The sequence below is a fragment of the Leuresthes tenuis genome, unplaced genomic scaffold (genome assembly GCF_036924035.1).
Source record: "Leuresthes tenuis unplaced genomic scaffold, fLeuTen1.0.hap1 SCAF_4, whole genome shotgun sequence".
Classification (NCBI taxonomy): Eukaryota; Metazoa; Chordata; class Actinopteri; order Atheriniformes; family Atherinopsidae; genus Leuresthes; species Leuresthes tenuis.
In genome coordinates this window covers 26,933,367-27,054,910 of record NW_027325358.1, presented here as the reverse complement: position 1 = coordinate 27,054,910, position 121,544 = coordinate 26,933,367, and the positions used below count along the sequence as shown (strand labels likewise).

General features: G+C 39.6%; 8 protein-coding genes across 15 annotated transcripts; 3 read left to right on the top strand and 5 right to left on the bottom strand.

Moving 5' to 3' along the window:
• The first annotated feature begins 2,198 nt into the window (after positions 1 to 2,198).
• Positions 2,199 to 10,346, top strand: pglyrp2 (peptidoglycan recognition protein 2). Its single transcript, XM_072383483.1, has 4 exons — positions 2,199 to 2,513; positions 3,146 to 4,006; positions 5,069 to 5,279; positions 9,334 to 10,346. The coding sequence occupies exons 1-4, from the start codon at positions 2,441 to 2,443 to the stop codon at positions 9,635 to 9,637; spliced, it is 1,449 nt and encodes a 482-aa protein (XP_072239584.1). The 5' UTR covers positions 2,199 to 2,440; the 3' UTR covers positions 9,638 to 10,346.
• An 11,127-nt stretch (positions 10,347 to 21,473) lies between these two features.
• On the top strand, positions 21,474 to 22,736 carry LOC140304726 (lysozyme g-like). 2 transcript variants are annotated; one of them, XM_072383480.1, is made up of 4 exons: positions 21,474 to 21,492; positions 21,933 to 22,129; positions 22,229 to 22,379; positions 22,468 to 22,736. In XM_072383480.1, the coding sequence occupies exons 1-4, from the start codon at positions 21,489 to 21,491 to the stop codon at positions 22,599 to 22,601; spliced, it is 486 nt and encodes a 161-aa protein (XP_072239581.1). In that variant the 5' UTR covers positions 21,474 to 21,488; the 3' UTR covers positions 22,602 to 22,736. The 2 variants fall into 2 exon arrangements, with proteins under 2 accessions (XP_072239581.1, XP_072239582.1); XM_072383481.1 differs by lacking the exon at positions 21,474 to 21,492 and adding an exon at positions 21,738 to 21,813.
• Positions 22,737 to 26,721: 3,985 nt separating this feature from the next.
• On the bottom strand, positions 26,722 to 35,653 carry LOC140304725 (lysozyme g-like). Of its 3 annotated transcripts, none has more exons than XM_072383478.1 (5): positions 35,488 to 35,653; positions 27,645 to 27,722; positions 27,329 to 27,525; positions 27,079 to 27,229; positions 26,722 to 26,990 (listed from the first exon to the last, which is right to left on the bottom strand). In XM_072383478.1, the coding sequence occupies exons 1-5, from the start codon at positions 35,489 to 35,491 to the stop codon at positions 26,857 to 26,859; spliced, it is 564 nt and encodes a 187-aa protein (XP_072239579.1). In that variant the 5' UTR covers positions 35,492 to 35,653; the 3' UTR covers positions 26,722 to 26,856. The 3 variants fall into 3 exon arrangements, with proteins under 3 accessions (XP_072239579.1, XP_072239578.1, XP_072239580.1); XM_072383477.1 differs by lacking the exon at positions 35,488 to 35,653 and adding an exon at positions 27,977 to 28,154; XM_072383479.1 differs by lacking the exons at positions 27,645 to 27,722; positions 35,488 to 35,653 and adding an exon at positions 27,977 to 28,154.
• On the bottom strand, positions 31,970 to 34,958 carry LOC140304724 (lysozyme g-like). 2 transcript variants are annotated; one of them, XM_072383475.1, is made up of 6 exons: positions 34,800 to 34,958; positions 34,230 to 34,329; positions 33,868 to 33,945; positions 33,489 to 33,685; positions 32,449 to 32,599; positions 31,970 to 32,360 (listed from the first exon to the last, which is right to left on the bottom strand). In XM_072383475.1, the coding sequence occupies exons 1-6, from the start codon at positions 34,941 to 34,943 to the stop codon at positions 32,212 to 32,214; spliced, it is 819 nt and encodes a 272-aa protein (XP_072239576.1). In that variant the 5' UTR covers positions 34,944 to 34,958; the 3' UTR covers positions 31,970 to 32,211. The 2 variants fall into 2 exon arrangements, with proteins under 2 accessions (XP_072239576.1, XP_072239577.1); XM_072383476.1 differs by having other exon boundaries at positions 34,783 to 34,888.
• A 2,763-nt stretch (positions 35,654 to 38,416) lies between the features above and the next one.
• Positions 38,417 to 42,658, bottom strand: LOC140304718 (uncharacterized). 3 transcript variants are annotated; one of them, XM_072383466.1, is made up of 5 exons: positions 42,385 to 42,658; positions 42,028 to 42,257; positions 40,880 to 41,008; positions 40,589 to 40,754; positions 38,417 to 39,072 (listed from the first exon to the last, which is right to left on the bottom strand). In XM_072383466.1, exons 1-5 carry the CDS (start codon positions 42,629 to 42,631, stop codon positions 38,894 to 38,896), a joined length of 951 nt encoding a protein of 316 aa, XP_072239567.1. In that variant the 5' UTR covers positions 42,632 to 42,658; the 3' UTR covers positions 38,417 to 38,893. The 3 variants fall into 3 exon arrangements, with proteins under 3 accessions (XP_072239567.1, XP_072239569.1, XP_072239568.1); XM_072383468.1 differs by having other exon boundaries at positions 38,417 to 38,951; XM_072383467.1 differs by having other exon boundaries at positions 40,880 to 41,005.
• Positions 42,659 to 49,309: 6,651 nt separating this feature from the next.
• evi5l (ecotropic viral integration site 5 like) lies at positions 49,310 to 82,385 on the bottom strand. 2 transcript variants are annotated; one of them, XM_072383464.1, is made up of 20 exons: positions 82,013 to 82,385; positions 72,489 to 72,878; positions 70,151 to 70,340; positions 69,547 to 69,771; positions 67,877 to 67,951; positions 67,567 to 67,692; positions 67,251 to 67,394; positions 67,045 to 67,134; positions 65,869 to 65,966; positions 65,555 to 65,615; positions 65,401 to 65,454; positions 64,906 to 64,938; positions 62,730 to 62,870; positions 58,787 to 58,903; positions 58,084 to 58,224; positions 57,797 to 57,973; positions 57,561 to 57,707; positions 57,018 to 57,113; positions 56,789 to 56,884; positions 49,310 to 54,193 (listed from the first exon to the last, which is right to left on the bottom strand). In XM_072383464.1, the coding sequence occupies exons 2-20, from the start codon at positions 72,722 to 72,724 to the stop codon at positions 53,876 to 53,878; spliced, it is 2,565 nt and encodes an 854-aa protein (XP_072239565.1). In that variant the 5' UTR covers positions 72,725 to 72,878; positions 82,013 to 82,385; the 3' UTR covers positions 49,310 to 53,875. The 2 variants fall into 2 exon arrangements, with proteins under 2 accessions (XP_072239565.1, XP_072239566.1); XM_072383465.1 differs by lacking the exon at positions 64,906 to 64,938.
• A 6,321-nt stretch (positions 82,386 to 88,706) lies between these two features.
• On the top strand, positions 88,707 to 98,981 carry LOC140304721 (ATP-dependent RNA helicase DDX39A). Its single transcript, XM_072383473.1, has 10 exons — positions 88,707 to 88,813; positions 89,682 to 89,889; positions 91,063 to 91,190; positions 91,415 to 91,691; positions 91,906 to 92,024; positions 97,209 to 97,340; positions 97,495 to 97,604; positions 97,894 to 98,038; positions 98,314 to 98,461; positions 98,867 to 98,981. The coding sequence occupies exons 2-10, from the start codon at positions 89,682 to 89,684 to the stop codon at positions 98,881 to 98,883; spliced, it is 1,284 nt and encodes a 427-aa protein (XP_072239574.1). The 5' UTR covers positions 88,707 to 88,813; the 3' UTR covers positions 98,884 to 98,981.
• LOC140304723 (CCN family member 1-like) lies at positions 98,060 to 104,962 on the bottom strand. The gene is made up of 6 exons (XM_072383474.1): positions 104,836 to 104,962; positions 103,882 to 104,095; positions 103,004 to 103,251; positions 102,745 to 102,889; positions 101,475 to 101,656; positions 98,060 to 100,566 (listed from the first exon to the last, which is right to left on the bottom strand). Exons 1-6 carry the CDS (start codon positions 104,884 to 104,886, stop codon positions 100,261 to 100,263), a joined length of 1,146 nt encoding a protein of 381 aa, XP_072239575.1. The 5' UTR covers positions 104,887 to 104,962; the 3' UTR covers positions 98,060 to 100,260.
• Between the last annotated feature and the right edge of the window lie 16,582 nt (positions 104,963 to 121,544).

Genomic DNA, 121,544 nt, shown 5'->3' with positions numbered 1-121,544 from the left:
GAACACTGCGCCATAGATTACTTCTGATCATCTAAACTGACAGGACACATCCTGAAATATGGTTAGAGTCTTTTAATTGATTTCTGTCTCATTTTCCTTTTCTTATCACATCGATAAAAACATGTCTTGACAGAACCACGCCATCATGCCTATTAATACAAGGACAATCACACTGACTAATGTGTGGTTCTGACTAATATGGCATCATGAAGCATTTTCCAACCGCTGTTTCCATGGGGATTATTGGAATCAGTCAGCTTTATTGTGCAAAGAACAATAATTCCTTTACAGCAAGCTTAGCTAAATGTTTCACTAAAATATACAGTCAAGGGTGATGTTTACATTCCAAATTTACCCCGGCAAGTCTCACTTTCCACAGCAAAGAAATGGAAACTAGAATCAATACCTCTGTAAGTGTGGGACACATTTTAATCCAATACATTCAACACATATGCTCTCTTTCAGAACATAGTTGAGCTGAGATACAGAAATTTAATACATTAATTGTGCTCCTTACAGTCTTTTCGTTGACAGTAAATGGAAACTTGATTGTGGTACTTGGACTGAAAGATTCTTCTGCTTTTGTTGACCAGATGACAAGTGAACCAATCATCAGTGGTCAGTCAGTAATCAGTGGAAAATAAATACAGCTTTATTGAAAATTCTTTCCTTGTTTTCACTTTGCCTTGCTTTCTTCTAATAGTGAATGTACATTCCAGTGCAAGTTCTACAGACACATTAAGCATCACATTACACACTTCCACCCACACACAAACCGTCTGCCTCTCATCCACCCCTCCTCCATCTGATATACAAGTCAAGTGCCTTTGCAACAATGGAGGGTAACTTTTGGCAGGGAAGCAACTGTGGCTAAGGTTGCCCTCTGTAATGCCTCCGGTGAGGCTCTGATACGCTGCACTGATGAAGCCAATTCAAAAGACATTTACTGTTGTAAACTCATTCATAAAAGATTGTGCTCTAGATCTGTTTGCTATTATTGTCCTGCTGTTTACGTTGACCTTTGCAAGTTACAATGTTACTTGCATATATGAGCAACCTGCTCCTGGTTGAACTCATAGATTTTCTCAGATGTGAGTGTTTTATTAACACATAGAATTCTCTTTTGACCCATTCTCTTTTCAGAGCACCTGCAACATTATATAAATATCAAGATTAAGATCATCCATTATCATCCATTATCGTCCCTTTGGGGACATTTGTCTTGGACTCAAAGTGTTGCACTTCACAATCAATTTGAACAGAAAGAAAAAATGCACATGACAGAACTTATATATATATATATACAGTGTTTTAATTTACACATTGCACATTTGGCAATATATCTGGTTGACATATTATTGCACATAGTTAAACTGCTTCAGTCTTAGTGAGTGTGTGGTCTACTGGGAGCACTGCTGGTTGTGAAGTCTGACAGCTTGATTTGAACAATTTGATCCAGTAAATATGGGACTCGTATTTCCATCTTTACAATGACTGGCTAATATTGTCATTTCCAATTAAATTACATGCTGTTTTATCTTAAGCAGTGTCAAATCTCCAAAATATAGTTTATAGTTATAGTTTGCGTGGTGTATTGAAATATTCTTTGTATTCCACAGAAAGTCAGTCATTCTTTTGATCCAACTGTTGCATTGATTATGCTTATATCATTATTTCAGAATTAGTATTGATCTAATGTGAGTTTTTCATGAAATATACTAAAGTGCATAGAGAAGAAGTCATTACTATGTTGATATAGCTTGTTTGTAACACGTGCCGAAATCTAATTCAAATCAGGTCAAATCTAGTTTCCCATAGTTCCTCAGCTTTTTCCAAAAAGTTGGCATTTAGTTAATTGTTAATGTGATTGCTGGTGACCAAATATGTTTCCCGTCACTGGTGAGTACACAACAGATGCACACATCACAAGAGACGGTAAACATTAACCATAAATCTGCTTTATATTTCCTGTTGGTTGTCTCCATTGAATGTGCATTCAGTGGAATCTATACTGGGCTGTAGAACATGAGGAAAGACTGACACCTTAACACAGTAAAAAGAAGAAATTTCCATTATGGTCATTTTAAAAAACTGAGTGGGACTAACTTTACCTTGCTTGTGACACACTTTGAAGGACTGTAGGCTGAATCAATATTTGGATCCATTAGTGTACAAAGAGTACTCTTCACTGTTGGGACATAACATTGGAGTCATCCACGTACATCTACACAAATAGGCCGACACAAGTCCCCTCAGCTGTGGGCAGCATAGATGTGCAACTCTACAATTTTTGGAGAGCTGGCTTTTTGGAGATTACTGTGAATGATTCTACGAATCTCGCTGTTTAGCCTCATTCTTTTATTTGTGGCAGGCCCTAATTATTGTCATTGTTATTTCCCTGAAAATTGCTCTTTAAGAGACAACAACTAGGAAATGCAACATGCCGTCATGTGGACCGACAGTTTTTGTTCTGGCTTTTTTCTGCCTCTTTACTGTGTACAGCAGACCAACGGGTAAGTGCAAATATTTGAATTATGTAAACTTTTATGCAATGGATTTTTCATTAGGCAACGTAGCTTCTTTTAGATTTGCTGTCAGGTTTTGATACACTCATTACTTTTGTTCTGGAACCTTGAGAGATTTAGAGTGCTTGATCTCTTTTTCATTGTTATGAAAGTACAGTTTTTTTTTCTAAACGAACATCAAGAATCCATTTTTAATGGCACAAAATATACAAAAAAGGAACATCAAAATATTATGCACTCAAAAATGATGTCATGTAATTGTGAGGCAACAAGATAAAGCAGAGACAGAATACTTGGTGTATTAGAAGCATTTATTGAGTTTTTACGGTAATTTTGTGCTTGTAATTATTTTTGCATGACATATCGGGCACCTTGGCTAGAGCCCAGTTGGTCCATTTAGCAGTCCTTAGATGCAAAAGAATCACGATTTTTAACGGTACCACAGGGTTTTGAAATGATATTGTACATTTTTCTGTTATCAGTTTCACCAGGCTTGTAAACGAGATTCAGCTGAAACTGTTTATTGATGCTACTGAGGAAGGGCGATTTTAATTTGATGTATCTACATTCTTTAAAGCCAAATAAAGACCTTCTTATGTTTGTATTTATGTTGTTGTCAGGTGTTCACCTGCGTAACATGGAAAGTTTCATCCAAGCTGTGCAGCAGGTTGAAGATTCCAACCCTGGTCTGTCGCCACTGGCCCTGGTCAGAGCCTTGCGGAGAACCGCTGGTCATGATGATGTGATGACCATCCATTTCTTGGGTGCATCATATAATCTCAGTGACAGTGAGATCCTAGAAAGAGCCATTCTAAATGCAACATCCTTCAGCTTTTTTGATAAGGCCATCCACCATATTGTGACAGACCATGGAGAAGAGCGAGGGGTGATTCTTGCTCCAGATGGCACCACAGTAGCACTTGCACCCTTGTTGTTAGGAATTGAATCAGGACTGAAAGCCAAGATGGAGGGGACGCAAGCTGTTGGGATTTTCGCTCTCACACTTGGCAGGCCGTTGGGCTTGTCGTTTCTCAGCCTCCAGGACTTACCACCGTCTCTTCGCTTGGGTCCTAATGGGTGCTGGGACAGCGTGGAGCACCCCAAGGTGTTCAAGCTGTTTTACCCAGCAACTTTAGCAACAGATGCCATTATCAATGGGGGCATGGATGGAGTTATACTGGGCATGCACCTCAGCAGTTTACCTGTATCTAAGCAGCCAGGGGCCCTCAGTGAGATTTTGAAAGGATACTATAGTTTTACTCTACATGAGAGACAGGGCCTCGATGCGGTGACCAGTCATGTTAGCCCGAAGAGGAGGGAGCTCTCAAGATCACTTCTGGAGTCACTTGATCTTCAAAGTCAAGTGATGGAGACACTAGCATTGGTTTGGAAGTTGGAAAAGACGGAATGGATCGCTCAGGACTCAGGAGTGGGAAAGGCGGTGAAGGATGGATTGCTGGTATTTGTGCAAAAGTACTGGGGTGAGCAATTAAATAATGCCAGGCACATAGTAGAGCTGCAAGTAATATAAAATTCAGGGTTTTGTGTTAAACAACATAAACATGAATAGAAAAAAAAATATATTGAAAATAAAATCAAGTGCAAAATTACGAAACACGTGTAAACTTGGGTAAAACGAAACAAAGGAAAATCTGACCATTAAGTAGTGCAAATCTCTGTAACTGTATTTTAGGCCTGCTGCACAATAAACAGAAGACTATATTTATATATTTGGGCTTGGGGTTGGGTTAGCAGCAGCAACAACTGTCATGTTAGCATGTGTTGATGTGAGGTGCTTCATAAGATTCGAGTTACTTGAGGCAGAGTCTTTTTTCCTGGGCACAGCGTGCATGTTACATAAACATTATTTTCTTTACTTAAAATGAGCGAGAGGTAATGCCGGTACTTCCAGTTTGAGAACGCAACCTTTGATTTTCCCTGGCTCCTCGCCATTGTCGCTGTCTTCTTGTGTTTGTCAGTCAGAGCTTGCAGTGAGGCAGCGTGAACAGGCACGAGTCGTCAGCCAATCATCATCGCATTTGCAAAGACGTCATCATTCCCACCAAAAAAAAAAAGAAAAGAAAAGAATTAGAACAATATTCTTTGTAATTGGCAAAAATAAACGCACGGAGAATTATCGACAAATGCCTTTTAGCTCCAGTGATTGCAGCTGTTTTGGTGATGAATTAAACCCATCAGCCGGCATGGTTGGCAAAAAGTTGGTAAACACACTGGAACTACTGACAGTTCCAGAGGTGGATATGTCCAATGAGCTGGTGGAGGCAAAAACAGATATTGTAAAGTGTAATATAGTTGAAGTACCTTAATTGTGACATTTCAAAGTTAAATTAGCTTGCCAATTTTCTTTTTGGTGGGCAAACTGTACCACTGTTTAAACTGGTCTTTTTAGTAATTAATTTATTTATTAGTAGTTTTTGATAGCTACAATACGTCACACATTCATCACATTATTTGGTGTGAAATAGCATAGTCTCCAGTAATTTTAGTATCCTAACCCTTGGATTCTCTCCTCTTATACACAGATTGCCCTCAAATCATCCCTCGTTGTCAGTGGGGGGCTAAAGACTACAAGGGTCCAGCAATCCCACTATCTCTTCCTCTTCAGTTTCTCTATGTTCATCATACTTATGAGCCTTCTTTACCCTGTTTATCCTTCCCAAAATGCTCTCGTGACATGAGGGCCATGCAGCGTTTCCACCAGGAAGACCGTGGTTGGAATGACATAGGATACAGGTAACTAGGCTTTGAAGGAATGGTTTGATATCCTTGGAAATGTGTCATTTAACTTTGTCAGAGTTAGATAAGAGTATTGATGCCCCTCTTGTGTGAAATAGGTTACATTGTGTCTCTGTATTTTTCCTTTCTCCTCCAGTTTGTTATAAAGCTATATTGTGCATGTAAAATACCTGAAAAATTGCTAAACCTAATAGTACATAAACAGGACTTATTATTTTCCCACAGAAGGTGCTGAAAACTTTTCTTAGACCTTGTTTTTCTTTCTTCACTTGTCTACACCAGTGACCCTCTTTCTGAAGGTCCACCATATAGAGAAAATAACAGATTTTGGACTGGAGAATTGTTTATACATTACATCACTGGTACCAGTGCTTTGCTTTAGAATATAATTTACTGAATGTTTTTTAAGTGTGAGTGTCAAATTAAACACACTTACATGGCACTAGAAAGAAACATATTATTGTAGTCCTACCAAAATCAGACTTTTAAAATGCATGTTAATTTTTCAGTCCTATCAAAATTGTTCAAAACTTAAAAAAACTGGACCAACACATCCTCATAATGTAGTTGAATGTGGTTGGATTGAATAATTTCTGTACATGTACGTTCAACTAGACCCAAATGGAGTTCTGTACATGAGTCAAAGTTCCAACTTTTTAAATTGTAAATGTAAATCAGTATAGCCAAATTCCCAAGTGAAGTGGCAGTCATTCACATAATTTTTGTTTCTTTTGTTAGACAGCTAAATGAGACAGAAATTGTGATAGAATAGTGGTCAATTCCAAGGAGACATATTATTATATGATATATATTATGAGATTTTTTAACAAGCTGGCACAATTTTCAAAGACAGGCTTTGGTCAAAATATCTGTTGGTTTACGCAGAGTGCTAGTAAATAATACTTTCACACCAACAGTAATGGATCAAACCGATGTTGTACACTGCGTAACTTGTAGTAATGCATGTATATATAAAAGATACCGCATTTAAACGTTTTGTATATATCAAACATCTTTAAATAATTATGTTTGGAGACCTACGTCTTCTCTACCAACAATGCAACGTTAACACACACTGAGTCTTTTACTGCATTCAATATATGAAGAAGAGAGAGGAGAGGACCACTGCCTAAAGTACACCCCTTGGGCAAACAGCTGTGGGTTGTCTAATTTCACAGAACAAAATCACTTACTTGAAAAGCTTTCAATTAACAATGTGACGGCGTAACTTAGAATATGGTGTACAACATCTTCATTGTCTAAGCTGTTAGTGTTGCTTTGTGCTAAATGAAGAAAATAAATTAATATGTAGAAAATAATTTAACCCTGCCAAGTTATTTCATAAATACTTACATTTCCCCTGTCTGAAGTTCAGTTACTGACTATCTGGACTGATCCCTCAGTGTGGCACTGAGTTTCTTCGCTGATTCATCGTTGAACTTGGAAACTCAGTCCAATTTAAAGGGGTTGCTGCACATAAACAGTCTTTTGCTAACTCTTGCTGGAACATTCACAAAATACAATTTATCTACCAGGTTCTTATATTCTCTGAGGCTGGGGTAGATGTAAGTTGCATGTTTGCCAGCTGGCTTCTTTAGTCTGGCAAGTTAGATGCAAGCGGGCGGTGTACAAAAGTTGTGGCGTTGCAGAGGAGGTGGGTGAATTTGAGGAGTGATGTAAGTGTACTCTGAAAAATTTTAATGGCTCATCGAGTGAGATATTTGCAAACCTATGACAAAATGCCAGGGTTGTGATTTTTCAGTTTTTGGTAGAGACTTCAGAGACCTAAATATAAGAAAAAATGAATACATTTCTACCCTTGAAATGTGGATTTTGTCACCTTGGATTTAAATAATTGTCACCACGAGGGAAGTAAAACTTTACAACCTCCACTCCTTTAAAGAATAGTTTATTCAAGTCATTATTTTTCTTTCTTCATCTACTCTGTTGACAGATGATTACTATTGGCTCCTTTAATTTTAGATAAAAAATCATCAAGGGGCTTTTCCTCTCCATGCTATGTAAGGAGTAGCTTGTTTTCTATGAGCAACACTAGCTATTGTTTCCTTCCAACTCAGAGTTGCTTATCCCTTTTAAAGACTGTCACTAAAGACTAACTCTACTAAAATCTTGATTTTGTAACTGCAGGTTCATGTGATAAAAAACATAATTTTGTAAAAAACATTCTGTTGGCGTAAAAACCAAGTAATTCTACATATTCAGGTGGTTTACTGACCTGAGTTTTTTCGACACCTAATAAAATTGTGGGATTTTTCTTAATCACAACTTGTTTATGTCAGTAATGGTAACATGAGAATTGGTTGGTTGATGATTATTGTTGTGTTGATATCAGTACCACATGCATCTTAATGTATTAACAATCGCAAGGAGAGAGTGGAAAGCAGCATATAGATCAGCAGAACAGAGAATTAGCAGCAACTCTTTCCAGCAACCTTTGCTAACTAAACTCGCTCGCTAGCATTAAATGCTTCTGAACATGCACTTGTCTGTCATCTTACCCTCTGATGTTTTGAAGGTATAATATAATTAGAAGGTTTTTACTAGGGTGCTATGTGGAAAATCAAAGCAAGAAGCCCGGAATGAATGTGGCATGCATTTCTGTTCACACAAGCAACTGCTCTAGGATATTTCAAGAATATTTCACCCCAATGCATCTGTGAACACAATGGAATGACTTTCAGTGTCTTTGTGACCAACTCTACTGTTTTAAATCTGTAATTTAATGCGAACATCAGTCATGTTCTTGAGGCACCTTATATTTTCAGTGGAAGACTGATCTGGAATGCAGGCACACGCACACACACACACACTCACACACACATACTATGTCTATGAAGCCACGCTATTTGTGAGTTGTGCAGAATGGGGTCTGGCATTGTTCTGCTGAAAAAGTAACATGAACCGCCAGATAATGCATCCACAATTTCAATATATGCCTCTGTACTAATGGTACCCTCACACAAGCCTAAACATGGACTCATCTGATCACAGAACATATGTCCACTTTCCATGAGTTCCTGCTTGCTTAGAGAACTTGTTACTGCGCATATTTGATAGATGGTATCCATCTTTGCTTAACATAGTTTCAGGTTACATTTCTGGATGGAACAGCAGATTGTATTCAGTGACAATGGTTTTCTGAGGTACTCCCATGTGTCCAAGTCCATGTGACTATATTCATCACGGTAGCATGATGGTTTTTATTAAGTTGGTCTGTCTGATGGCTCAAAGATCATACGCATTTAACAGTTGTTTCCATCCTTGGGGTTTATACACTGAGAGATTACCCTAGACTCCCATTCTTGCTTGAAAAATAAGATTAAGATTAAGCCTCTGTTTGATGCATCTTGGGGCTGCACAGTGATGTGGTGGTTAGCGCCATCCTCTCACAGCAAGAGGGTTCCTAGTTCCAATCCTGGATGGCACCTTTCTGTGTGGTGTTCGCTGGCTCTCCCTGTGCATGCGTGGGTTCTCTCCAGGTACTCCAGCTTCTTCCCATTGTCCAAAGTAAGTGTGCATGGCTGTTTGTCTCTGTGTGGGCCTGTGATAGACTTGTGACCCAGGGTGTACCCTGCCTCTTGTCCAATGGCGGCTGGGATAGACTCAAGCCTTCTCACGACCCTGAATTGGATTAAACAGGTGTAGAGAATGGATGGGTGGATGCTCCTTTTATATCCAATCCTGACACCCTAACCTGTAACCAATCTGCTGATTGCTATATCTTCCAGAAAGACTTTGCTTGTATATTCTATAAACCTTTCTGCCTTTCTTTGCCTGACTCCTACTTTTTTTGTGTGTTGCTGGTATTACATACAACATTTTAAATGTATTTTTTGTATTTTAGAATACTTTATTCAGAAAGCTTTTCTGGGGGAACTAGGTTTTTTGAAAAGTCTTTATTCACTATAGAACACACTGTACTTGTTCATGGTCTTTGATTTGATTTGTATTAGCTAACACTATTTACTTGAGACCAATTAGTTTACGCTGCTGTTAATAATCATATGCTCTGATATCTTTTCATTCCCAGCTTTGTGGTTGGCTCTGATGGGTATATCTACGAAGGCAGGGGCTGGAACCTACTCGGAACACACACCAGGGGACACAATGATGTTGGCTATGGCGTGTCAATTATTGGTAACTACACTGCCACTCTGCCCTCTCGCTATGCCATGGACCTGCTGCGTCATCGGCTTGTACAATGTGCTGTGAATAGAAGGGGACTGGTAGCCAACTTCACCATCCAAGGCCACAGACAGGTGGTGAACTACACCACCTGTCCTGGAGATGCCTTCTTCTCAGAAATAAGAGGCTGGGAGCATTTCAAGGATTGATAGAACACCTTCTGCAAGTTTGAGATTTATGACTATAAATAGTGGTTCTTCAGGGTATGTTAGCTATTTATTTTTGATTAATTATTGAGGACTCAATTGAGATCCTCATATCTCAATACAGAATAAATACATCTCTCTTTTGCCTTGACTGAAGGGGTACGAGTGAATATCAAATGTGAAGCAATACTCAGAGTAAAACACTATTACTGCTAAAAGTAGCCAATGGTTTTATTATTTAAAATTTTTCATAATTTACAGGAAGACAACTCTCAAAAAACAGAACAATAAGATAAGATAAGCAAACAATTGCAATTGTTTCTTAAACCTATCTTGTTCATTTGTATATGAACAAGATCTCATATATCTGAAAGGAAAAAGCCACCGTTTTCTCTTTCATTGAAATTTGTTAGCACGGCTTTACAATTAGTTAGCTCCAAAGAGAAAATTATCAACACAAAAATGTTACAAATGTAAGCATTTTTGCAAATTAACAGCATTACTCAAGGAGGTTTAGTTTGAAATTTTTCCTTTAAGTGTCATGAGTTGTCAAAAGTCAGTGGGGGCCTTTTCAAACTAAAAGAATAAATTTCAAGTAATAATTGTTTTTACTGTCAATTCATTTTCATAATTTTGTTAAACGACAAGTCTGTAAATTGTAAAAGAAAAAGAAAAGAAAGTACAAATAAAAAGGGTAGCATATGAAACCCAACTTTAAGTGTTCAAAAGCTTTGTTTTGTCAGACCTATTACTGTAAACGTAAAGACATTCTGTCAGCAATGATCAGACGCTCAAATAAATGACAGAAAAAGAAAAAACTCTGCAATCAATATGTGAATTATCATGATCTCAATTAAAAAGCAAATAATAATCAGACCATAGAACCTAACAAATCTTCATAATTTGAACTGTAAAGAGGGCATACTGAGTTCATATTTTCACATATTTACAAAACTTACATATTTCTTCATATATTTACATATTTCTTGCATTTGTGTTACATATTTGTCTTACAGTTACATTTAGGAAAAAATGGACATCAGTCATTTGTTTTGGTTATCTGTCAGACAAATTTCAATTTAAAGTAGTACTATACTGTAGTAATATAGTTCAAGCATGAAAATGTTTCAATAGTTTAAGAGGTTCAACTCATTAAATAGATCCCTGTAAAGCGTGTTCAATTTCAGTAGTGCATGGTGACATTTATTTGTTTGACAACACCGCCATCTTTCTGAACTACCAGGTCATGTTCCCTATGTTTTCTTAAAAAAATGAATTCTCAAATAATTTCACACATTTAAGCTAAAAAAATAATGGTGGTTGGTTGGTGATAGTTTGTTTGTGTTTATATACAAATGATCAAGCTCACATCAATCAATAAAGAAGTAATCATGTGACCAGATTGTTATGATGTACACAACAATTTCATGAACAAGTATGAAAAGTTTGTGTGATATATTTGCATAAGTCACTCCACCAATTTCAGCTAATAAGCTAATTCACTTTTTCCTTCCTAATTGAGTAATTTCAGAAAATCTGAGCAAGCCAACACTTGAACTTCTCTGAAAATATGTCACCTGATAAGGGTGAAACACTGAAATGAAGGATGCAGAAAAATCAAGACCTTGTTGTTTTCAAAATTTAAACAAATATTAATAAAAAAAAACAACTATCAGACCAATAGAAAAAACTAAGTTTAGAATGAGAAATCACTGATTATATCTTGGGTGTTGCAAAGTGTCCTTGAACAGGATGGAATACCATTTACAGTTTGGAGTTTTCAGTGTAATTTCTGACCTGCACAGGAAATATAAGGCACACATATAAGCCAGATCATATAATTTCATTTATTACCATATTTTATTAATTTATTACACCAATCAATGTTTACAAGCCCAAAACAAATGCCTGGGTTCCAAAAGCCCCAAACCACGTGACCCAAATGGTCATTATCCAGGAAAACTGAGCTGCAGTGTATAGTATAACTATAGATAGCCCAAAACAAAGAGGAATGAATCACTGATTGAATGAAAATGTCTTTTGACAGTTCTTTGAGCAAACACGGAGCAGTTTGTGGTGGCAGAAGCATTTAGATCCTTGAAAGTACCAAACTACTCTGTAAAAATAGGCCTACCCTCTGAAGGCAACACAGGAGAAGTTTGTGAACCTTATAAGTGTGTACTCCTGACTTGTTTTAGAAGTACATTGACTTTTGTTAAACATATACCGAACTGACCCAAGGAGTGAATATGATAGCCCCCTGCCCCCACCCATATACAGTATATTACAATGTTTATCTCTTCAAAATGTAGGATATAGGCTGCATAACTAATTATAAACTATGTGGAATGTTGGAATGTGTGTGTGTGAGATACTAAATATTGAAAAAAAAAAAGAAAGATTTTGGTGGTGCTGTAACCTGAAAACTGGGCAACTACGAAAGATGTCAGTGATCACAGAATTAGCAGAAGACTTTAAAATGAATTCAGCTGTCATTGCTGCCATCATATCCAGAAAGTCAAGGGCTGGAAACACATGGTTGGGGGGATGATGGAAAAGCCTGGGGAGTGATCCAGGTTAGTGTTATGTATCATGATATTGAATAATAAAATAAAAAGATGTTTACATCAGGGATATCAAAGCTTCCAAGTGATGGTTTACAGATATTGAAGTGGAGTTGTGGAAAGGACAGATATTTCTTTTTCTTTTCTGATATGGAGAACAAATTTGATGTATATATTAATCTCCTCCGGTGAGATTATGCCCCAACTTCAAAGAGATTTATTTTTTATGTCACTGTGGATTTGCATAGAGGGATGTTTAATTCAGGTTCGGCAGGTGTATGCACTTTCAGACTGGTCTTGTTCTACATCTTCACATGAATATCACTGTGACGTGACACAGCAGCATATCTACAACTACTTGTAATTTTCAAGTGATTTGGAAATGTGTAAAAAAACATCTTTGTAGGGGATCTCTTCAACAAAGTGCAATAAAATGACTGATGAAAATGTTCAGGCTTTACCAAATTATCAGCATGTTAGTTTAATTCATAAGGCAGTCCCACCTCATGAAATAATCCATTAAATAACTTCATCAGGCTGAGGTCTAGACTTTGACAGGTCATTGTAACATTTTGATTATTTTCTTTTTTTCAGCCATTTTGTTCTAAATTTGTTGGTGCACTTAGGATCACTGTCTTATTGTGTGTCAAGTTTAGCCAAGCTTTAAGTGTTGGACAAATGGCCTCACATTTGAAACTAAAAAACGTCTTGATCAACTCAGTGACTGCAAGGTGGCACGATCTGTTTCTTTTGTGTTTTTTCCAGCTGGTCTCAGTTCTTTCACTGCCTCACTTTCTTCCTTAGTTCCCTCCTGCCAGTCATCAGCTCCACTCGCTTCACCTGTTTTCACTCATCCTCAGCTGCACTCACTCGCTAATCACTCTCCCCACAGTATTTCTTGTTTTCTTGTTGGATTAAGCTTGTTACATGAGCTGAATAACTCAATCTTATTGTAATTTAGCGATTAATCTGATCCGATTGTCCGCATGTAACCACACTGATTGAAGTAGCGGCTGCAACAAGCTTATTGCTCAGGAAGCTCCTCTGTTTATCACATGCTGTGACTGAAGAGGGCATGAAAACTAATTAATTATCACAAGAGCAGAAAAGTTATTTAGTCTCCCTGTTTGTTCACAGCATTTGCCAGATCCTCCGTGTTGTCTATTCAAGGATTTGAGTCAGTTCTTGTTCCTGGTCATGCAAAGTGTTAGTCGGGTTTTGTTTTGTCTTAGGTTTTTTGAGTTTTATGGGGTTCTGGCTTGGCTGTGCTTTTTGTTACATTTTCCCAATAAACAGAGTTTAGTTTTCCTTTACCTCTTACCTGCTATGAGTTCACACTTGGGTCCTCCTTCCTGGAAACGTGACACAAGGTACCCATGTCCTGTGGCTGTAAAACAAGTCCATACATAAAGATATAAATTCTTCACTTCAGATTATGTTAATAAGAAAGTTTGAATATAGGAACGAGACTTTGTACCATAAGAAAACAATCCCATTGACTATTTCTGCACCGCTGATAAGTCTCACAGTAGAAGTCTTAATTCTGAGGGTCTCTGTTGTTTGTGTGAGACAGAATAAGTGTAATTTCAGCAGTAACCCCATGACAGATGTGGTGGAGGACAAAAGATAATGAGATTAGATCAGAGTAAATCCACTGCTCCTTGCTCTGTGGAATTCACTCTACTAAAGTGGGTCAGGTATCTGATTTGGATCTTTTTTAGCTGCCTTTTTCCAGGATTTTTTAGATCAGAGAGGGATCTACAACTCCAAAGATGAACTACACTATAGAAGGAAGTGTGGAAGAGAGAGAAAAGCTACAAAAGTAGAATATATAGTTGATTCGTTCTCAACTAGCTTCTAACACTGAACCTGACCTCATATCTAGGTGAAATAATCTCAGTATCACTTTATCAAACTAAGTAAATACTGGTGTTCATGTTGCAGCACCAGAGAATTGTGAGCTGGTAATTTCTCCTTACCCTTCATAAAAAAATTATGCAGTATATGCTAAAGGGGCTATGGAAGGCATTTTGTGAGTTCCAGGAGCTTTTGTCATTGCTACATCTACAGTCAGGAATTTCCATTCCTATCTTTAGCAGCTCTATCCTGTTCAGGGTCCAGGAGGGCTGGAACCTATCCTTGTTGCCATAGCCAGAATGGCAGAGTATGCCAGTTGTCAGTCCAAACACAAAGAGACAGACAACCATCCATGCTCAAAGTCATGCCTATGTTAGAATTAGAGTCCCAGCACAAACATTTTCAACAGCTTTCCAAGTTTGATCGTCGTCATGTAACAGAAACAAGCAGCATCCTCTGATTATCAGAGTAGTTGGTTTGCATTGTTCTTGCTCAGATCTATCTTGCAAAGAATTTCAGTGTCATACATTTGTGGACCGAAATGAAACCCAACACCTAAACAGAACAAGTAAAGACTTTCCTTGTTCAGAAACTAAAAAACACAGGATACAACAGGAATATGTGAATCAAAGGCAGAGGGTGGCCTCATGCAAACACATTATGAAAGTCTAGTTTCTAGATGCATAAGAGTAAAATGGTTTAAACAAGCAATAGTTTGGACAGTTTTAAGTGAATTTGGAGAATTTCTTATATTTGCTTGAAGGAGCAAGAGTCAAAGTAAATGAGGCTGGAATCAATGAGACAAGAAGCAAGATTCTTTTGTGGAGAAAATTCTTTAGTATATATAGAGTAATACAGAGTATTGCATCAGAGGTAAGACCTCAGATATAAACCAGGTCTTACTTATACTCTAAGGTGCATGCAAAACAACACGTCTGTCTTTAGGTGTTATCTTCCTCATATGATTTCTGTAAGGAAAGCCCAGACATCTTGGTTCCATCTTGACCATTTTGCATTTTCACAGACCAAATAAAGTTTTCACAAATCAGAAAGAAAATTGTTGAAAAACGCATGCTAAAGAACGTGTGCTAAACTGCCCTCCCAGGAGCCAAAATGTGTGCTAAAGTGCCCTCCCAGGAGTCAAAATGTGTGCTAAAGTGCCCTCTTGGGAGCCAAAACCAGTGCTAAAGTGCCCCCTTAGGAGCCAAAACATGTGCTAAACCGCCCTCTTGGGAATCAAAACGTGTGCTAATCTGCCCTCTTGGGAGCCAAAACACATGCTAAAGTGCCGTCTTGGAAGCCAACACGTGTGCTAAACTGCCCCCTTAGGAGCCAAAACTTGTGCTAAAGTGCCCTCTTGTGAGCCAAAGTGCCCTCTACAGTGGTGAGGACGCGGAGTGGTGTGCCCTTTTTTTTTACTTTCCACCCCTGCCCTTCAAAAAGTCTGTGCACACCACTGTTCTGCTGCAGAAATCATCGCAGGGTCTCTGGCTTCCCCAGAAGCGTGCTCCCGAAGGGTGCGTGCAGATCTCAGCAGGCAAGCAAAACTCACCGTAACACCAGAAGAGAGGAAAGCAACTGATTTCTAAAAAATAGGAATGGACAGTTGTCCGTCTATCAGATCAATACCAAGGTGGCTACACAAATGATTTGATACATAATTTAGTTTTTATTTTATTGTAAGAAATAACAATGTTAATTTACAAACTCAGTAAAATAATTTTTGTACATGAAATGATTTAGTGAACATTTGATAATTGTTTACTGTTGTGGAGACTCTGCATGAAAGGGTTAACTTACTTTAAATGAACCCAGGAACGTGTGATTTATGAGGATGTTTGATGATGCAGTTAGAAGTTCAGTGTAGCTGAATGAGTCAGTCATTATCTATCATTTCATGTGGAGTTAAATACAAACACCCAAAAAGCAAGAAATGGTTGCTCAGACTTCAGACTGCATCTTTGTGAGCGAAACTTCACTGATGATTTACAAGTGGGAAACTTGTAAAGTGCTTATCTCAAATTAGCACAATACAAATCCTGAGATATCATATCAATATTATGTATAGATTAGAATGATCTGTATTAAATCCGTGTTAACAAATGCATTAGATCTTACAGGCTGTTAAGAGGACCACTGTTTTCTGCATTTTTACACAGAAGTTACCAACAGATCCCAGGGGGGAAAAGGACAAAAGATGGGAGTGGTGGTGTTTGTTTTTCCCTCCTGTCTTTACTTGCAGCCTTATATAGAGAATATAATAATTTCATTGATAAGATAGAAAACTGAACAAATGTATTTTCAGACTTCACATTCTTCACATTTTAGATTCACTAAGAAGAAATGAGGAAAATTGTGGAAAAAATATTGAGAGAAAAGGAAGATGGTGAGAAGAATTCGGTGTCTGGGAGGGTAGAAGGTAGGCGAAAGATAAGAACGTGAGTAGACATTACATGTTCGACACCCTTAAAATTCTGATTTACGAATATAACAGTTAAGTAAGCATAGGTGCTGTTGGCTGTTTAGGACAAATAAACAAGAAAGGTAGGCACAATAAATGATTTCCTGTGCAGAACTTTTTGAATGACATGGCGAGCCTCTACGAAGATGTGATTTACGGTGGCATGGTATGAGTTGCATACGGATATGATGCATATGGAATGATGATACATCCCACCTCAATGATAAAGAGAAAGTTGGCTCTGAGGTTTGAATTAGACAATATTTAACATTGTTCTAAAATGAAAATGACTGCATTTATATGTCACTTTTCTAGTTGTGTTCACCACTCAAAGTGCTTTTACACTACATGTCATATTCACCCATTCATACAGCCCTTATTGGTGGCCATACAGGTTTTTGCTGGCAGTGCTTAAATAGCAGTGCTTTATTTCTATCATACACAAAATTACACTCTAAAAGTAAAGTGGCCCAGAGAAGTCAGGAATGCAACCAATAACCTTCCTGTTGGCAGATGAACACTCTTTCCAAATGTCACCCCCTAAATGTTTAAAGGGAAAAAATGATAAATTCATACAGTAGTTTTCTTATCTTGTTGACCATTCGAATTAATTTGTAAACACATCACCCACTCACACAGTAATCTACACCTGGAAGCCATAACATTAATACTGAGTAAGTCTTCCTGTGGACCAAAAATGTATCCACGTCTGATGTAGATAAAGAACATCTGAAGATGTCCAGCAGTGTCTGGTACTGAGAAGCTAGTAACAGATCCTTTGGTCTCTGTGAGTTGAGTGGTGGGATAATTGCACATTGGGCTCTCTTGCCATGAATGCCATCAGATCACATACACATATACGGTATTTGTAGCATTAAGGTAACTCTAATTTAATCCCGCTCAGTTATTAATAGGACTGACTCACATTGGAAACTTCCTCACCGTTCCCGCTGGAGCTGTCGCGCGCTGTCTTGTCTGCTGAGAGGAAGCTCGCGGGGAAAACTGCGTTTCTACTTTTATGACACTTTCGATTTCCACTTTTGCTTTGCAGCCAATGGAAAGTCCCTCTGGTTTACAGCTGTTCATATACTATAGAGGGCGCTATGAAGTCTGACCAGGGCCTGACATGACAGAAAATAAGGTGAAATGCAACATTTGAAAACAACTGTGAACTCGGAATTTCAGACTTTAGGATAAATCAACTGTTAGTCCGATTTTTTCATTGGAAGCTCAAGAATAAGCTGGAGAAATCGTTTATTAAAAAGTATTTATTAGTGGTCACAAGTAGAGTATATTGCAGCGCTGGACTCGGAGTGCCAGAGCTCCCGCAGGAAATCCGTCAGGCCGAGCCCCGATGTCCGGAAACATGTCATATTTATATTCAGCTTTATCTCACAGAAGTTGTATTCACACTTGTCAGAGTATAATTGGCCAGTTTTTAGTGGCATGATCAGGCCAGCTGCTGTCCTTGTTGTGTTCTTTGGATGTGATAAACAATGTGTGTGTGTGTGCTGTTTTTAGGCGTGGATCTAATGTACCAGACCTATCTACTCTACTAGAGATGTTTTGTCTGACCCAGTTGTTTATGTCATTCTAAGGTCTTGGACCATTTAAGGTCATCTGTTGTGCAGTATGAGCAGAGTGGAAAAGTACCAGCTAGGAACATAGGTTATTTAGTAAAATACAGAATATGAATTTATAATGTCTAAGAACAAAGCCAATTATAACAACTCCCCCTTTTGACATGATTTAATCATGTCAACTAAATGAGACACACAACCAGACAGGAGATTCTTGTTATCCCTCTTTTTATATAACTTCATTATGTGAGCTGTTATGTGTAAGCTGTTCTTCTTTGCAATTATCAGCAGCAAGCAAGTTTTCATTGCATATGCATGTGTAAAATAATTGTAATGCGTTAGCTAAACCTTTCTGTATCAGGAGTGTTTATCATGATGCTGGGAACAGAACCTCTTTCCCAGAATAGTTCAACCTTCATTACTCAACTGATCATAACTCTGAAATGAGCACATTTCTTAAAAGCTATAAGTATCACGCCTGTACGTGTATGCAAGGAATAAATTAATCAATGTTTCAATATGTCTTAAAATTAGTGTGTGTGTGTGTGGCCCCTAACCCAATCTCTGTGTAGAATCTTAGTTAATTTTGGCCCAAAACTATATGTGGTTTAAGCAGTGGCAAGACCCTGCTCACCCATAAGTACCATTACAACACATAACAATAATTAACTAAGCTACAACAATTTATAAAATATTGAAACTCAACAAGTGCTTAAGGCAATTAACATCACCATCAGGATCGTCCACTGTTCGCAGCGAATAGGAGCGAAAAACCCGATGGCTGATATCCGGGAAAATTCTCCTATGGCCCCATTCCCCCTTGGCGACAGACCACTTAATTACCTTTCAGTGCCTAAGGTCCCGCTCCGAACAGCCGATTCACACCAATGGCAATGGACATATGTCTGAATTCCTATGATTAATAATTGGTCTACTTAAAATCATTAAACTAAAGAGGAACATCACAAAACACAAAACAATACAGTACAGACATTTAAACATGATGTGAATACGAAGATATGACCCTGTTGAGAACAGATGAGTAATGATAGTGTAAAAACTGACAATTTCTTTTGAGTGAAAATTTTATGATAACATTGTGCAGAGTGGTGCAGTGCAGCTCAGTGTCTTCTGGTCCAATCCTGTCACTGCTTGGTGTTTGGTTGTCCTTCTGGCTGAACCTCAGTTCAGCAGTCTGAGCTAACTAGGAAGGAGAGGTTACCAGCACTTCACTTCCACAAAGGGGTCTTTACCACCCGTTTTCCCTAACTAATCTTTTTCTTTGGGACAATTCAGGAGATAATTCAGATTATTTTGTTGACAGTGGTTGAAGGTTGTGTGGTTGTTCAACCATGATCTTGGCATGATGATCGTGGCTCCCAGAATTTCAGACTGACGTCTTGTCAGTCACTTGGCTGTGAGTCCTGTAGAGGTTCTGCTGCCGATGCAGTTAATTTAAGCTGTGGATGAATGTTAGCAGGAGAGAGAACCGAGCAGCACAACATTTCATTTTCACAATGTTTTATATTCAGGAATTCCCTTTTAACAGGTTCAATCCCAGTATTCATTGGTCGACAAATTAAGTTTTCATATGAACCCCAAACAAAAACAAATAAATAAACCGAAAAACAACAACAAAACAACTGGCCAGTTGATAGAAACCATGTTTTAGGACAGTACCAAAATACTCACCAACCTGCTGTACAGCATTAATGTGAAATCCAGTACCATCAACTTTTTCTGTGGAAAAACTTGAAACCATTTAGAGAACACAGCAACACAAAGACGAAACACAAGACAACATAGAACAAAAGACAAAAGAAAGACAAAGACACAGAATTTTGGTAAAAACTTGAGAAGTGTTAGTAAACTATGATTAATTGTTGTATCTCCACCCCCCCGATGAGACTTAGTCTCATCCGTATGTTAGTTCTGCTGAACTCCTCCACTGCAGTTTCTGCTCCTGTGTTGCTGCTGCAGGACAGAAATGTTTGTGGTTAGAGTTCATTTTGGGAGCAGCACAGCATCAAGAAAGCAGCCATTTCTTCTCAATGAGTAACTGATTAACCTTTTTGAGATAAATATTGTCTGTCCTCTTAATTCAACTCAGAGTGCTTTTGATAAAATTTCAGCATGATCTGCTTAATTCTCACTTGTTACTTTATACTAAATTCTATTTAATTCTTACCAGTGGCTGTGTTTCGTGATGCTGAGCCATCCACAGATCAGCATTAAGTATTTTTTTCTGCTCCATTTGAATTAGTAACACTTCATGTGGTACCAACAGTGTGACATCAGAGTTTCTTATAACATCACATGATGCAATAACATATTTCCATACAAATTAGAATCAAAGACAAAGGTTTATTCTATTTTTCTATTTGTCTTAATTCCTCATTTATTTATTTTTTAGATGAGCCATGTGGCCTTGTGCTGCTAACTTTTTCCTTAGCAGTGCCACAGCATCGCGCTTGTGTTGTCAGACATCAGATCTTTGGTTGGTTATTGATCACTGTTACCTTGCATGCATGCTTTGACCTAAGGGCCCAGATTCTTGATACTATTTTGTAATATTTTTCTTTGCTCGTAGCAGTTTTGGAATGTTAGCTAAATTGTTCAGGATCCTTCTTGTTTTTCCTTGACATGATTGTGCAGTTCTGTGCTTTACCTTACTTCGCGCAGCTCTGCCTCAGTTTATTATGTTTTACTTAATCTTTACTTCTTTCTTCCAGTATGTGTGGATGTATGTGGGTGTGTGTGTGCATATAGATGTGCGTGTCTGTATGTGGCCTTGGGTTTCACTGTTTTGTTTTATTTTCTTCTATCTTGTGAAGCACTTTGTGTTACATTTTCTTGTATGAAAAGTGTTATAAAAATAAAGTTTGATTGATTGATTGACTGATTAAGTGCACCAGATTAAACAACTTGGGTCATCTCCCGTGTAATTTCTCGAATGAACCAGAGCACATGATTAAAACTGTTCTCACAGAACATTTTATTCATCCCATTCATATCCTTTTCGTTCGACCAACATGTCATGACTGAGCACAGAATATAAAATACAGAATATGAATTTATAATGTCTAAGAACAAAGCCAATTATAACACAACTGAACATCGCCAAAAGTCGTTAAGGTTCCTTCGGGGGTGCACACTTAAAATGTTTTGTTTTTTTTAAATAGCAAATTGAAAAAAGTTATCGAGCGAAAGGGAAAGCTTGGTAAAAATAAACTGGGTATGGGTATAAATAAACCGGGGAAAATTGTTATAAATACTTGAGTATAATGTGTTTGCGGTACATTGCTGAGAGGAAGCGCCGTGAGCTCAAGCAGCTGAATAGAACAGAGAAACAGACCAGCTTCAAGGGAACATCACCCGAGAAAACGGAAACAATGAGTGGGTACCACTTGTTACATTGTGGATATAAGTAGCATGGTTTTATCAGTTGTACGAGTCAAGTATTTTTTTTGTTGTTGTTGTTTTGTTTTTTAGCCTTTCGACTTTTCTTTCCAGCTGCAGTTTTATACATAGGCTAAACACCAGTTCATCAGGATGAACACTGCATGTTCGACGGTTAGTTCCAGTCATGTCGTCGCACTTTGTGCTAATGTTGGTATCTTTTGACCTAAACTCCCGTAGGTTACGGAGACATAATGACAGTGGAAACTTCTGGAGCTTCGCAGCAAACAGCTCAGCAGGACCGTCTGGATACAGCGGGTAAACACCAGCCAGTCAAGCAGCGCACAAGAATAGTTTTTATCTGAATTATACACTAACAAAGAAATGTCCATGCAATTCAGGATAATACTGTTCTCTGTCTTCTTTTTTCTAAATAGGGGTGGGTGCATCACACACAATGGCGAAAACAGATGCTGACAGAATGAGGAAATACGAATCAATAATCAAAAACGTGGGAAGGAGACATGGAATTGCTCCATGTCTTATCGCCGCCATCATTTCAAGAGAATCCAGGGCAGGAAATGCTCTGCAGAATGGTTGGGGGGACCATGGAAACGCCTGGGGACTGATGCAGGTTCTGACAAATACAGTTGACCTCGCATCCTATTTGTAGAGCCTTACACCGCAGTGTGCGAACAACAGTGTTCAGCCCATTCCTGTTCAATTTTTGTAGGTTGATGTTAATCCAAACGGAGGTGGACACACTAGACAGGGTGCGTGGGACAGTGAGGAACACCTCAATCAAGCCACTGGGATCCTTGTTCATTTCATCGGGCGGATCCAAAGCAAAATCCCTGGCTGGACCAGAGAGCAGCAGCTAAAAGGTTTGTTTCACTGAACAAATGAAGTAACACGTGTATCACCTCTCTTCATACTTTTGTCAGCAGCTTTAGTTTGTTTTCATTACTGCAGGAGGGATAGCAGCCTACAATATGGGGGATGGAAATGTCCATTCCTATGAAAACGTGGATGCCAACACAACAGGTCGGGACTACTCCAATGATGTTGTTGCCAGGGCTCAGTGGTATGAAAACAATTTTTTTTAACGGCAACAGCTGATGGAAATCGACAAATGACACACTTGTGTATCTTGTGCCCAGTTTAAGAAGCAAGTAACGGTCATTAATATGTGCAACAGATGTACATCTGAAAACTGCAAAATAAATGCTTGTTTTCCTGTGTATCTTGTGTCCTGTGTACCTTTTTTGCATTCTAACCAGTCTACAGTGGGGCAAAAAAGTATTTAGTCAGCCACCAATTGTGCAAGTTCTCCCACTTAAAAAGATGAGAGAGGCCTGTAATTTTCATCATAGGTATACCTCGAATATGAGAGACAAAATGAGAAAAAAAATCCAGAAAATCCTATTGTCTGATTTCTAAAGAATTTATTTGCAAATTATGGTGGAAAATAAGTATTTGGTCAATAACAAAAGTTAATCTCAAATACTTTGTTATATACCCTTTGTTGGCAATGACAGAGGTCAAACATTTTCTGTAAGTCTTCACAAGGTTTTCACACACTGTTGCTGGTATTTTGGCCCATTCCTCCATGCAGATCTCCTCTAAAGCAGTGATGTTTTGGGGCTGTCGCTGGGTAACACAGACTTTCAACTCCCTCCACACATTTTCTATGGGGTTGGGATCTGGAGACTGGCTTGGCCACTCCAGAACCTTGAAATGCTTCTTATGAAGCCACTCCTTCATTGCCCGGGTGGTGTGTTTGGGATCATTGTCATGCTGAAAGACCCAGCCACGTTTCATCTTCAATGCCCTTGCAGATGGAAGGAGGTTTTCACTCAAAATCTCATGATACATGGCCCCATTCATTCTTTCCTTAAAACAGATCAGTCGTCCTGGTCCCCTTGCAAAAAAACATCCCCAAAGCATGATGTTACCACCCCCATGCTTCACAGTAGGTAGGGTGTTCTTTGGATGCAACTCTGCATTCTTTCTACTCCAAACATGACGAGTTGAGTTCTATTTTGGTTTAATCTGATCATATGACATTCTCCCAATGCTCTTCTGGATCATCCAAATGCTGTCTAGCAAACTTCAGACGGGCCTGGACATGTACTGGCTTAAGCAGGGGGACACGTCTGGCACTGCAGGATTTGAGTCCCTGGCGGTGTAGTGTGTTACTGATGGTAGCCTTTGTTACTTTGGTCCCAGCTCTCTGCAGGTCATTCACTAGGTCCCCCCGTGTGGTTCTGGGGTTTTTGTTCACCGTTCTTATTCTCATTTTGACACCACGAGGTGAGATCTTGCGTAGAGCCCCAGATCGAGGGAGATTATCAGTGGTCTTGTATGTCTTCCATTTTGTAATAATTGCTCCTACAGTTGATTTCTTCACACCAAACTGCTTACCTATTGCAGATTCAGTCTTCCCAGCCTGGTGCAGGTCTACAATTTTATTTCTGGTGTCCTTTGACAGCTTTGTGGTCTTGGCCATAGTAGAGTTTGGAGTGGGACTGTTTGAGAAAACATTCATGACAGTTACAAATCGTCCATCCATTTTCTATACCCGCTTAATCCAACTCAGGGTTGCAGAAAAGCTGGAGCCTATATCAGCTGTCATTAGGTGAGAGGCAGGGTACAAAATTGTGAAATTGTGTGCTGAAGGGAGAATTACGTCAAACTCTGTGTTTTCCGAGTAGCAGTGAAGGGCTCAGTATGACAGCTCCCCAAATAACGAATCAGTGAACCCCATCAGCGCAGGTGATCGGTTCTGCTTCCTGTCATAACTTTCTGACGCGTACATTTGACGTTTGTTGCCACATAGACATAAATACGTATATAAGTCTGTGGGTTGCCTCAGACAGATAGCATTTCTCGTCATTAGCTGGCTTTACAGAACAGTGTGAGAGACCGGATGATTTTCGCGGGTCTGCCGAGGTGAAATGCTGTAAAGTTTGTTCACACATTGACTCGGCGGTGAGTTAAAACACTGTAAAAACTGGTAAGATAATGGTTAGGCAGCTGATATTTGGGCTACTTGGTAACACTACTCTGTCTGAGACTGTTCGTGATTCTAATGGTGTATTAGTCTGGGTCCTGCTACATGATTATTTGGTGTTGAATTTGAATTTATATTTTATGTTTATGGTAGTTAAAGAGGTTCACTGTTACCGGTGCAAGGGGAGATAATTAAGCACGTTGAGCATCAATACCTCTAGTAACTATGAATGTTTACTGCATTTAATGCGATTTTGACCAAATTAAAGGGGTACTCCGTAGTATTTTATTTTATTTTTGTGAAGTAAAACCATAATTTGATTACTTGTAAATGGTTATTAATTTGAATTGTGTATTTGAACACGATTATAAGACGCACTTTGAATGTATTTATAGTTACACAACTTCAAATGAACACTTGAACTAAAGATATATTTTTGTTGCACAACTAAACTCTTTTTGAGACCATGATTTGAACTAATTAATGCAGAAAACTGTTGTTGATTGGTGATAATTCATGGGAGATTAGAAAATGAATGTAACGAGACATTTTGATCTCATCTGGCCTGTCTCTAAGTCAGGTTTTTGATGACACTATTAGGGAAAGGACACAGCCACATTCCATCATCCACTGGAGTGCCTTCCGAGATCCAGAGATTCCCAGTATGAACTGGGTGGCGAGCCGAACTACTGGTAGTGAACCTGAGATGTGCGCAGGATTTCTCAGCTCTTCCTTTCCCACGGACTGTGCGGTAGGACTGAAATAAAGACGACACACTGACATTGATCGGAGAAGGGCTCCGACACAATAAAGACTTACTCTGGGAACAATGGTTTTTTAAAAATTTTTTATTATTATTTTAGTGTATTTTCTATTTATTGTTCCTCAACAAGTGTTATGTTTACAACTGATCTGTAGACTTGCAATAATAATAAGTAGCCACAGAAATTTAAACCCACTGTTGTCTGTGTCGTTATTGATGTTCAAGATACTGGCTCTTAAAAAAAAAAAAAAAAAGCTCAAAAGCTCTCAAAAAAGCTTAGTTCCTTCTGTTACTGGTCCAGTTATTACTATTGACTATTAATAAGAGTTATTATGGTATAATAATATAATATAATAATATTATAGTTACAGTTAGTTAGTTAGTTACAAGGGTTATAGTTTCAATGTTGGACTTGTCAGGTCTTACTGGGACACCTAAAGACACTGCTGCTGTGCATGACTGCTCTCCACATGGTCTATCATGTGATTCAGTGTGTTTAGGTGCACTTCATTAGATGGATCACTCCCACTTATGAGCAATCATTCAGTTCCTCATGCATTACTAGTGCGAGTTTCCGTCGTTATTCTTTGTTTCATGTTATCTTTCTATTATATTCGACCAAAACTGAGCCGAGTTATAATAAATGGAAAATGCATTTCCCCTTTGAGAACTCTGTGTCAGGGTTTCAAGCAGAGCCCAGGTAGGATGAGGACCCAAAGGCATGAAAAACAGAAGAGTTAAAAGTATTTAATGAACAAAAGGTAACCACAGGGGTAACTAAAAAAAATCACAGCGATCCTGGAAAAACTGATTGGCAAAAAAACAGAAAAGAAACTAGCAATAAACACAAGGCACAGAGCACAAGGCAAACCAGAGGCTGAGAGAGCGTGCTGAACACAACGGAGCTGAGGTGACAATCTGGCAAAGAAAGGAGGAAAACCACGAGAATATATATTAAACAGAGACAACAACAACGAGACACAGGTGAGATAAATGAGCATTAATTAGGGAGAAATAAAACGGGAACAATAAAAATGCCACAATAACAGGAAACGGAACACACAGGGACACAGACATGACACTGAGGGGTTTGGGGAACCATGTGACTTACAAGAAACAGACCCACTTACTATGACCTTCTCGTGGTGGTTTTGAGTCTGAAACATTGCAGTTAATCGGGTGAATTAAAGGGTGCTTGTTGCTGCAGAACATGTACTGGTTACAGCTGGTTTATTAGACGTGGGGGGATCTCATAAAGATCTGGGACCATGTGAGAGCACAACACAGACACTTGTGGTATTTTTTTCTAACAATTTTTTCCTACCTGTTAACAATGGAAATGCGCCTTTAATTTGGAATGCTGATGTTCTTTCACATTTCACCTGGGCCATATTACTCCATCACACATAGACTGGTTTGAATGCAAAAAAGGTACACAGGACACAAGATACACAGGAAAACAAGCATTTATTTAGCAGTTTTCAGATGTACATCTGTTGCACATATTAATGACCGTTACATGCTTCTTAAACTGGGCACAAGATGCACAAGTGTGTCATTTGTAGATTTCCATCAGCTGTTGCCGTTAAAAAAAATTGTTTTCATACCACTGAGCCCTGGCAACAACATCATTGGAGTAGTCCCGACCTGTTGTGTTGGCATCCACGTTTTCATAGGAATGGACATTTCCATCCCCCATATTGTAGGCTGCTATCCCTCCTGCAGTAATGAAAACAAACGAAAGTTGCTGACAAAAGTATGAAGAGAGGTGATACACGTGTTACTTCATTTGTTCAGTGAAACAAACCTTTTAGCTGCTGATCTCTGGTCCAGCCAGGGAATTTGCTTTGGATCCGCCCGATGAATTGAACAAGGATCCCAGTGGCTTGATTGAGGTGTTCCTCACTGTCCCACGCACCCTGTCTAGTGTGTCCACCTCCGTTTGGATTAACATCAACCTACAAAAATGGAACAGGAATGGGGTGAACACTGTTGTTCGCACACTGCGGTGTAAGGCTCTACAAATAGGATGCGAGGTCAACTGTATTTGTCAGAACCTGCATCAGTCCCCAGGCGTTTCCATGGTCCCCCCAACCATTCTGCAGAGCATTTCCTGCCCTGGATTCTCTTGAAATGATGGCGGCGATAAGACATGGAGCAATTCCATGTCTCCTTCCCACGTTTTTGATTTTTGATTCGTATTTCCTCATTCTGTCAGCATCTGTTTTCGCCATTGTGTGTGATGCACCCACCCCTATTTAGAAAAAAGAAGACAGAGAACAGTATTATCCTGAATTGCATGGACATTTCTTTGTTAGTGTATAATTCAGATAAAAACTATTCTTGTGCGCTGCTTGACTGGCTGGTGTTTACCCGCTGTATCCAGACGGTCCTGCTGAGCTGTTTGCTGCGAAGCTCCAGAAGTTTTCACTGCCATTATGTCTCCGTAACCTACGAGAGTTTAGGTCAAAAGATACCAACATTAGCACAAAGTGCGACGACATGACTGGAACTAACCATTGAACATCCAACGCAGCCTTTATCCTGATAAACTAGTGTCACTATATTGTTTATGTATAAAACTACAGCTGGAGTTTTACAAAGAAAAGTCGAAAGACAAAAAAAAAAAAAAACCCAACAACAACACAGCTTTTGACTGATAAAACCAAGCTCCTTATATCCACAATGTAACAAGTGGTACCCACCCATTGTTTCCGTTTCCTCGGGTGATGTTCCCTTGAAGCTGGTCTGTTTCTCCGTCGAGGTCCGCTGCTTAAATGAGCTCCACACAGCGCTTCCTGTCAGCAGTGTGCCGCAAACACGCGATACTCAACTTTTTATACCCATTTCCCCCGGTTTTCACTTTCGTTCTGACAACTTTTTGTTATTTAATCCAAAGGTGGTTTTTAGCTGCCTGTATCAGGATTCTTTAGGTCAGGGGGATCCACAACTCTCAAAGATGAACGACACAAAAGAAGGAACGACAGCCTAAATTACCTTTGGCCGTGCTTATTTGATTAATCCTAAAGGAGGAAATTCCGACTTCACAGTTGTATTCAAATGTTGCATTTCACCTTATTTTGCTATCACGTCAGGCCTTATATATTGCTGAAAAGTGCGGTGAAATTTGTTCCTTCTTTTTCCGATTATAATGTCGTTAATAATATACTGTAGGTAATGATCAATTTGTTGCTATATAATTTTTTTGCACATATTTAAATAACCCATTCAAGAGTAGCCATGGGCGTCATCTATTAATATTATTTCGATATATTTCGGAATAACTCATATTTCATCACCAAACACCACCACTCCCATCTTTTGACTTGTTTTCCCCTGGAATCTGTGGGTTACTTCAGTATAAAAATGCAGAAAACATTGGTCCTCTTAACAGCCTGTAGAGCGTTTGTTAACACGATACAGATCACTCTTATCTATACATAACATTGATTTGATATCTGAGGTGCTGTACTGTGCTCATTTGAGATAATCAAAGCTTCACACTTGTAAATCATCGGTAACATTTAGCCAACAAAGACGCAGTCTGAAGTCTGAACATCCGTTTCCTGCTTTCTGGGTGTTTATTTCTACTCCACGTGAAACGATAAGGAATGACTGACTCATTCAGTTACTGCTCTCCTGAATCATTATCATCAGATGCTCCTGGGTCTGAAGTTCACTTAAAGTAAGTTAACCCTTTCATGCAGGGTCTGCACAACAGTAAATAATTATCAAATGTCCACTAAATCATTTAATTTACAACAATTACTGAGCAGATGACGATCGTGTAATTTGTTAATGTAACAGTTTTAGCTGAGTTATTCAGCTAAATAGAACTCTATCTGTCAATTTTCTGACTGAGTTTGTAAATTAACATTGTTATTTCTTACAATAAAATAAAAACTAAATTATCAATCCAATTATTTGTGAACCTGGTATTGTGATCCTTTTTTTGGCTTTAGACATGGCCAGCACGAAGGGCTTTATGTTGGTGATCTCATAAATGCTGTTCAGGTTGTATGATTGCATGCCTGGCGCCAGATGCTATTTCCTGGAAATCAGCTGCTTTCCTCTCTTCTGGTGCTGCAGTCTCGTTTGAAATCCTGTTCCCCTGAAACATCGGCGGAGTTTGCGGCACCCCCTGGTGGTCAAAATAGTTAATTACTATGTTCCCAAATTAATTCGAAAAAATATGATATCACAAAATATAACTATTTATTAGTGACATAAAACACACACAGTGGCAGTAAATATATCAAAATTAATTTGACCATTAAAAATATATTAAAAATGTTTTTTTTGGCGCTCAAGTCGTCTTCATTCATACATCTCTCCTTCAGCCATTCTGCTAGTCTCGTCATATTGTGATAAGCCTACTAATCTCCTAACTATAAAAATAAAACGATATTGATATAAGGAGGTTATTAAAACGTCCTGATGCTCCAACGGATACAGTAATTGAGAAAACCAGCTCAACGACTGCAACAAGGAGCACTGATGATAACGGGTTAACAGAGGCAGCAGCAAGCTCTCAGCTAACTTCGAGCAGCTCTCAAGCAGATCAGATCCACTGTACCGCAGAGCAAGGAGATAATACAGACGACTGCGGAGAAAAACAAGCTTCCCAAGCAACCTGCTTTGTCCGAATTCAGATAACACAGTCACCCAAACACTGTGTATTCCAATACTTCGTGTTTATTTATTTTTTATTGCTTATATAAAAGACTGGAAGCTCGGTCTGCTGGACATGAAAAATAAAACTTACTGGAAGTTTTCCATGTTATTCCTGTAAACCACGTATCTAATGTCAAATGTAAGACATTACTGGATAAATGAAAGAGATTTCTAGTAGCTACCATGACTTTTAATCATCAACGTCAGTTAAAATGCTTAGTGTCATAAAATCACCTGCAATCTAGCAGATGTAGTGTTGAAATAACTTACTGCATGTATTCCTCTCCTCAAACACACTGTCCTTGTGACATATTTGGACATAATTGGTCTTTCTTTAAAAAGCTTGACTTCCTCACTCTGTAATATTCTGAATCAAATAAAGAAGGCTTACATTAAAAAATGGTCTTTTTCTTATCACAGTTTGATCTTCAGTATCCGTATGGTTAGTATTAAAATAGTTAATTACAGAATTGCTGTATAAAATTAGTGGTCACAAACTGCTAACTGCTTTCCCCATGAATTCCTAATGGTGAACTATAAAGTAGATATTGAGGAGTTTTGGAGTTACCAGAGAACAGAGGAGGATATCCTCTGCCAACGATTCAATAATCATTAAATGCATTTAAATGAATCATATTGACTTTTCCTTCTCTGAGTTTCAGATGACCTCTGAACTACTTGATTGGCAGGCAGATAGAAAATATAATAATTTCATTGATAAGATACATTAACAATAGAGGAAATCATTGTTTTGCCTATTCTTTGCAGTAATAGGCAAAACATTTATTATAAATGTAATATAGTAATAGTAATATAGCATATATTCAATTATGTGTTATATCATATACTTTATATCACATAGATCTATGTGTATATTCTGCAATATATTATATATCAAGTTATCCACTCCATGAGGCATTTCTGCAATCATAATGCTTCACAGTTGGTTTGGACTGTTGCCAAAGACCTCTGATCAATGATTTTCAGTTTCAAGATGAGTACTTTTCAAATCTCTTGCCGATCTCAAAAGCAGGCACACCATTTTCTGTGTGTCCTCACTCTGTGTTCATATGGAATGATGATACATCCAACCTCAATGATAAAGGGAATGTTGGCTCTGAGGTTTGAATTAGACAATATCATTATTCTAAAATGAAAATGACTGCATTTATATGACAATTTTCTAGTTGTGTTCACCACTCAAAGTGCTTTTACACTACATGTCATATTTACCCATTCATACAGCCCTTGGCCTCGTTTCCCAGATTCGCTAAGAAGCTCTTAGCGCTAAGAAAAAATGATAAGCTCTTAGCGCTAAGAGCTTCTTAGGAGTGGTCTAAGTTAGCGCTCCTAAGAGGCTTGTAGCGCTAAGAGCTTCTTAGCGAATTTGGGAAACGCGGCCCTTATTGGTGGTCATACAGGTTTTTGCTGGCAGTGCTTAAATAGCAGTGCTTTATTTCTATCATACACAAACTTACACTCTAAAGGTCAAGTGGCCCGGAGAAGCCAGGAATCCAACCAATGACCTTCCTGTTGGCAGATGAACACTCTTTCCAAATGTCCTAAACGTTTAATGGGAAAAAATGATAAATTCATACAGTCGTTTTCTTATCTTGTTGACCATTCAAATTAATTTGTAAACAAATCACCCACTCACACAGTAATCTACACCTGGAAGCCATAACATTAATACTGAGTAAGTCTTCCTGTGGACCAAAAATGTATCCACCTCTGATGTAGATAAAGAACATCTGAAGATGTCCAGCAGTGTCTGGTACTGAGAAGCTAGTAACAGATCCTTTGGTGTCTGTGGGTTGAGTGGTGGGATAATTGCGCATTGGGCTCTCTTTTGCCATAAATGCCATCAGATCCCATCAGATTAGAAACTAGGAGTTTTGAGGCTTGGTCCACACCTTCTTTGACTAGAACAATTAGATAAGGCTTGTTGTGGTGTAGAACAGGTGAAAGCTAAGGCTGTGCATCATCATAGCAAGAGTTCACTTTGAGTTCAAGAGACAGACAACTTATGAATTCACACTGCATTATGTTTATTGACACAAACTTCCTTCATGTTTTATAGACTGTATTAGTGATCATTTTTGTGGACGTCTTCGACTGCACAAAGTTAGAGCTTTTGTACCAACTTCGGAAACAACAGCATTGGAGTAGTGTCCACCTGTGGTGCTGGATTAAGTTTGCTCTGCTTTATCTTTATTTAGCTGGACACAAGATATGCAAGAGTTTCTGTGTGGTGTCTAGATCTTTACTAGCTGCAGTTGTTAAAAAAACACTTCCGTTTGTACCACTGAGCCCTGGCAACAACATCATTGGAGTAGTCTCCACCTGTGGTGTTTTCATCCACCTTTCCATAGGAATGGACGTTTCCATCCCCCATGTTGTAGGCAGCCAACCCTCCTGCAGAAACCAAATCAAATGATGATACAGTTAGGCAAAGAGTTAAGAGGAGTGATACTTGTAAGTTTATTCAATGAGTAAAACAAACCTTTCAGCTGCTGCTCCCTGGTCCACCTTGGAAATTTTTTACTTATCTTGTCAATAAACAGAAGCAAGATCTCTGTGGCTTGGATGAGATGTTCCTCACTGTCCCATTTGCCCTTTGGTTCATGTCTTCCTCCGTCTGGATGAATATCAACCTACAGAAATGTGATTAAAAAAAGGCATCTTTAACCTACATTTTATGCCATTATTACCCAAGGTGACACAATTTCCTGAAGTCTTAATGGGATGTCTGTGAATTACTTTGGTCAAAATATCAGCCTAACAGCTCCTGTTTCGTTCATTAATTTCTCTCAGTAATTTACTTTAAAAATAAAAAGCAAGAGCAGAGGAGTTACAATTGACCACATCTAATGAATGACATTTTCAATTCTAGGGAGAAAGAAAAAGGGTTTTGTTTCTCTGAGTTTTTGAGTTGGCAGTGACTTCAGACGCTCAAATGTATGCTCTCAGGCACAAAATCATTTTCAACATTCCCTTCTTTATATTCTCTTATTCTTACATCTTCTCTTAAAGATCTCTAATCAAATTAATTTACTGGTTGCATCCATTTAAGAGTAGCAGGTTTTATTGTACGAGTTATTAGTCTACATTATTACAAGTTATTTAATTTTATGGGGCACCAGTGAGGTTCACTTGGGGCTTCTCATGGGCTTCGCCCAACTCTGAAAATATGAGCAGAAAATGCAAAAGGGAAAACAATGGAAGAACAAGGAGTAGTTTCATTCAATACTCCAGCCGAGCTGAAACTGTATCTCGGCTTCACTGGAAATGTACGGTATACTTTGAGTAATCGTACTAATAAACAGAGAACCATATACCTGCTCATCAAATTTCTTCTTGCCATGCGATAAACTTTTCCTTGTTTTTTTACCCATTCTGGAAAAAAAAGGCAGTTTCCAGTTGTCCGTTTATAACTTTATCACCATCTCTCTTCGAACAAACACACCCTCTCTTTGGCGTCGTCCTCTAACATTTTTAAATTTATCATCCTCACAAACACGCATCTGAATTACTGTAATTTACCTGCATCAGTCCCCAGGCTTTTCCATAATCTCCCCAGCCATCCTTCAGTCTATTTCCAGCCCTGGATTCTCGGGAGATGATGGCAGCAAGGATAACTGGATCAATTTCAAGTAATGAAGCCACATTGTGGATCTTTTTCTTGTAGACCTTCATTCTTTCTTCATCCATCTCTGCCATTTTGTGAGAAGCACGAATACCTTTAGAGAGAATTTAAAGAGAGAAAATGACTTAGTCCTTAGTTTGACAAACCTTATTTGTATCAGTTCTCATGTTATTAAAGGAATAAATCTACTCTGTACTCAAGTGTATAAAAGGTCACGTCATTATTATTCTCTGGAAGATCATTTCAGCTCCTGTGTTTCTCTGCTGCAGTATTCACCTGCGTAACCAAGATTGTCCTGCTGAGCTGTTTTCCGCGAAGCTCCGGTAGTTTCAACCTCCATGATGTCTCCATAGTCTATAAAAAGAGGTTATCACTTAAAAAGTGCAAGGAAGTGAAGGGACTCAGTCCAATGTAAAAGTGAAATTCTTTTCAAACATTTCATGAGGTTATTGTACAGATACACAGCTGAATTGTAAAGAGCAAATATCATGTTAACCCTTGTCGTCACAACCACAAATAGACAAACACCGTACAAATGCAACAGATTTGGCTTGTGTTAGGATATTACAGAGATTTCATGGTGGGGGAAAATTTGAAAATATCAAAAGAATCCACAAGGTCCTGAAAGATGACTCTACCGGAATCGTTCTTATGGTTGGTAGAGCTGGAAGAACTGGAGGAGCTTCCCATGATGTCCGCAGATTGTCTCACTAATCCTGTATGCTGAGTCTGTCTGTTCTGCAGAAGCAAAGCAAAAAAAAAAAAAAGGTGCTGTAAATATTTGGAAATACTCCTGTAAGAAATTTAGGAAAAGTGAAGACTGGAAGTTCTGCACTGAGCTTAGAGAGAGACTACAAGTGGTTTGGTGTTGATAGGATGAAATGTGAGTTATTCAAAAATACCTGAAAATAATACTAATAAATGACGCTCTTGATTACTCGTGAATAGGTTATTTAAAATATATGCAAAAATATTATATAGAAACAAAGTGATAAAAACTATATTTTACTGAGAACGACATTACAATCGAAAACATAAGAAACTACAATTTCACCCCGCTCTTCAGCAAAGACTCCTCAAGGCTACTTAAAATGAACAAAACTTACTCCATTTCGGCAACTCCACACGGTATTTGTAGCATTAAGGTAACTCTAATTTAATCCCGCTCAGTTATTAATAGGACTGACTCACATTGGAAACTTCCTCACCGTTCCCGCTGGAGCTGTCGCGCGCTGTCTTGTCTGCTGAGAGGAAGCTCGCGGGGAAAACCGCGTTTCTACTTTTATGACACTTTCGATTTCCACTTTTGCTTTGCAGCCAATGGAAAGTCCCTCTGGTTTACAGCTGTTCATATACTATAGAGGGCGCTATGAAGTCTGACCAGGGCCTGACATGACAGAAAATAAGGTGAAATGCAACATTTGTATACAACTGTGAACTCGGAATTTCAGACTTTAGGATAAATCAAATAAGCACCGTCAAAACTCGTTTAGGTTGCACGGGCGGGACATACTTAAAGTGTTTTTTTTTTTAAAAAGAATAGCAAATAACAAAAAGTTGTCAGTGAAACCGGGGAAAATAGGCTATAAATAAACCTTGAGAAATGAGTATAAATACTTGAATATTGCCTGACAGGAAGTGCTGTTATATTAGCTTAAATTTGTCTAAAAATAACTGCAAATTCACAGAGGGTGATCTACAAATATGCCTTCAGTTGCACACGTGTTTTGCGATCCACAAATACAAATATTCTATTTGTAACTTGTGTGCGTCTTTTTTTTTTTACAAATGTGTATTTGTAAAAAGTCACAGTTGTAGTCAAACAACAACAACAACACAGCTTTTGACTGATAAAACCAAGCTCCTTATATCCACAATGTAACAAGTGGTACCCACTCATTGTTTCCGTTTCCTCGGGGGATGTTCCCTTGAAGCTGGTCTGTTTCTCCGTCGAGGTCCGCTGCTTAAATGAGCTCCACACAGCGCTTCCTGTCAGCAGTGTGCCGCAAACACACGATACTCAACTTTTTATACCCATTTCCCCCGGTTTTCACTTTCGTTCTGACAACTTTTTATATATTGCTGACAAGTGCGGTGAAATTGGTTCCTTCTTTTTCCGATTATAATGTCGTTAATAATATACTGTAGGTAATGATCAATTTGTTGCTATATAATTTTTTGCACATATTTAAATAACCCATTCAAGAGTAGCCATGAGCGTCATCTATTAATATTATTTCGATATATGTCGGAATAACTCATATTTCATCACCAAACACCACCACTCCCATCTTTTGACTTGTTTTCCCCTGGAATCTGTGGGTTACTTCAGTATAAAAATGCAGAAAACATTGGTCCTCTTAACAGCCTGTAGTGCGTTTGTTAACACGATACAGATCACTCTTATCTATACATAACATTGATTTGATATCTGAGGTGCTGTACTGTGCTCATTTGAGATAATCAAAGCTTCACACTTGTAAATCATCGGTAACATTTAGCCAACAAAGACGCAGTCTGAAGTCTGAACATCCGTTTCCTGCTTTCTGGGTGTTTATTTCTACTCCACGTGAAACGATAAGGAATGACTGACTCATTCAGTTACTGCTCTCCTGGGTCATTATCATCAGATGCTCCTGGGTCTGAAGTTCACTTAAAGTAAGTTAACCCTTTCATGCAGGGTCTGCACAACATTAAATAATTATCAAATGTCCACTAAATCATTTAATTTACAACAATTACTGAGCAGATGACGATCGTGTATTTTGTTAATGTAACAGTTTTAGCTGAGTTATTCAGCTCAATAGAACTCTATCTGTCAATTTTCTTTAACTGAGTTTGTAAATTAACATTGTTATTTCTTACAATAAAATAAAAACTGAATTATCAATCCAATTATTTGTGAACCTGGTATTGTGATGCTTTTTTTTTTGGCTTTAGACATGGCCAGAACGAAGGGCTTTATGTTGGCGATCTCATAAATGCTGTTCAGGTTGTATGATTGCATGCCTGGCGCCAGATGCTATTTCCTGGAAATCAGCTGCTTTCCTCTCTTCTGGTGCTGCAGTCTCGTTTGAAATCCTGTTCCCCTGAAACATCGGCGGAGTTTGCGGCACCCCCTGGTGGTCAAAATAGTTAATTACTATGTTCCCAAATTAATTAAAAAAATATATCACAAAATATATCTATATAGACATTTATTAGTGACATAAAACACACATAGTGGCAGTAAATATATCTGAATTAATTTGACCATTAAAAATATATTAAAAATGTTTTTTTTGGCGCTCAAGTCGTCTTCATTCATACATCTCTCCTTCAGCCATTCTGCTAGTCTCGTCATATTGTGATAAGCCTACTAATCTCCTAACTATAAAAATAAAACGATATTGATATAAGGAGGTTATTAAACAGACTCGGAACCTCCCTGAGAATGTCATCCTAAGCAGGTCTGTTTCTTGTAAGTCACTTGGTTCCCCAAACCCTTCAGAGTGTCATGTCTGTGTCCCTGTGTGTTCTGTTTCCTGTTTTATTGTGGCGTCTCGTTCTGTTTCCTGTTTGGGGAAATGCATTTGTCCATTTATCTTTTTTTTAAATTTTTTTTTTTTAACTTGGCTCAGTTTTTTTTGAATGTCAGAGAAAGATAAAATGAAAACCAAAACAATAAGAGAGTTAATTGAATCTGTCTTTAAGATAATATTGAAATAAATAATAACGAAGGAAACTTGCACTAGTAATGCGCGAGGACCTGAATGATTGCTCATAAGTGGGAGTGATCCATCTAATGAAGTGCACCTAAACACACTGAATCACATGATAGACCATGTGGAGAGCAGTGATGCACAGCAGCAGTGTCATTAGGTGTCCCAGTAAGACCTGACATGTTGAACAGTGAAACGGTTTAATTTAGACAACAGACTGTCTGAAGAAGTTCACTACACCTTTGTTTCCATCATGTTTAATTCTTCAGGCTTTTAGAAGGACAGCTGCAGGGAAGAAGTGAATAGTAGGAAAAGACATGCGGACTACTCAATTTACTTATTGACCCTACAAAGAAAATTGTTGGTGTGCAAAAGTTATGCTGCTAAAAGATTGTGTGAGAAAGAATCTGCACTTTCATCTTATAATATCTAGCAACATTAATGTAAAAATTATTAATGTTTTCTGTTCTGGTTGTAATTAGAAAAGAAGAAGAAGAGGAGGAGGTAAGGCAGTTAAGAGGGAGAGTTAGAAGGCGATCAGTGAACGAGATCTGTTGCTGTTTCATGTCAAAAGGAGCCTGCTGAGGTTGTTCAGGCATCTGATTTGGATGTCTGAGCTAATTGTGGGCGGCTCTCCCTGGGGGGACTCGTGGGGCATGCCCAGCTTGCAGGGGAAGCAGTAAGAAGGCAGAACGTCTGGGGATCCGAGGTACTTATAGGAAAGTCAAGAAAGAAACAAAAAACAAAGTCCATCTGTTTCCCTTTTCCTTGACCTAAAAGGAAAAAGTGATGAAATTAAGGGGAAATGTGAAAGGGGATTTATCAGGACTTTAGAAAAGACAAACCTGGTGCTAAGCAAATGTTTTATGAATAGCTGCATAAACATGGAATATTAGCAAGTTTATATGACCCCGGGAAAAAATATTTTAATTCGAGTCTGACCAAAATTGGAATTCAACATGACTTTAAACATGTTGAGCAGACCAAAATTGTACAAAAACAGATCTTTTTGTGAGAAAAGCAGCCTATTAAGATGAGGTGTCAACTCACAGTTGCTTAAAGCCTTTCCAGACTGCCATTCCAGACTGCTCTAATCAAATCCAGATTTTATAACCATAGCATCATCTGACAAAATCACCATTCAAGTAACTTAAAAACAACGTTAGAAGCAGCAGAATGTCTTTAATATTTTACCTCACATGGTCAAGGAACACAAATCTCAATAACTTTATTAACAAGATCTATAGTGCAGAAAGCACCAGCTAAAAGGCTTGTTTTGCTAAACGATTAAACTTATATGTATCAGCACCTTAAAGACTTTGCCTAGCTGTAATATAATTCATTTTAGCAGCCTGCAGGACTAATTTCTCTTGTAATGTGCACAAGAAAACAGCAGGCGGTTGCATGTGCTTGTATGTTTAAGATGTAAAAAAATGTATTTTTTTCTGTCGCAGTTTTAAGGAACAGTCAAATCTAAGACTAATACAGCTTGAAAGGTTTGACTTGGTTGTGAGAACAGCAGAGACAGTAGCTTTCTGAACTGGAAGTCTTCTTCTTGATCATGAAGAAGGACCTATGGCATTGTTTTGTTTGTGTAGGAATCAGCGGTAGGTGCAGTGGTGCTCCTGGTGCTGCCGCAGGTCCACTTTGTGCTGGAAGCTGTAGTGGCAGAGAGGGCAGCGGTAGGGCCGGTCATCCCTGTGTTTTCGGCTGTGGGTGATGAGGTTGGAACTCTGGCTGAATGCCTTGCCACATATCTGACACACATGAGGCTTTTCCCCTGGGACACAAACAGGGCACATTATACAAGATGCTACTGACACAGCTGTAACGTTTTGTAAGTTTGTAACAACTGGACAGGCACTTGATTAGATTACTTTAAAATAAATTTTGTTACATGGGTTGAAATAATTAGCTTGCTAGTTTGAATTTTTATGATGTTCATATCTGTGAGGTTTAATTCAAGAGATATTTGAAGCTTTTATATATGTTTTGTGAAGTATACATTATATTCCCTCCCTTGAGTATAATTAAATGTAAATATTGATATGTGCTTGATATGATGTTACAGCCACTCACTGTTTAGTTTAGCTAAGCATAAAGATTGGAAACAAGGCTCAGGCTTGACCTAACTCAGTCAAAAGGCAATATATTCTACCAACTATAGCAGCACATCCAAAGATCTTTAATCAACACATTTAATATAGATGTCTGAAGTCCAAAGAGAAGTGCTGCATGTAGAAAGTATGTGTGGGAATTTGTGAAAATGGGGTAATAGGTGGCTAGTGCTGTAAAGCGCTTCCAGAGGATACATGAAAGGCAGTGTGCAATGCTGCATTTGATAGCCAGTAATAATTTTACTTTTCTGATATCTTTCCAATATATGTGAGCGTGCATGGTTGTTTGTTTTGTTTGTCTCAGTGTTGGCCCAGTGATGGACTGGTGACGACATGAACATGAGGAAATCTTCATCAGTGTTTATCACAGTTGTAATTTAGTATCATTCAGACATTTGAGTCAGTTCCTATGCAGTTCACACTGTTTTTTAAGTCCTCGTTATGACAATTTGACATTAATCATGGAAACCTAAGATGCATTAAAGCAATTATCAAACGATTTATCTTTATGTGGTAAAAACACATGTTAATCAAACATGGCTCCTCTTGACAATGGCTGTCAAATTGAAAGTGTAATTCCTTGACCTCAACTCCAGGGCTAAAGTTTAGAATTGTCACTAAACCATATTCATACGATAAACTCTAATTCATGATTTTTGTAAAAGTATTGGAAAGAAAAACATCAAGTCAAGTCAACGCAATGCAACCTTTGAAATAAGAATAGCATAAATACCAAATCCCCTATTATGAAAACTGAAACATTTTCAGAGACTCCTTCTTGATCCCAATTTTTATATTGTCATTTCAAACAGTTCTGGGACAGTTGTACTGGAAACACTTGCTTTTAGCACTAGTGACTAGCATTAACATTTGGTAGTTTAGCATATGTTTTGTGCAATTAGTTAATTTGCATGCATTTATATAGCATCTCTGTGGCATCTTTTAACTTTCTTCATTCTACAGAGCACTGCCACTGGCAGCTGATTTGGGCTCGGTGTCTTGCTCAAGGACACATGCGTTGTGTGACTGAATATTGGATTGAATGGCCAACCCTACGATCAGTGGACAACCTGCTTTACCCCCTGAGCCACAGCCACCCATAGCTGACATGGATGGAGAAATAAAATGCAGTTTACTTTAATACTATCTGGTCACAGTCAGCAGTAGACACAAACCTACCGGTGTGTATGAAAGTGTGTTTCTTCATGTCAGACTTCTGGTGGAACCTTTTTCCACAGTACTGACAGGGATAGGGCCGTGTGTCTGAATGTATGAGCAAATGGGTGGAGAGGGTTGAGGAGCGTTTGAACACTTTCCCACACACCATGCAGCCAAATGTCCTCTCCTAAAATAACACAGAATTGTGGAGTTAGGGGAGAAAATTGATTATTTAAGATAATCATTTAAGAGTACATTTTGACCAAAGATGTGACAAAATTACTCAGTAAAACAAACAAAAAAAATACTGACCTTGCTCCTGCATTGTGACCCGTCTTTATTGGTCCTGTTGGACTTAAAGTGTGCTGCTGATAGACGTGCTCTGCTTTCATGACTCTTATAGATGTGAGTCTTTAAACTTGCCAAAGATGAAAATATCTGCTGACAAAGATGAATGTAGTTAGAGATGGAGGAATTAGGTGTGAGACAATCACTAGAAAGAACTGGAAGACATTTGAAAAAGGTTTTATATTTTTTGGCATTATAGACTGTTTCTGGTTGGTTGCTGAAGTTGTGGAATCTAGTACATACAATTTTCACTGCTAAAGTTTTACATTTCAGGACATAAAAGAAATTCAGCTGGTCCTTCCTAGGACTTTAAATGAGGTCAATCAGATTAACAACAATACACAACATATTACACTGTTTAATCTGTAAATTTGACAAAAAATAAGCTCAAATTGCAGTAGCAGTGTTTGAGAAACAAAACTAAGGACATCCTTACTTTCATCAATCCAAATGTTCCACAAGTGAAAAAACATTCAAGATAGTTGCAAATCTTCACAGGAGTGGATGTCTTTGTAAGTTTACTCCAAGTTCAGACCACAAAATGCTCAAAAACCCAAGGGATACATCTGAGGCGATACAGGCTCAGTGAGAGACTGCTAACATAATCCAGGAAACTATTTCTTCAAGTTAATGTTGTTAGAGGTGGTTTTACAGGCTTCTTGATTATGGGGTCTACTTTTCCACACAGTGTTTCTGGTATTTGAATTAGCTTTTTCAATATGAATAATAAGATAATGTAATATGTTGAATGCTGTAATTAATTAAAAGACCTCAAAACAACCAGATCATTTTTCAATTTGCCCTGCATCATGAAAATTTCAGAACTTTTACATGATTTTCTATTTGCATCTAATTTGGGATAAATACTAATAAATCTGCAGGTTCCTTAACTTTCACTCTCACCATCAGCAAAAGTTTGACAAGTGCTGTTTTGGACCAAATACTCTCATACTTTTTACACTTTCAAACCTCAAAAGCGACCTTGTCTATTCCTTCATATTGTGGTGAATGCCATACTCTCTTGGTGAATGCTGCACCACTGCTGCAATATAAGTAATTTGTTATTCATTAGAATAGTTTCCTTAAGAAAAAATAATGGATGGATGCCATACTTTGCAACATAGTGGACACTCTTGCTTTGCAGTGCTGCTCCTGGAGCATCCACCACTCCTGGTCTCTCTCACAATGCGGGGCGACTGCGTCAAATCTCCCAGTCCAAAGGGCAATTTGTCTGTATATTCTGAGCTCAGATGAGGGTTCAACCACACATCTGGTCTTGGAGGGTGAGAGCCAGCTTTTTCCACTGGGTTTACAGGACGGCAGGGTTCGACAGACTTAGACACTACAAAGAACACAGACAGGTTTGCTTAAGTGTTTTTCATCACATTATCAAAATTTCCTCAGTGGTTTAAATCTTGTGTCTTATGGCATCCATAAAAATTAATTAAATAAATATTTCTGTAACTCACCACAAGATTTGGCACTAAATGGCCGGAATTGCCCACCTCCTTCAGAGCGGCTGGTAGGGTCAGTCCGCAACATTGCCTTTTTATTATCTGGTATTTCTGCTGCGGCGTACTTCAGGGATGAACCCCAGGGCGCTGCTTCTTTTTCCAGTTGATTGAAAACTACTGGGGTGGATACCGGGCTGGGACTTCTTGCTGCAGGCCGAAGATGGTGCAGCCCTCCTCGCTTCACCAAGAAGGACCGAGGCATTACTTAGGGTGGTGGACAATCTGCTCTTTATCTAAAAGTAGCTTGAGAATGAAGAAATGAAATTAACGTGTGGTATTGTAGTTGTTTATATTTCAGTAAAGTTTGACACAGTATGTAAATGTCATAAAAGTTTTTGTGTAATATTAGAGTTAATGCGTACTGTAGTATTTATATTTTCAATACTCTGTCATTGGATGCATGAAAGTTAAGGTTACATTGGCAGTAGTGACAGCAAAGCTGTATTTTCATTCATGTTTCTTGCTTGAATCTGCATGAAGACTGTACATTCTGCAAAGCAGCCATGGAGTGTCCGCATCAGAATGGACAAAATATTCAGTCTTTTTAATTACAGCTCTTTGTGAATGTGTTAGGACTCTTGCATATATGAACAAGTTGATTTGAATCTCAGATGTGTACTTTACATCCAATATCGACATGACATGTACAGTAAATAAAAAAAGTAAAAAATGCAAGAAATGTTATTCTTTCCCACGAAAAGATAGTTTGTGACACAAGTACTCAAAGCAAAACTACAAACTATCACTGATGTGCAACACTTCTCATGACTCAATTCTCACACTCACAGCTGTGGAGAACCACGCATGGCGGAGGTGGTCAGTGAAGAATAATGAGTGTTTGACTGTATAGCAGTTAAAAAAAAAGGTGACATGACTGTTGCATTTAGCAGCAAATTAGAGTTGTAGAAGACTTAGTAGATAGCAGCTAAGATGCTAGATATTCCAACCTACCTAGTGTTTCTTACATGAGGACATACTCAGAATACTACTAAAACAATGTAAAAGTACTTGATTTTACTTGATAAAAAGTCTGAATAGTAACACTGCCAAACCGCATAGCACTCAAAGTATCCAAAGTAAGTACTTCTGCTGTGTTGTTGACTTTTCATCATCATTTATTGTAAGATTTACAATACTGACAGTTCTACAAGAGTTTATAGATAAAACCTTATTGGTAAAGCTGGCCATAGTGAAGCTAGTTTTTGCTGTATGTAGCTAGTTTTGAAATATGTTTCCCAACTTACGGCAAAGGGCCCCTGAAAAAGGTTTCATGATAAATCTTAGAGTAGGATGATAATTTTATGTGACAGGAGAGAGGAGAAACAAAGATCTGATACACAAATTTGTGTTTGACTTTGGATCTTTTTTTGGATCAGTTTCTTTGAAAACTAGAAGTTACTGTGAATGGAATCATAAGCAAATAGTGTTGGACATTCTGAAAATGGTATTGTATTCTATTAGCTATTCAGATTATGTTAAATTTAATCTTTAATTGAACTATATAACTAAAGCTGGTAAATGAACGTAGTTTGGTGAAAAAACTAACACTGTAATCTAAAATGGTCTAGTATAAGAGTATAAAGTGTGTGAGTGCTTATTATTTAACTGCTCTGGGAAAGCACACGTAAGAAAAAATTTAGGCAATTGAAGAAATGTACTTCCCACCACTTTACAGTTACCTGTGCTGCATGTTCTAAATGAGCTTCTCATGCAAGCAAAACATGGCCAAGTCCAGTTCTGGAAATCAGATAACACCAGGACCACAGCTCCAACATTATGTGCTCAGTTTCTTTTAAAGGGAGTACAAATTTTTTTTCAAATTTTTTCAAACTTTCAATGCTGGTGCCTATCCCAGCTGTCAAGGGGCAGGGTGCACCCTGGACAGGTCACCAGTCCATCACAGGGACACACAGAGACAAACGAGACACACAAACATCCATGCTCACTCCTAGGGACAATTTAGAGACACCAATTAACCTAACATACATGTTTTTGGACAGTGGGAAAGAACCCATGCATACATGGGGAGAACATGCAAACTCCACACAGAAAGGACCCTCTTGCTGTGGGATGACAGTGGTAACCACCACACCACATTTAGTGTTTGACTAAGTCACTCTAATCTATGGTTGTACGGTTATGTCTAATTTAGTAAAGTTTGACACAGTATGTAAATGTTATAAAAGTTTTTGTGTAATATTAGAATTGATGTATACAGTGCTATATGTTTTACGTGGATGCATGAAAGTTAAGGTTACACTGGCTATAGTGACTGCCCAAAAGAGGGCAGCAAAGCTGTATTTTCATTCATGTTTCTTGCTTGAATCTGCATGAAGACTGTACATTCTGCAAAGCAGCCATGGAGTGTCCGCATCAGAATGGACAAAATATTCAGTCTTTTTAATTACAGCTATTTATGAATGTGTTAGGACTCTTGCATATGTGGTTCAGATCAGTTGAATATCAAATGTGTACTTTGCATCCAGTATCGACCATGACATGTACAGTAAATAGAAAAAGTAAAAAATGCAAGAAACATTCTACCATACTCTGGGTGCTGTGGTTTCATTAATGATGGCAACATAAGAAAGGTTTGCTCGGTTTTCTCCCCTCTGAGTATCAATTGACAGTCTAACCCAGGTTAGAAGGTTTAATGCCAGGAGTTCCAAACTTGACAAAAGATAATCGACAAAGGAATCTGTTTGGGTTTACGCTGCAATCGAAAGCAGTTCAGCTCGAACTTTGCTCTTAAATTTCCCACAAAGATGGTTTGTGACACAAGTACTCAAAGCAAAACTGCAAAACTATGACTGAAGTGCAACACTTTTCATGACTCAGTGCTCACACTTGACAGATGTGAAGAACCATGCATTTGGCAGAGGTGGTCAGTGATGAGTAATAACAATTATGATAATTACAGTCAGCAGCAAATTTAAAGTTGAAGAAGACATGACAGATTGCAGTTAAAATGCTAAATATTGCAGCCTACCTAGTGTTTCTTATACAAGGATGTACTCAGAATACTAATAAAACAGTGTCAAAAATACTTGATTTTACTTGATAAAAAGTCTTGCGGTCAGAATAGTAAAAAGCTGAGATATCATTGCCAAACTGCATAGCACTCAAAGTAACCAAAGTCAGTACTTGTGCTGCGTTGGTAACATTTCATTATCATTTATTGTAAGAATTCCAATACCGACAGTTCTACAACAGATAAAATCTTATTGGTAAAACTGGTAATAGTGGAGCTAGTTTTTGCTGTATGGAGCGAGTTTTGTAATATGGTTCCCAACCAAAGCAAAGGGCCCCTGAAAAAAGTTTCATGATAAATCTTCGGGTGGGAAGATAATTTTATGGGGTTTTTTTTCAGATCACTTCACCTCTTTGAAAACTAGAAGTTACTGTGAGTGGAATCATGAGTGAGTACAGTGTTGTATTTGTTTTTTTTCATCTTCCGATGCTATTCATATTTAATAATCAATAACTACAGCTGGCAAATTAATGTACTTTGATACATTTTGATATTTTAATTTGAAACGAAAATGTCAGCAAAAACTAAGTTGATTAAGGAAATGTACTTCCCACTATTTTACAGTTAATTACTAAATGAGCTCGTTGTGCAAGCAAAAAAAAGGCCCAGTTGTGGAGATCAGTTAACATCAGGACTGTCTGTAAACCTTGTCATCTAAAGTCAGGCAGGGCTATGTAGACCTGCAGATTCTATAGTGACACTGATTTATTTTCCCACCAACTTCTTGGGCTTTGCTTTTGTCTGAGCGCTGCGTTTGAGATGTGTGCGGACACGCAGATGCTGTGTGCGACCGATCAACTGAACCAAATTTGTTCTGAGCTAAATACTTTGTCTTTAAAATGACTACAAAACAGAGAACATTTATGTGTGATTGTGCTACAACTCAGTTTCAACACTACGCAATTTTTTTTGTTTGTCTTAAAATTCCAAGTCAAACAGAATGAAACTACAAAATGTTAGTTTAAAGAAGAGCAAAACTGGCCAATATTACCCTCTAGGATTGGTTTAGTAGCTATAGTTCTGAGTCTAATTGCCTCTAATACTTACCATAAAACAAAGTGAAAACTGAGATCACTTTACAAGTTATTTGTGTATCTTTTCATAATAAACAGAAATCCTCATGGAGATAATTAGGTAACTAAATGATTATCATCTGCTTTCATGGAAACAAATTTCTTTTGAGATAATTTCACACAATTGTTTTGTACGTCCCCCTTCCAGTCAACAGTACCAAAATACCAACACTCGCATCAAGTTGAAATAAAAATGGAAATACTTACCAAATCTCACATTCCAGTGCTCCCTATCACATACAAACTTTCTACTATCACTGTAACCTGTAAGAAAGAACCTCATATCAAGTCAGACACATGGTTAGTGTGCTCAGAGTGACTGATCTCAGGCTGATCTCCGTAGGTCGGAGTGATGTGAACACAGAGTGACGAGGAAGTGTTTCAGCTCTGATACATCTGAAATGACACGCAGACCACACTGCTTCCTCACACACAAACCCAAACACTGCGCGCTTGCACCAGCAGCACAATATCTTACCAGCTCTATCTTTTTATACAAAGCTAAATCTGGATGTGTTGCACATCACCTCTGCAAAAGACTAAACTTGGGAAGGCAGACAAATCTGATTAATGAGGAAGCGAACAAATGAGTGTGCTGAAAATTCTTTAGAAAGTTTTGACACACTATGTTGACATAGTTGCGTTACAAAAGACACTATTGAGGTCAAGTGTTAAAAAAAGCTGTGTGATGCAACAGAAGATTCCCTTCTAGTGAATTCATTGAAAAACTGTATGAACAGAATACAACATCATTATTATTTTTTCCCCAATCTGATGTAACCATGTACCCTCCAAATGTGCTGCAGCAGCCATTTTTCTAATTCATTACTGAGTTTGTGAGTGGAATCCCTCCTTGGGTATCAGTATCTGCTAAACATTGGTTTGTAGTTAGGTACTTCCAAGTAAATCACTTGATAACTCCTGAATGATCATGAAGCCATTAAACCACCAGACTGTCTCAGATTCTGAATGGAAAATAATGATTGGCAAGTAATCTGAACCCCCATGATTACCGAAAAATAGTTAAAAGATGACATGTCAAGTGTTAAAACCAAAATGTTATATCATTTTGAAAATACATATTGTCACAAGTTTCAGTTGGTGGCTGAAATGCAGACTTGGAAGACAGGTGAAAGGTTTTTGTGATTGAATAAGACAAGGCAAGCAGACAGGTGAATATGGTTGGCAACAAAAGGCTGGAAAGTGGTACTAAAAAGAAACTAATATGGTTTATTAGCAAAAAATCAAGACCATGAATTCCTCAACATGGGCTGCATGGTGGTGTGGTGGTTAGCGTCGTCACCTCACAGCAAGAGGGTTCCCGGCTATGGCCTTTCTGTGTGGAGTTTGCATGTTCTCCCCATGCATGCATGGGTTCTCTTCAGGTCCAAAAACATGCATGTCAGGTTAATTGGTGACTCACTAAATTGTCCCTGGGAGTGAGTGTGAGCGTGGATGGTTGTATGTCTCGTTTGTCCCTGTGTAGCCCTATGATGGACTGGTGACCTGTCCAGGGTGTACCCCGCCTCTCGCCTGATGACCGCTGGGATAGGCGTCCCCGCAATCCTAAATTGGATTAAGCGGGTATAGAAAATGGATGGATGGATGTTCCTCAACATGAAATTGTACAGACTTTGAATATTCCATCATGTACAGTACATAATGATCCTTGTGTAATATTTAGAAATATTAGATGGAGTAGATGTTAGTAGATGTATCTAACCAGTACTCTTTGGCTCATTATTTAGCTTGATGTAGGTACTGACATCAACACAAGCTTTTTATTTTTTTCTTAATTTGCCACTGCTGTTTCATAGGATGTTGAGGTCAGATCACAATCATATCGTGTCGTTTTTTTAAGTCTGAAATCTAAACAAGCTATATGTCACGGTCTCTGGATTTTTTTTCAGGTTTTGACTTTGTCTTTTGGTTTTAATTTCTAATGTCTTGTTCTAGCTTACCTTCTGTCAACTGTTTACTTCTGGTTTTAGTTAACTTGCTTGCTGTTTTGTTCTGTAGAACTCCTTGTGGATTTTAGTCAATTTTACTCTGTCTCCTTGGTGCTCATCTGGTCTTTATTCAATTCAATTTACTGATTGCTACACGCCTGCCTTGCATTTTGTATTGTTTTTTTTCCCCCCTCTGTATATATTCTGTTCCTTTCTTCAATACCAAATCTGCATCATCATTGTGGTTGCTTCCCCCTTGTCAGTCTGCCTTTCCTGTTTTGTAATGTTTGATGTTCAGTCTTAAATTCCCTGCCTTCAGCAGCGCTTTAATTTTTGCTTCAATAAAGCTTCTGGTTCTGGCTGTGATGTCCTTCACCTCAACTCAAGATGCCTCATAACACCATATTAGTAAACCCTTAATATTGCTTTACTAGAGTAAGATACAGACTAGTTACAAGAAAGTCAATTTCAAAGAGTCAATAACTTTAACTTCTTTAAATGGTTTTACTCTTGGCCTCAGTGTTGCAAGAACTTGATCACTATACACTTTCCTGTGAACCTGGCAACTACTAGAAAACATAAAACCATTGATACCATTTTGCATATAGGAAAAATAGTATAAGTTGTAGTAAAATCTTAGCATCATCACCTTATATGGAGTAAAAGTATTGTTTGCTAACATTATTCTCTGCAATCATTAACTTTATGATCAGTTAATGATACAAAAATAGTAATAAAAGTTAAATTTGAACATATGAGCGGATGCTGCTGGCTCCTTTTGGATATGAACCCAGTAATAGACAACATGAACAAAATCACGCCTGTGCAAAGGTGCAATGTCAAAGTTTATTTTGCATCATTCATAGGATATAGAACACTGAAATGTATTTACCCCCATCATACTTGAATCTAGATAATTTTCACTGTTATATGATATATCTGACAACATCAGTTGAACAGCAAGAGAGAAAGAGAGAGGGTGGACAAGATTCCTGGCCATGAAGCTGTGGATATTAAACAGCTGTCACATACAGTGCATAAATGAGAGAAATTAGACCATCTGAAAGCAAAAGCTTTCGTTGTATTGTTTAATTTCCTGCCTTAGACCAGGGAAAAAAACCTATGATGGATGTTCCAGGTTCAAGATGATAAATCACAAGTAACACAGTGTAATCGTATTCCATGTACTGTAAAACTTCACTTTGTATCCATGACAAAAAGAATAAGTCATACCTTGTAAATCTCTCTACGTTTATGGCACATAAGGATGATTCATCATAATCTTGAGTAATTCTGTAAGAAGGATGAGCCAAAGTACTGATGATCAATATAAAAACTAATAGGAAAGATGACACTACTATGAAATACAAATTAATTTACATACAAATCAAAATGATTCATCACAGTAGATAGAGTTGTTTAGACAGTGGTGACAACAGAGCACCATCACTGAAATGTTGATTCTTGATTAAAAGCTTCTTACAGATAGCTGATCTATTTCGCCAAACTATAAACATATAAACACCATAAACAAATCTACCACAAGTTTAATTGTGGTAGATTTGACAACATCTGTGGTTACTGGAAGTATTGGCATGTCATTTTTAATACTGTGTCTTCTAGCGGCTGTAGGAGACCTCTTTGCAAGAGATGCAAAAGAAGGACAACAAGCGCATATCTTAATCATGCAGCTGAACAAATCATGGAGAAGAAACAAGAATCACTCGCTAATGTTTTAATAAAGAAGACAGTCAACAGTAGGCAGGTCTTCATACAAATATGGTGCAAATTTATCAAAATGTCAAGAAAAATCATACAAAAATAATAGTAAATTAATGTTTATTTCCATTTACTGTGGGAAAATTGGAGGTTAACAAGGGCACTAATTTCCCTGTTAGCTGCCAAAAAAAGGAAGGTGCAGCAACATGATATTAGAAGAGCAGAAGGGTGCAGTTTGGAATTCAAGCTTATTTTATATCAGATTAAGGAAAATACTACTCATGACTCCACAGATCTTATTTTAATGTGTTTCTATTTTTTATGTTTTTTTATGTGAGATTTTCCCATACTTTCAAATTTTTTGTAAATTCTCGGCCTGTCTTTTTGTCTTCCACCTCACATCCAGTTAATTGAAAGAGCAAGTCCACCAGTAACAATGACATTTTTATATAGCAATGTAACTAAATTGTGTTTTTGCACAGAAAAAGTATGAACTCAAGTGGGGTCTTATGTGATATATTTAATGAACAACAGAGTGTTATGACTGTTTATATGTCTGAATTTGATTAAACTACTTTGTACAACTATCATTTTGATATCCACGCACAGATTCCAGTGGACAGATTTCAGTTGCTACATCCAGCAGTTACCACCAAAAAGCTGTTATTTGCAACAGTATGGTGGGCAAGCCAACATCCTCTTTAGTATTCTGATGGCCATTACCGAAAGATACAATTTCCTTATTCCTAAGGAGATGGCAATAATGCCATGTGTCATTACTTTTCACTGAACAAAATATATGCATTTTTATAATGTATATGTTATTAATGTCAAACACAATACATAAACTGATGTAACATTTCAGGTATTGGAGTGCTCTGACTATTCTGTTTTTTTTCCCTTTCTTCTATATTTGATTGTTTGTTCTATTTTAAATCCATTTTGCTGGCTCGGAGTACCCACATGTAAGCAGCACAGCTCACAAGCACTCGGTGCTGCCCCTTGTCAGGCTTCTGGAAATTTACCAATTAGAAGAGGGTGGACTTCTTCAGAGTTGAGGCTTAAAGACACAGGAGATAAAACTATTTTTTAGACAGTGTATTAACTTTGCATGTATATTAAGGGTCAACATCAAATAAGAAAAAGATTTTTGGGAAATGTGTAAATTTACTCTTGCAGTTCCAAAATTTTCATTTAGAAATCATCCCACTAAGAATCTGTAGTCCACACTCTCCCTCTCCCACTTTAAAATCATGAATGGAGAGTTTGTCTTTCTCTGTAGTGCAAAAAAGCAAAGATCACTATTTTGTACATATGACACCCTGTTTGATAAACTATTCACACTTCTCACCATCCTCAGTAAGACTTGAATGACAGTGATATAGCTTTAAATATCATCTATATACCTTTGTTCCTGTCAGATTGTATATCTCACATGTATCCATACATGTCACAATTTGTTTCCAAACAGAATAATGTTTGATATGTAAAATATTTTCCAGCGACACACACTCTGGTCACAATGACGGCTTTTGTTGGCGTCCTTGCCAAACGAACAACAACTCTTTACTGTCAGTGCTGCACAGTTTTAGCTGTCAAAAAGTGATACTAGTACATGAATTGGCGATTCCAGATGAGTAACGTTGAGTTTACAGGGATATATATATTTTTCAATGTATTTGACAGTTTTAAAGAATTAGTTTGATGAATACCAACAAAATAAAACTCTTGTGTCTGCCCATTAAATTTAAAGCCAAACATCAGAAACAAGTTAGCTTAGCATAAAGTTAGCTGCAGAGAGGAGCAGCTAGCTTAGCTCTCTCAAAAGGAAAAAAAAAAAAGCATCTTCCAGTAGCTCTAAAGCTCACTAATTAACACATTTCCATACTGTTTAGAGCAACTAAAAAACAGAACGTAATGCTTGAAAGAATAAATAAATTCTACCTCTTACAAATTAGAAGTTAAATTTAAAAAGCTCTACTAGTGGCTACAGCTTTGGCTACTTGGTCTAGCACCAGTGACTTCAAATTGTGTTAGCTATGTTAGCAAATGTTAGCAAACCATATAAACATAGTTGTGCAATTTTTAAGTCAGCTCATTAACACTTGTTCACGGAATGTTACAAAGTGTATTAGCATTCACAGTTATATATCATATGTCCTCAGTTTAGCAAAATAGACGTGGTTTTGCTTTACAAAAACTGAAGAGAACAAACTAGAGTTTCATGAAGGGCTTAATACAAAAGCAGCGCATAAACTGCCTGCTAAGCTAACTATCTCCTAGGTTTAGCTTTCAGTTGTACCAATGCTTTCTTTTAATTTGTTCTGAAAACCCAAACCCAGTAAATGCAGTAACAGCAAACAAAGGCCTTTGCCAAAACCTTTACTTTATACATACAGTACATAAGAGTGGGCTCTCATTACGTTGTTCCCATAACTTGTAAATTTTGCAAAGCTCCAGCGTAGTTCAAACATTCACTGATCGATTTGCAAAGTAATAACCAATCTATGGGAGAGTTATATGGAAGATGGATGTTCCCTGCAAAGAAGAGAAAGAACAAACAATGCTCCCCCAAAAAAAGAAAGAAAGAAAAGAATAGAATAGAAAAGAAAAAAAAATCTAAAATCATAGCAGCATTTTTTTTTCCTCTGAAACACACAGTGTCACAGTAAACCCATCACAGATAACTAGTTGGCACAAAAGACGGTGTAAATTTTGGCTTCTGTTGGTATCCCTACATCCCAACAGTTTCATATAGATATATAGAAAATTAAAATATATAAAAATAAATTACAACACAAACATAATTAAAAACAAAAGATTTGGCAACATTCAGATCCTTCCTTTTATGTGGGTTATTGTGAATATGTTTTGACAAGAACTGGTGTAGTGACTAGCCTATCACCTGCAAAATGTACAACAACCCAAGTATTCAATATGTTAATGAATAATTCATCTTGTGATAGCCGCAAAATTTGACGCTGAACAGCCCCTTAAACTGATCATCATTTTTGGACTTTTCTTTTTGACACTTGGTCTGCACAGAGTTGAACAGATGGCTGACAGAAGTTCTTTTCTGAAGGCAGTGATGTTGATGAGTCTTCCTATTAAGGGGCATAAAAAGGGAATAGGGAGGATGAACATGCATTTAACGCTGAACAAAACAGAAGGGAGAGTTATCTAATGGTAGAGTATATTTTTTGTCAAGAGTCTTTTACTCAGTTTAGAGAGAGAGGAGCTGTTTTAAGTCTGTTAATCCATCTTTGAAACAGTCTTAGATTAAGCTCCAGGGGTAAAACTGGAGCAGTGAGCAGCAACCATTTTGCTGATTCCATCTATTCTTTTTGTATTCATGTCAAATGTTCATGTTCATATTTGATGGACAGTTTCTGGCACGCTAACAAGGGGAGAGGCATTATATTACCTCTTTGTCAGGGAACACTGGATCAGACAGAAAGGGGGAAAAGGTGGTGGAGACAATAACAGGAGCAGAGACAACAGGTACAGATGAACAGGTCCAATCAATGCCACCTGCATCAAGTAAAAGGTAAACACTGGAAAAGCTGAGGGTTTCATAGATTAATACCATAAACTGTAGTAGTTTTGTCCTGTATAACTCCAGAGTCTCTTGAGGGCAAAGAAAAGCAGAGGACTCATTGAACCCTCTCAGTGTCTCAGTTTTCCAGCACCTCGGCACACACCATGCTGCCATATAGCTGCTGTGGGTCGGGATGTGCCTGTATCCGCTCTTCTGCCTCGCTGTCCGTGCTGCCCTCGCTGTCGAGGTGGGCAGACGTATGACATGGGCCGGACAAGTTGGGGTACAAGGCGGTGGCGGGCAGTGGGCTGGGGAGCAGGTCATCATCTGAGCTGAGGTAGTCCCCCTCAGCTGAGGCCGGGCTGGCCAAGCACAGATCCTGGTAGTTGGTACCTCCACCTCCACCGCTGACCATGGAGCTGGTGGCTGTCTTTTGCCCTCGCAACTGCCTGATCTGTGCACAGAGGAGAAGGTTTTTACATTGATGGCTCCTGTAAGTAGGCTGTTTATTCTTCAGTTGCATTTTCAAGATCTGGATTGTTCAAGCTGATGCTATTGTGATTGAAAGACAAACCAACATTGTATTAGTCTGCATGGCATTAAAAACAGTGGCCTACAAAACCCTTAGATCCGTTAGATACGTCTTTGCATTAAATGTCAGGTGCTGGAATTCTTTCTATGGGTTGTTGGGTGTGAAACAAAGACAAAAAACTGTGAAACCCACTACTATTCAAAGGTTACACAGGATCTTTACAGCTTAATCTGAACATCCACCTGATAATCAAGTCAGAAGTGACTTGAAGTAGATTAACATAGAGTGATTTTTTTCTTTTTTTTTAATTAAAAAAAAGCTGTTTGCATATTTCTACTTGATTGCTGCTGTGCAGCTGTCAGACTGCAGTGGTTTCTCTTGCCTGGCAGAAAACCTATCCCCAAACGTTGTGTTCACATGCATGCTTTTTGCATGTTACCCTTGCATGTATCATGGTGACTCATGACAAATCTCAGAGGTTAGCAGCAGGGGGTGGGGGGAACCAGTGGTTAACCAATGGAAATGTTTTGACTGACTACTCTTCATGTGCAGTCATGAGGAATAGTCATGAAGGTTGCTGTCTGTAAGTTGAAGCCATGTTGTCCTCATTGTACCAAAAAAAAGAATAAACAAATAAATAAAAATGTTTTTTTTTTAAGCTATACAAGATCTGAATTCATATCGAAATCAAAAGAGCAGCAATTTGCCTAACAATATATCTTTTGAAACATTTTTTTTGTCAACTTGAACAAAAAATGTGTATAAATAGTTGTTTAAATTTAATTCAGCTGCATTACATGGAATCTGACATTATGTATCAGCACTATCACTAGGAGTCAATCATAAGACGATCGCTTCCACACTACACTGAGATTTTTCTAAATAGTTCATTGCTTCCTCATCTGTACTCATGCAAGTTTCGGTCCCATTTATAAAACTAAGTCTTTGATGACAAAAGGTGGGGGGAGGAGAAGAAAAGAGTGGTGAGTAGCGGTAAAGGGTACGGCTGTCATCACTTCCCCTCATCTTAAAGTTCTAACACACTCCCTCCTAGTCACGCATTGCCACTCTCTGAATGAACAAACCAAGACAATTTGCTAAGTGGGAAGTTTGTGTTTCAAATCAATTATCTTAAGATGTCACAAAATTTTCTCAAACATGGAAAACAGCTGAATTGTTTTTCAACCTGACAGCGACAGAGTGAACTGTGTAGCTGTGGGATCACAAAAAATATTATGACTCTCACATACTTGATGTTTTTAACCTCAGTGATGTTTCAAAATCAAAGTTCACTGTGATCTAAATGATGGGAACACAGCTACTAGGGAGGCGCAAAGGTCTTTGTTACAAGAAACACCCTGGAACAACTGTGCGTGTGGTTAGTAAAGCTGCAGGCTATCTGTGGGCATGTATATACAGTACGCACACACTATGTGCTACACACCACTTGGAAGCCATTCTATCCTCTATATTCTTGTAACCCTTCAAAGCCATATGTATGCACAGACATTTAAATCTAAGCACATACATTTTGAAATAACTGTAACCCCAGATCCCTGGGTCAAATTACACAGCAATATGGAGGGGCTTCGTAGTAGAGCCCTGCGTGGGACTGTTTTCTTTATCCGGCTCCCGCTGAATTTCTGACCATTACCGCCCGCTACCGCAATGTGTATGTCCACTCCAGGAGAAAAAAAAGTCATTTTATAGGCTATTGATAAAGAGATTCATGGGGTTGTGTGTTTCATTTTCCTGGCCAGCATGTCTTTTGACGCACTGGTCAGGAATAGCACTCTTATTTCATTGTTTTCATTTAGTTTTTAATTAAGTAAAGGCTGTTTCATATTCTATTCTCCTCCTCTGTATTTCATTTTTTTTCTTCTACCTTTATATAATCACACTGAGGTTGAGGTGATTGAACTTTGACTGGGTTTGACTGGGGAGAACAGTGCAGGTATGTCGCCTCAACCCAGAGGTGCCGGTGTAGCTACCAGATTGGCTCGGCTTCGTGCTTCGTCTGCTGATTAAGTCACACAATACGCGATCTACAGCAACGCTACTTGTACAAACTACATTGCGTTCGACTTTCACTATAGATTTCTTTAAGCTGATTTTCAGTTGTCTTATTTATTCAGACCGTGCAATTGTATATATTTATATATGTATACACATACACATATACACTTTTAAGCTACTTTTCACTTATCTTTTTGTGTATTTGTGTATATACACACACACATATCCAACAGAAAAATCACACAAAAATGTGTTTGTTTGCCTAACATAAATAGGAGACGGGACGGTAAAAAGCTCACAGAAAACACACCGTGGATAAACATTTAATCTCCAGTAGAATGAGACAAACATGCACTGATTCGTGCCACTACTCTAGTTTAAATTGTTTTCAAAGAGTATTACAGAGTATTAAATCATTATCAATGCTGAAAATTTCACAAGCGGCGCAGGTTTATTCTGCTGCTTCCGTTTTTGAAATGTGCGTAGTGATGTGTATCCAACCTCATTTTTGAGCTCAGCAATCTGGTCCCGAAGCTGACTGATGTACTGTCTGGAGTCAGAGTGGTTCAACTGACCCTGGATCAGCCCTTCCTCCTTCTAAAACCACATTTTATAAGATAAAATTTAGGTTTACGTTCACCTTCGTCAAAAAAAATCCAAATTTTGTCTGCAGACACAATTTTTTCATACAAACACACACACACACATGCGCGCAAACACACACACACACCTGTATCTCCAGATCAGCAATCTTCTGCCTGAGTTCAGCCATGGCAGCCATACTGTCTGCTTCCCTCAGTCGCACCGCCATCACATCCTCTTTATTCTGCATATATTATGGTTAAAGGAGGAAATGGGTCAGGAGAAAGAGGGAATATAACATTTCTGAGTTAAAAGTAAATCATATGTTGGATTTCCATTATCATTACTGATAGTAAAAATGCATCATAAACTGTTTCTGTTCTGTTATTCAGATCAAGCTTTATCCCCTATTCCTTAATCTAGGCCTCCTGAATTGCATCTCCATCTTCATAAAACATGAATGACAGGATGAATAGGTAATGTCAGCGCATTTCTTACTCTTTAAATTTCTTTGTTCATTCCTCAATATTTGTTTTTCCATCCAGGTTTCCATATCACATTCCTCTATGCCCATATCTTTTAAGCTGCATTAAATCCTACCAGGAAAACAATGCTCTCCCCATGAATTATCCTTTCTTCCTGTTCCTTCTCTCATGATATCTTCCTCTATCTCTTTCCTCTCTATCCACACCTTGCAGTCTGACTCGGCTTGCTTCCTTTTCATCTCGCTGAGTTGGGCCTGAAGAGCTTTGTTCTGATTGGCCAACATTTGGAGTCGGTCTTGTAGTGCGGAGCGTTCCTGCTCGTTGCGACCAATCAGTTTGCTATGGATCTGGTTCTAGAGAGAAGGAAAAGTCAAATTAAAAAAAGGCTAATCATGTGTCCTCTGTCTGGCGGAATGTTGTCACACAGTACTATGTGTCTGACCTGGCTTTCCAGTTGCAGAGCTTTGAGTTTGATCTCTCTGAGTTCAGCCTGGGCCTGAGCCTCCCTCAGTCTGACCGTCATCAGTTTGTCCTGCAACTCGTTCATCGCATTCTTTTTTGGGGATTCCTTCCAGTGGCCTCCTCCACTACCAGTGCTGCTGCCACGGGACATATGATGCTGCAGGAACAAAGAGTGAATATATGTATCTCTCCTGACACTACATCACTAGAAAATGATTAAAGAGAAATGAGTGATATAAGAACACAGCAGCTGTTTGTGTGTTTTACCTGCCAGCGCTGGTTGAGCTCAGTCACACTGTCCTGCATCTCTCTGAATGAGCGCAGCGTCTCCAGCTCCCTCAGCTTCATCTGCTTCACCTCTTCCTGCAGAGCTGCCATGTTGTTCTCATCCGGCAGGCAGTTGCTCCTCTGGATGGACAATTTAGCGAGATTAACAATAACCAACAGACAGACATGATAGTGGATTTGTGAGGCTATTTGTTGGCAAAGGTTTTATAATAAAGATGATAAAAAAATAAAAAAATAAATAAAAATCACTGACCGATCTCAGTAATACACACAGAGCATATGGTTTGTTTATGTTGAGTTATTTCAGTTTGCACTGAAGTGAGGGAGCGACCCACTCACATACAGAGGCAAATATTGCCACATTTACAGACGCAAAGGTGGTTACGAAGTAGGAATTTTGGCACTATTAGAAAACTGAACAAAATTAAACTCCTGACTGAGGAATATTGTCTTTTTTTTTACTTTCACTATTACGTCACGGCGAAAATTACACAAGGGGCTCTTCAATCCATCAGCACAGGAAGTCAAACTGACAGTTTGACAGTCTTCATGTTACACTTACACAGTTTTAGTCATTGGTTAGACAATCCATAACACATTTCCAGATGCACACGCACATTCTTTCTGCTCAGTGTTAATCCTGTTCATTCTCACGCAGCGAATTGTGTGTGTAGCAGCGCACCTTCTCCAGGTCGAGCACCTTGTCTTGCATTTCCTTCAGCGCTCCGAGCAGTTCGGCCTCACGCAGCCGGGATTGTTCCAGCTGGGTCTGCAGATTGCTCACAAACTGCTCCGTGTACTGAAAACAAACAGCACTATGTTAAGCACCTGTATTGTGGTGCTGGTTAACAGTGTTGGTTATCAAATTAGAACATTGTGTTGACCAATTGTTTAAAAAAAAAAAAAGTTGTGTAGTTGTACTTGTATCTACTAAATACAAACAGTCATACTGTGTGCTTGGGTCAGCTTTCCGTTTACTGTAATACACAGAGCAGAGGATGCTAATGTCAGGGCTAGTGGTTGAACTCACAAAGTTTCCTCACAGTGTTTTAACAGGTGCGAATTCTGCCACATCTCTTTCCGTTTCTTTTTTATGTGAAAAAACAACAACAAAAAAACCCAGCCACTATTGTATTTCTCTCAGAAAGCTGAAATTGTCGCTAAGCAACTGATAAAAAGTGATGATAAGTTTGATTCCTGGCTACAGCTTAATGTATTCTGGCAAATTTCTTTCACAAATACGCCCAGAGCATCAAATGTCATCTGCCAAGTGCAACAATGTAATTGTATTGTATTCGTAAATGTCTGTGTAAAAATCTTACTCAATCAGGCCAATATAGTTAGCTCCGAAGAAGCACTTTCGCCTCACTGATTCACTGTGTCGTCAGAATATATAGAAAGCCACTGCAGATTTTCATGTCACCACATCAAGGTGAAACTACTAAGTTGAGAGCATGAGAGCAGCAGAAAAAACAGAGAGCAGAGTGGAAAAATACTTTCCTATGAGGTAAAATACAACATCTTCAAATTAGGTAAGCACATAGCGTGAGTAGAGATTCTCAATTTGTCATACTGGGTTTTTCAGTCTTTGTTATCAAAGACGACTGTGCGTGTCTGGAGGTGTGTGAACCCTGGGTGGGTGAAGGTGCCAGCAATCTGAGCTGGAATAGAAATCACCTTCACAATGACATCCTTTAGAGTTAAATCAGTGACTTTTTTCTTTTCTTACTATATTATTTTTAAAGAAAACTTAAATATCTTGTTTAGCGTACTTTTTCTTGATTGATATCCTTAGGATTTTACGTAATCTTTTGCTTGCTCTTCACACAGTCTTCTCACATGTAAGAGTGAGCTGTTGAAGTGACTGTGAATTTTAACTGAAAACCAGTGGTTAACAGCACTGTCACAAAGCTTTGTTTTTGTGATAGTAGGACAAACAGCAGATGCATTTTGAAACTAAAACATATACAATACTGTGTAAAGGTATTGAAGCACCAGTTGTCTCTTTAAAAATTTGCTTTCAAGGTCCTTGACCTTTTTCAAACCTATCAAAATGATCTTTTGCAAAGGTTCTGCATGGTTTCAAAGGCTTTCTTGTTCGTTTTCAGTCCAGTCTTTGTACTTGACCATTTTCAAAGCTATTCAATTCATGTCAATAATTTCTTTATTATCCCAGAAAGGTAATATTGCTGCAGTATTCATTATCATCAAAGATATGTTGTTGTTATAGATAGATAACAAAATGAAATATCAATCAGCTGACGAATATGTAGAAAGTTGAAGTGTTTGTTTTGTGTTAATCTACTTAACAGTGACCAATGAATCAATAAAACAAAAGGCCCCTAACTCAAAAGGATGAACCAGTGTTGCATCTACACATCATAAGACAACACAGCAAAGATCCTGCCCTAAATTGTATCTTCAGGCACTTTGTTACTGACAGCTTGTCAAAAAGACATCATTTGTTCTCTTTTCTGTAGTTGCATCTATAGAAAATGCCAAACGTAGTTTGATAGACATAAAAAAAGTTTTTTTCTTCAACCAAAAACATGATTCCCAGAGAGCTACTATCTGAAAACTTGAAATTATCTCAGCAGGATGTGCAGTGAGTGTTCTCAAGTTCTGGTCAGGTGCAGGCTTTTTTGTTACGTAAGGTAGGCTTAAGCACTGTGGACAAGGAACAGGCTAATATAACTCAGACAGATGTTACAGCATAATGAAAATAAGGCTTATCATATCAGCTGTCTTTGTCTCATCAAACATAGAAAATTATCTCTTCTTTTCTATCTTAATAAACAAAATACAGTCAGACATATCTTACATCAATGCCTGTGTCGCAGTTAGCTATGCTACCTCAGTTCATACCACAAATAAGTCAAAGTAGCTCTCTCAAACCAAACCTTACTATGCAACTGGTGTTTTCCCTGGTCTCCGCTGAGTCTGAGCTCTGCACTGGCTGCTCTGTTTTACTTTGACTGTTTTTTTGTCATATGTTACCTTCATCCCCTGCTGTCTGCATGTCAGCGCTACCACTAGCATCCTTGCTGTGGCATTTTGATGCACCTGCTTCAAGAACCTTACGTTACGGCACGTGTGTTGTTTTTTTTTTAAAATCAGGACTTAGATGCTTAGTTCTGGCATATCATGGGATAGAAAGAAACAAAATGTGATGTGATTTTATTTTCAAGTTCAGTAGCAACATGTCGTAGCGGATCATACGTTCAGCCTTCTGTGAATTTAAAATATTTCACATTCCAGTTGTGAAATGATAAATGATCAATTCAAAAATACTTAATTGAGGGTACAATTCATTCACATGTTCTAAGTCTGACTGGAAAAATGTTCTTAAAAAATATTAAATCTAATCCTGAAATCCTGAAACCCAATATATTTGCAGTTCATCCAACTAAACCCATCCAATTTGAGTGGTCAGGTTTGGGGTTAGTGGGACATAAATTAAAATGATAAACACCTTGGATGTAGGCAGAGTTGGACGATCCAACTCCATCTTTAAGATAAGATAAACGGATAAACAGCTTTTGCTTTGTCAGCATTACGATAGTTAATTCAGTCACATTGAGAAATTATTCCTAAAACTGTCAAAAAGTACTATTTTTACAACTACATAATATCGTGTTAGAAAGTTTATAAGAAATCAACTCTTCAAATACATGCGTGTTTTGAATGTGAAATCTGAGTGCGCAAAGCATTTAGCAAATGTCTAATTAAAGTATTAGAATACACTACATCGTACGTGAGATACATTACTTGAAATTTTCTTCATGGAAACAACAAAGTAACAGAGATGATTAAAAATCATACATCAATTATAGTTAGAATTATATATATATATATATATATATATATATATGAAAATGAAAGAGAACACTATGAAAAGTTTATCAAACAAAAAAAAACAAGAAGAAAAGATGCTGGATGCTCTGAAATATTGAAGTTAGTTGGTTATAACTGTTTTTCTATCCTTTATAAAAATTGCAGCAGATGAGCAGTATCTGAAAGACATACTGATAAAAATGAAATACAGCTGAACACATGCACGTGTTAAAAGAGCTGGGCAGCTAATGACAAAGTAGAGCTGGAAAGATCTGGAAAAGGCCTTGCACCTGTTTCATCTCAGCACAGATGAAAACCATCATCATGGATTTCTGAGTGACACAAATAATCTGTAAAGCACTTTGAAACTATTGCTAAAAGTACAGCCATGGCCATGTTTTCTTTGCAGTGGAGAATTCAATTAACGAGTGATCTTGAATGCAAATATTGTATAGAAGATGACTTGACTGGACATTAACTCACATGAGTCACAAAATGTGTTTTTGCTTTTAAACAAGAAAAATGTGGTCTACAAAGGTTCAGGAGGGACAGCAGGGAAGCATTTAAACTTTGTTATTGTACTCCTAACGATCCTGACCTATAAGGTGAATGAACAGCTTTGAGAAAAGCTGGAGGTTCTGTGAGCACATATTATCATTAAAGAAACAGACCATTTTGGAAGATAACCTTACTTTCTTGGGAAGACTGTTGTGAAGCTGGAGTCAACAGACAGTTAGCTTGGCTAACACTGGAAGAAGGTGGAAACAAAAGCTTTCTGTCGATTTATTTACCCTCTGCTGCTGCAGCTCTCTGATGGTGTCCTGGGCTTTCTCGAGGCTCTCGTTGGCTGTGTTGTACTGCTGCCTCACCACAGCCAGCTCCCGCTTGATCACATAGTTTTCCTCTGCTTCCTGTGCTCTTGTCACCTGACCCTATATTAGCACGCCGGAGGAGCACAAGGGTTCTAATTTTAAAATGCAGGCAATGTAAGAATAAAGAGCAACACCGAGGAACACGGTATTTTTGGATATATGTCATGTCGCAGATTTGTTATGCCTTTAATGAAAGTATTGGGAATGGGGCTTTTTTTTTTCTTGCAAACTTGTTAGATAACTCAGTGCCACTCTTATATCAGGGATTTAAACATGAAGCATATCCAGAAGGCTTAATTCCAAACATGAATGGAAAATAGAGAAAAAAATTAGCCTGGTTCAGTCAGAACATAAAGTAACTGCCTGCCAGTGCCTTTCCCCTTGATTAACCTCATCTTAAACACGAGAAAAAGACAAAAGGCATGACTGTGGATGTTAGGAGGACCAAGAGGAAGCTATTGTTTTTCAAATCCTGTTGAGGACAACACCTGGTTATTTACCTGGATTCTATTTCTAAAAGAAGCTTCAATCCTTCAATATATGCATTATGATGTTGCATATTTTTCACAAGTCTGTGGTGGAGAGTGCAATTCTCTTTGCACCGGTCTGTTGGCAGCAGCATCAGAGCCAGTGACTAAAAGAAGCTGAAAAAACTGATGAAAATGGCTGTCTCTGTGTTGGTATATTTATAAAATATAAAATTCTTCAGATCCAATGCAATAAGAAAGGATTTCCACCTCTTTGTTTTGATTCTAGCTTTTATTTTGGTAAATAATATATGAACAATTTAATGTTTTTGGGGGGGATTCAAGTACTACCTAATTCAAATTAATTCCATTTAATTTACAGCTCAATCAGTAAAATAATATGCACCTTGTTTAAATTATTCAAAAACCCAAGTATAGAAATAGATTTTCACACTTCTGCATGAATTGAAAACCATTCAGCTTAACATGTACTTAGGCTGACCCAGGCTGGCCCTTACCCTGGTCTTTAGTCTTATTAAAGACCCAATCAGTCTGCTGGCAGCAGCATCATATTAAGCACAGAATATTCTTATCTAACTTTTGGCAAGAAAGCAAATAGCACATTTCCCATTTACTGCACTTTTTGGTAAACTAAAGGCATATCGAATGAAATCTTGAACAACCTCAAATTAGTAAACATTGGGACGATATGGATGATGAAAAATAGAAAGAAATGGAGTGATTCCTACATTTATTTCAAATTTCATTCCACTGCAGACAGTTTAAACCCATGGTACATGTTTTTTTCCAGTCAGCTTGATCTCACTAGTTAATATGCAGTGATTCACTATGTTCACAGAGATTTTAGGGCAGCATATGCTGCCTTCAAGTCTTTTCCAGGGAAGTTTTTTGAACAAAACAACACACACACACACAGAGGGTACAGGTACTGGATTGGCCAGCCAACAGTCCTGACCTGTCACTAATATAGAGTATCTGGAGAACTTTTAAAAGGAAAGAAAATGAGAAGATGCGTTTGCCTTTTCTTCCAGCAACATCTGGAAAGCTACTTGTTGGGATCTTCAGTGCCAGTATGTCTTTTAAGCATTGTGAGAAAGATTTGCAACATTACAAATCTTCACAATCCCTATATATTTTTTTTTTTCAATTTGGAATGTGATACAGGTCTGAAAAGCAAAAATGTACGTGTTAAATTAATTTGACAAGAAAAAACATGTAAACTCTTTGCTTCATAGTGTCTGCAATAAAAGAAAAGTCATTGTAAATGTAAGAAACACTGCTTTTTTAAATTTTTTTTTAGCCTTTTCAACACCCTCCCAACTAATTCTGATTTAAGGTTGTGACATTAATAATAGCAATAATGACAAACTTTGACATGCCACATGCAGGGATTGTGCGACCTTGTATCATCATAACACTAGGTGCATTCAGGGATAACACAATGGTCTTGTGGGCTGAGCAACTTAATGACAAAAAAATCTTTCATGCATATTTGTCAGGTTACTGGTAAAAACAGGGAGAGAGGCAGTGCAGGAGAACAGAGCAGGTAGGTGTGAGTAGGACAGAGGTTAGCAAGATCTGTTGGAAAGTAGTTTACAGTACTCTACCTGTATCAATCTGTCTGCCAGAGCAGCACTCTCCTACAACGCAACCAAGGAGAGGAACAAGAGGACGAACATAAGTGATGAAGAGAGTGAAAAACAGTGGGGGGCCAGGAAGGATAAACAACGAGAAAACTCGTGAGGACATTAAAGGGAGAATTACAAATGAAATCAGAGGTTGAGGGAGCAAACATTGAGTAAAGAGGACGTGTTTGTGAGCAAGAGAAGAGGCAGCAAAGAGATCGCTCTGAGGAAAAGTATATGACAGAAGAGGAAACGTTAAAAACCTTTAACAGCAGAGTGCTGGAGAAAACATCCACACCCACACATACATACATATATACACAGCAAGCGCTGCAGGGGGAGGAAACTAAAAAACAAGTTTAGAAGTCATTACAGTATTAAACTAAAGTCCTTGCCCAGTCTAATCCGGATATTTTGCTTCAGTGATGCTGCTGATTTAAATTAAAATTTAGATAAGATGGAAGGCTGATCTTTTACCTTCTCCAGTGTCTCAATCCTCTGCTTTAGCAGCCTGTTTTCTGTGCGTAATCTCTGAGAGAAGTTAGAGAAGAAAAGTACAGAACATATATTATCTGTGAAGCTTTTTATCATAATATCTTCTCAAGCATCAACATAGAAAAAAAACACGCACCTTAATCTCAATTTGTTCCTCCATTTCTTTGTTCTTGATTGCGGTATATTCTTTCTCAAGCCTGAAAAAAGGGGAAAGTATAAACTCAACAGTGTTTTACTTCACTGATTGGGGTTTCATTCAAATTACGATGCTCATAAAGCAAACATCACAAAGAGGAAAATTATTTTCCCATTTAGCTTTGAAAAACAAAACAAGCACGCATCACTCAACACCGGATGTGAGTGTGCTTCGGTGTGAAAGTCAAAGCATTACATGAAGCCTCTTCAGCCTCTGGTCTTACAAGAGGTTTGCTGAGTAATGAGCATTCTTACTTCTTCATCCTCTTGGGGTTATATTTGACCTGGTAGGCCCTGAGGATCAGCTTGTCGGGGCAGCTGTCAAACTGGTGGGGAATCACCTTCTGGAAATGCTGGTAGAGCCAGAGGGAAAAACACGTGACAAAAATGCTCATTAAATATCTATGAAAAAGCAGACAGACACACTGTAGATAACCAAAGAAGAACCACCATAGACCTGCATGTGGAAATCCACCAGCTGCTGTGTCTGTGGAGCTACGATTGCTAGAATATGCTGTGTTTCAAAGGCAAAAAACCTTTTGGGCTTTCAATCTAACTGAAAAAATGTATCTAATTAACAGATTCATATCATGTTTAACACATTAGCACTTCAGGAAATGAGCAGTGTATTTCCAAGTATATATTTGCATGAGTGTTAAAAAGTTAGTGTCAGGAAACAAAGAAGAGTAATAAAAAACAGGAAATATTTGCCAATAAATGAATACTATATATACACACAAAATCAAATGTATCATCAGTATCACTTTACTTTCACATCTCATTATATCAAACAGCAAAATGCCAGTTCGTTGGTTTGATGATAGGTTATATATTTTCAATAATTATAATTGTAAGATTAAAGAACCATTCATCCATCATTTATAACGATGTCAGAAACATCAAAGGATACATTTCTTGCTGCTCAGTGACTGGGACTTGCCATTTTTTCCATCATATATATAAAGATTGATTGAAATAAATGTTAAAATGTTCTTACATCTTACAGACAAAACAATTGTTCATTTAAATAAGAAACAAAGAGAATAAAGACTGTGTGATCATTTTTCCCAGGCTTTATCTTCAATTGAAGATCAGACACTATAAATAAGTTTTACTTTTAATGAGCATTATGCATTACTGTTAAAACTTCTGCATTCAGATCATGGAGGATATACCAAACAGGCAAAATCTTTTGTTTTAGAAATCAAACGACATGAACAGGGAGCAAAAATGAGCACCACAGCCCTGTTCAATTCTGTATATAAAACTGATAAACCAGCACGCTGAATGATAGAAGCTCAGATCTTAACTTAGCTGTTCAGGAAGCTCGCGTGCAGAGGGGAAATTGGGACGTGGAGCTTTTGTTTCGTGGCTGAATCTGTATGTGACACTAATTTCTGCAGAAAGTAGCACACAGCTGCAATCGTTTACCTGTGACATGCCCTCCATGTCCAGCTGAATGAGGTCAGTCTGGTTGTACTGCAGGATGGCCAGGCCCACACGGAAGATAATCTCTAGGCCCTGAGGAAAGGTCATTCATGTGAAGGAAAGGTCATACCCTTGCACATGTTTGCATTCGCAAATTAAAGATACACAGACAAATCCCATCTCTCAATAGAGTCATAAATGTTTCCTACCTCATACATGAAAATATCAAAGATGCGTGTGGCAACAGGCAGAGGGAGGAAGGTGAGAAAAAGGGTGAGGAACCAGGACGAGGCGTACATGGATGTGTGGAAACTCTGAGAGCGGAAATGAACGTTCAGCTCGGGAAGTTGCTCCTGAGGAAGCAGAACGACACAACTTAAAGCCTCAAATGCTAAATTGAAGCCCAAAAGACATATCAGAGAAGGAAGTACTGCGAGGAAATGTAAAATAGTGCTTTGCTGCTCCCTTGTGGACAGCAGTCACAATGCTAGTTTGCATAAAGGATATCCTACTTCCTTTTTTTACCTGTAGCAGATATTCAAACTGGTAGATGCAGAGGCCGAGCTCTGCCATGCTGGGTTTGAACAGTTCCCTCAGACGGTACTCTTGCATTAGACGCACAAAAACACAAAATGCCTCCTCTTCTGGCATCTGGGAGAAGGCAAGAGGGGGAAGTGATGCTGCTTATGAACGATTTGTGACACAATGGCTCAAATATTTGAAAGAAAACCTCTAGAGACAACATTAGAATCCAATAAATCTACTGGGACACAGTTAAGCTCAGACAACTTTGATTCTTCAAAAAAAATAAGGATGGGTAGAATTTGATAGTCACCTGCATTAGAAGCAAGCCAACGATAAAAGCACTGCCCTGGCAGTATCCCACCTCACGATCCACCAGAGAGTATGCCTGGAAAACACACACATGCATTACATTACCTTTGCTTTGCTGTGTGCTTGTAGAAAAATGACATCTGGACTGGACATATCAGACTGCTCAGACTGTGAGCAATGTGATGAACAAGTCACCAGAGATCTCTTCATTTCCTGACCAGCTCAGCTACAACAGTCCTCAACTGATCTGCAGACAATCAACAAGCTGGTTTCCATGGTGGTTAACAGCACGGTTCCACAAGCTGTGTCTCTGTATTTTTTTTCTTTTCTTAGGAACAAAATAAAATCAAGGATGGACAAGAATTAAAACCATTGATATATTTCCAGTTTACAGCAGGATGAGCTGTTCAAAATGACACTCTGGTTTCAGGATGGAACACTTTTCATTGTTTAAGTTAGATTATCGAAAAAAGGGAGGAATGTCTCGTTGCTAGCTTGTTCAATATTGAGAATATGAGAATTCGCTGCTTTTGTCAATTTTACAATCGCTGTAATCAGTATATTATATATAATCATATATATTAACTTACTGTAAATAAATAAAATGAAAATGATTTCCCTTTTGGAATTTACTCCACCCAAAACAATTAATTCTATTTGAATATCATACTGATGGCTGGAAACTGCTGTTGAACTGGAGTTGGTGTTGGTAACGCTGAGTGAAAGAAGTAAAGAAGAAGGATACAAAGAAGAATGACAGCTCGCAGCCAAGGATATAAACTATATAAACTATATATAAACAATTAAAAACATGTAAAAAAAAACATTTCAAGTAAAGACGGGCGTCAAACTTGTTTTTTAAACTTCTACATAAGCACAAAATGTTTTGGTGATGTTGGTATCTGTAATCCTTCGGCCAGTTATTTCCAATCAGGGCTAAATGTGCTGTGAGTAGAAGACTGGAAACCTTTTTCTGCTTTTTGAGTTATGTCAAATAATTGTGAAACAGAGAAGTTGGTTCAGTTCATACTTCTGGAACTGAACTGATGTACCAGTTAAGGTTATCATGTTCTATTTCCCCCTCACCGGTGTTACAAATGGATAACTTTGGGTCTTTTTTTACTTACAATGAAAAACTTCCAGAATGAAGAAGCTTGTGTCTGTGGCTGTGCTGGTATGTGCATGATGTGTTTACTCACTGTTTAACCTTTCATTTGAGAACAGTTAAAGAAAGTTAAAAGACTTCAGAAATAGCCATCTAACAGAAATAGCTTTTCAGGCCATGTCCAGGCTAAACTAGGATGACCACTGCTGTGAACGAGCCAAACTGCAGTTTTGTACCATTTATCCAGACTTGATCTTCGATGTTTTGCTATAAAAAGTCACCGCCACAGTGCATCTTATTAGACACTGCTGTGAAATCCTGTCATAGCTGTCCTGTGTTTATCCATATCACCAAATGTTTAATTCGTGGAAACCTTTGATTTTTTTACCACCACAATTTGAAGATATTCCCTCAAGGAACTCCTAAAAACATCTTGTTTATGATGATGGGCTGGAGAGGCAACCTGAAAATGATTCCTCTGACCACAACTGTTACCAACACAGAAGATTGCAGCACAAGTCTTGCCTTTTCTTCGAGGCAACCCGTGATGAAATGCCAGCACTCACCTTCATGACGTTGAAGAGGACCTCCTGCCCCAGGCTGTCCTGCCCTTTGAAGAACTCGTGCTCGGGGTAGGTGCGGGCAATGTCCCTGCGGATGAGCTTCTCACAGGGGGATGACATCTTCAGCAGCTCAGAGTACTGATTCTTCACCGGCATGTCGGTGGCATTGCCCAGCAGCTGCCAGACGATGGCGCGGAAGTGATGGGGGATGCCCTTCCTGATCAACTCCTAGGGGACAGAGACAAAGACATTCAAGATGGATTTCTACATTTGTTCTGAATGCACTGAGAGATGCAAATTTGAAGGATTAAAGCTTGTCGGAAGAGCAGACAGAGGAGAAAAGAATTCCAATGAGGATCTCTTCACTCTTGTTTTCTTGCATCATAGTCTTTGCAGGCATGTATTTTTGCTGAATTTATTTTCTCTCCCATATTGTCCTGACTCCTTTTTGCCCTGTCGTCTCCCATCCATCTTCTTTCCCCCAGGGTTTTCTCTTTTTTTTTGACAGAGGACACACAGGGACGGAGAGGACAGACAGATACAAGGAAAGTGCAGCATGTGAAATTCTCTCTCTTTTTTTTTTTCATTTTGGGCCTTTGACTCCCACCTTTAGAAGTTTGTCCTTCTTGCGTCTCCACTCCTCCCACTCATTGACAATGCGGCCCCAAAGAATCCAAGTATCTTCCTCCAAGTGCGACAGGTTTGAGGAGGCCGAGGAGCTGGACACCAGTGAGGAACCGCTGTTGCGTCTCGAGCCACTCATTGACCGCATCGACTTGGAATCAGCCTCCAGCAACCTGGATGAAGACAGTTTATGAGAAGAGACCTCTTTCTCTTGTATGACAAACATGCTGTTCACACTGTGGAAAGTGAAAGGTAAGCTGATATAAGTATCAAGAGTCCCAGAAGGTAGATGTGACACTGAGGCCCACTGTGACAACCTAAGAGCAGCACCAGAAGCCTCAGGGCTGGTTTTCTCAAACATGAGGATATCACAGGCAGCTGGATGGGCTCCCACATGACGATGACAATGGTAAATTCCCATAAAGAACAACATTAACGTCTTTGTTTACAGGGTCAGGCTGGGTTTTCTTTCTATCTTTTGGTGGAAGTGAGGTTGCTTGGCCATTAACTCTGCTCTCTGTGAGTCAGTCTGACAAATAGCCATTAGAAAAGGTTATTAGCTGTGGCCCGTTGCCTCCTGTCTTCATGCTAAGATGACCTAAATTAAGATGAGCGAAACTTTCTTCAAATATACTTATTTATTCTTTTCATCTTCTTGGAGGCCGTGGATCTGCAGTTTGCCAGAGAGCAGACATGATGTGATTAAAGAGACTGCTCTTTATCTTGAGGGTGCTGAGTTGATTCCCACTTTGACCCCACACGTCTGATTCCTTAAAGTCACTTGTCTCATTTACCAAAAGTGGAACTGACACTTAAAATATAACAGCACTGCAGAAAGCATTTTCCTGCATTTGTGGACCATTAAAGATAAAATGTGAAACAGATTTGTAATAAAAACAAGTCAGTGATGCACCAAAACGCTCCAAACCAGTTAATTATTCTATCTTAGTTCCCTCACCAACTCCTATGGTGTGAATTTTAGTGTGAAACAATCCAAAAAGCATGAGAGGTCCTCTTTAAGAGATGTGTACATGGCAACTTCTTCTAACTGCTCTCATTAATCACTAGAAGTGTTGCAATAATGTAGATAATAATAAGTGCTGCCCATAAAGCTCCACAATCAACTACTGTACCAGAAATGTCTATTGACAGCATCATCTTCAACTTTATGCCTTTCTCAGGCTAACAGCGCCAACATTAAATCAAGCAAGTTGGTGCCATTTTTAACACTGGTATTCAGTTAATTATCATCCAGGCAGCATTACATACTACTGCTCCTTAAGTAATTACCGACTGTTCACTGAACCACCCCCCACAATAGCAATTATCAGATCACAGCTTAGCAACTGTTACTGGGCATGACCTGTGAACAAAAGTGCTTGTTTGCTGTAACAATAGCTGCAAATGTTCGCACGTCCCACCTGATCACCATTCTACCAACAGTACAGTGGTGACATAGTAGGCCTGAGCAATATGGCTAAAAAAAGAATGGTAATGCACTGTGAATGTCAGTATTTTCTAAGATAGTTTGGTATAATGATTTTTTTATTAGTCCTAAAGAACAATTAGAATTGCATTCTACTGTCAAACAATGTCAGGAGTGAACTTTTGCTTCTCTTCGTCTCTGCTGTTCTGATAACGCTGTTCTGATTTACAGTGTGTCGCTCCTTTTATGAGACAACGCAAGTCAGATACAATACAATTGGTTAGACCTATTATGTCATTCTAAACAGAATTGTTCAATTTCATGACTTGTTTGCAAAAATTCTGAAATAAATTCTAAAGCTAACATAATGCCAAGTGCTGTAATGCAGTACTGTGCTCCTCCAGAACAAGATGACAAATAAATTGAAAGTAAATAACATTTTAAAGTACTACACTCAAATGTAGTACTCCAATAACTTAACTGACAGTATCCTAACCATATCTGATACACCCATCCATCAGTTTTCCATAGCCGCTTTACCAATTCAGGGTCATGAGGTGGCTGCATCCTATGCCAGCTGCCATTGGGTGAAAGGTGTTGTGCAACCTGCATAAGTTTTTTTGTGGAAGCCGGAGTAACGGCAGAGAACGGATGGATGTCCAAAGTCGTGCTGGAGAACTTGTAAGCCAGTGTTGTTTACTTGTGTGTAAAACATGGCCCACTGTTTCGAGATATTGAGAGGCAGATTTGTTACCATGAGCACCGCAAAATAAATGTCAAGTCATTGATCAAATAATTGAACCTGTGTATGTACAACTAGATATCGGATCCAACTCAATTGATTAAGCTGCATAACAGCTTTGCTTTACAGGTGTCACAAGGCTGCTAAATTTACCTGTTCTGCTCCTCCAGTTTGGCCAGCAGCTCAAGTTCATCCGGACTCAGGTTCTCAGAGTCCGCTGGGGAGTGTGCGGGTGCTGACAGCGCTGTATCATGGGAAGAAGAGTCTGGGCTGAGCACTGGGCTGCCCGTTGAAAGGGGGTCCTGGTCCATGCCGGGAGGAGTAGAGGGGCACTCAAGCTGAGTCCCACTGGAGCTTTCTCTTTCTGGGCTGCTGCTCGGGATAGACATGGTGCTGAAAATGGAGTGGGATGGATGACACAGTGTGGACGTTGTGGGGGAGTCTCTGCGCCTCCCTGCTGGTCTCCCTCCTAAGTGAGCCTGGCTGTGCCTTGGCTGAACAGTGGGTAGACCCTGGAGCCAATATGATCAGAAATCTTCAAACCTGTCATGGATACAGAAAAAGGAAAAATCTTTAGAGAACTGATGCATATGCATGTATGGAAGTTATTCCTTCATTATTGATTCTCTCAGTCTTTAATATCTCTAAATATACATTCATTACTAAAATGTCTAACAGAATCATTGGATTTAAATGCTAATTAACTTTTTAATACATTATTCACAATTCAGTAAATACTGCATTTACTTTATTGTTCTTGTCGTGAACAAAGATTATCATCTTTAATATTTATAAATATATATAAATAATATATAAAACACTGCATCAACTAAGGACATTTAACTAAACTAAATAAATACCAGATAAATCAAAATGAATTATGAAGTTTAAAAAGATGATTTTTTATTAACAGTTGACACTGCTGGATAGGGGGATAGCATAATTTACTAAACCATTCCATTTGAGTTGTAGAATATGTTAACATATTTGTAGTCTGTTTTTTCAAATAAACGATAACAATGTGTGTGTTTGTTTGACACTTCCTCTGATAAAGGGAATGGGAAGGACAGGAGTTTGCAGCTTGAGCCCAGCATTTGGTTAGCTAAAGTGGCAAAGATAAGATTTCACACATTCCAGAGAAAAACCCAGTCAGAACTAAAAAGTCACTTAACACAAGAGCAAACTGTGCCAAAATAAAAGCCAGTGTCTTTCTGCTGCCGTCACCAGAGAGGTGGGAATACCTTTGGCTGGCTACACAGCTTATGGATACATTTATTATTGATTGAATTTAAAATGTGGGATTAACATCGCTGAAGACTTCTGCAAAGCATACACTGGTGTGTCCTGACTTAAAACTCCCCAAGCAACCCTCCTCTCTCCTTGACCCTCTCTTTTCTGGGTGCTTTTTAGGAATTGAAGCAATCTTAAAATCTCTGGTTATGAACTATTTTACCAGATCAGAGGCAGGGGGACAGGAGGTGAGATGAGATGAGCCAATGAATGTTACATAAACTCACAACAATGCACTGAAGAAATTGATTTTGGCAGCGTGATCAAGCAAGACGGTTGATGGTAATATTCTGCAGCCCATATAATATGAAGCATATGACACTGGCATCCAGTACACAACAACAGAAGGAGAACAGAAATACAGCGTGAGAGAGGAGGCAAGGACAGGAGCATAAGAACTATCTGATCACAGCAAGCAGCAGAGACAAGGACCACATTCATGCGTTGCAACCAGCCCAATCACAAGAACCATTACGAAATAGATAAAACAAGTTGTAAATTGTAAAAGGGTTATCTTCAAGAAACAATCACACAGTTTTTTTTTATTTATTAAAAATGCAAGTCACATTTCTAAGCTATAATTACATTAGGAATACAGAAGAATGTGCTGCAACAAAGAACAATGACAGCTTTTTCCAACAAAAAAAACAAAACATGTGATACATGGGCCAAACTCCGGCAGTGATGTATCTGTGCCATTAATCACAATTTCACTTCAATACAACCAACAAAGGTGTTCTATTTTGTAATGTAAGCTTCTAGACACCTATAGATTTCACTCCTTGGACATCAGCGGTTAATGGGCAGTTTTTATTTTTACTCAAGGCATGTATACACTCGATGTGGCGCCCCCTGATAAAGGGAGAGGCCGAAAGAAGAAGAAGACTCAAGGCATGTATACACATAATCTCTAGTCCAGATTTAAGATAAAATAATACCCTCAATAACCTCAGAGTGTGGGCTTACTAATAAAGACAATTGAATTAATTCATTACGGGAATAAAACAACTCTAGAAGTAATGCTCGAGGGAGGTTTCAGGACTACTGAGGGCCGTTCGGCTGTGTTGTGAAACCAGACTGTGAAAGGAGTGAGTCATGCAGGACTCAAACACACATAATGGTGAAGGGAAGGACATTGTGAAGGTCTCTGACACTGCAAAGCAAGCCAGAATTTCTGAACGTGGCTGTTGTACTGTACATGACTGCAGGCCCCATTGTAGAGTACAGAGTTTCATTATAATGCACTCAACTGCATATTTATGCTTCTCTCTTCCACAACACTCACACCACCTCCAGTCATTCAACATGAATGTTGCATGAAGGGTTCCCATTTAAACTTAAGTGCACAATATCTGATTTACAAATCCCTTTCACTGATGGTAGTCACAGTCCCCATCTGGGCTTTCTCCAGCCAGGGGCATTATGAGAAGGAGGGTAACAAACAAAGGCTAAACGCCTCCTTTGATGTCTTTTCAACACCAGCAAAAACGTAACAATCTATATTTTTTTTTAGACACATATCATGAACAACCACAGACCTTGTAAGAAGCAAATTATTCCCAGAGATCGAGGAAATCTAAGAAAAAGAATTGATTGGCATTTCATATACTAAAAGTAAGAAAAAAAGAAGCAGTTTTTTCACAGGGGCCGGATCCCTGCTGTGTCTGTGTGTGTGTATCTTGCCTTTAGGGCTCTCGTGCCATGCTATCCTCTCCGTTAATCTGCGGTTGCTAACCTCACGGTACTTCCAACTCATTAGCTCATGTCTGGTTTCTGACTGTTCATGTTTTCACTGCATTCAGGTACTGCACCGACTGTCCTTGTGACTGCTGCTGCGCTCCACGTTGCTCAAAGTGCACCACTGTAAGGAAGGGATGTGCTTTTTTCAGATACTGCTGCTCAGTGATCTTTATATTCTTTCCAATTATGGGAATAACATAATTGGCTCAAACCCTTGTATGGACTTAGCTGTCTGATACAGTTAAATATGCTCCACAAAGAAAGCAAAAGAGCAGTAAATTACATCCAATCAATGATAACAACAAGCTTTACAGGATGCATCTAACAGTAAGCACGTTTACACAGGAACAAAAACGAATTGCTGCGTTAGTCTGACCCAAACTAGACTTTTAAAATGCATATAAATATGTTAGTCAGACCAAAACTAAAAATGAAATAGCAATTTTCAATACTAGACTACAAGATAATGTGGTTGGGAATTGAATCCCTCCTACATGTATACACACAACTAGACTCAAATGGTCCATATGGGCCATAGATCTATATATTCTAATGATTTTATAAAAACGGTCAATTGTAAGTGTGTATCTATAGAGCCGCATTCCTAATAACGCTGTTCTCATCCACACATTTTTCTTTCTTATGTCAAATCGCTTTTCCCAATCACTTTGGGAAAATGTGATTGAAATTCAGCCCATTAAGTGTGAGCTCAAAGTCACTAAAAGCCTTTCCAGACTCTCTCTGTGCTTCAATAAAATCCTGATTTTAGAACCACAGCATCATCTGACAAAACCACAACTCAAGTAACTTAAAGACAACGGGAAACGTTGGGAAAGTTGGAGGCAGCAGAATGTCTCAAGCATTTTCTCACGCAGTCCACAGCGTCGCGGTGCCAGACATAAAATTAACCCAGGACTCAAGTGACTGAGTCTTGGGTTGTAAACGCAAAAATCCGATGCCCCCATGCATGTATACTGGAACCAGGATGTCGGTCCAGTCAGATGACAAAGGTGAGCTATAACTGGACACAACTGTGCATGTGATCATTCTGAGGGTCGGAAAGAACCTTTAATCAAGCAGGTTTTCACACTTTTGAAGTATAAAATTGTGCTTCTTCTTTGCTGTTGCTTTCATTGTAATGTATATTAAGTTGTAGTGCAATCAATGTTTTCATATCATGCAAATTATTAATAAGGGGAGTGTATGCACCTATCAATGGCTAAAGATGGACACGAAATAAGGCTTGTGCATATGTGTACCATTTCACATTGATCAAGAAATGTATAAGAGAACCACACACGGCTTCATAAATATGCCGAAACAAATGTGTGTGCTCATTGCTGCCTCTGTGTGTACACACGATTTTAGTAATGACACTGCAGAGTTTTACGTTTCTGGTCCCTGGCACCTACATTACATTTGACCAGAGATTTTTATGATGTGGTTGTATTTTCATTTACGTACGAGATCTTAATAGTTGAACCAGTTTTGTCTTAGTGAATAAGCAACAAACAGGATTGTGTGAACCATGGTTTACATTAATAAGTATGTATCATATACAAGAGAACATAATCCAGCATTAAGGTTATAGTGAGGCGATTCTTCATGTAGTCCTTGTGTATCGACTGCATGGTTCAAATCAGTGAGATGTTTGAAGCTTGTTGGAACTTGAGCTGGATCAGGAGATAAAAAAAACAACAACACTGCCTCTTTGGGGTGTTGGACAGGACATGGCTGGCAGGACCTTCTTTCTTCTTTTTATAAAAGGAATCAGGTATTTGCACAAGGGGATGCACCTGTGGTGGGTCTGTTCCGGGATACAGATGTTTGCGTGCATGTGTGCAGTTTTACTTTAGAAACTCAGACCAAGGGTATAATGATGCGCTGTAGAGAATAAATATGCTGCTCAGTCCCAGAGAGTGCACAGGCAACTAAACTGAAAGCTTACAAGCATAACCACTCAGGCTGGTGAGGTTATTCAGGGCCTAACACTATTGGTCACCACTTCTGATGGACTGTTCTTTATATTATCATATTAGTACGATTAAGGGGAATTATCTTACACACTTACTACATTCTGTACACAGCAGCTAACAGTCCTACGTTCGTGTCATGCTGCTGATGCTTTCAGGGCTTTGTCTGGAGTGAACTTCTTGTGATATTAAGAATGAAGGAGGAAGAGAAATTTGGGCCAACTGATGTCTCGAATGTTACGAACATTTTTCACTGATGATTAAAGCTCTTCCCACAGAGCTAAAGCAAATTGTCCTGTCAGTCCTCATGTGTTAACCACATCCCAATGGAGACGAACATTAGGAAACGACATGAAAAGCTGACACCGCATTACTATGACTCAGACAACATCCTTTGAAGCAGCATTCTATGGTTTGAAAGTATTTTTATGCAGCTTGTTAATGGTACAGAAACAAAATCCCCATCTAACAATGCAGAGATCTAAACTTGGAGCAACATCATTGGATGACGGTGAAGAAAAAGATCACACTGAAAAAGTTAGAATCAAATATTCCTCCCATTTAGAATCCATCTATCATTTATTCTTTTTTCACATTTTTTAATCAATGTCTTAGGACAAGAATAACTGAAACAGGGATACAGTAACCAGAAACTAAATGAATATAGAACAGGGGCATAGAGTGTGTGTTGTGGGGGAAGCCCTTTTGCTCCCACCACATCCAGAAGCCTTGCAGGCTTTGCATTCATTCAGCCATATGTGCAGCTAATTCTGGAATCAGGTGGTGGATTGTGATTCTACATTAAAAGATTATCATATTATATTTCGGTCTCAACACTCACCCTTAGGTGCAACACTTCCTCCCTATAAAAGAATGCTCTGTGAGTGGCTTCCAAGTGGAAAGCTTTCAGTGTGAAGCAGTAAAAGCAGGAAATGTTTAGTTTATATTAACGGTAACTTAACACAGCTTAGGCAACAAGTAAAACGAGGCTGACATATGAATATATAAATAGGAGCAAAAGTGAACTCGATAGCACACTCACAGAAACTAAGCAGTGTAGCTACTATCTCCTCCAGTAAAGCTACACTTGTCCTGGCTCGGCACAGCACACAGTGGCATGGCTGAAGCAAGACAACCCAGGCTGTGAGAAAATAATTATAGTCATGATTGACATTAGTTTTCCTGTGACATTAAGTGTCAGAGTTCCCCAGCAGCACCACCATAAACACTAAGCAGTGGTCTGATAAATCCCCCCTTCTGCTAACAAATGTCTGTTATTTGACTAAAAAAGGCTACGTGAAGAGGAAAGGCTAAAACTCTACCAATTCACAAACTTCTGCTTAATGAGAGGAGAACATTTTAGAATAAGAAAGTTAATAAAACAAGCCTCCTTAGTAAAATGACCAACCTGAGGAAAACTACATGAACGTCTCATCAGAGCTGCAAAACCTTCCAACTGACAGGTTGACCAAAAATAAGCATTATCGTCCTCCCGCTTGTGACAACATGGGTTTCAAAAGGCCTCGGTGTATACCTTGTTAACATATCTGTTGTTAATCATACTCTATACTGCAATCATCCCGTTGTAAATTATTCCTTGCTCACTTTAAACAATAACATATGGTTAACTTTGCTGATGAAGCACTCTGACCTTTTGTACAGAAAAGCAGCGTGTTTGTAACTGTTTTACAAATCACAGATTTAACGGTAATTACAGTACAAGCGCAGACAGATTGTGACGCAATACGCTTATTTCAGAATATAGCCTCCATGTCAACTTCAGGAAAAAATGTTTGGCAAGTAGACAGATCAAATTAAAGAGAAACAGTTGACCGATTCATATGAAACACAACCAAGTTTCAAGTACATTGATAAATGCCATGGACCTTTACACGTCCCTACTTCAGTATTCAAAATAATTTGCACGTTAATAGAAATCCAATATGCAGCAGCATGAAAATGGGATCACGGCTCAGGCAGTGTAAAACCTAAAAGCAGCACATATCCAGTTACAAATCTGCAGGCAACAAGAGCAATGGGGCAGAGGGGAGCGGGGTAGCAGTGAAGGAGCTGCAGTTGTAGTGAGCTTGAATCACAGCAGCCAGGTCATCAAGCTGCTCCCTGCTTCCATGTGTCAGCAAAGCAGATGAAGTGCAGAGCACCAGCACCAATACAAGCCAGGCAGGAAGACGAGCATCAGCCCAGGTTATGAGATATTCTGTTCTAACATCCAGGCATCGAGTGAAAAATCAACACCAACCTCATCCAGCGATGAAGCTTCTATGCTATGAGAACAGGCAGCACCCGAGCCTGTCAGACTCTGGAACAGGAAGTTCATCTGAGACCTTTTCAGAGATAAGATAAAAAAATAAGTGTCACCGTCTGACTGAATCTTTTCATTTTCAGTTACAGTCACTGGTGTGTTCAAGCAGCACGCAGCGACAGGGACTGCCCACACAACCACAGCTTCTAACAAGGTCATAGGTCATGTTTGGTTACTTTGTTCATGTTTTCTTGTAGGTTTTTGAATTTGCCATAAAGAACTGACAAATAAAGTTCACTGTAAACAATAACCCCCCCCCCCCCAAAAAAGAAAGTAAGATTGATAGTAAACAAGAAAACTAACAAACAAAAAATCTCTATATATGCATCTACATATAAAGACAACATACAGCACTTGAGTGTCTCACATCAAACATCCCATAACAGATATTCTCTATTGTACAGTTTATTAGATAAATGTATTCAAGCATCATGAGCCTCATCAAGTCTGACTCTTCCAGGGATGAAAAATAACAGCGGTAGCAGTGATAAAGCTCGTCAATGCCAGACCACATTCTGCTTTACACCTTCCCAGAAGGAACTCTGATCTCTCCCCCGGCAGACACAGATTTTGGGGGTGATTTTCCAAAGCCTTTCCTACCATTTTTTTGATAATATCTTTCTGTGAAAAGACATATTCAGTTACAATAATGAGGTTCAGCTCTCCTCCTATGACACTTATTCCCTGATGGCGTCCAAATCAATCAGTCCTGTTACGACCAAGATGTGTGGCTCATGTCTGATGGTGGCATCCCTGTCAATACAGCCAAATACGTTGGAGAACAATAATAAAGGTGGAAAGAAACAAACACCCATAACCCAAGGAGATAATATCCGTCCTCCTGTTTTTGTTGGAGGCGGCACACAGGCACATATACACCCATGTCTACGCACATCTCAGAGATGGTTTATCCCAAAGAAACACTGGTTTCAGCTCAGCACTGATGAATAATGAGGCGGCAGTAAGCTTGGAGTATAGCTTGGAAAAGCAGAGGTCCACTCACATGTCACAGAGGCAGCACTTTCAGGCTTTTGTGTGCGTATGATTGTGGAGTCTGATAAAGAAGAAGTTTCGAGCCTTCCACACTTAAAAACAAGGTCACCAGGATGTGAGAATCTGATACCTGTTTCCTTGATGGTGAACTGTGCGGATGGCTTCTGCACAGCAAGTGGAATTCATAGATAAGCCTAAAAGTCATCTCATACCAAGATATGAACAGTCCTTTACTCAGCTGTACATACCCTTAGCCATGAAGAGTTGAGGGTGTACTTAGAAAAAACAAAGCAGATAATCAAATCCCTGCATAATCCACCCTTGCTTAAAAGGATGAGTGCTTAAAGGAGCTCTTTGATTTTGTGACTTGTCAGCTACATCCTACAGCATGATAGCCCAAAATCAATGGTGGTCCCATAGTATTTACTACAATTATTACAACCATTCCTGTCTGGTCTTGGTTTACAAGAGAAAGTCATTTAACTCAGGGGCTTTCTGCGCTCGTCCTTTGTGCTTAGAGTATTGTTGGCTATCTGTTTTAGGAGCCAGTCAAGCACATTTGATAGGATTCACCTAAAAACAAAAATAAACACTCTTAAAATGTGTACAGTTAAAACAGCTGGATTAGTGTCAAATATGACTATTAAGTCTTCTGGCTTAAATCAAAAGCGCAGACTCTGCGTCAACCGTGTTTACCGATGACGGCTAAAAACAGACATGAGAGAGATGCTTGTTGATACAACACATGCAGCAGCGACTCTGCCATCTATCCGCCGACAGCTGAAGACGACTCCCGTAATCCCTTGTCTTGTCGTTCCAAACTTGCAGAGCCAGTAATCGTATTGACCGGTTCGTCTGAACACGACTGTCGGTTATCGCACGCCTCACCGACAGGCCGACGCTCCGCAGACTTCTCGTTTCACGGCTGAATCAACATCTGTGTCCAAAATGACACATCATGGCCTCGCTGCGGCTTCAAGTGTCCCAGCTTCTCACAACATGATTGTGTAACAACATCGAAATGAGAACGGGACGCTGAGGAAAGACAGTCTGAACACGGCACACAGCAGCGTGCTACGTCTTAGCAAGAAATATGGTTTATGGGCTACTGAATGGGCCGCGTCTGTCTTGGCATGCAGCACAGTGACAATTTTCACTGAGAAAAATGGAGCAGAGAGATGAAGCTACTGTTTATAGGAATTCAACAAGGACCGAAGCACGCGGGGTTCGTTTAGCCTCCGCTGTTTTGAACTGATAGCTTTATAACCATTAAGCTTGCGGGCCCGTCACGGCTCCTCGAGATAACACTGAAAATCCCTTTAAAAAGGGAGACCTCAAATAAAACCCCTTGTGCTTACCTGCAGTCCACTTCCATAATCACGACGGTGCGTTTATCGTCGCTCCCGCAGCAGTTCGTCGCAAACGCCAAGCGTTTGTTAACAGCTAATTAAAATCTAATTAAAACAGACCACCGAAGACAAATAGATAGACTGTCCAACGCAGTGCCATCCTCCTGCCGCCGTTCAACCTGGAGGCAGCGCCGCGTCGCACAGCTGGTCGCGAGATCCTGCGCGAGAGGAGGGTTGCTTGAGTTATCCGAGTCTGATGAGAACAATACTCGTGGAGACGACCGCAAAAATAACCATGGCAGTCGCCTTTTGTGGTCAACGTTTCAACAGGGACGTGGAATAAACGGCCGAATCAGTCATTATGAGTATATCACCCAGAATGGCTGGCTCTCAGTCTTTAGCTGAGCACGAGGTGGGATAAACCAATCAGATAGCAGAACGAGATATAATTGACACTTCTGTAACCAATGGAGCCCCAGATCTGCCGGATCCTTGTAGAAGGACAACAAATAGGGCCAATCACTGCGGAGCTTTATTCTGCTGGAAGGCAGAACACGCAGGTGTCACAGCAGTGTCATTTAAACGGATTTATGAGTAGATAATTAATTATGTGACTAACATGTTATGTGGAATAGTTTAAGTCATTCACTGGTAGTGTGACTAATGACGCTATACTAATCGTCTTGTTGTTATAGCCTTAGTTTTTTTTGGCTAGTTTATAGCTATTACCAGTAGTTGGATAGTACTTTCTTTATAAAACTGACTACAAATGTCCCGAATTTACTGAATTAATCTTAATTACTGCGAAACTAAAACATGCATCCATGTAAATCCATGAAAATTATTTAATATGCTGATGCTTTATATGTGGGCATAATTATCAGTTTGTAACGAAATAATACTTACTTATATAGTTGTAACATGCATGCCTTATCGAAAATGTAAATCTTTCTTTTTTTATTTTGTACGATCCAGGAAGACTCGAAGTAACATACTCTCAAGTATCTCAAAATCTACCAAAGCTAATGTATTTACCTGCACTCTTGTACTGCTACTGCGCAGCAATAGATATAAACACTATGGAAAAAGACTGCCTTAATCTATTTTTCCGTCTGCTGCACACGATATTTCAACTTTATCTTCACAGTTTACAGCCCTCCAAGCCCAGCGAGCTGAACCTAGAAGTCACCCAGATTTTCTCAGTTCTATAGCTTCAGTAAAGATATATGGAATAAAGGAACAAAGTGACAAAATCACTTAGGAGTGATTTTCTAGGTCGATAAAGCAGCCTTTCCAGAAAGAAACACTGCAGCCATAGTTGTAGCTTCTTGGCCTTGGATCCTCAGTCCACAGACCAGTTGTCAACTTAAACTTACATAAAAGAAAAATCTGCTTGTTCATCTTCAGTATTAATGCGGACATACATCCAGTTCCACCACTGTTATGTACAAGCTGAGACACAACAGCTACTTGAACAAAGAACATTCTCGCAAACTATGCACACACTTAAGCATTTAAAAAAATATATCTTACAAGTGAAATATTTTGTAATAACAAATTGTATGAAATTGTTAGCCTGATTCTTTCTTTGGAAGCCCAAGAAGAAGCTGGATAAATATTTTATTAAACAAAGTATTCAATAGTGATCATATGTAAAGTATAGTGCAGCGCTGGGCTCGGAGTGACAGAGCTCCCACAGGAACTCCATCAGACCGAGCCCCGATATCCGGAAGCTTTCATATTTATATTCAGCTTTATCTCACAGAGGTTGTACTCACACTTGACAGAGTATAATTGGCCAGTTTTTAGTTTTAGCATGAGCAGGCCAACCACTGTCCTGGTCATGTTCTTTGGATGTGATAAACAATGTGTGTGTGTGTGAGTGTTGTTTTAGGAATGTACCAGTCTGTCTGACAAGACAGAGAAGCTTCATCTGACCCAGTTATTTAGTCTAGTTATCTATCTTAAAGTCTTGGACCATTTAAGGTCATCTATTGTGTAGCATGAGCAGAGTGGAAAAGTATAAACTTGGAACATAGGTTATTTAGTAAAATACAGAATATGAATACATAATGTCTAAGAACAAAGCCAATTATAACAATCTTTCAGAAAGTCAATAATCTCTATAGTACAAAAGATTTTAAAAAAGAAGTGTCAACAACAGACAACTTAACATGTCTGACTGATTAGTAGTGACTATTTGTACTGATTAGTAGCTGCCAACAATCACCATCAGGTGGTGGGTAAACTCCCGGACTGACCTGATTAACTTAAATGAGAAGAAAGGGGGAATTGGAGACATCCGGTGAAGGCCCCGTCTGTCAGATCTTCAACACCAATCCCCAGGAGAGTTTTCACGTGTACTGGATGACACTGCAGATGCACGGTTGTGGCCAGAAAGTTGTAGGTTCCTGTCATGGTAGCAACCAGAGGACATGCAAGTAGACATTGGTAGTGACAGAAACCATCAAACTGAAGTAGGAGGTCTTTCAGGCTTGGTTGTCATGGTGAGTCACCTTAAGCAACTGACAGGTACACATCTTAGGTAGTTCCAGAAGCTAGAATTTAGGTGTAGGAGTTTGAGAAGACCATGCAGAAGGACTTTCAGTTGGCCTCAGGTTAGTTCTGGCAAGCCATATGATGACTCAAAAAAGGAAAACAGGGCTTGTCCCTCGTGATACCTGGGCTGAGTGGAGAACTGATGACCAGAACTGGGGATATCACAGAGGGGTGGAAGGAGCTCTTTGAAGATCTCCTTGATCCGGTCACTATGTCTTCCATCGAAGGAAGAGCCTGAGGATTTGGAGGAAGACGCGCCCATCATCTTGACACAATTTGCCAAGGTAGTTAAAAAGCTTCCTTTAGAGAGGGTGTCGGGGATTGATAAGATTCACACAAAGATGCTGATGGCTCTGAACTTTGTGGGGCTTTCTTGGCTGACTTGCATCCTCAATATTGAATGGGAAAGTTTAGTCCAGCATGTTTGAAAAGAGGCTCCTGCTAACTGTTGAACTACAGTGTCAGAGGAGCTGTGTTCCTTGGATGATCCTGTGGGGGTGCTGCAGGAATAGGGCTATGGGAGCTGTGTCCATATCCTTACTTCAAAGTCATGCTTATTGATGGTGTGTCTTGGACTCGTTCAGAGCTGGCCCTTGCCACCAATCCTGTTTGTGGTGTTCATGGGCAGGATCTTGAGAGGTAGTCATGTTGAGGAGGGTGTCTGGTGTAGAAACATCATTGTTGCATCTTCGCAAATATTGTTCTGTTGGTCTTTTCAGGCCATGACTTCCAGCACACACTGGGGTAGTCAGTTTCAGCTGAGTGTGAAGTGGCCAGAATGAAAATATGAGCTTCAAAATCTCAGACCATGGTTCTCAAAGGGTTGAATGTTTCTCTGAGTTGGGGGTGGGTGTTTGCCTCAAGTTGAGGAATCAAAGTATATCAGGATCTTGTTCAATAGTGATGGTAGGCTGGAGCAAGACATGGGTGGATGGATTGGGGCTTCGTCAGCTGGAATGATGGCATTGTACTTGTCTGTTGGTCATGAGATTTGTGTAATGACCAAAAGACAAAGACCATTGATACAAATGGCTGAAATCAGTTTTCTTTGGAGGGTGACTGGCCTCAGACTTGAAGGTTAGGAGCTCTTACATCCGGATTGATCTTGTAGTTGAGCCACTACTCCTCTGTATCAAAAGGAGTCAGCTAAGGTGATTTGGGCATCTGACAAGGATAGTTTCTGGTTGCGTCTCTTTGAAGGTTTAATGATGCACATACAAGAGGAGCCGCTGGGGCAGACTCAAAAGTCACTGGAGGGATGTCTTCTTGCCTGGGAATACATTGGGATCCCCCAGGATTAGCTGGGAGAATGTACCTGGGGAGAGGGGTGTCTCGGTTTGCCTGCTGAACCTGTTGCCTCCTTGACTGAGCCTCTAATTAGCGGAAGAAAATGAATGGATGACAAGTTGTGAAACAGGGAATAGAGCAAAACACCAAACTAGTACTAGTACACATTCATATGTTTTCTCTGTGGTTGCATAAAGTAAATGAATCCTCTTGTTTTAAATGATAAGTGGACAGCATTTATATAGCACATATTTAGTTTTGGTAAACACCTGAAGCACTTTTACACAATAAAAAGACGCATTGTGTCCTTTTTTCCCCACAAGCTGAGTGAGCACACACAGAAAACTAAGCTCCATTACACACATTCATCAAACTGATTTTTTTTGTCAAATGCTAGTTCTGCTCCAGTTCAGCCATGAACAGTTGGTATTGATCCCTCTCAGATTCAACCTTATCATGAGTCAGATGTTGAACTGGCACATGTTATTCAAACACTGCATCACAGACAGGAATGAGAAAGTAATTTTATGAACAGCCAGTGGGTCACAAGCAAGTGAAAGAATAATTTGGTAATTCCTCCATCTCATAAAGGTTTGAAAAAAATGTGTATTTACTGTTGGTCAATTCCTCTGAGTTATGATGATCAACTGGAGAGATAATTTGAAACAACAGAATGTTCCAAATATTTTCTCACATAGTCCACAGCATCCTAACATGACACAGGCACAAAACTGCAGATTTACAATCAGCTTGCAAACTGTCATGATTCCTGTATGCTTTTAGTTTTTATAACTTTTGAAAATTAACTTCTCCTCTCGTTTCAGTTAACTTGCCCTTCTTCCGGTGTCCTGTGTCTGCATGTCTCCCCTGATTACCCAAGTGTTTCCACCTGTTCCCCTTGGATCCTCATGTGTTTATAGTCTTTGTCTTCCCTTGTCTTGTTGCCAGTGTGTTGTACCTTACGTCTTCATCCTAGCCTCCGAAAATCTCTTGTTGTTCTGAAAAACCCAGATTCTTGACCATTGCGGTACCTTTTTGACCCCTTGGTGGATTCCTGAAGTCGAGTGTTTCTCCTTCAGTTTCTTTTGGTAAATGTTTTTGTTATTATCTCTTGACTAAATTTTCATAGTCATTTTTGGTTTCCTCATTTTGAGAGTTTTTTGTTGTAATGTTTCATAGCTCCTCCGTTATAAGAGTGGAAGCTTGTTTTCTGTTCTTTGTTTAATCTTTTAGTGCCTCCAGTAGAAGGAGTGTTTTCTTTGTTCACCTCTTTAGAAGAGTGTGTGAAATTTAAAGTAATAATATTTTATAGAATATTTTTTGTTTTCCTCCTAGAGTGGGGAGACTGTTTCTTTTGATTAAGTTTCATACTGGCATCCGTCACAGCTATAATTATAGTGCTCAGTGCCATAGTAATTTTTCACTTTTTCATAGTGTTTATTTCTCTGTTCGGAGACCTGTTAAGAGGTCTCACAGCTAATAACAATTCATTATTCATTCATAATAAACAATCTTATTCTGAAATCGATCCTGCATCTGTGTCCTGCCGGTTTCTCACACAAACAGTGTTGTCATTGTCTGAACAGATCAGAAGCAGGGAGAGGTATTATTTCTGCAGGAAAAAGACCACGCTTTTGGCAGGCTTTACTGGGATGTTTGTTCTAGTGGTCACTAGATTTGTCCCTGGTCACTTTTTACAAAACTGCCGCTGGGGGGGGTCTGAATCTGACAAAAAAAAAAAAAAAATCATCAAGATGGCAACACTAATCACTGGATAATTTCACTATAAACCAGTACTATTATATAGTATTGGGTTGAAAATTTGAACTGTTAACAGAATTACATATTTTTAGACGTAGGCACCCTTAGACAAAGTGACAGGGTTGTGCTTTTTTTCTCAGTTAGAGAAAATGAGACTGCCCCCCCCCAAGTGGACAAACTAAATACTGCAGCTTCTCAAGCCTAAATCCCATATACAGAGCACCCATATACAGGCTACAGAATTTCCCTTATGGAAATAAGACATGGAGCATTATATTAAGATGTAGTGTTTCTTTATATGTCTATTCATTAGATCATTGAAATTGGTACATATATAAGATATATGAATACAGCAGTAATAGTAATGTATCATTATCAAGGAGGGGTTTCATGGGGCTGTATGGGGGAAATACGACTAGGAGGCATCATTTTCAAACAACCATCAACTGTCGGAGCGATGAAGGTTTATTGTGTATGACAGCGTTGACTTAAAAAATATGCCAAAAAAAGAGAGACAGAAGCCACTTGTTGGTTGATGTACAGCCTGGAATGAAACATGTTAATCAGAGTCATTTACATTATTCGTATATTTAAGACTAAATCATTGAGCAAACTCTATGATGGTGGTGAGCGTATGTGCCTGTTACTTCAGCGTAGGGGCTGGCTGATACGCAATTTAAAGTAAACACAGACTCCGTCTACGAGACGCACCACTGGTTCCGCCTGTGCGGACCCACTGCGTACAGGCTCTGCTATAGTTGCCTTCAAGTGTTGTAATAGATACGTAAATGATGTCTCTACCACCAGTAAATATACTAAATGTTGATTTAATTCTAAATGTTTTTCGTGAGTGAAATTTACATGACAGAGGACACAGAAACCGTTTTGGTGATAAAGAGGCATTTTCAATTATTAATAATTCTAATAAGAATAGTTGGTTTAAGTAAAAAATTACATCCCTTCGATAGAAATGACAGAAATGACTAATAACTTTAAAAAACAATATTCTTAATATATTGCTGTTGTTTTTAGGTGGCCATCGTTCAAGAGGTGCCTGTATGTTCCTGTCGTGGCAGCTGGCTTGACCTTGCTTCGAAAGATGCACATTTTTTAGGTGTACTCGAACGCCGCATACGTTGTTCCCTCTTGCTTGCTAGCACGATAGTTGAGCGCTCATTGACAACATCTGAATACAAACGAAAGGTAACGTGGAAGTCTCTTAATACCATTTTACTACACGATTTGAAGTGTGCGTACATGTCGTCATTTTCAACGGTGGAGAAATAGTTGAATATTTCGTGACCGTGTTTATTTTTAGATATTTTGAATATCGCTTTGCTAGCTAACGCGCAAGTCACTATAACATTAGCCAATTCTGAGTTGAGCTAACATTATCCGTTAAGCAGTTAACCTGTGGTTACAATGAGTTACAGTTAAGTTTCTCCCAGTTGAAATATAACATATGTAATGGTGTCATATTTCACATATTGATCATGTTGGCAAAATATTTGCCCGTGCTAGCATACTAAACAGCCATTCTAATTGAATGAAAAGGGATCCATTGTTTATGAGTGTGCATGTGAGGTCACTTACGGACATGTGCATTCATTTCGAGTAAATATTTATGCAGGAGTGAAACACATCCTCAGTATTAACTTAGTCGTTAAACACCGAACATATATAAGTTTTCATTTTTTAGCGTTCTTCTTCTTTTATATAATTGATTTTATTGTGAGCCACGGCCTGCTAACATTAGCCAAGCTAACTTGCTGCCAGCCAAAATTAGCAAGACGGCTGAATAGGATTCAAGCCATTACAGTATCAAAGTACCATAAATGTTTTCTGCAATTCATTTTAATATTTTAATCAAACTGCTCGTAACACTGGAACATGTATTTATAAACACCACTGACCACATACGGATTTATCATCAAATGTTTTTTTGGCATCAGACGGAATATCTCACGTCTCACATTTCTGCTTACTCTGATTATTTAGTCATGGGACAGTAAATGGCCTTCGTCTGAAAAATGCACATACTTCCTGATGTTCTGTTTTTATTTAAATCCAGATGGCAGAGAACGATGTTGATAATGAACTTCTGGACTATGATGATGATGAAGAGCCACAGGGGCTTCCAGAGAGCGGTACCCAAGCAAGCAAGAAGGAGGTCAAAGGGTCCTATGTATCCATCCACAGCTCGGGATTCAGAGACTTTCTCCTCAAACCAGAGCTGCTCCGTGCCATAGTTGACTGTGGTTTTGAGCATCCTTCAGAAGGTGACTTGCAATTTTATTACTTTCAATTCAAAACATTGAACAGTGTTAGTGAAATATGATGTTATTCTGGAACTAACAGCAGCTAAGTTCAATTTTTGCACATGGAATTAAACCATAAAGAGTAAGAAATTAAGGTCATATTTACAAAGCACATCTATGGATGGCACAGTTGCCCAGTCAGACATTTCCAGCGAGGAAAAACAAAGCAATAACAGACCACAAACTCTTAAAAACAAATGTCTTGGATTGAAATGAGCAGGGTATGCAGCACAAACACTCAGCAATTCAAATTTATGCACAAACAGCCAGACAAATTAAATGTGTGACTGTATTGGAAGTGAGGCTTCATTTGTCATCAGTTTCTAGAGAGAAGGATTACAAGCCTCTAATCAGGGCTTCATCTGAAACCGCCTCTTCTCACTTGATACATGCATCTGTGCCCCATCAATAACTGAAATGATGAAGAGCATTTGCATAAAATTGAGCTTAGACTATAGACTGATAAAACTGTTATCAGGTCTTTCCTCAGTGTGAGAACCTTTTCATAGTTCTTTCATAGTGTTACAGGAAATGTGGCTGAATGTAGTTTCTAGAACTTTTTTCCCCCCTCCCTCTTGTGGTCTTTGTTTTAACTTAGAGGTGAGAGCTTTCCTATTATGAGGGAAACTATTTTTGACATAATTGTAAGGTTACTGGTTTAGGCCATGTAAGTTCATGGTGATCGGTTTAACACGATTGCCACCAGAACCCCCCCCCCCCCCCCCATTAAAAAAAAAAAAGAAACAAACAGAACAACTTTGCAAAGCCTGGCGACCTGTCCAGGGTGTACCTCACCTCTCGCCTGATGACCGCTGGGAGAGGCTCTGATAAAAGCATTGATAAAATGTCAGCTGAAACAACAGTTCTTCATGTTTCAAAAGCTTCTGACGGAGAAAACACAATATAATGTGTGCTCATCTGTCAGTCGTCAGCAACCACGAAACAAGCCTATGACAGTATGTTGTTCTCCAGGAGGCTTCTTAGTTTCCATAATACCTTGTTTTGGTCAGAAAGTGGCTGATCTCAGGCCTTTGTTAAAATAAAAAAAGAAAGAAGAAAAAGGCTTATATAAAACAAGTGGTGTATTTTATATTTTCACTGAATTATTGCTGCCATTTTCTTTTTCTCTTTTAGTTCAACATGAGTGTATTCCTCAAGCTATCCTGGGCATGGATATCCTGTGTCAAGCCAAGTCTGGTATGGGAAAGACAGCTGTGTTTGTGCTAGCCACCCTGCAGCAGATAGAACCTGTGGATGGCCAGGTGAGTGGGTCAAGTTCAACAAGCTTGGTTTTCATGCTGTCATTATGCTCCTATTCCCCCTTGAACTGCTTTTTCTTGCTCTCAGCTTGACGATTTTTAGTAATGAAGCATGAAGTCTTTTGAACTTTATTCATTACTATATAAAAAAAAAAAGGTTTAAACAGATGTAAACTACAGATGCAGCCTTTGAGCAAAATCAGTGAGATCACTGTCCTCTTTTCCAGGTGTCTGTCCTCGTGATGTGCCACACACGAGAGTTGGCCTTCCAGATAAGCAAAGAGTATGAGCGCTTCTCCAAGTACATGCCAAGTGTCAAGGTGTCTGTGTTTTTTGGCGGCCTGGCCATCAAGAAGGATGAGGAAGTGCTGAAGAAGAACTGCCCTCACATCGTTGTAGGAACTCCAGGACGTACCCTGGCACTCATTCGTAACAAGACCCTCAGTGTGAAAAACATCAAACACTTTGTGCTCGACGAGTGTGATAAGGTGTTGGAGCAGCTGGGTGAGTAAAATGATACTCAACCGAAAGGTGTCTGCTTAGAAAAAAGTGGCCTCAGTGAATACTTAAAATGTCAGAAATAAAACATGTTAATGTGATAGCGAGCAAGATATCACTACCTGTGTATAGATAATGAGCTTTTGAGGTTGTTTTATACAAACTTACACAGATGATGTCTAATAATGATGAATAACCAGTCATTATGGATATTCAACAGATATGAGGCGGGATGTCCAGGAAATATTCAGACTGACACCACATGAGAAGCAAGTTATGATGTTCAGTGCAACTTTAAGCAAGGAGATCCGCCCTGTCTGCCGCAAGTTCATGCAGGATGTGAGTTGAATGTCACAAATTCTGACCTCATTACAATGACATTTGTTTGCTTGATTTTCATGTGAACTCATACAAGGAAATCTGAACATATTTATGAGATGAAAATGATTACATTCAACAAACATCTCAGTAATAGCTCAAACGGTTACAGGTTCGTACTGCTTTATATTCCAGTGTGTGCTGAAACCCATAAGAGAGGTCTCTAGAAGTTTTTTTTTTTTTTTTCTTTTTATGTCTGCCTGTACTCTTTTTTTTTTTTTTTTTTCCAGACATGAGATACAACCTCTTGTAGCGGTGGCACTCAGTCATTCAGACCTTTGTGTCGTTACTGTTAATGTTCATTGTAAAACGATGGAGAGAATGACAGCGCGTGCATGATGATTTCCATTCACACAAGATTGGGCTGTAAATCAAGTGGGGCACAGAAATTGTTAGTCACAACATCTTGTCCCTATAACAGTTAATTTTGGCATGCTATGCGCACAGAAGTTACCAGATGTGGTACTTTTTAAAGCTTTTTGAACAGTAGGTGTTAAAAAAAAAACTATGATGTTATCATATGAATGAGAATTTACTTAACTTTTGTTGAGAAAATTGTGAAAAAAGTCCCTGTATGGCATCCAAAATTATTCTGCCATTTTGAGTCCAATCAACCCAACAAGTGCTACATTGTGTCAAACAGAAATTGACGTGAGCTGTTGATAATGAAATGAATTTCTCATTATATAAGTACTCGTAAGTTCAGTACAACAAAGTTAAAGAGCTTTTCCCGGTACCAAAAAAACCCACAATTATTTATAACAGCATCTTATAAATCAGTCGAAACACCGTTACACAGGTACTCGCATTACTTTAAATGATATTGCGTCATTAAACAAAACAATGTTCAAGTGTTTGGTTTAAGTGCACTGATAGCGCGGGCATAAAAAGTGTGATTTAATCTCTCTGTCTACAGTCTTTGTGGCATAAAACGTTTGCCTGAAGGCAGCGGCCCAAACAGATACTGTCCGACATGGTACTGCGCAAAGGTCTGGAGTCAGAAAAATGGGATGTTGTCCCATTGTTGGAAAAGTGGAAATGTGTGCATTCTTTAACGTTCTTGAAAATCCATATTTTGTCTGAACTCCTTCATTCTTCATCACAACCTGAACCAAGGCAAGCCTCTTGTCATTTCCATCCATCCATCCATCATCTGCCGCTTATCCGGGGTCGCGGGGGAAGCAGCTTGAGCAGAGAAACCCAGACGTCTCTGTCCCCGGCCACTTCCTCCAGCTCTTCCGGGGGGACCTCGAGGCGTTCCCAGGCCAGCCGAGAGACATAGTCTCTCCAACGTGTCCTGGGTCTCCCCCGGGGTCTCCTCCCAGTGGGACGTGCCTGGAATACCTCCCCAGGGAGGTGCCCAGGGGGCATCCTAACCAGATGCCCGAGCCACCTCATCTGAATCCTCTCAATGCGGAGGAGCAGCGGTTCTACTCCGAGCCCCTCCCGGATGACTGAGCTTCTCACCCTATCTCTAAGGGAGAGCCCAGACACCCTGCGGAGGAAACCCATTTCGGCCGTTTGTATTCGCGATCTTGTTCTTTCGGTCACTACCCACAACTCGTGACCATAGGTGAGGATGGGAACGTAGACTGACCAGTAAGTAGAGAGCTTCGCCTTCTGGCTCAGCTCCCTCTTCACAACGACGGGTCGGTGCAGAGCCCGCAACACTGCGGACGCTGCACCGATCCGCCCGTCAATCTCCCGCTCCATTCGTCCCTCACTCGTAAACAAGACCCCGAGATACTTGAACTCCTCCACTTGGGGAAGGATCTCATTCCCGACCCGGAGAGAGCATTCCACCCTTTTCCGGCTGAGAACCATAGTCTCGGATTTGGAGGTGCTGATTCTCATCCCAGCCGCTTCACACTCGGCTGCGAATCGCTCCAGTGAGAGCTGAAGGTCACGGCCTGACGACGCTAACAGAACCACATCATCTGCAAAAAGCAGAGACCCGATTCTGAGGTCGCCAAATCGGACACCCTCAACGCCCTGGCTGCGCCTAGAAATTCTGTCCATAAAAGTTAGGAACAGAATCGGTGACAAAGGGCAGCCCTGACGGAGTCCAACTCTCACCGGAAACGTATCCGACTTACTGCCGGCAATGCGGACCAAACTCTGGCACCGGTCATACAGAGACCGAATGGCCCCTATCAAGGGGTCCGGCACTCCATATTCCCGGAGCACCCCCCACAGGACTCCACGAGGGACACGGTCGAATGCTTTCTCCAAGTCCACAAAACACATGTAGACTGGTTGGGCGAACTCCCATGCACCCTCCAGGATCCTGCCGAGGGTATAGAGCTGGTCCATTGTTCCACGGCCAGGACGAAAGCCACACTGCATCTCCTGAATCCGAGGCTCGATTATCTGACGGATCCTCCTCTCCAATACCCCCGAATAGACCTTACCAGGGAGGCTGAGGAGTGTGATACCCCTATAGTTGGAACACACCCTCCGGTCCCCCTCTTTAAAAAGGGGGACCACCACCCCAATCTGCCAGTCCAGAGGCACTGTCCCCGATGTCCACGCGATCCTGCAGAGGCGTGTCAGCCAAGACAGCCCTACAACATCCAGAGCCTTGAGAAACTCAGGACGGACCTCATCCACCCCCGGGGCCTTGCCACCGAGGAGCTTTTTGACCACCTCAGCCCCAGAAATGGGAGGCCCCGTCTCCGAGCTCTCCGAATCTGCCTCCTCCGAGCACGTGTTGGTAGGATTGAGGAGTTCCTCAAAGTACTCCCCCACCGACTCACAACATCCCTAGTTGAGGTCAGCAAAGCCCCGTCCCCACTGTAAACAGTGTTGACTGTGAGCCGCTTCCCCCCCCCCCCCTGAGACGCCGGATGGTGGACCAGAATCTCTTCGAGGCCGTCCGGAAATCGTTCTCCATGGTCTCACCGAACTCCTCCCAGGCCCGAGTTTTTGCCTCAGCAACCGCCGAAGCCGCGGCCCATCTGGCCTGTCGGTACCTATCAGCTGCTTCCAGGGTCCCACTGGCCAAAAAGGCCCGATAGGACTCCTTCTTCAGCTTGACGGCTTCCCTCACCACTGGTGTCCACCAGCAGGTTCGAGGGTTGCCGCCACGACAGGCACCGACCACCTTACGGCCACAACTCCGATCAGCTGCCTCGGCAATGGAGTCACGGAACATGGCCCATTCGGACTCAATGTCCCCCACCTCCCCCGGGATATGGTTGAAGCTCTGCCGGAGGTGGGAGTTAAAGCTCCTTCTGACGGGGATTCTGACAAACGCTCCCAGCAGACCCTCACAATACGTTTGGGCCTGCCAGGTCTGATCGGCATCCTCCCCCACCAGCGGAGCCAACTCACCACCAGGTGGTGATCAGTTGACAGCTCCGCCCCTCTCTTCACCCGAGTGTCCAGGACATACGGCCGCAAGTCCGATGATACAACCACAAAGTCGATCATCGAACTGCGGCCAAGGGTGTCCTGGTGCCAAGTGCACATATGGACACCCTTATGCCTGAACATGGTGTTCGTTATGGACAGTCCATGACTGGCACAGAAGTCCAACAACATAACACCACTCTGATTCAGATCGGGGGGGCCGTTCCTCCCAATCACACCCCTCCAGGTCTCACTGTCATTGCCCACGTGAGCATTGAAGTCCCCCAGCAGAACGAGGGAGTCTCCGGTAGGAGCATTCTCCAGTGCCTCCCCCAGAGACTCCAAAAAGGGTGGGTACTCTGAACTGCTGTTTGGCGCATAGGCACAAACAACAGTCAGGACTCGTCCCCCCACCCGAAGGCGGAGGGAGGCTACCCTCTCGTTCAATGTACTGGCACACAGCCGGGGGGCAATAAGTATGCCCACACCTGCTCTGCGCCTCTCACCACGGGCAACTCCAGAGTGGAAGAGAGTCCAACCCCTCTCAAGAGGACTGGTTCCAGAGCCCAAGCCGTGCGTCGAGGTAAGTCCGACTATATCTAGCCAGAACCGCTCAGCCTCGCGCACCAGCTCCGGCTCCTTCCCCAACAGAGAGGTGACATTCCACGTCCCAAGAGCTAGCTTCAATAGCCGAGGATCAGACCGCCAAGGCCTCCGCCTTCGGCTGCTACCCAGCTCACATAGCACCCGACCCCCTTGGCCCCTCCCACGGGTGGTGAGCCCGTCGGAAGGGGGACCCACGTCATCATTTCGGGCTATGCCCGACCGAGCCCCATGGGCACAGGCCCGGCCACCAGGCGCCCGCTGCCGGGCCCCACCCCCGGGCCTGGCTCCGGGGGGAGGCCCCGGTGTCCCATATCCGGGCAAGGGATCACGAGGTCCAAATTTTTTGTTCATCATAAGGAGTCTTTTGAGCTGTTCTTTGTCTGGTCCCTCATCTAGGATCTGTTTGCCTTGGGTGACCCTACCAGGGGCTTGAAGCCCTGGGCAACATAGCTCCCAGACTCATTGGGGCACGCAAACTCCCCCACCACGATAAGGTGACAGCTCAGGGGGTAGAGACATTTCTTTAAGTAGTATTCGGGAATAGTTCTCCAGGCTTCTCGAAGGACATTCCAAAGCTCTTCTTTGGATGTTGGCTGCCTTTTGTTCCGTTCTCTGTCAAGAAAAGCTTGTGAGGAAGTCTGGCTCCTTGGAAGCAAAATATACAGAACTGTGGGTGGCTCTTTCTCCTGCACAGCTGTGTATAGCCAGACAGATAGAGAGAGCTTTATCCTCTATTCATACACTTTTAAGTAAATGTATCTTTCATTTTGCTCACTCTGTAAAAAAAGAAAAAAAGCAACAGCTATTTTTTTATAAGCAAACCCACTTTATTCTAATGCCTCCCTCTTTCATAATAGTACAACTTTGTAATTTCTTACATCAATGTCTGATTGATGGGTAATAATTCTTCCTGTAAGTTGGCCATGCAGTCAGTGTGAAAAGTAATTTAGTTCTTGTTAAGTCCCCTTAAGCTTTCGCCAGTTGTAGCTGTCTGACAGAAACGGCCCAGTCAGGGGGGCGAGGGAACCCCCTCAGCAGGTCTGGCTTGGCCTGAGCAGTGATCCTCATGGCTGTGCCACAGTGCAGGAGAGTGGGCCTCTGTTTATCTGCCAATAGTTGTATCATGGCTCTTAACTTCTTCTTGGTGAGTGATACTAATGTTGGTCCTTTTTTTCTCTTGTTATGTAGCCGATGGAAGTGTTTGTGGACGATGAGACCAAATTGACTCTTCATGGCTTACAACAGTATTACTGCAAGTTGAAGGACAGCGAGAAGAACCGAAAGCTGTTTGATCTCCTCGATGTGCTTGAGTTCAACCAGGTATAGCTGGAACTCATTTTATGTTTTCTTGCATATCAAGTTAAACTTTTGTGTCTTCCTCAAGAGCAATGCAGCACCTTCCCCTTCCCATCTGTCCAATCTGTACTAAATCTGAAACTGTGTAGGACTCAGGCGTTTCCTTTGGTTCCAACAGGTGGTGATCTTTGTGAAGTCAGTGAATCGCTGCGTTGCTCTGTCCCAGCTGCTGGTGGAGCAGAACTTTCCTGCTATTGCAATCCACAGGGGTATGGCACAGGAGGAGAGGTAGGCGCTGCTTCACTCTTAAAACAGAAGTTTTTTTTGAGTTTGTTACTAATTCGGTCAATGTCTTGTGACTCCTCAGTGTACAGTAATTTGTTCTATCGATAAAACCCTTATGTGCAACATCAGCATCCCACTTAAACTGGAATGAGTATGATGTTGTCTAAACTGCCGGTTATACGTTTCCACTCAGTTTTTTACGGAGAATAAGCGTTTTCTTAATTTTATCTCTTGTATTGATGTTATCTAATGACCCTTTGTCTCAAGTTTTATTTTTTCTATACTCCCCCAGGCTTTCCCGGTACCAGCAGTTTAAAGACTTCCAGAGGCGGATCCTAGTGGCGACCAACCTGTTCGGTCGAGGCATGGATATTGAGCGAGTCAACATCGTCTTCAACTACGATATGCCGGAGGACTCTGACACATACCTTCACAGAGTGAGTTCAGCTCCAAAACTGTTTGTTTAAGACCAAGATCGGTCAAATTTTTATTTCCAGCAAGGAAGATTGCAATTAAGAGGCTGTAGTTTGTATGCAGAAAAGAAAAAGACATAAATGCAATTATTTCAAAACACGATTTGCAGGAGCCTGTCATAAAGTAAAGGCTGCATTATTAAAAGTTTTATCATGAAACAATCAGTTAAAATCAGTACCTTTGGAAACATGTTTGTAATGCCTGTTTTGAGCCCTAACGTTCTTCTCTTGAACCTCAGGTGGCCCGTGCTGGCAGGTTTGGTACCAAAGGCCTGGCCATCACGTTTGTGTCAGACGAGGCCGATGCGAAGACCCTGAACGAGGTCCAAGACCGCTTTGAGGTCAATGTAGCAGAGCTGCCAGATGAGATTGACATCTCCTCCTACAGTAAGTTTTCTTGTTGACTCCACGAGAGGAGACCTTGCATCTGTTTAATATTAGCACTGGTATCCTGAACAGGTTTTTAGGGTAACATTTATGTGTTATTCTTGATGTGCCTCTTCTCACGGGAGAGAAAACACTGAAGTTAAACGAAGGAGCTGTTGTACGTTTAAACAGAACAGACTGAAACTGGCTAACTTTCAGTAATACCCGCACAATGCTTGTAACATGCCTGCACAGCATTTAAAATGACAGGCCACACATGCAGTAAGACAAAGGATCACTGTAGAGAAATACAATAATCTGTGACATCCCGTTTCAAAGCCAGCAGATAAAGCTACTAAAAAATGTTCTCCACCTTAATGTGTCTCAGTATGCCACCTTCAACTCTTCTTGTTTTTCTTTTTGCAGTTGAACAGTCCAGATGAGTTTGAAGCGTCCTTCTGGTGAAGACCGTGTGTGACCCTTATTGTTGCTGTATTCTTGGTGGAAGAAACAGAAAACCCTCAATATTTGTTTAAATATCTTACTCCTCCTTCCCACCATATATGTAGGCAAGTTCAGAAAACCTCTTTTTTTATTTTCTCATGTCTTTGCAGAGTGCTTATTTTAGTGTTTTCCTTGTTAAAACCATGGATGTATTGTTTTGGTTTAAGAAATAAACTTTTTTTTGTAACTTATTATTTTGTGTTTGATTCAGATCTTGCACATCTCAAACCTTCAGGTGTTTTAGATGTTACACGAAAGATATGAGCGTTTTAGCCATAGGTAGTTACACTCGCAAGCAGATGGCGCTATTGTCACGTTTTAAGACCCAGCCACTCTTTTGCAAAACAGCTGGTGACTTCAAACTGCTGCCAAGAGGCATAATTTGAAACTGTACAAGTTGAGTTAAAATAAATCCTCACATGAAACATGAGCTCAGGAGCCAGTTTTATCACATGGAAGGAACAGCAGCAAAACCTGTGATGGCTGCTCTGTGGCGTCTCTGTTGATAAATGTATAAACATGACAGTCGTACAAACTTGGATCAAAAAGAAATGAATTGACAGAATACAATGTGATCCAACACACTCGAGCCACACAGGTGTGATTGTCTAAGCCGAACTGAATGCAAAAACAAGAAATCAGTTGGCGCTTGTTCAGTGCTTGCTCAACACTTTAGCTTAGATAGCACTTACTATTTATCAGTTACGATAAATCATTTGTTAATGAGTGCCATTTAAAGGCATAATGATGCCTGTGTTTATATTCAAAACATTTTGTATATTGTCTTATCCACACATTGTATTACACTTTTTGGAGATTTCAAGAGCATAGTTTTTTTTGTTTTTTTTTCCTGCGGGTTGCCACCAAGTATTCAGTGCACTATGGGACATTGAGTCACCAAAGTGATGGGATTGTGTTGGAGACTTTTGTTCACTGTTCCAAATTTAAGTGCCAAGTAAAGTGCTTTGTTGCTTTTCTAGTGTTTCTCCTCTCGGGCTGATCAGAGCGTCTCAAATCCCCCACACCTGAACTAGCAATCAGCTCAGAGTGCAGGAAGTCCAGGGCTTTTCAGGGCTCTAATTTAGGTCCCTCGTCAGTTTTAACAGGAGCAGGCGAGTGAACAAACCACTCTGGTCACACGTTATATTATGGGTTGCCCTTATGATTGTGAATATAACCACGGCGATCCTTCTCGTCTGTGGCCTTCACTCTCTTGGAACCAGATGTGGAAAAACGGCTCCTCGTCTTGAAGTCTCCTCCCATTTGAAGAAAATGACCTCATCACATTCATATGAAAGAGAGCAAAATCTACAGTACTAGTCAATGAATTTGTGTGTGTCTCCATACACCCAGTGCTGTGGGGGAAGGGCCACTTCATTGAGGTGGCCACAGTCATCGCTGCATTTACACGACTGGATTAACATGGCCGACCTCTGGAAGCGCTCGCCGTCCGGGCACACAAAGGTCACAGGCACAGTGCGCGTGCGGCGTGGCGAGCAGCACCGTCCATCCGTACACACACCACAGTAGTTTGGCCGGTAGAGACGGACACTCACGCATTCGCCGTAGGACAGGCGAGTGGACTCTGGGGCTTTCTGAGTTGGGGAACAGCTCCTGCCATTCTGCGATTGGATTATAAAAGCAAAGAGATGAGCGTTTTTTGGTAAAAGTCACCCAAATAAGTTTAAATAGAACTGATAAGCCTGGTATTTTATGCTTATTTGCTATGTCCTTTTACATAACAGCAGATTTAAGCAGCTTTACACTCAAACTCATTAGTTTCACACTGAGAAGAACAGCCGTCCACTTGTTATGCCAAAACAAGGACTTGGAGGGGAATTCTTTTTTGATTTAAGTGATTAATAATGAGATTTAACATTCAAAATCTGAGTCTTCTTTACTGATATCTGCGACCATTGTTAGCTTAGAGCTTCTAGATCAGTAAACCAGAGGAAAGAGGTCTCAGTGTGTCAAACATGGAGGATTAATTTAGACACATCATTTCCCTCGACTCTGAGTACACAGACAGGGTCTAGCTGTGGACAGTTGCTTGGCAGGAATGTCAGGGGTGAGAGACTATATTTAAAAAGGCGCCTGCCTGCCACCAAAACACTGCTGAGTAAATCAGCACTACCCAGTTCCCACTGGATGTGGAGCTTCCCCAAAGTACAGCTCAGATGATTTCTGCCCTTAAGCTCAGCATAAACATGGCTCTCATCACTAACAGCATCTTACTCAGTGCCAGAACATCTCATTTTGTTTTTTTTGTTGCTGTTATTCTTTGCTGCTCAGGTTTGATGTTTTTTTGCCCCTGTTCTTTCACTGAAAAGAGGTGTTTGTTTTTATCTCACAGTAAAACACTGATAAGAGGTGAAATAGTGGCTTATTGATAAGCGTTATCAAAGGGCAACAAGGTTAGACTGATGCTGTAGGCTTTTCATGGAAATGATATAGATGTTGGACTTATGCTCTCTGTCTGTACGCGTCTCCTCCTCCTCCCTCAGTTTGTGTTAAGTTCAGTGCACCTTACCTTGACTGGGACAGCCAGGCTGTGACACGGCCGTATGGTGCAGATTCTCGTCTCTTTCTCCAACCTGCACTGAGGGTTCTTGTTGGTGATGCGAGAGGAAACACCCATCCCACAGCTGCGAGAGCACTGAGACCAGGCGGTGGTCTGGACGGGACACGTCTTCTCCTTCAGAGTGTCCCACACTGAGGAATGTCAGAGGCATGGAGGAAGAAGGAGGACAGAAAAAGAAAAATCAGTGAAACTAGCAGTTTCTAACCTATAGTTCAGGACACCATCAATGTCTCCCAAAAAAAGAAGAAAAAAAATATTAGGGGGAGTTACATTAATTACCAAGAAAGGCAGTAGGAAATAATCATACCTAATATCATAATCATTCTCTAAGACTTTCATTTAGTTTTTAAGCCTGCCTGTCTGCTGGTATAACAAAGACAATAAACAAACAAGAAAAGGCACAATCCAGTACATTCTCACTTTACATGACAAAACATAAAAAGACAGCTGTACAGTGCAGAAATTAATAGTGATATCACCATTATAGAGCCTGTTTGATATTCCTCTTGCTCATACATAACTCCAAAACAAGTTGCCAAACCTGATCCTAATTTATTCCAGAAATACTTTTATTGGAGCAAGTTTCTGCTGAGACTCTCTGACAAATTCAAAACTTGAACAAAATTGTTCTTTTGGCAGCCAAAAAGGTCTAGTCTAATATTTTCCAGTCTCTCTCTAGTCATTCATTCATTTTATTCTTTTTTTTTCAGAGAAAGTGTAAAATTGTCATTATTCTCAGTTTCAATTGGTAGCATTTGCATAATTTAAGCCAACAATGAAACAGAGAGAAATGTATCACAAATACATCAATGTGAAATCTGATTCAACCATTTATGGGGACCTCAGAATTAACTGTAACACAACCGTAACTGTAAAAATGTAAAAATGTTTTCGTGGTTGTAAGACTAGCAATTTACAGGAAAGCCCTTACGCAAGGACAACCGACACAGTTAAGCAACTAACAGAAAGTATCCAAGTACAAACACAGAACAGACAGATTTGGATTTTCCATTTTTTTGATACACTCGAGCGGTCAGCATGTTTGTGTGCCGACGTTACAGTTTTGCTCAAAGCACCTCTGTTCCCGTACACAGCCTTAACTTTGCGAAAATGCACTTTTAATCTTTAAGGTTTTGGAAATGAAGCACCAAATCTAAAAAAACCCAAACAAAACTATCCCCACACTGGAACAATGGAACACTGCCGCTCTTTTTCTTACTTGGCAGGTGTTTGTAGCCGTGTTCGTTCTCCCAGCTGCTCGACTTGACATCTGTGAGCTCATTGGCCAGGACCAGCTCATCTTTCGGGGGATGTGGCACAGGATGTAGCCAAGATCTGCGCATGTGCTCATTAAGTGAAGGCACCTGTTTTTATAAGAGATCAGATGAGACATGTTTTTTAAAAAGAGAATATATACTGCAGCAGGTTATATGTTTTGTATGTTTTTATGCACTAAGAAAAAAAAATAAAAAATCAACCTGATACTTAGGCGGAAGGGGCAATGTGCCCTTATGGCAGTCAACGCTGAAACAGCACTGTCCCGGTATCCTGACCAGCCGTGGATAGGGACAGGATGGCAAAGCTGGTGGCAGCTTGTTGCTACAGAGAGAAGTGCAGCCAACAGCTCCATCAATGCAGGTGCAGTGGTGTTTACAGCCAGCACGAAAGCTCTCGCCATTCTGGTAGATCCTGCTGTTGTACTCGCATGTGCGTCCCTCTGTTTTTGCTGTGAAGACACGCGTTACTCAGGAGACAGAAAAACACATTTATAACAAACTGAGCATAGAGAAATGCAGCTTGGTGGCATACGAAAGTGAGCTGTTGCTAATCCTTTTTGGCACTTCTGTTTGCGTAGCGCCAGTGAGTTTCTGTAGTGTGAAGGGCCAAATGAAGCCAGGTGTGAAAAGTATTGCCCACATCATCTTAGTTCAAGAGCTAAAAATATTTGCAGCAAAACAGTACACATAATCACACAGGGGCCTCCAAAGATTGAAAAGTGAGTTGAACTAAGGAAACAGGAAGTGTTAGACTCCTTGTCTCCAAGAACTGGCTATTCATAGCTTGTAGGGCAGCACTGGCGTGGTACAAATGGAAAGAGTATTTATATCTCTGAAAGCCCCGTCACCCTCATAAAACATCCACAACTTATTAATATGTCCTCGTACATGTAAGGATACATGCTGCTTCATCGGTGCTTATTCTTCATCACTTTTACTATATTACCGGTAATTGCAAGATTCTTTTTTTTTTTTTTCCATGCATGTAAATACTTCTTTGACCTGTTCAGTAAAACAGGGTTCAAATCCCTGCAGGTAGCATTTATTTTCAAAGTGAGCTTCCCTCTCTCCACCCTCACCTCGACAGATGCCCCAGGCTACTGTCACGTCGTTTCCATAATTACAGTCCAGCCCTTTGTGGTGGTCGCATGGCCTCATGTGGCTGCAATCTTGGTTAAGCTGTGCAGCACACACCTTGCAGCAGGCACACCTGTCTGGCACAGCGCTAATCCCTGGAGGACACACCAGGGGTCTCGCAGGACACTCACACACTGCTGGGCAGTTAGCTGTCACCTGGAAGAATCACAATGTGAAGCAAAGATCAAAAGGGTTTAGTATTTGGAATGTTTGTGGAAACATTTCAGGAGTGAATATAAAACATGAGAAACTTCTGAAAAAGTCCACAAGAAGAGCATTTGAACCCTGATTCTAATGTTATTAGTGCATTATCTTATGCATGCTCAAGAATGAGAGACTTATTCTAGAGTCTTAAGCGAACAAAGCACTGTGTTACCTTTGAAGTAAGTTAAGCCACTTCAGATTGTGGCTGAATTGCTATACAAATAAATTTGCCCTGCCTTCTGGACACTAAATAGCTCAAGGTTTGTATTCATAGTCCCCTGCTGGCTCCTGACTTGAGTCGCAGCTCTATGCAACTCGTTCCACTTTGTGTAAATCAGCAATAAACCACTGCTATAAAGAGAATGGCTGAGGTGGACACGTACATTTCTGGGAAAGGTATACTTCTCTAGTATAAGATTTTTTTTAACACGGACGCACTCAGTGAATACACCAATAATATACTTCACTTCGTAAACGTTTATTCGACGGAAATATTCCTTAAAGTAATAACAGTAATGCAAGGTACCCCAAATGTTAAGATGGTTTTCGAGGACCTTTTTAGAGGTGAAAGCTTATTCGCATTTTAATCGCAACAACAGTATATACAGATAATACATTAAACTGAGACGAGACTTTCTGTAAACAGTCCGTAAACAGACAGTAAACATAAGGCTGGATAAGATATATCTTACCTTTGTAATGACGGCTGTTGTTAGCACAGAAAGATAGAGCAGAAATACCATGATTAGCAATGTCTATGAAAATATAAATAAAGTTAAAGTTGAACCTTCAAGAAACGACAGATTGCGTCTGTTTGGTTCGGACAGTAGTCCGCTTTCTTTGAAGATAAGTATTTGAACTCTAGTATATACCCGCTGCAGTCTCCATGAGGCCACGCCCCTCTTCATAATCCCTACCAATCAGCATGTAGACAACACTTCATGCATATTTAAAGAGGCGCGGCTTCACTACAAGGTCTGTCTGCGGATTAATGGGCGGGTTTTGGAATGAATGCAGCCATTCATAAAAATTGCAGGGCTGCTTTGTATTTGTTTTATGGGTTAAAAATTAAAATGTAACAGCTACTTTCAAGTCACACTTAGGCACATTCCTGCTTTTGAGGCAGCCACTCTCCTAACTTTAAATAAATATATTCATTCACCCGGGCCAGACAGTATGGTAACATTAATAAGACCTCCACCTCTGAGAGGCATAAGGAGGGGTGGAATTCACTCTGTTTTTCCAGACCAGTGTAGGTGCCAGAACAGCAAATTAAAGTGGAGTGTATTAAATAAATATTAAGATAATGGCAGTTGTCAGCGAGAGTGAACACACCTCTCTTTGTCAGTGTCTGTGGTAGTGTGAGAAAATGTGTTTCCATGGTATTTAAAGGTATATTTTGATTGCTTTACTCGAAGACTTCATATTGAGTCAAGTTGGTCTGACTACTTTTTCTAGCCACATGGTTTCTAACATGAAAATAATACGGATATGATCACTTGGAAAGAACGGCTAAGGCTGAAAGAAGGATTATTGTTTTAAAAACAGCACATGTAAGGTTTGGCCTCTTCCTTCTTCTCTGCTTTCTCATTCTTCTTTTTTTAAGCCACAGGTTTCTAGTCACACAGAGATCTATTTTGATGAAAGAAATGTGATAGGCAGAGGTTTTCATAGTCAGAATTGTGTTATCCTTGTAAAGTTCTAGCAACTGGCATCTTTCCTCCTTTCGTTTTCTTCATTAATGTGCTTTTTATGATCCTTTTAAAAAAATCAGTTTTGTCAAAACCTTACCACTGAGCATTCTATAAATATATATTATATGTATTGGACTGCTATATTTAACATAAAGATCTTCGGATCTAGAAAGTAATGACATATCTTTCAGAAACTGATCAAATTTCCTGACATGCTGATGTTAGATGCCCTTCCGCATACCACATTCTGACTGCCATGTGACAGATGTTAGGTGTTCATGGTCCCATGCTTGGATGCAATGTTCCTCTTTGTATGAAAACTGCACATCATGTGGTGATTTGGTAGATTTAATCAGTTTCTTAATGTAATTGCTACAATACAAACCATTCTAAAATGGGAGAGATTCATATGAGTTGTACACACTGTAAGCATCCCCCCCGATTAATCTGTCTGTCTCTGTAATGTAACTAAATCTACACCATCTTTTGACACAGATTGGGACTCACTGAGCTAGTGGGTCCTGGCAAAACAATATTTCACCCAGAAACTTCAAGATATTATTCCCTAAATAATCCAATTTCATTTTAAATCTTTGATCCAACATTGTATGTTATGTTTAACTTATTGTTGCTCATAGGACAGCCTATGTTATCTGCCCACATATTCATTCGCTGGCATTTTGGTAATTAGATTAGGTATTCTTGCTCTGCTCTGTTCATATCTATGGATCTGTGTCCTTTAAAAAAAGTACAAGAAGTTACAGTCTTGGCTTGCAGAAATTCTCCATCTTGTTCCACAACATGTAATGAGCTGGAACAAGCTGCAATAATCCATATTTCTCTCATTGTTTGTAATCAATTGCAAAACAGTTTAAATGAGTTGATCTCACTAAATTAATTCAAAGCGATTTTAGGCGATTTTATGACTTGGTAAAGTGATTATGCTATTTTGATTGATTCATATTGCCACTATCAAATTGATAACTGCTGTGTTTCAAGATTTTGTAATGGCCTCCACACTTTCTTTTACATGTTATGTTATTGTTATGAATTTATATGTCTGTGACCTATCAAAACTGTGATTGTCATCGGCACAGTGTGTCCCAGACATTTTCATCTCATAGATAAGACTATCTCTGGTTTGGTAAAGGCTCACAAAAATGAAATAAAAATGTAAGCACTTTTGCTGAAAGTTTCCACCAGCATCTAAAATAGCAAACATTACAAGCTAACTCAATCAGTTCCAAAGCAGTTAGTGGGATCAGACTTGTTACTTGAAGAATAACTTTATCTATAATATACCAGTAGCTTTAACTATATATTGCTACATCCGCTTTCGTAACACCAATATACAAGAAAGAAAGAAAAAAGCCCACAACAGTTTGAGATGTGAGTCAATGCAGAAACCACAAAATGGCTAAGATAAGAAGTGAAGGAGTTGCAGCTTACGAGCATGGTCATAAGCTTCAGAGGGTTTTATTTTGCCAAGTTGATACAATTTACACAGCATAATAGTGCATAGTGAACAAATTCCAAGGGAAGTAACTAAGTAACAAAATAGAGGGAAGCTGGCAAAATTATTGTGTCTTACTTTCTGTCCAGTACAGTAAATATAAAGCTACAGCAGCCAATTAGCTTAAGGCTAGTCAGTCTCTATGAAAGGACTCTAGAAAGTCACATGACATAACCCATATCAAATCACAGGATTACATGTTAATTTGAGGTATTATGCTTCATAACCAAGCTAAGCTAAAGGGCTTTTGCTCCAACTTCATGGATAAGTGTTGCAGAACTCTTGGTATGGAAGTAAATACATGTGAAAAGAACAGCTGTCCTTAGTAACACAACAAATTCAGAGACAATGTTAGATTGGTCTTTGTTTGTAAGTCTTGGCTAGAATCTATTTAAGTAAGGTGATCAAACAGGCTTTTAGTTCTCTTTTCTGGCCAACATTATTCACAGCTATCAATTTACAAATGGAAACCATGTCAGGACACTGTGGGAGCTCAAGGTCTGACAATGGAGACAAAATAATGAATGCTTAATTTATTCAGGTAGTAGACTATATATAAACTGAAATGGAAGATGGAAATGTCTAAAATTGTAGAAAGTAATTGAAAGTAAAGCTGCAATTAAAAAATGTTGATTAAATAAAATTATGATTATCACATAGTTGTATATAAAGTGAATATACTTTATTGCCTATAAGATATGCTTCAACTGGGTTATTACTGATACACCAGTGTACTGTATCAGCACCATATTACAGTTTTCACATGGTTGAGACATACAAAGTAGGTGCAACACGCTACACGAAAAGATGAACAGAGACACAAATTTTTTTAACGTTCAAAAGAAAGAACAGAAAAACGCTGGGCAAAAATAGGTAAGGGAATGGTGAGAGACAGAAGAAAGAAGCGGGGTCGTGTGTGCGTTTGTGTGTGTGTGGTGGTGACAGGTGTTTTATGGTAAGAGTTTGTTGTTTCAATAGGAGGAGCGTGTAAGTCCTCGCTGACTGGTCTGGTCTGCCACGATGGGGTTCCTGGCAGTCTGGCTCTATGGTATTTCACAAAAAAAACAGACTGCTGGCCTATAACACTTTGAAGGCTGCATGAACCAAAATTAATCACTGAAAGGAAGAAAAGTCAGGTCGTGAGAAAAAGAAAGAGTGCAAGTGGTTGTGACAGGGTCATAAACTGGCTTCTCTGCTGCTGCAGTGGAAAAAGTTAAGCGTGTGGGAACCTTGTTTATGTGAGTGTGGAGAAAGCTCTACTTATCATTTCTGGACAAGGAACTGAATAAAAATCTGAGTATCCACCATCCTCAACATACACTGAGAATGTGAGTGAATCTTTAGTGTTCGTATGCCACATTCCTCTTTAATATAATGTGTTATGGGATACGTGCTAAATCTGGCTGTGACGTATGGCTCTTGTGTTTATAATCTGCGCAGTTTAAAACTCATGGAGTATTGTAAAACTACATGAGAGGGAATGACTCGACTTTCTGGAAAGCAAAGGCATGCTGGGCCAAAACCAACAACAACCTGAATCTAGGAGAACCTCTCCCTCTGGTGGAGGTTTTGGAGGAAAATGATGACAGAACATTAAACCTATCCTTTGAATAAGATCTAAATAGGTCTAAGAGTAACAACATAGGTCTAACTTAAATCAACATTTCATTCTATGTTTTGACCATGCTTTCTTACCAACACAAGAACCAACATAGTACTGCTTTATCCAAAGCTCTTTTTCTTTTTTTTCTTTTCTTAGAACTGATATGCTGCACAATAGAAACCTTCCATTCTTTCATTCCTTAAACATCCACAAGATGGAGACAAGATGCAGGCCTGGTGTAGGCAAACAAAAGGAAAACCTTACATCTCTTCATTGCTCAGCTTGTTTTTTATCAAGGTTTTGGAGTCGAAGATCAGTGTTTAGACTTGATGTTGGCAGCCACACTTGCTGATTTGACCAGGGAGAGACATTTATCTGCTGTTTAAAGTGAAAACACGCAGATTCTTAAATACGTTGCCATCTTTTCCTCTACATTTGCTTCTTGAGCTTTAATAAAACACATCGCAACAGACTGTGAGAAAGTAGGGGAGCTCAAGAAAGATTCTCTCTTCTTCTCTTTCTCCTTGTCTTCTCTCTCTTTCTATCACCCTTAACTTTTTCTTATTTTTGAAATTCATTTTCTTTCACTAAACCACACTAAATCCTTTTCCAAAATGACTCTAACACCCACATTTTTCTCCAGACTGTGACAGCAGAGCACACTCACACTGAACCTGGCATTATTCGGAGCACGCACTTGTCTCCCGTCACCCATGGTCTCCTGATTAGACGGCCCTCCCTTCCTCCCCCACCTCTCAGCAGTCACTGGGTCTCACAGCAACCGACTGACAGGCGTGAAAAAAGCTTTTCCCAGGTAGAGTAGCAGCTCTGCCTGAAGACTTGCAAGCCTAATTATCCCACTTGTCTGGGAGGTGGGGATTACCCTTTGGCCGGCTTCAAGATCCTTCATTTTCCACATGGGTATGGGTTTGAAAAGCACAAAAATGGAACCTTGCACCATGAGCTGCCTTAAGGGTAGATGCAGTGTGTTCCGGAAATGTGTCCTTTGTTACTTGATAGCCAGTTATATAATATTTGAGCATTCCATTACAAAAGAAAGCATTTGATATGGTTGGAGACATTTGTTGATCTGCTGGGAGTTGTGCCTCTCAAGCTGTTTAAAAACATGTAGGTCCCCGGGTCCCTTAAAGCTTTGATTAAGCATGCATTTTTCTGCCTCAATTATAAAAATTGTATTGCATACAGGCTTGGTGTTTGAAGAGTAACAAGACATACCGATTTTAAACATCTAAAACAAAAGAGTTTTAGTAAAGTGCTGTTGTACTATTGTTATGTGTTGCACTCACATCCCACAAAGGCCTATGGCTGAAAGTGCAGTGGGCCATGCACCTGAGTTCATTTAAACCATCAACTTGTACTTTAGTTCTTACCCTGTTAGCCGATTCTTTCATGGGAAGCCCAAGAACAAGCTGGAGCAATCTTAAGTTAAACAAAGTGTTTATTAGTGGTCACATGTAGAGTATATGGCAGCACTGGACTTGGAGTGACAAAGTTCTCGCAGGAAATCTGCCACGATGGGGAAACATTTCATATTTATGTTCACCTTTATCTCACAGAGGTTGTACTTACACTTGACAGAATACAATTGGCCAGTTTTTAGTGACATGAGCCAGCTTACTACTGTTTTCGTCATGTTCTTTGGATGTGATAAACAACATGTGTGTGTGAGTGTTGTTTTTGGCATGTATCTAATGAACCAGACCTATCTATATAAATTGTGACGCTTTATCTGACCCAGTTATTTCGTTCTGCTATGTCATCCTAAAGTCTTGGACATACATTGTGTTGTATGAGCAGAGCGGACAGGTACAAAATAGAAACATAGATTGTTTAGTGACATACAGAATATGAATACATAATGTCTAAGAACAAAACCAATTATAACACCTCAACCAGGCTGTTTAAGGACATTTTCCCCTGAATTGGGCTCAAGGTCAATCAGGGCAAGAAAAAGTGCCTGGCAGAGCATAGCAAGGGGCCCTGCATTGACTGCTACTTTATCATAGGTCGGGCAAATCAGTCGGGTGAAGCCTAGTGGCAGAAAAAGCACCACACTCCACAGGGTATCAGAAACTCAGTCAAACCTCAACCATCTTTTTCACCACCAGTTCTTGAAAACCCAGAGTCCATCTAACCAGAGACAGCAGAAGAACGAATGATAGGTGGAAGAAAGCCTGAGATCCTCTGGTCCAGATCATGCCAAAAGAAAGAATGGAAAACCATTAACTTAGACCTTGTCCAGCTACTAGCAGGTCAGAAAGGAGATGTGCAAAGGAAATTAGAAAAGACAGGGGGGATCATCTGTACCTACGGTGTAGAGAGATTTGGGACGAGAAGCAAGAAGTTCCACCAGATTGATCTCCTGCAGCATCTCCATCATCAAAGGCTGTGTTACCAACAAGAGATTCTCCATTATTGGTGTACCAAAACCAACGGTCTTGGAGAAGCTTATGAGAAACCTGGGATACAGCAGGCTTCAAAGACTCCAAACAGGTAAAACAAATTAGGCAAGCTAACATCAGTGGCCTTAAAAGGATCAACAGGACTGCTCTACCTGGGAAGCTGAAGCTCTGGTGTTTTGAGTTTTCGTTTTCTTCCCTGCTTCATGTGGCCACACACCATCTACAAGATCATGCTGCCCCATGCCAAAAGATTGGAGAGACTGGTGAGTGCACAGGTTTACCAAGATGCCTTAGCAGTGTATGGCTATATTAGAATGGAGCCCTCTCCTTACCATTATCAAGCCTTGTGGAGGAATACAAATGTGCCATAGGAAGACTAGATATGACACTCATAAAGTCCAGAGATACCATCATAAGAGCTGTTGCACCAAGGACTTGGACTTGGGTTGGATATATCACCCATCAATTGGAAAAGGGCTACACCACAGGAATGCCTGCAACTGATGGTGGTGGAAACAACCAGGTGTACCAGAGCAGTCTCGCAAGACCAGTGGATGAAGTGGGATGGAGTGGAACAACGTAAGATCAAATGGAGTGACCTGTTGAGCATGGAAGCAATGGAATAAGCTTCATCATCAGAGCCACCTGATGTTCTACCCTTCAAACAATCTCCAGCTCTAGTTTGGAGAGGATCCAGTTTGTCACCTCTGTGCAGGTCCAGCAACCTTTAAACAAATACTGGTGGCAAGCTTAACACAATTTGGATGCACTTGGTGCCACCATCAAGTTTTAAGGTGCTTGGCTGCAACACTCAAAGAATAAACATAAACCAATACCACTTCTCTAAACACCCAGCCACAGATAATATTGATAAATATATACAGTATGTACATATATAATATATATCTCAATATTAATGCTCAATTCCGATTTACTGCTCAGATCTGATTCTTCATTGGCCTGTTCACATTACTCTTTTTAATGTGGCCAATTTCAGATTTCAGTGTGAACAGCTCACCATAGGTGTCATGACACGCAAAAGCAAAAAACAAAGCCCTCACTGGTTTTTCACAGGCTAACCTCTGTGCTCTCGTCCATCACGTTTGACAGACGCACAGACATGTTGATCGAGAGTGACACAGAAAACATGAATTCCCTTGAATTCCGATTTGACCGTACAGACTAAGGTTGCTCTGCAAAATATCTAATCTGTATCCGATTTATGAGCACATACTAAAGAGGCTCAAATCGAAATTGAATAAATCGGATTCCATGTGATTTGTGCTGTTCACACAAACATGAAAAATCAAATCAGAGTCACATATGATTTGGATTTGGGCCACATTTGACATGCAGTCTGATTGTAGTCTATGTTACAAGTTGGGAGAAGGGGTTACCAGATTCCCCTCCTCCACTCTTCCGTTTCCTCTTCTGTCTTCTCTTTCTCTTCTTCGTAAATCTAGCTGTAATGAGTGTCTGATATAAACAAAGAGCCTGAGAGCTTCCTTACCCTCATCTCATCTGCTTTCTTTGTAACTTTAGTAGGGAATTCCCCTTGAAATTTTGCCATTCTTCAGTGTCTATCCTGACAAATTTGAAGCATCATTTTTGGTCCACAAGGAGCATAGGAAAGGACTTTACGTGGTTGACAGGAAGAGCTGAACATATTAGTTTGCCATGACAGTGTTGTAGATGCCCGAACCTGATGTCTAAAAACATGTCCAAACGTCCAAAAAGAAGCATGTTAGGTTAATGGGTGTCTCTAAAATTGTCCTTAGGAGTGAGTGTGAGTGTATGTGTGGTTTTTAGGTCTAGTTTCTCTCTGTGTGGCCCTGTGATGGACTGGCGACCTGTCCAGGATGTACTCCGCCTCTAGCCCAATGACTGCTGGCATCTGACCGACGGATTAAGCGGGTATAGAAAATGAATGGATGGATGGAAATTTAACATATAATATTGTAGGGTGTTTTAGGATGTATGCTTTCAAGATCAACCAAAACTAGGTAGTTTGAAATTAAATGGGGCCTTTTCCCTAAAACATGCAATATGTGTGTGTGTACAAACTGTTATACGTTTTAAGGGGAGGGAACAGACATCTCCCTGTTCAGCAGAGAGTGAAAGTACCTCTTCAGTAACAAACTAAACAGATACAAAGTTAATATCATGTAAAGAGACATAAACATAAGACTAACATCTTTTCATGTTATTTGGCTGACATTTTTACATGTCATAATGTCCTTTAACCAAAAAAGAGGGACTTTTTTTTAATGCAGCAATCACAGTGTTTAGAAAAACCCAAACATGTTGCCAGTCTGTTGCTCGAATGATTAGAAGAATGGATACAAGAGAGCTGACGGGTGGGGAAAGAGTATGTAACGCTGTCAGTGGGGAGGCACAACGCGGTGAGTAGCCGTTGATGAACAAGGACCAGAGTGAATTAATCTGGGAATGAAACATTGATAGGTCCCAAAACCGTGACACTGTAATTGTTAAACCTGTCTCAAAGTGTTGAACCAGCAGTCTCTGCAGGGACAGTGTAATAAGTGTACAATAGTTTCAGTTCAGGATGACAAGCTTTTTAGCATGAGAGACAGCAGATAGATCCATCTTTTGATCCAAAACTCTGTTTGGTTGAAATCTTTTTTACAACATTTAGTAAAAGTTCTGTTTATAGTCCAAACTGGCTTTATATGGTCCACATGTAACAAATGGAATTATGTGTTTATTTTTATTTTCTTGTCTTTTCCGCATTTCTTGGCATTATTTGACTTTATCCGTAACAAGATGCATTTTGTGCTTCTGCAATATATTTCCCAAGCTGTTAGTGTGAGTTGGCATCCTTTTATTTGTGTTATTTGGTCTGGTTTGAATATTTGCACTGTTTTCTTTCTCATTTCTATTTCAGCCAACACAACAGACACCTTTTTTTCCACAACGCTCTTCAGCTTTTTACAAGGCACATGTGTTCAGGAAACATGCATTGCATACATACAAGTACATTTTTTGTAAATTGATTAAGTTATCCTTATGTAGACTTCCTGATGCAGATGAAATTTTTGTCATTTGAGATTACGATAATCAAAAATCGATTACTGGATAGTCAGTAACATTACATCACATAATTTTTAGGGCAATTTGATTGTGTTGAAACCTAATGTTTCTCACCAACAGCTTCAAATTCTCCTTACTTTATTTTCCCAATTGGTAACTTTTTCATTGAATAAAGTACAAACATGGAAGGGTAAGCAGAAACATTTGAGACTCACAACTAGCTCATGAGCTCCCCAGCCTGGATAATTCTTTATATGTCACCAAGCTTACGGCTTTGAGAAAATTACTCTATGTATTACATCTTCAGTGTTTCAGTTACCTTCATATCATGGGAAATACAACTGGGTTTCAACACTGCACTTTTCCCAAACGTAGGACAGCGAATCATTCAAAAGTGAGCTTTGAAAATGGTGGAAATATAGGCTAAATTTCAAGGCTCTTATTAGTAAAAACTTGTAGATGAACGAGGAATGAGAATGCAAATGACCATCCTAACAACCTTAAATCTGGTGCCCTAGAATGGTAACACTAACTATGTAATACCTAATTTTTCTTTTACTAAAATTGAAAGACGAGTGAAGACATTTGTGAATGTATTCCTTTGAGGTCCTTTGGTGTGAAAAACCGAAACATAAAAGTGTACATAAGGTGTGTATGTTCTTGGAGGAAAGGTGTTTGATGAATACCTCTGTTTTTTTGCCAAGAGAGAGAAATAATGGGGACATTTTCATGGAGTTTGGGGCCTGCCACCCTCCAAAAAGCCCAATATCCCCAGACTGTTTGACTGAGTTAACTGATCAGACATATTATCATAAGCTATAGTTTTCTAACAGTATGTTTTGTTAAGTTTTCGCAGTTTTGGTCTTGTTCACTTGTGGTCATTGCTTTGCAAAGATTCTGCTTTCTGCTTAGCCTTATCTTTTGTTTTCTTGTGAAAGTGTCACTCAGCTTTGCATTTTTCTCACCTGGTTTTAGTTTAATGATAGCTCTCATCTGTTGCTCATTTGTGATTACCTTGCTCCCTTCTCCTCAGATGGTTTTGGAGTCTTGCTTTGTGGATTTTATTCTCCCGGAGGTCCACTGCCATTGTTTTCTCTTGTCAGCAATTAAAGTTACTGTTATTGCCAATCATAAACTGTTCTTCAGCCAGCCAGTTCTAGGATATTGGACCCTTTCTCCACCGTAGCACACTCCCCACCATTCCACATTAGCTCTGCTGAAACTTAAGAAAGTAAAATAGTATATGGCCCTAATGCCAGATGAGTCATTGCATATTTAATGGACATGACAACCTAAAAATATGAATAAGAATCCCTACTAAATTACTTTTGTTATTTGTTAAAAAAGGTGCTGGTGTATAGATGACATTCAGCCATATAAAAAAGGAAGTACATTTTTTTTTTCACTTCTAAGATGTATCAGAACTTATAAAAGAAGAAAAATCACTTGTACCAAGTTTTGCAAATGAGTCTGTGACGGGACCAAAAATACTGCATGGTTTTCTTTGCATGTTTTACTTCGTATGGTTTTTATTTATCGTATGGATTTTAAAATGCCTTTTATATTGTATTTTCATTTGAGTGTGAAGTGAAATTTTTCCAGTTGTACATGAAGGCCTCAGAAAGACTCAAAGCCAAACCGAGGCACAGTTGTGGACTGCTTGCATGAGAAGAACAGGACACAGAACTGAATGTGTAGGCTGGGAGGAGTGGCGCTCCGAGCAGCATCCTAGGCAAGGAAACTCCAGCCTGGGCCGTGAGCATATTGTAATATTGTGTCAGCAATACATTTACATTATTAGATTTACTAAACGGACACAGGGGGCTAGCTGCGGGGCCAGGAATGGATTGGGAAGTTACTCTTGCCGACAGAAGAATGCCGTCTGTCTTTTACCTCCTCCTGCCACCAGATGAGCGCAGAGACCGGGAGAAACGGAGGGAGAATGGACCGGGAAGAGGAGCTGAGTGGCGCCCCTAGCGGCCTGATCCGACCACGACAGTGGTCTTAAGGACTTTCAATAGGGATTTTTTTTTTACTCTTGGATTTCTGTGTTTTTAATTGTTAAAACCGGGTTTTTAATCGTGGTGTCAGATCTGCTCACCCTGATATTTAAAAGGACTTATAGGTTTAGAATTCTATGGCTCTATAACTCCCTGGGTGATGTTTCTATTCTTTTGATATTTAATCTTTTATGTTTATGCATTCTGCAGACGTTTTTATCCAAAGCGACTTACACTCATATCCCAGCTAGGCAGGTGGCATAAGGTGGTCTTGCTTAAGGATCCCTACTGCAGGTAGTAGTCTTCATGCAGGGGTCAGGATTCAAACCTAGGTCAACCACATGAGAAGTGGCAATCTTATTACTACATCCAGTCACTGTATCTTTTACAACCAAGACACAAGTCCAATTCAACATGCTGTGTCATTACTAATCAAACACTAAGCCAAAATGCAGAAGCTGTGTGTGTAAAAACTAAGGAGTGTTGAGATGGCACATTTATGTCGTGTATTACTGATGTACTTCATATATGGCTCCTCATAGAGCTATTCCTGCAGCGTATGTAATTTTCTCAGTTGCAGACTGTCGACTTGGGTGAGAAAATAAACTGTTATGGCACTGATTTTGTCATATGCTCTTACAATAACCAATGCATGACTGCAGCTCAAGAAGCAGCAAAGTACTGCCAATCAAATGCAATTGATTAACTGATCATCACTGAGTGCAAGCACCAATAAAAGCTTTGAATTTTACAGTTTGCTGGTCTGGAGCGTTCGTGTGTATCTTAACACAGTGAGGAAAGACATCAACAATAATCTTAGACAAGCAATTGTTGCTGCTCATCAATCTGGAAAGGGCTTTGAGACCATTTCCAAACAATTGGAGTCCTACATTTTACAATGAGAGTTGCTGCTGACCTCACCAAAAGGGCAGAGTTGATTACTTGCTAAGATGCCACCCCGAAAACAGAGAGCTGCAGCAGGGGTGTTTCAGTGGGGATCAGACAAGAGCTAGTGAGCTTAAATCAACAAGAATTTTGACTAAAGCCTGTCTTATACATCTTAATAGGACCTCAGAAAATTGTCAGATTTTTAAAAAGGGCATAATATGACACCTTTAGGAGAGTTTTGCATAAACAAATACCCATATACCACAATGAACTGAAGGAATGTAAAGGAGAATGGGACAAAATTCCCCCACAATGACCTGAGAGAAACTCACAAAATATCATGTATTCCTATTCATTCCCAAAAGTGGCGATAACATGAGTTTCTTCACAACCCCCCCCCCCCCCCCCCCAAAAAATGGTTTATTTGAATAAATACATTGCATCCTTCCCACTGTTGTCACTGATTTATCATCAAGTGCAGAAGCTGTAAAAGTGTCTGTGAAACCTGATTTAGGTTTATACTTTTAAGTCTCTATCCCAGCCAGACTGTTCAAGGAGGATTTTCCTTGAATTACTACCTCTAGATTGGATTTAACATTATTGACAGACTATGTACTGCTGGCTTTTAAGGTTGCTGTAATTAAACCTTTACTTAGAAAACCTATTCTTGATCCGGGCCTACAAGCTAAGTGTAGACTCATCTTGAATATCTCCTTTTTTTCTAAAACTCTTGAGAAAATTGTTCCAACTCAGCCTGAAGTGATTCAGAGCTTATCATGGCACTAAGACAGCCCTCGTGAAAGTTGCAAATGATCCCCTTACAGCCTGTGATAGTAACATTGTGTCTTAGGTTGTCCTGGTGGAACTAAGTGCTGTATTTGATGAATTACAGAGGCTTGAACAATATTGGATTAAAGGAACAGCATTGGTTTAAAGGTGAAGTATTATCTCTTGCACAATTTCCTGAGGTCTTATTAAAATGTGTGAAACATCCTTTAGTAAAAATATCACTTGGGAACACAACAGCTGGCCTCTTCACCCTATTGAAACAAAACTATCTATCTTAAATACTATAGTAGCTTACTGTTAGCTTTGACGTTAGCTGTAATGTTATATCCCCATTTGTAAGGCGCTTTGGATAAAAGTGTGTGCCAAATGCATAAACATAAAACTCATCCGACCAGATTGTTTCAGAGATGGGGAGTGGGGAAGTTAGCAGCCTCTCGCTCCACCTCTTACTTTCACCCCCCTCTTGCTTCAGGGTGTGCTTCTCTTGGGGTTGACAGCTTCTCCCTACCATGACAACTGCTAAGCGGAGCCAGGGAAAAAGAAATTTGCTGTTCAAATTTGACAGAAATGTAACTAATCAGCTTAAACTGTAGTCAGATCCTAAACAAGAATGGACCCCTGAAGAACTTCTCCCAGGATGACTTTAAAAGAACACTGGTGAACAGTTAGTTTTTGTATATTAGTAAGTTGGCTGAGGACTCACTGTCATGTTGGCAGTTGTACAACCAACTTGAGTTTATATCATAAGTTGTGTATCAGCACGATACACACATCAAAACTTGGGCCACTAGTGTGCAATTTAAAGCAATATATGCAAACATAATGAAGCCATTCCCCCAGTCATGTTAATAATGTTCAAGCTCTCTCTCTATAGTTACTTTACTGATCCTGAAAGGGAAACTGTGGTGTTTGGCATATATTAACATGAAAAAAGAAAAAAACATGAAAATACGCAATTGCACATACAATGTTAAGCCACCGGGAGCGGTACATGATGTTCAATCAGACAGATCATAGGAATGAACACACATAATGTTTCATGGCTTTATTGCAATGACGAGAGCCTTATGATATACCTTATAAACACAACTACAGGTTATCCAAGTTACAAAATGTCACAGTGCAGCTAAAAAGCATTCAATTAACAAAGTAATGGTTTATTTTGGACCAAAATCTGTCTGTTGACTCACATGTATATCAGATTACTAGGACTGCCTTCTTTCATATTGCCAGTATTCATCATCTCAGAGTGATGCTGAAAACTAGTCCAAGCATTTATTTCGACAGAATTGGACTATAAAAATTCCTCATCATTGGACTGCCCCCAATCTTCTCTGAAGAGCCTCGACTTGCTCCGAAACTCTGCAGAGGGGGCTCTGAGATCTTATTTCTCCAATTTTAGCTTCTCTTCATTGGTTCCATGTTAAATTTAGAAAACTAATTGGAATTGTTCTCCTCACTCAAAGTTCTCAATGACCAAGCTTGCCTGCATTTTAAATATCTCAAAGTTTGGTGTTTTTCTAACAGAGCACTTTGCTCTTAGACGGCAGGCTTACTTGTGGTTCCTAGAGTCTCTAAAAGTTGAATGGGAGTTAGAGCCTTCTGTAACAAGGCTCTTCTCTTGTGAAACCAGTTGTCAGTATAGTTCATGAGACACACTCAGGCCAGTAACGTGCACATTAATAAGAAATGAGATGATAAATCCCACGTTTCAAACCACTGTGCATGTGTCTTTCATCATTTGCTCAGAAAAAAAGCCCTCAATTACCTATAGGGTAAAAATAACATTAATTTGGAAATCACATTGGAATGTTCTCCCTGAAATATGGGGTTAATAGGACAAAAAACAAATGGTAGAGAATAAATGTTGCTCAAGAATAAGGAGTGTGGTTAATGCCATAGGATCAGAGGAACTATCAAAAATAAAAAATGGTTTGATATAAAACTCAGTACCAGAAAATGTGCGATGGCACAAAGAAGTGCCTTCGGGAAGTGTTGTGAAGCAGCCTGATTACTACGCTGTGGAAACTGACAATCTGGCAGAGACTAGGCGCACACACTAGTCCTTAAGAGCTGCTCCAGTGATGAGGGTGATGAGTAACAGGTGTGGCAGCAGGAGAGCTGAAGCCCAGAATCCACCCAGCCCAACCAATGGGTGAGAGGACAGAACATCCAAAAAACAGTCAACCAGTGCAGGACTATTACAGGATGTCATAACCAAGTTCAGTAATGGTTTGGAAATGCCAAATCTGTACCCTGTCTGGCGCTGGAAAGTGTCAGTGGACCCTAAACCCACTTGGATAGGCACGGGAATAGCTTTTGTGAAGTGAGTATTTCCTCTGTGACATTGACAACTTGTTAACTCTAATAAGGTTATATTGAACATGCAGTAGATGCTGTGAGAGGTTCTAAGACCTAATCTATTAACATCAGGGATTAGGGAAACAGTTTCTGCTCAGAAGTCACTTTATGCTCTCCCAAAGTAGATCAGTGCGTTCTCTGAAGATGTGCTCAGTGTAGAGCGCGTGGTTTACAAAATTTTCTAATGACATCCAAGATGTCTTTTGTAAGTTTTGACACCAATTAGGTTGCACATCTGTTTTTCTAATTAAACACAATTATTATTTGATTAATTAATCGTTTGAAAAAATAAGTGGATGGGAATGTTAAGGTTGCACGCTGGGACGGCCGTCGCAGTTTCTCTGTGCTACAGCTAGATTCTGTGCATTAACATGGTCAGAGCCGTGCTCATATTCCTGCACATTTCTAAGTACAACTAGGTCAATTCTACACATTTCATGGGAATGTTTTTGCACACTCATAACGCACACATCATTTGAGGTTCCGGGCCTTTCAGTCTTGTCCTGTGCCTACTATGCATATACTGTACAAATTTCATAAATGGTAATGGACCTGCCAAGACATTTTAGAATATATTTTCTTTTTATCTGAATACTGCAATGAAACATTTTGATGATCAACAGCAGTGTTGCTTTAATCTTAATAAGTTTTTAGATCAATTAAAAATTTCAATTTGACCAAAACCTCAAGTATGTGAACAAAATGTAATTACATTTTTAATTTAACAAAAGCTATGACATAACTCAAATCCAATTATTTGATAACATATGACTACTCTCTGCTATACAGTACGCTGAAAATTCAGTGCACTTTTTACAGTAAAGTGGTCTCTTTACACCAGTAATGGCCTGGCCACATCGGCTCTGTTAATTTGTTGCTGCACTGCTCACTTCTGCTTTACTGCAGAAATACTAGCTGCTACCTCTCTTGGAACAGTCCCACTACAGTACATGCTCAGCAGCCAGTAATCACATTGTTTGAGAAGATTGTTTGTGTGTATGCCACAGTCTGTGATGGTGTTCTTTGCTGGCACCACTTCAAACTAGAAGCTTATATCTACTCTGCTGCTATCAGCAGTT

Excerpts from the sequence above, each read along its gene's own strand:
- LOC140304726 (XM_072383481.1), top strand. The coding sequence starts at position 21,750 with ATGACAGTGGAAACTTCTGGAGCTTCGCAGCAAACAGCTCAGCAGGAC. Across the intron at positions 21,814-21,932 it reads GGACCGTCTGGATACAGCGG|GGGTGGGTGCATCACACACA; the intron begins GTAAACACCAGC and ends TTTTCTAAATAG. Across the intron at positions 22,380-22,467 it reads CAGAGAGCAGCAGCTAAAAG|GAGGGATAGCAGCCTACAAT; the intron begins GTTTGTTTCACT and ends TCATTACTGCAG.
- evi5l (XM_072383464.1), bottom strand. The coding sequence starts at position 72,724 with ATGTCTATCCCGAGCAGCAGCCCAGAAAGAGAAAGCTCCAGTGGGACT. Across the intron at positions 62,871-64,905 it reads TGGCAGACAGATTGATACAG|GGTCAGGTGACAAGAGCACA; the intron begins GTAGAGTACTGT and ends GTGCTAATATAG. Across the intron at positions 57,974-58,083 it reads AGCTCAACCAGCGCTGGCAG|CATCATATGTCCCGTGGCAG; the intron begins GTAAAACACACA and ends TTGTTCCTGCAG.
- LOC140304725 (XM_072383478.1), bottom strand. Across the intron at positions 27,526-27,644 it reads GGACCGTCTGGATACAGCGG|GGGTGGGTGCATCACACACA; the intron begins GTAAACACCAGC and ends TTTTCTAAATAG. Across the intron at positions 26,991-27,078 it reads CAGAGATCAGCAGCTAAAAG|GAGGGATAGCAGCCTACAAT; the intron begins GTTTGTTTCACT and ends TCATTACTGCAG.
- LOC140304718 (XM_072383466.1), bottom strand. The coding sequence starts at position 42,631 with ATGCCTCGGTCCTTCTTGGTGAAGCGAGGAGGGCTGCACCATCTTCGG. Across the intron at positions 41,009-42,027 it reads AGTGTCCACTATGTTGCAAA|CAGATATTTTCATCTTTGGC; the intron begins GTATGGCATCCA and ends CATCTTTGTCAG. Across the intron at positions 40,755-40,879 it reads GGTCACAATGCAGGAGCAAG|GAGAGGACATTTGGCTGCAT; the intron begins GTCAGTATTTTT and ends GTGTTATTTTAG.
- LOC140304721 (XM_072383473.1), top strand. The coding sequence starts at position 89,682 with ATGGCAGAGAACGATGTTGATAATGAACTTCTGGACTATGATGATGAT. Across the intron at positions 89,890-91,062 it reads TTTTGAGCATCCTTCAGAAG|TTCAACATGAGTGTATTCCT; the intron begins GTGACTTGCAAT and ends TTTCTCTTTTAG. Across the intron at positions 92,025-97,208 it reads GCCGCAAGTTCATGCAGGAT|CCGATGGAAGTGTTTGTGGA; the intron begins GTGAGTTGAATG and ends CTTGTTATGTAG.
- LOC140304724 (XM_072383475.1), bottom strand. The coding sequence starts at position 34,943 with ATGAACAGCTGTAAACCAGAGGGACTTTCCATTGGCTGCAAAGCAAAA. Across the intron at positions 33,946-34,229 it reads CAACCATAAGAACGATTCCG|ACTATGGAGACATCATGGAG; the intron begins GTAGAGTCATCT and ends CTCTTTTTATAG. Across the intron at positions 33,686-33,867 it reads GGACAATCTTGGTTACGCAG|GTATTCGTGCTTCTCACAAA; the intron begins GTGAATACTGCA and ends TTCTCTCTAAAG.
- pglyrp2 (XM_072383483.1), top strand. The coding sequence starts at position 2,441 with ATGCCGTCATGTGGACCGACAGTTTTTGTTCTGGCTTTTTTCTGCCTC. Across the intron at positions 2,514-3,145 it reads TGTGTACAGCAGACCAACGG|GTGTTCACCTGCGTAACATG; the intron begins GTAAGTGCAAAT and ends TGTTGTTGTCAG. Across the intron at positions 5,280-9,333 it reads TGGAATGACATAGGATACAG|CTTTGTGGTTGGCTCTGATG; the intron begins GTAACTAGGCTT and ends TTTCATTCCCAG.
- LOC140304723 (XM_072383474.1), bottom strand. The coding sequence starts at position 104,886 with ATGGTATTTCTGCTCTATCTTTCTGTGCTAACAACAGCCGTCATTACA. Across the intron at positions 104,096-104,835 it reads CAACAGCCGTCATTACAAAG|GTGACAGCTAACTGCCCAGC; the intron begins GTAAGATATATC and ends TGATTCTTCCAG. Across the intron at positions 101,657-102,744 it reads CGGCTACAAACACCTGCCAA|TGTGGGACACTCTGAAGGAG; the intron begins GTAAGAAAAAGA and ends GACATTCCTCAG.